General features: G+C 38.9%; 2 protein-coding genes across 3 annotated transcripts; one reads left to right on the top strand and one right to left on the bottom strand.

The window, feature by feature from the left end:
• Nucleotides 1–4,985: 4,985 nt before the first annotated feature.
• On the top strand, nucleotides 4,986–20,941 carry LOC134494815 (BPI fold-containing family B member 2-like). Of its 2 annotated transcripts, XR_010067694.1 has the most exons (10): nucleotides 4,986–5,159; nucleotides 5,408–5,575; nucleotides 6,134–6,178; nucleotides 10,391–10,546; nucleotides 11,768–11,835; nucleotides 14,414–14,456; nucleotides 18,562–18,625; nucleotides 19,237–19,332; nucleotides 19,910–19,986; nucleotides 20,213–20,224. XR_010067694.1 is itself a non-coding variant. In XM_063300061.1 (9 exons), the coding sequence occupies exons 2-9, from the start codon at nucleotides 5,465–5,467 to the stop codon at nucleotides 20,234–20,236; spliced, it is 588 nt and encodes a 195-aa protein (XP_063156131.1). In that variant the 5' UTR covers nucleotides 4,986–5,159; nucleotides 5,408–5,464; the 3' UTR covers nucleotides 20,237–20,941. The 2 variants fall into 2 exon arrangements, 1 of the variants encoding a protein (XP_063156131.1); XM_063300061.1 differs by lacking the exon at nucleotides 19,237–19,332 and having other exon boundaries at nucleotides 20,213–20,941.
• A 4,551-nt stretch (nucleotides 20,942–25,492) lies between these two features.
• Nucleotides 25,493–139,299, bottom strand: NECAB3 (N-terminal EF-hand calcium binding protein 3). The gene is made up of 13 exons (XM_063297228.1): nucleotides 139,007–139,299; nucleotides 103,435–103,459; nucleotides 100,467–100,575; nucleotides 75,986–76,011; nucleotides 74,840–74,937; nucleotides 39,251–39,387; nucleotides 38,331–38,452; nucleotides 33,884–33,963; nucleotides 32,832–32,885; nucleotides 31,790–31,902; nucleotides 29,464–29,541; nucleotides 29,132–29,223; nucleotides 25,493–27,266 (listed from the first exon to the last, which is right to left on the bottom strand). Exons 1-13 carry the CDS (start codon nucleotides 139,121–139,123, stop codon nucleotides 27,238–27,240), a joined length of 1,080 nt encoding a protein of 359 aa, XP_063153298.1. The 5' UTR covers nucleotides 139,124–139,299; the 3' UTR covers nucleotides 25,493–27,237.
• Between the last annotated feature and the right edge of the window lie 4,880 nt (nucleotides 139,300–144,179).

Genomic DNA, 144,179 nt, shown 5'->3' with positions numbered 1-144,179 from the left:
TTTTAATACATCACCCATTTTTAGATATCCAAGACTTACTGTCAGAGGTAATCAAGCAGCTGTTGCCACTGGACTTAATGAATTCTCTACCTAAGACAATCAAAGACGTAAACAAGCTTTTAAAAGGCAGAGAAGATCCAAATATAAACGGACACTTGAAAAACAAGGTTGACAAAAATGATATGCTCAAACTGATAAAAAGTATGACACAGTAAGTATATTCATGCAAGGCCTGGAAGAGCATAGTATGATTTTAATTAAAGTTAAAATTCATGGTTAATACGGCAGTTGTTACTGAATTAACTAGGTCTTCAACTGACCAAGTTAAGTATGTTGCATGATCCCAGCCTTTCAAAGTATTTTTGCTGTATTCTTGCATTTCTGAAATAGCTGTCCCCAACTTTGCACCTTCTAGTTGTGCTGGACTACAACATTCATCATCCCATGATTATGGTAGAAAGTTTTGTAAGCACTTACAGGAATGCTAATAACAGATGAAACCAACTGGTAGGTATAACAATGGACAATAGGTTGCATTTCAGATTGTAAAGAACTGACTGACACTTGAATTTACCTTTTTTTCTGATGATAGGAGAACCCAGCAGAGGTTTTTGTTGTAAGGAATCTACATGCCTCCCTTTTTCACCATCTCTCTCACTTTTTTCTCCCAGTTTCACCATTGCAAAAATTATATTTCTTCCAACATTGATGACATTTTCACCTGATGACATAGTCCACCTTTCTCTCCCAGTTGAAATTGGCATAGAAGGAAGGTAAGTATCCAAAATAATGGATAGACAAAGAGAAAGGCACAGATTACACTAGGCTACCATCAAAGGCATTTTCACATTCACTTTGAATAGTCTGTTTGGACAATATTGTTCTGTCAGCAGCAGGATTTAGTCCTGTAGTATGAGTACATTGTGTCTAATCTCTCTAGATGAAGCTTTCCTTTGGGTAATGCAGAGACAGCTCTTCCGTGTATATCTTGACTCTATTGGGTTAAGGAATTCAGTGCAACAAATTTCCAGTACCTCACTTCTATCCGCAAAGGGCATTTCTATTTTTTACTAACAACAAATGTGTCTAAACAATTATGAGATGTGCATGTTTCCAGGGTAAGGATCAGTCCAAGATAACTATTTTGATTTCCACTAAAATTAAGGTTTGATTAAATGTTCTATTGCCGCTTAGGCTTTTTATTAATACAAGCTTTTCTACTTTTATTTAGGAGTTAGGTCCAGTGAACTCAATGGGACTTTATTTTTGGAAAATGAACATAGTATTGTAGTCCAAAAGTGGCCACATCTCATAAAATGATTAGTTATTTGTTTAGTTCATCATCCAAAAAATATTTGCCATTTTCTGGCTGTCTTACATATTTTTTTTCAAAAGTAACCCAGTTCCCAGAAATAAATATCCATAAGCATACAGTAATTTTTGTTAACATGTATAATTTGAGACATGCATTTTGATTAATGTAATACTTCAAGACAAAGCACACCTTCAAGTATGTATGTAAAATGGCAAATAAATATAGATATGGAACAGAGTAGAATTATGGATTGAAGAATTTGAAAATGACTTGGACCAGACATACACAGATTTTTCCATTACTAATGGTCTGCAGACTTGGCTGTAATTCAGATCTAATTATACTGAAATGAAAACCCAAGGAAAAATAATGTTATTAATGTCAGGAGAGGGCTGTGATCAGCTTTGCAATGAATGTAGGTGCATTCAAGTGACAAGTTCATTTTCTGCCAAAATCCACAATCCCTGTACCTAATATGTGTTTCCTTTTCCTCTCTTTTTGGAGTTTAGCACTGAGAATGGTTTATTTGCAGCATCAGTGAAAGTCAAGGTAGATATAATAGCTAAGCTTCTCTGGGATCCTTCCAAAGATCAAATATTCATCATTGAAGTTTCTAAAATTTCCATCAATGGAATCCAAGTTGAACAGCAAAGGTGAGTGGTGACTATCATTCAAAGATGCTTGACAAGGATGTACTGTATGTCCAAAAATTTCTGCTTCCAGGTAAGGTATTAACATTAATGAAAGTAATGATGGAAATATAGGAGGTGTATAAGTGGCCCAATCATGGCTCTCGTCTGCACTTGTAGGGAGTAAGGAAGATAACCTTGACAGAAATATGCGAGCTCCATTACTAAAGTGACAAGGGGAAAATGTACCTTAAATCTACAACGGGCAGTTAGCATTTGTAGCAGCTCAGACACTTCCCTAATTCACAAGAGTAAGAAAAGGAAGGAAGTTCAGCACAATCAGACTTGCAAGATTCTGTTGTTACAGCCAATCTCAGTCAAAGTAGTTTTTGCTTTGGGGTCCAAGTTCTTTTCACTAGGATAGATTATTCATAGTTAGCAGAACTTTCCATCAAGCCAATGACACTGCCAAAGGGATAAAAGAGATGATAACATCTAGACAATTCTAGTCTCATCCTAATCCTACTTAGCCAATTTAGGTTTAAGCCTCAGATTCAGATATAAGGACTGAATATTTATTTTAACATTTAAGGTCTTAGATGCACATGAACACAATCACAATAATGGCAAAAATAATTTATCTTGCTCAGTGTGGCTGATCCAGCTAAGAAGAACATGCAGTTTATGCTCTGGACAATTTTGATTGATGTGGTAAGTTGGCCAATGTATCACCAGAAAAGGACACAAAAAGGTTAAAGTTTTTACTTTAATTAAAATGATCAGCAGTGCCTTAGCATAGGTTTGAAAGCTGGGCAATAGGTACTGAATAGAGAATATATATTATTTTGCTGTAAAGCAGCAACTTTTGGGTTGTCTCCAATCTGGTGTGCTTCAGAGGTGCTATACCCCTGTCGTGCTGGTTAGCAATTCCGGGAGTAGTGTTCCCAAAACATCTGGATGATACCCCACTTAGAGAAGGCCAATTTATGTTAAACTAAAAGGGTAAGTTTTAATTAATAGATATCTATGTAGAATACTTGAATGAGGCTTAATAACTCCAAAATTGAAAAGCAATACAAGGAAGGAGGTTAGTAATGTCTTGCAATACTGTTTTTGCCATTTAGAATCACAATGTTTTTTTCCCTTGCTTTTGATTTGCAAGTGCAGAGTAGTTACAGAGGTTTCAGTATAGCAAACACCTCTCCTTAACTGTCAGGTATATTCTCAATATAATTCAGCTTAATTTTATTTATTTTATTTTTATCTTGTCTTTCCCTTTCTTTAAGATCAATCAGTGCACTCAACTGGTGGCTGATCTTCTTAATGTGTCATTTCTGAGTACGCTCACTTGTAAGTTGCAGATAATATATACTTAACCATAGTCATCATTATACTTCTGATGAGGAAAAGCTTTCTGGGGAGCAGCACAGTGGGGCTAAGAGATAAACGTGTCCAGGAAGGGAGATCAGTTGATTATCCAAGTGCTCTATGCCCCAAGTAGCACAGTTAGTAGTACTCAGTTTCACAGGGTTTTACTAAAGATAACTCAAAATAGTATTTGTTCTGTAACGTCCACTGCTCTAGGAATTGCTTCTTCTTAAATCCTTGAGCAGCACAGCTTTCAATAACAAATAGCAATTGCCTTATTGCATTAAAAAAAGATGGCTCAGATTTCATTATCTACATACAAAGTATATAGGTATCCCACTTCAAGGAGGGCATTTTTTTGTCTGAAGGCATCCCGAATTTGAAGGGGTTGTTCTAGTCTAAATCTTGCTTAAAAATAAAGAGCCATAAGGAAGGAGAGCACAGCTCATGAATTCATTTGACATCAATTAACCTCTGATCAGCAGATGCTGTAAGAATATACAGTAGCTGATTACAATGTCCTGCTCCAGGGTGGAATGCAATGTATTAATTATAGCTCTTTCTAAAACACTTTATATAAAAATTAATATAGACAGTTTTTGCACAAATTTGTGTCACCTTTTGTGCTAGTTTTTTGGAAATGCATAAGTGGCCATTCTGCCATGAATTGACAAGACTGTAGATGCTCATACTTACAGTATATCAATGATTTTTCTTAATGTCTCTGCAGCTGCAGCTCCAATTGGAACATTTGGGGCCATCCAGTATGATCTAACAGGTTCCCCCACTGTAACTGAAAAACATTTCCTGATCCCTTATCAGGCAGGTATTTTGGCTTTTGGTTCAGAATCTGATAAGAACAGGCTGTGTTATCAAATTGCTGCTAATCCTCAGGTCTTGAATTTCTATAAGCTTCTTTTCTGCCTTTATTATTAAGAAAGTCTGCTGTTTAAAGATAATTCTGATATCCCTTTTTGTTTCCTTTCCTGCATATACGTATATCAAAAGGGCTGGATTTATGTTTAAAGTGCAGGCTGCAAAAAGTCCAGGAAGAAGAGATTTAAAATGTTCTGCCTTAATAAACTCATTCATAAGCTAGGGCTAGAGATTGCTATAGCTGTCTCTATAGATTCTATACTTCTAATTCTTGCATTAAAACTACTTGTTGATTCTTACTTCCTTGATCACATCCTATAGTAGAGGGCTTGACAGTCCCAAAAGATTATCCCTAATGTCATACTTGAAATCACAAAGGTTGTCCATCCGTATATTGAGGGATAGAAGTTGCTAGGCAAACTTGAATCTAACTGATCTGGCGTGATCATCCTTGCCACTGATCTACTGATACATTGATTTAATTAATTGTAGAAGTCAGATATAGTCCAGTAATGTCCCTGTTCTCCTGATCTTGTTACCTCTGTGAGAGTGATCTTACACAGTTGGCTATAATGTCTTTGTCCATTCAGCACGACTAGACTATAGATAAATTCATTCTGGATGGTATGCACCAGTCAGAGCCTAAATTTTAGATTAGATCCCACACAATATGCTTATATATAAATAAATATTCAAATAAGGAATACCTGGCCTTCCATGCTTCCCTTTATCTTTTTTGTCCTAAATAAGGCCCTTTCTCTATAGCACTTTCCCCTTTGTCCTTTTCCCCAGGAGCCACCATCTCAAAAGTGCTCCAACTCCTCTAAGGTGCATGTCTCAGAGCTTTGCTGCACTCCCACCTTTTCCCATCAAAGCAAAGTTGGATCAGCAGAGACCTGCAAGGGAGAGGCTTTCTCCCTATCCTCCAGGTGTATTTGGGCTGAATATGAACAGTTTCAACACACTGAAATGTAAGCCCACATGTATGGCTAAAATCATGCCCTAATGTCTACAAGCTTACTGATGTCAAAGAAACCAAAAAGAACAGAGTTGAGTTGAGTGTTTCAGTGTTAAAAGCCAAAAGATGGGAAGGAAAGGTCTGAAAATTATCAAAGTAGTGAACAGGCTTAATTAAAATCATTGGGAGAGGGTAGCATCACTGATCCTGCCTTTACACTTTAATGAATACTCCTGTATTTTCCCATGTAATTCTCATCAGGCAACATTCAAGGTTTCTCTACCAGGAAGACCACCCACTACTATACCATTCCATGTAATGCCACATCCTGGAACTAAACTGCACTTGGTCTTGAGCAAGGATTTTATCAGCAATGGGATTGCTGCTATGACTGGTGGAAGCAGCGCCACACTTAAAAAAGAAGCAGGGGTAAGGTCATGATTACAGCTGGTATTTGAGCTTCCATGTTGTTCAAAGACACAAGGCTGATGATTCACTTGATCTTGCAATTCCATGTTTCAGGACCAGTAAATTTCTTAGCACCAAGTGTTAGGAAGCAGCAATAGGAAAATAATTTAATGTATTGCTTGCGATTTTCCTAAGGTCATTTGACTGGCCACTCTAGGAAAAAAGGATGATAGATCCCATGGATTTTGCATCTGGTTGTGCTGAATACTACTCCTACTTCTCTTCTGGGTCCATTGATCCCACTTGCTTGGGAGGCTTCTGACATTGGAAAAGACTTCTAACTATCTTTCATAGAGACATCTTAGGTTTCTTCCCCCCTTAATGTATATAGGATGTTTACTGCAGACAATCAAGATATACTGTAGGTGCCACAAGGGCAGTTCTGATCTCTTCAGCCAAGACAGTTAAAATCAACAGCAGTTAAAAGAGAAACTGAATATAGGCAAATCAGTGAAGGCATTTCAGAAATTAATCAAGTGACAAACGTTCAAAGTTAATTCAGTTAATATTCTTTGACAGGAGAAACAGCTCATGACAACTCAGTTGACAAGTGCAATTCCGAAGGTCAGTGAATTTCCTTTTTATGCTATTCTATTATGCAGTTTAAATCAACTGCTTTATTGTCACTATGGAATAGTGCATTTTTACATACAGTAGTTAAATTCCCTTCAGCAAAGGATCGTTACCTTGTCGTGGTGCTGGAGCTTGAGCACCTCAATGATGCCATGAGCTAAACCGTGAAGGGCCACCCAAGACGGGAAGGTCATGACAGAGAGGTCAGACTAAATGCGATCCCTGGGGAAGGTAATGGCAACCCACCCCAGTATTCTTGCCGTGAAAACTAAATGGATCAGTACAACCAGAGATATGTCGGTATACCATCGGAAGGTGAGACCCCCAGGTCGGAAGATGGTCAAAATGCTACTGGGGAGGAACAGAGGATGAGCTCAACTAGCCCCAGACGTGATGATGCAGCTAGCTCAAAGCCGAAAGGACGGCTAGCGGCCGACGGTGCTGGTGGTGAACGGCGAATCCGATGTTCTAAGGATCAACACACCATTGGAACCTGGAATGTAAGATCTATGAGCCAGGGCAAATTGGATGTGGTTATTGGTGAGATGTCAAGATTAAAGATAGACATTCTGGGCGTCAGTGAACTGAAATGGACTGGAATGGGCCACTTCACATCAAATGACCACCAGATCTACTACTGTGGACAAGAGGACCACAGAAGAAATGGAGTAGCCTTCATAATTAATAGTAAAGTGGCTAAAGCAGTGCTTGGATACAACCCAAAAAACGACAGAATGATCTCAATTCGAATTCAGGGCAAGCCATCTAACATCACAGTGATCCAAATATACGCCCCAACCACAAATGCTGAAGAAGCTGAAGTAGAGCAGTTCTATGAGGATCTGCAGCACCTACTGGACAACACGCCTAAAAGAGATGTTATTTTCATCACCGGAGACTGGAATGCTAAGGTGGGCAGTCAAATGACACCTCGAATTACAGGTAAGTATGGCCTGGGAGAACAAAATGAAGCAGGACATAGGCTGATAGAATTTTGCCAAGACAATTCACTCTGCATAACAAACACTCTCTTCCAACAACCTAAGAGACGGCTTTATACATGGACTTCACCAGATGGACAACACCGAAATCAGATTGATTACATCCTTTGCAGCCAAAGGTGGCGGACATCTGTACAGTCGGTAAAAACAAGGCCTGGAGCTGACTGTAGTTCAGATCACGAACTTCTTCTTGCACAATTTAGGATCAGACTAAAGAGATTAGGGAAGACCCACAGATCAGCTAGATATGAGCTCACTAATATTCCTAAGGAATATGCAGTGGAGGTGAAGAATAGATTTAAGGGACTGGACTTAGTAGATAGGGTCCCGGAAGAACTCTGGACAGAAGTTGGCAGCATTGTTCAGGAGGCAGCAACAAAATACATCCCAAAGAAAGAGAAAACCAAGAAGGCAAAATGGCTGTCTGCTGAGACACTAGAAGTAGCCCAAGAAAGAAGGAAAGCAAAAGGCAACAGTGATAGGGGGAGATATGCCCAATTAAATGCAAAATTCCAGAGGTTAGCCAGAAGAGATAAGGAATTATTTTTAAACAAGCAATGCGCGGAAGTGGAAGAAGACAATAGAATAGGAAGGACAAGAGACCTCTTCCAGAAAATTAGAAACATTGGAGGTAAATTCCAGGCAAAAATGGGTATGATCAAAAACAAAGATGGCAAGGACCTAACAGAAGAAGAAGAGATCAAGAAAAGGTGGCAAGAATATACAGAAGACCTGTATAGGAAGGATAACAATATCGGGGATAGCTTTGACGGTGTGGTCAGTGAGCTAGAGCCAGTCATCCTGAAGAGTGAGGTTGAGTGGGCCTTAAGAAGCATTGCTAATAACAAGGCAACAGGAGACGACGGCATCCCAGCTGAACTGTTCAAAATCTTGCAAGATGATGCTGTCAAGGTAATGCATGCTATATGCCAGCAAATTTGGAAAACACAAGAATGGCCATCAGACTGGAAAAAATCAACTTATATCCCCATACCAAAAAAGGGAAACACTAAAGAATGTTCAAACTATCGAACAGTGGCACTCATTTCACATGCCAGTAAGGTAATGCTCAAGATCCTGCAAGGTAGACTTCAGCAGTTCATGGAGCGAGAATTGCCAGATGTACAAGCTGGGTTTAGAAAAGGCAGAGGAACTAGAGACCAAATTGCCAATATCCGCTGGATAATGGAAAAAGCCAGGGAGTTTCAGAAAAACATCTATTTCTGTTTTATTGACTATTCTAAAGCCTTTGACTGTGTGGACCATAACAAATTGTGGCAAGTTCTTAGTGGTATGGGGATACCAAGTCATCTTGTATGCCTCCTGAAGAATCTGTATAACGACCAAGTAGCAACAGTAAGAACAGACCACGGAACAACAGACTGGTTTAAGATTGGGAAAGGAGTACGGCAGGGCTGTATCCTCTCACCCTACCTATTCAACTTGTATGCAGAACACATCATGCGACAAGCTGGCCTTGAGGAATCCAAGGCTGGAGTTAAAATCTCTGGAAGAAACATTAACAATCTCAGATATGCAGATGATACCACTTTGATGGCTGAAAGTGAAGAGGAACTGAGGAGCCTTATGATGAAGGTGAAAGAAGAAAGTGCAAAAGCTGGTTTGCAGCTAAACCTCAAAAAAACCAAGATTATGGCAACCAGCTTGATTGATAACTGGCAAATAGAGGGAGAAAATGTAGAAGCAGTGAAAGACTTTGTATTCCTAGGTGCGAAGATTACTGCAGATGCTGACTGCAGTCAGGAAATCAGAAGACGCTTAATCCTTGGAAGAAGAGCAATGACAAATCTCGATAAAATAGTTAAGAGCAGAGACATCACACTGACAACAAAGGTCCGCATAGTTAAAGCAATGGTGTTCCCCATAGTAACATATGGCTGCGAGAGCTGGACCATAAGGAAGGCTGAGCGAAGGAAGATCGATGCTTTTGAACTGTGGTGTTGGAGGAAAATTCTGAGAGTGCCTTGGACTGCAAGAAGATCAAACCAGTCCATCCTCCAGGAAATAAAGCCAGACTGCTCACTTGAGGGAATGATATTAAAGGCCAAACTGAAATACTTTGGCCACATAATGAGAAGACAGGACACCCTGGAGAAGATGCTGATGCTAGGGAGAGTGGAAGGCAAAAGGAAGAGGGGCCGACCAAGGGCAAGGTGGATGGATGATATTCTAGAGGTGACGGACTCGTCCCTGAGGGAGCTGGGGGTGTTGACGACCGACAGGAAGCTCTGGCGTGGGCTGGTCCATGAAGTCACGAAGAGTCGGAAGCGACTAAACGAATAAACAACAAAAAAGTTAAATTCCACTGAATTTGATGGGGCTTATACTGTGTAGACATACCGAAGATTGGAAAGTTGAACTCCTTTGGGTCCAACATCTCTAAATGGAGTTTTGTTTGCTTAGAAGAAAATAAAACTGATACAAATTTGCATGAATAAAGTCAGTATCCAGAGGCTGTTGCTACTTATTAGTTTTAAATAATTAGCTGCTTGTATGCATGGACATATTTGGACTTGCATTAACATGTTGTGTGCCTGGAAATTCACTTGTCAGATTTGAATACTGTTGAATATAGATTATTCATAAGCACAGCTCTTTTGTCAGCACCAGCAACTACTGAGCCCGCACTCCAAACCTCATCCCGTGAGAATACTTTTAGGTTAATAGTTCTGGAAATATGATCCCTTTCCTACAGGTAAGAAGAAATATAATTCAATAATTTGCTTAATTGTAGGGAAGTGGAATGACAAAATTACTCTCAAGGACAAATTAATACAGCCACTACAAAACCATCAGAAGAATGACATGGTGTAGTTATGATAATGCAACCAATTCACCATTGACAAAATAAGATTGGTGCACCATAGGCAATGTGAATATGTAATCTGATTCTAAGTCCATTGCAATTCTTTCTTAATGTATCCATGAGGAAGTCCTGATGTAATGTCTTTTTTATATAATCTATATAACAATTATAGAATCTATAGAATACAAAGTAGGAGGTCCAGAATTTATTTGTTATTTATATCACATAAATTCTTATGTTATGAGAAGGACACTAGATGCACAAAATAAAAGCTGTATCTCATTTTTTGCAAGAGAATCAAATACCATAAATTTATTATATTATCCTGGTAAAGTGCAAACCCTTTATATAAGTGGACTCATGTTTTGTTTGCAGCTGTCTGAGCATTTTCCAGCTCCACAGCCTCTGGTAATACAGACTAGAGGCTCAACATTTCCACTTGTTTCTATGGATAGTCAGAACGTTAAAGTGAAACAAGGTCTTTTCACTGATGTGCTTGTCCATGGTCAGCCTGTTCTACACTTGGAAGTTGTAAGTACATCAGATGTTGATCTCTACCAGTCATGATCTCTGCCAATGACCCAATTACTTGTGAAGCCATCACCACATTACTTTGACCCATCATGTTCTTTCCTGGCTCCACTGCAGTAATTTAGTACCAAGGTTTATTATTTTTCTGGAGATTTTTAGTTTGAATGAGCCTGCTTCAAACAATATTAGCCACTAGGCTGCTATGGTCACTTCACACCATGTTTAAAATTGGCATGGCATTCATGTACCTATGTTAGTGTTGACTTTTGCATGAATTTAGATGCCTACCTTGATTAACTTTCAAACACACATCTCAGATACATGCATGTACTTATATGTATACATACTTATATTTTGGGTTGTATCCAACAGATATCTGTCTACTGATCCAAAGCTGTTTAATCCAGTAGAATTTCAGTTAATGAAATAAGAACGAGAAAGTTAAACCAGTAGCTATACTATGGAGTTTGCTCCCATCAGATATGGTAATGGTGAGCATTTTTAAAGGGAACTGGACAATTATGGAAAACTAGGTAATATGTGGCTACTAATCTTGATGTATGTTTAATACTTCATTCATAGGCAGCATATCTTACATACCAGCTCCTGGGGAGCAGCAGTGGGAGAGGAATACAGAATCTCCCTACTATCCATGGTAGTGGCGTGCTTCCCAAATGCAATTGATTGGCCACTGTGTGACACAGAACGGACTAGATAGGCTCTTGACCAGGTGGCTTCTGTTCTTATCAAGACAGTGTTTGGCAATTCTTCTTCCTTACAGCCCCCTGTGCTACCTTTCCCTGTTAATTTGAAAAATCCTTCAAACCTCTAGAGTGGGGGAGCTGCAGGAGGATTTTTTCTTGTTCTGCTAATGAAAACTTTTGCTGAATGCAAGAGTTTCATGGCAGCAGAAAACATTAATCTGATACAGCCCATTGAATTTCTTATTAAGATTATTGCCTATAATCCACTGGCTAATTGTTCTTGACTAGAATAGAAATATCTCAGTTAAAAAGGACTGGCTCTATGTATTATTTGATTCCATGTGCCTAGACACTGATTTTTTCTAAAACATAGACTAATCCATGCCACTATGGTGGCAGCAGATTCTAGATTTTCTTTCATGGTACTATCTTACTATAAGATGCACCACAAAGCCAATGGCATCATTAAGAACACAGCATTTCAATCCTTGAAATGATGTTCCCTTTTTTATTGTAGAGCATCATCTTCCAAGCAAGGCTTTCAGCTTCTAATGGCAAACTATTCATCTCTTTGTCACAAAACAGGTATTGGTATTTCTCCTAGTTTTGTCTTCTATTAATATCAGAGAAATCTATCTTGGAGCAATAAAATATTGTAAACAGCTAGCAGTTGTAAATAAATAAATAAATAACTAGAAAACATGGCTTGCTATTTAGAATAAATGGGAGTTAATTCAAGCGTTCATTAATGTTACTTTGGAATATAAAGGAGATTTCCTGTTTCAGCTCTCCTTCATCCCTGCTGAGAGCAGCATGAATTAATCTACATCAGATTACGAAGTTGAGGAGAACTTGGAGATGCACAACCTCCTCTTCCTCAGTGTACCACCAACATTGTATGATGCTAATGCAGTATCTCTGATAGAAAGCTGCTCAGCTTCTGCTTAAATACTCCTGGTAAAGCAGAGCCCATTATCTCCCAAATCAGTTTTTCTCCTAATATTGCCAGCATGTTTCTGACTGCAATTTCCAGCCATGAATCTAGTCTTGCTTTCTGTAATCGTATTCATTATACCAGAGAATATGTGACTCTGGACTGAGGTGGTACCCACTGCAAGACATGTTATGAATTGTTTAGAAGGCACCATAGTGCCAATAACTTTAATGTACATGTGCGGTCAGAAAGAACTTCTTTAAAAAAAAAAAAAAGGGAATTGAAGTTGAAAGAGAAAGTCGAGAGAACCAAATCTCTTCAGAACTTTTTAGGTTGCCCAAAATCAGGATCAGCAACATTATTAACAATGTCAGGGGAGCTGTTAGAATAGAGCTGCAGGTAGACAATTAATTCATCGGAAGTAGAAAACTACATGGGTAAGCAGTTGTACAGACTGCTGATGTGAGAGTTAATAAAAGTCTAAAATAGGGAAGCTGCTTTGAAGTTGAATTAATTCTTTGTGTCTAATAGGAGTTGATCCAAAACATAAGGGAACCATATTGCTTTCATCTTTTTCTAGACCTTTAGAAACAGACTAAAACATTTGTGAAAGATACAGCTTTCAGGTTTATAATTTAATTTATTAAATTTGTTATGGCTGTCCATTCCATTAGATTCTGGGAGGCTTACAAAATCCAAATATTACAAATATATTACATATATTACCACCAATTTCTGCAGTAATTTATCTCTTAACAGCAATTGCTGGGAAAAGTGAATGGAAGGGTGCAGACTTCCACTCGAGTCTGCATGGATGGATCACTTGATTAGTCACTGTGGACAGTATTCCTGGACTAGACAGGATTTGAATCTGATTATCATGGCTTTTCTTATGATCTTCCACACTGGAGTTGGAAAGGAAGGTTAGAGTACCATTTCCAGTTAAGAAGATGGTACAAGACCACAATATTGTCACACATAAATATTGCAAATTTGGCTGGGATGGAGTTCTTTTTGTCCCCTCTCCCTGTTTATTTTTTAAAACATATAAAAGTGTACATGAAATACAGTCAGGAAGCAGACTAGAAAAAACAGTCTGGAAACTTCACTTAGTGGCTCTACTGCTCACTAGCAGGTTCAAACATATCATGTCACTTCTTCACCATCTACACTAGCTGCTGGTCCATTTTTGGACCCAGTTCAGAGTTCTGGTTTTGACCTTTAAAGGCCTAAATGGTTTAGGACCAGGTGACCTGAAGTAGCACTTTCTCCAACTGGACTTTAAGATCATTTAATGAGGCTCTCTGGCAGAAAGGTTCACCTGGCACCAACACTAGCACCATTCTGGCACCATGTGAAGACTTTTCTATTTTCCCAGGATTTCTAACTGGCTTTTAATTGTATTTTAATTGCATTTTAATTCATATTTTAGTTTTTGAATGACTGCTTTGCAGCTGCCACGTTTTATATGGTGGCTTTATTTTGCATTTTAGGTATGTATGTTCTTATTAAAATTGTATGTTTTAGTGTGTTCTATTAGAACTGCCCAGGGGGCTTCAGCTATCAGGCAGTTTAAATAAGAAAAAAAGAAAGAAAGAAAAACAGACAGACAGACAGACAGACTTCAAATATTGAAGCTGTAACTAGATAGGAGGAAAAATGCACTCTTTTACTGTATATTAGCTTTTAAGGAAGTAATAGAAAACTGGTTGTCCTCCAGGGGTTGCTGAATTGTAACTTCTGGCTTCCCTTGATTTATAAATGTCATCATGTTTGGGGATGGCTAGTGCCCTAGAGTGTTCATTGCATACAAAGACTGAGTTATTTATGCCATTTGGATTTTATTTTTATCTATATTGTTTACTTGTAACTGTTTTTTAAATATTGTATTTTTATATATGGTAATTTAATTGTATATTTATTGTTTTACTGATTATTGTTGTAAACCGCCCAGAATCCCTCTGGTGGGAGGAGATGGGCAGTGACAAATTTGATAAATAAATTAAATTAAATTAAGCTGCTGAGAACTGTATTTCAGAAAATCTGGAGAACAATGCCCATATTTTTAGCAGATGGGATCAAAATAAAAGAATTGTCAACATCATGTTTGAAGTAGCTTGGCAGATCTGGGAATTAGTGCAGCTACCAAGCTATTTCTCTTCTCCACTTTCAGTCAATTCATAGCATGCTTCTTCCCCTAATTGGATGCAACTGATTTTTCCCCTACAGCTTTGACATTGTTCAAGCATCTTCATCTGTTGGCTCTACCAATGTAAGTCTCTCCTTGACTTATGTCATATGCAAATCAAATTGTTTTACATGAAACTTTATTCATGATATAATGTATCCTGCATAGCATGCTAACATAACACATAGATCATGGAAAATGAGAATCTGGTCAAAAGGACTTGGGTACACTGACTGCAACTTTTACACTCAGCTACTAAAAATCTCTTCCCCACCTTGATGCCACTGAGTTATTTTGGGGCTGCCAATATCATGCTCTTCAGCAAAGGATCGTTACCTTGTCGTGGTGCTGGAGCTTGAGCACCTCAATGATGCCATGAGCTAAACCGTGAAGGGCCACCCAAGACGGGAAGGTCATGACAGAGAGGTCAGACTAAATGCGATCCCTGGGGAAGGTAATGGCAACCCACCCCAGTATTCTTGCCGTGAAAACTAAATGGATCAGTACAACCAGAGATATGTCGGTATACCATCGGAAGATGAGACCCCCAGGTCGGAAGATGGTCAAAATGCTACTGGGGAGGAACAGAGGATGAGCTCAACTAGCCCCAGACGTGATGACGCAGCTAGCTCAAAGCCGAAAGGACGGCTAGCGGCCGACGGTGCTGGTGGTGAACGGCGAATCCGATGTTCTAAGGATCAACACACCATCGGAACCTGGAATGTAAGATCTATGAGCCAGGGCAAATTGGATGTGGTTATTGGTGAGATGTCAAGATTAAAGATAGACATTCTGGGCGTCAGTGAACTGAAATGGACTGGAATGGGCCACTTCACATCAAATGACCACCAGATCTACTACTGCGGACAAGAGGACCACAGAAGAAATGGAGTAGCCTTCATAATTAATAGTAAAGTGGCTAAAGCAGTGCTTGGATACAACCCAAAAAATGATAGAATGATCTCAATTCGAATTCAGGGCAAGCCATCTAACATCACAGTGATCCAAATATACGCCCCAACCACAAATGCTGAAGAAGCTGAAGTAGAGCAGTTCTATGAGGATCTGCAGCACCTACTGGACAACACGCCTAAAAGAGATGTTATTTTCATCACAGGAGACTGGAATGCTAAGGTGGGCAGTCAAATGACACCTCGAATTACAGGTAAGTATGGCCTGGGAGAACAAAACGAAGCAGGACACAGGCTGATAGAATTTTGCCAAGACAATTCACTCTGCATAACAAACACTCTCTTCCAACAACCTAAGAGACGGCTTTATACATGGACTTCACCAGATGGACAACACCGAAATCAGATTGATTACATCCTTTGCAGCCAAAGGTGGCGGACATCTGTACAGTCGGTAAAAACAAGGCCTGGAGCTGACTGTAGTTCAGATCACGAACTTCTTCTTGCACAATTTAGGATCAGACTCAAGAGATTAGGGAAGACCCACAGATCAGCTAGATATGAGCTCACTAATATTCCTAAGGAATATGCAGTGGAGGTGAAGAACAGATTTAAGGGACTGGACTTAGTAGATAGGGTCCCAGAAGAACTCTGGACAGAAGTTGGCAGCATTGTTCAGGAGGCGGCAACAAAATACATCCCAAAGAAAGAGAAAACCAAGAAGGCAAAATGGCTGTCTGCTGAGACACTAGAAGTAGCCCAAGAAAGAAGGAAAGCAAAAGGCAACAGTGATAGGGGGAGATATGCCCAATTAAATGCAAAATTCCAGAGGTTAGCCAGAAGAGATAAGGAATTATTTTTAAACAAGCAATGCGCGGAAGTGGAAGAAGACAATAGAATAGGAAGGACAAGAGACCTCTTCCAGAAAATTAGAAACATTGGAGGTAAATTCCAGGCCAAAATGGGTATGATCAAAAACAAAGATGGCAAGGACCTAATAGAAGAAGAAGAGATCAAGAAAAGGTGGCAAGAATATACAGAAGACCTGTATAGGAAGGATAACAATATCGGGGATAGCTTTGACAGTGTGGTCGGTGAGCTAGAGCCAGACATCCTGAAGAGTGAGGTTGAGTGGGCCTTAAGAAGCATTGCTAATAACAAGGCAACAGGAGACGACGGCATCCCAGCTGAACTGTTCAAAATCTTGCAAGATGATGCTGTCAAGGTAATGCATGCTATATGCCAGCAAATTTGGAAAACACAAGAATGGCCATCAGACTGGAAAAAATCAACTTATATCCCCATACCAAAAAAGGGAAACACTAAAGAATGTTCAAACTATCGAACAGTGGCACTCATTTCACATGCCAGTAAGGTAATGCTCAAGATCCTGCAAGGTAGACTTCAGCAGTTCATGGAGCGAGAATTGCCAGACGTACAACCTGGGTTTAGAAAAGGCAGAGGAACTAGAGACCAAATTGCCAATATCCGCTGGATAATGGAAAAAGCCAGGGAGTTTCAGAAAAACATCTATTTCTGTTTTATTGACTATTCTAAAGCCTTTGACTGTGTGGACCATAACAAATTGTGGCAAGTTCTTAGTGTTATGGGGATACCAAGTCATCTTGTATGCCTCCTGAAGAATCTGTATAACGACCAAGTAGCAACAGTAAGAACAGACCACGGAACAACAGACTGGTTTAAGATTGGGAAAGGAGTACGGCAGGGCTGTATCCTCTCACCCTACCTATTCAACTTGTATGCAGAACACATCATGCGACAAGCTGGCCTTGAGGAATCCAAGGCTGGAGTTAAAATCTCTGGAAGAAACATTAACAATCTCAGATATGCAGATGATACCACTTTGATGGCTGAAAGTGAAGAGGAACTGAGGAGCCTTATGATGAAGGTGAAAGAAGAAAGTGCAAAAGCTGGTTTGCAGCTAAACCTCAAAAAAACCAAGATTATGGCAACCAGCTTGATTGATAACTGGCAAATAGAGGGAGAAAATGTAGAAGCAGTGAAAGACTTTGTATTCCTAGGTGCAAAGATTACTGCAGATGCTGACTGCAGTCAGGAAATCAGAAGACGCTTAATCCTTGGAAGAAGAGCAATGACAAATCTCGATAAAATAGTTAAGAGCAGAGACATCACACTGACAACAAAGGCCCGCATAGTTAAAGCAATGGTGTTCCCTGTAGTAACATATGGCTGCGAGAGCTGGACCATAAGGAAGGCTGAGCGAAGGAAGATCGATGCTTTTGAACTGTGGTGTTGGAGGAAAATTCTGAGAGTGCCTTGGACTGCAAGAAGATCCAACCAGTCCATCCTCCAGGAAATAAAGCCAGACTGCTCACTTGAGGGAATGATATTAAAGGCAAAACTGAAATACTTTGGCCACATAATGAGAAGACAGGACACCCTGGAGAAGATGCTGATGCTAGGGAGAGTGGAAGGCAAAAGGAAGAGGGGCCGACCAAGGGCAAGATGGATGGATGATATTCTAGAGGTGACAGACTCGTCCCTGGGGGAGCTGGGGGTGTTGACGACCGACAGGAAGCTCTGGCGTGGGCTGGTCCATGAAGTCACGAAGAGTCGGAAGCGACTAAACGAATAAACAACAAAAATATCATGCTGACTGAAACTTCTGAAAATTATGGTTCCAACACAACTGAAGGGCACTAGGGTGGGGAAGAATGCTCTAGATCAGTGTTTCTCAACCTTGACAACTTTAAGATATGAGTACTTCAAATCCCAGAATTCCCCAGCATCCTGGCTGGGGAATTCTGGGAGTTGAAGTCCACACATCTTAAAGTTGCCAAGGTTGAGAAATACTACTCTAGATGAAGAGCTTTTCATCTCTATTTCATCCTTCAACTTTCTTTAAATGCCTTCTTGTTTCCATCATTGTGTACATGCTTATTTCTATCTAGTTCAGAAGCAGCATCATGGTTTTAGATGCAAGAACTAAAACTGAATGCATTTAGCCATTATGTAAATTAGTAATCAATGTCTGAATTGACTTCTGGTCACCACAGGAATATTGTTTTCTGGGCAGTAGTATGGAAATGGCTTGCCACCTCCTTTTTCTGTCTCAGTATAGTCTACAACCCTGGGATTTCCTACTTGTCGACCATCCAAGTATTAACCAGGTCCAAACTGTTAGCTTTTTTTGATCAGCCAAGGATAGATGCTACCACCTAGCTCCTGTATACTTTTCTTAAATATGGGATTCCTCTCTATTTCTGATTCTAATTAGAAACTATTGTACATTCTAGGCCCAGAAGCTCTATGAGTACATCAATGGCCTTCACACAAACAGCCTTCTACCAGCTATAAATGGTAAGGACAGTCTACAGAAAAAGGTGACTTCATTAGAGAGAGCTCTCATTCATGTTTATATTACAGAGAAAATACATCCAGAGAAAAGCCCACCGCTGTTGCTAATTAGATTAACACATAATCACATTTCTGAGACTGTCTCCCTGAGAAGGATGTTTCTTCAGCCAGTTTCATTATCCTGTCTCAGGTTCTTAGGATGGTGATCAGGTTTTCTATAAGGCTGTGAAGAATGCCAAAGGAGAGCTTTCCAGGCAGGTCCCCTCAAAACAGCACTTCTTGTCAAAGGACCAGTTGGAGCAGCCACCCTGCTTCAGTCCAAATGATAAAAGGGTCTTTTGCACATGTGGCTCTTTGCCCATGGAGCAAAGTACCCTACCGAATCAGGTGTGGTATAGTGTTTAAGTGATGGACTAGCACCAGGGAGAGGCAGGCTTAAGACTCCCCTCAGCCACTGAAGCTTATTGGGTGACTTTGGGCCACAGTCTCTCAGGGTTGTTGTTGGGAAGTGAGAGAAGAGAGCACTATGTATGCCATCGTGAAGTCCTGAGGGAAAGGTGGGATATAGCTCTCAGAAATATATAAATCAATTCACTTTTCCACTTTTATTCAAGGTAATTCAGATGGAGGAATTCCATTTTCTGAGCCAAGTCATTGCTTCCAATGAGATTGTCATGACAGTGTGGATCAAGGCACCATCCTGAGATGATGTACAGCCCCATTTTATATTCATACCATTTATACATACCATTTACTTTACAGAGTAAATTCAGTGTATTTTAACTTAAATAAGGAAATATATACAGGAGGACAAACATAATAAAAATATAGCTTGTGGCTGAGTCTTAGGTTGGACTTAAGGCAATGAGTCCTTCCTCTAATAGCAGGAATTTCATTTCTTTAACTGGTCAGAGGCAATATTGGGTATATTTCAATATATTTAATACACTGTAGAAAATGAACTAAATGGAAATCAATTTATTTCATAGATCAAGGGACAGATTTATCTTCCACCTCATACCCACTTTCCCCATGTGCCTCCTGACATGTTCCACAAGATCAAGTGTGAGCATCCAATCATTTCATACTGTAAGACTTCCCAAGGACATAAATGAAACTGGTAAATTTGCATAAGTCTCAATTTAAGAAATTACATACAGGTTTTCCTAATTTTGTTTAACCTCCACAAAAATCTCAAGGATTTCAATATAATTTTTAGCATATTTAGAGGCTGCTTAGCTAAGTAAAACTCTATTCATACTGAAAATCTATTATTTTGTCTTTTAGGCATGCTTTGCAAAGGAATTGCATTGCCTTCTGTTCTAAATATCACATGGACAAAACTCAACATTGCCCTTTCTGAGGTAAGCACGGATGTAGACACTCATAGCTGTCATCCTCCGTTGACGGAGAAGTAGTCATCTTGGTATTGCAGGCATAACACATTTCTAAGAGAAGGGAGTGATTGTTCTTGACATACATTATGCATGTCATACTTCTTTCTGTTAATCAATTTCCATGTATGTCATTGGGGTGAAACATGGTACGCCAGAAGATTACACAATATATCTATGACTTTTTTTTTTGTAGGGTGGCCTGGTGATTTCAATGTGATCAATCCAATGAAGCTGCATCATCAACAGCATCCAGTAATCAGAGAACATTAAAAGAGATCATAATTCATGATATTAATTAGATTATAACTTTTAATATATTGTCATTTTTCAGCTTCTAATCTTTAGAAAGTTAAGGCTCTTAATGCAGACTGTTGTCACTGCATTTTTTGTATACCTTGATACATTGCTCACATGATTCCCAAACATGGAAAAACTGAGAACTTCACCTCTTGGTGGGAGAGACATCTTTAAAGTGACTAGTTATTTGCATGAAATGATTATCTTGTCATTGAGGTTTTGCATAGAGAGAAAACAATTCAAGTAGACAATGTACAAAAGTTCACACCAGACTGAATACTGAAAGTTACCCAGTCAAATTTAAATTAGTGGTCTGAATGTTGCTGGAGTGGATCTATCTATGGGTGGCTGTGATTTGGCCATATTAGCTGGTTTGTGGCAACATGAAACCTTTAGGTTGAAAAACTCCAAATGATTGTCAGATGCAACATGAGTTCACTCAGTCTCTTTGTTCCTGTTTGATCATGGAAGCTTTCATATTCATACATTACCCCTCTTTCTATACAGTATGTGCATCTATATGTATAAATTTGCATATGAAATGCTATCTTCATTTTGAACTTTGGTGATGATGATTATTGATAATGATCCAGTAGCCCCTTTAATTATAAGTCTAAAAGCCAAATCTATTGTTGTTATTATTAGATTTTTATCCCACTTTATCCCTCTTTTTTATGTAAATTTTATTAAAAGTTTTAAAGACAACATAAAAACTAACACAGAGTAATACAGAATAAAGAAAGAAAAAAGGAGGAAGAAAAGAAAAAAAGACAAAAGTGCAGAAAGAAAAGATAAAAAGAAATAGAAAGAAGAAGCTTCCAATTTCCTTTGCAGCAAATATAAGTAAATTACAAAGTTCTCTCTTCCTCTATGATTACAAAAAAGCTCTTTTTTCTATTATCCATTTTTTTTCCCTAACCATCTGAACCACAAGTCATAACTGCATTTTCTTCTGTTTCATGTAAAAATTCTATAAGGGGTTTCCAGTCAGCCATAAATGTAGGTATTGTTTTTTCTTTAATCAAAGAAGTCAATTTAGCCATCTCTGCAAGTTCCTATCATCCATCCATCCATCCATCCATCCATCCATCCATCCATCCACCCACCATCTATCTATCTATCTACCTACCTATCTATCTATCTATCTCTCATCATCTACCATCTATCTCAAGGTGGTGAACATACCTAATACTCCTGCCTCTGGTTTCCCCCCAACAGCCCTGTGAGGTGGGTTGCGCTGGGTGAGAGTGACTGGCCCAAAGTCACCCAGCTGTCTTTCATGCCTAAGGGAGGCCTAGAATTCACAGCCTCCTGGTTTCTAGGCTAGCACCTCAACCACTACACCAAACTGGCTCTCAAATCTGTTGCCACTATAATATCACCAGCTCCTTCTGTGTTGGTTATGGGAGTTCTAGACTCTGTTCATGCAATGGCTGGATTACTGCCAGGGCTCAAGAGCATTTCAGTACCCAGTTCCCAGTGTTGTTTGACTTTACCATTTATCCAGTAGCCCAGTTTGGTAAGCACAGTGACATGTACTGCTTATTAAACATGCCAGACATTTTCCCCATCATCTCTGAATTGACATCTTGCCCTAATGTTATACTGAGGGGAAGAAGAAAGCAGCTCCCTATCACTCTCAAGTGGAAGGCTTGGTTTATTCATTATTCAAAGGACATAACAAGATTGTTGGGTGGAGAGATGAGTGTCAAGCTCACAGCACAGAGAAACAGTAGGACTTTCTTTAATTTGGTTTCCTCAGTCTCCCTGCTGAATCAATCTCCCTGCAGAGAGTGTCTGTGCAGAGTGCACTAACTTTGTGTAGTTGTAGGGTCAGAAACCAGGGGATTTAAAGAAAGAGAAGTGTAAATTTATGCAAACATGGTGCCAGTAAAGGCCCAAAGGAGGAGTCTTCTCAGAGTTGGAAAAGAATTATCTAAATCACCAGATAAGCTAGCAGACTGACATATGAAACCCATGACCTACTGAAATGATAATGCCAAGTACTGTTGATGGTCTAGTTATACAATAAGAGGAAAATCTCTTCTATAGGAAGGATGCTTATCTATGGGTAACCCTAACTAACTAATTATCTGAATTGCCTGGGTTTGCACATGACATTGAACTATAAAACCACATGGGATGGGTTCACACAACAGGCTAAAATCTGGTTGCCTAGTTTGTAACTCAATGTATAATGGAAGCAGAGTTGCTATGCTCAAAGAAAGGGACCATTAAATGGAGTGCTGAGTAAGTTTATCAAAAGTCTTTGTGGTGAGAAAGTAATAGTACTTGGCACTCTTCTCTGTAAATCACTTCATTGACTGTTACTAATTTTCTTTCTCTAAAAGATTGATGCTTTATAAGGTGTAGTCTAAAGTCACAAGAAGCAATAGTGAGACTTCACTAGCTTATTCAGAACTACTACAGGAATTGGGAATTTGACCCAGAACCCTTCCCAGAACCCTTGACAATCAGTGGGGTGGGGTGCGGGAGGTTCTGTGGGTGGGTAGGTGGGGGGTCTTCCTTGGCAGTCATACTCATATGAAAATTTCTCTGATGTCATAGCTTATAATATACTCTGGAAAATAGAAATAAGTGGAAGATTCCAGACCAATTCTAATACGATGATTTAGTTACTGGATTCTTTTAGATAGGTGTTGGAGCTAGCTATGAGGTGCCTGAATAAAAGTGGGGATGCAAACCTATATTATGAGTTAGTATATAATGAATGAAAATAGTAAAGTTAAAAAAACCCACAGACAACTACTAATTCTTATTAGTCAGTCCAGTTGTAGCAACTATCTAATTGAGTCCAACAGAATAACTGCATTTAGAAAGTGTGAGGACACTTGCTAGTCTTGCCCTTCCACCTGAAGGAAGGCTGAGTGACTGTAGTGATAAGCAGCCTCTATCCCTGAGGGCTTTCCATGTGAATGCAGGCACTGGAAAATCAGGATCCTCAACTGTATGGAGAACTTTCATAGACAAAGAAAGTTCTTCATCTTGGTTTCTGAGATTCATATACATGGATTATGCAGCTGCACAGAGCTCTGTTTGGAACTTTCTGGAGCTTACAGGATTGCTTTGTGAAGGACCCCATCTCCCCACCCCCCTGCTTACCAAGGCACAATCTTGCTAAGTCCTTTCAATTTGTTTTGGAACAGTATAGCATTAGCACATTTGTCCTTGAGGTGATTGTCTTTTTGCTTTATCAAAACGCTTTATATTATTTTCTTATTTTCTTTAGTCTTCCCTCCTCTTCTTTGAAAGGACACAATTTTTGCTTGTCACAGGTATCCAGCCTTCAAACTTAAAGTCTTAATTTCATCAGTGCCATTGCTGCAGGGACAAACTCCCCCCTTAGGTATAAACAGTGGGGGTTTGGGTGAAGGACCGGTAGTTAACACTTGTAAGTAAGTATTGGTGCTTACTGAAGAGGCTTGTTGCAATTACTCTTCCCATTTGTAAACCAATCTCTGGGCGTAAGCTTTTTGTGTAGGAGACTCTGAAGTTTATGTAAAACCTATTTACACCCATAGGTGTAAATAAGAAACCACAAGAAAGAACTGGGTCCTTCCAACTGTAGCTGTAATTTTTTTTAGTGCTTATCTGTGAATTCACTTTCCTACTATGCTAGGTCTCACATGACTTCAATGCACCTTCAGATACTCCGTGTTAGTCTTAAGATCTGAAGGTGTTCTACAGGAGCTGCACCTAGTCACATGGTATGCTGGGGGGACAGGTTTGCCAACAACTAATTCTACAAGTTCTAGAATATTCTCAATGGGACAATAATAACCCATGTTGAATTCACAGATGACTGCCTGAAGAACTGCTATTCCAGGTAGGTAACTAGTTCTTCATCACAATAGCTTCTCACCTTTCAGAAGTTTTGGGACTGTAATTCCCAGCTATTCCAATTTTATGTGCTGGTAATGGGAGTGAAATTCCAACATACCTGGAGAGAGTTAGGCTGGGAAGTCTGCTGCATAAGCACTTTCTATTGCCAGTCTGGCATCGAGTAATACATTGGAGTCATTGAGCTGGAAAGTTTCTTCCACCTGGGATTCTCTGAGTTTAGAAACACTCAGAAACCGAGCTTTCACATGTGCTATTAGACCGCTGTCAGTTTATCAACACAAATACATTTTCTTGCAGCAATTTTGCAAATAGATGTGGGTTGATATTTATTTATTTATTTATTAAATTTATACACCACCCATCCCACTATATAAGTGACTCCAGCAGCTTTTCTTTTTCAAAAGAAAAAAGATCCCTTTTCTACAGTTGGCACATGAGTTCTAGAAAAACATAGGGATGTGTTGATACTGGATAACCTGTCTCTGACTCTGTGTATAGCACCTGAGAGCTTAAGAATGAGGCATTGTTTGACTGCCTTATCTCATGAAGAATGACTGGAGGCTGATCACAGAGGACAGATGATGGATGTTAATTTAATAGCCATTGATTTTTCTGCCTGTCTTGGAACTAGGACACAGAACAGACAGTGCATCTTCTGACAAGATAAGACTCAGGTGACATTTAATTGCAAACATTAGTGCTACTAAGATGTAGAACAACTGATTCACTATGGCTGAAAAGAAGAATCATTTGTCAGTGAGGGAATGTTACAGTGCCAAAGAAGGGGATAGGCTTTTGTAAGTTCCCTAGTAAATTTTGCATCATGTATGAATGGTGTGTTGAAATCTGCTTTGTAAAAAAAAAAATTGTAAGAGGCTTCAGTTCTTCTATCTAATCCCAGGATGTTTGAGAACATCTTTTGAGTTACCCTTGGTGGAGTTTTTAAACGTATTATTGTTGGAGCTGTTGGAGAGTGCTGCGGTTGTTCCCTAATGGGAGAAAACCTGTCATAATCACTTCCCTATCACTTCCCTTGGATTTAACTGGTGTGTGGGAAATCAAAGAGGTAAAGACAGTTGGAAGGATGTTTGCCCACAGAAACATAAAGATCTATTAGCAAAACAGACAGCACCTACTCAACTCATCAACAAACTATCTTAAATATTGAAGGTTGGCTGGCATGAAAACGTTTAGTGCAGGTCTTAGACACCAAATGTTTGCCCACCTCTCTTCTTGCCCCATATTTAGATAAGCAACGTGTTTTCAAGAGAAGCAGTTTACAAAAATAAAATTAAACAAAAAACAACCCTCAAGCACATCAGCATTTATTACAGAATACAAAATAGCATTTTTTGGAAGAAATTTCATCAGGAAAATTTGACTTTCTCTAGCCGCTATTATTCACATGAAGAAATTTAGGAAGATTAATCAGAAGGAACAGACTAAAATTTAACCAGTCTAAAGCAGGAATACAGAATTGTTTATTAAGAGACAAGGAAAGTGGAGGTACAACCATGTTTTGACTACTGATTATATATACACAAAAAGAACGTTAAATAATCAGGCATTTGTAAAATTAATAATGTTGTTTTATGTCCTTGGACTGTAACTTTCTCATTTTGTTTTGAAAATGAACAATTTCCCCAGTCTTATAGGGGAAGCACTCATAAAATATAAAACCATATACAAATGGCACAGCATCCAAGTACCATTTCAGAGAAATCAATCAATCAATTTTTCAGATAGCATGCACATTTCTAATTTTTAGCTCCATTTTATTTATAATAGTACAGGTGGTGCTTGATTGCACTTTGCCAAAGATCAGTCAGCTACTGTAGAGACTGCCTGGAAATATGAGATCATGGCCATCTCCACAAAATTAACCTGTCTTTTCCCAACATTTCCTGGGAATTAAAATTTAAAGAAGGTGCTGGATATTCTGTTGGAGACTCATAACTTTCCTATCAAAAAGTTACAGTTCTTAGGAAAGAGAATTAATTGAACCAGTTTTAAGATATGCTAGGCTGCTTGTTTGTGAAATTCTTACCCCCATCTGTTTACTCCTTCAAATTTATATTCCAAGTTATATTTCTTTAAATTTCCAATTTTGTATTTCTGGGCTAATATTTGGAATACTTATGAAGGCAAAAAAAGGTGTAATGTCATACCATTCTGCTTAATATGCTCAGGCAGGCTGTTCATCAGTGGTAAAATGAAAACTTTCCTACTTTATTTTTGTTCATTATAATTGCTTTTGCTTTTAAAGGTAAAATGATACAATGGAAATGATTTCAAATAATGGACTAGAATTCACATCTGGACTACAAAACTTCCAAACCAACACTGCACCAGGAAATCTACTTTCAAACATCATTACTGAAAATCATCATGTGCATTGCTTCTGAATTCATATACATTACCAAATTCAAATTTGAGTTACGAATTTTGGAGCTTGTACAAACCCAACCATAGCATTTAGTATACAAATCTGGTAAGAAGGAATCTGGAAAAATGCAAGTTCTAGACAAGATTGTCTAGGCACTATATTAATTGATGACTCCATTTCAAATGAAATTCAGTGATGTGGGAAGTAGCTCCTGCTATATCTTCTTGTGGAGCCAAAAAACACATACTGATGTATGCCCTGAAGAAGACTTCCTCCTTCAACTTTTACAATTACTGTGCCCAAATATTCTAATTTTGTTCCCTTTGTGAACCAGTACGTATGGCCAATCAATTGTTGCATCACTGTCCACCTTGCTTCAGGGATAGCCTCTTCTTATAGCCAGAAAGGCTAGCAAGGCTATTATACAGTTTGGAATGAAAATTGTACATCAGAATTAAAGAATGGAATAAGTCATGTTCAGGAAAGATGGTAAGGCCCATCTTGTTTGCATGGCTGCAGAAGAAAGGAAGCATTCCACGTTAATATAGAAAAGGAAAACAACATTGCAGAGAATAGGATGAGAATGGGCACCTCTGGAAGGAAGGCTGTATTGGAAAGATGGTGCTTGATCCATCACATGCTGGTTGCATTGAGATAGTATTATGGGGAGATCAGTTGTTGTTCATAATCCACCAGGAAGCTAAAGAAAGAAATGAACACATTTTCAGACATTAAAGAGGCAAACCAGATTGCACTGTATTATAAAACATGACTCTTGACCTCATAATCCACAGGTTTTAGACTTAAAATAAGCTATTCCACATACTGTAGATACAATGTGCTAAGCCATATAACATGTCTTATTTGATTAAGGCTTACAGTCATGCTGTGTAGTAGCACAGTCCCTAAATCCTTAGTGGAATAGGGGCAATGTAGGAGCTTTTTTATTTCTTCCAAGTGGAATATATATGTCTAAGTTGCTCTATCCCTGATTCAAAATCTTCCATAAAGTTCTGCCTATGCAGTTTGGGAGCTCAACATGCTGCACAGAGAAGTCAGTATACACCATTAAAAGTATGACATTTTTAGAATATTGTATGTTGACACCTCCTACTGTTCTAAAACGCCTTGGTGGGGATGAGAGAGGGGATAATATTGGATTCAGTGACTGACTGATAGGCCAGTCCTTAAAAGTGATTTTAAAGCAAAATCACTTTTGCAACCAGTCTACCATTAGCAAGTTCAGTCATAATGTCTTAGGAGTGGGAAGGAAGGAATTTAATAGAGAATCCTTGTTTAACCATTTGCTCCCCTCATACTTTCCCATTTCCCTTATTTTAATGACGTTAGAGGTTTCATACACATTTTACTTCCCTGACTAGCTTAAGGACTGTATTTTCTGATATAGAAAAGATGAACATTTTAATCTCTTGTACATTTCCCCACTCTCTATTCCCAATGATTACTTTCTATCAGTTTACGAAGTGACATTATTATTTCTTGCTACATCCCTTTCTCTCTGCATATACACACATAAAAAGCCTTTAATCAACTGGTTTGGAATTTGCCACCAGTATTGCTTATGATGAGATTCATCTGGTAGAATTGTCATTACTTTCACTTTAAAACCACAAAGTTACATACACTAAAAAAAAAAAGATTTTAAAGAAGAGTAAGAAGAGCCATTGCATTGATTAAATATACTTACTACACCTTTAATATTTTAAATTTGCTACAAATTTTATTTTTGTCTGATTAAAAACAAAAATGTTATAGCCATTTATACTGATTTTTTTCCATTCTAAGCCAAGACTCCTTTTTTCTAATTACTACTCTGAAATTCAGATGAGTTAGGATGAGCTATCCCCAGGGTAAAACAAGGTGGATTAAACTACTTTTCTGTAGAGGTGTATAGAGATAGTCTTGAAGAAGGTATGCAGCAGCCATTAAAAATACATCAGCTTATCCCAGAAAGACATGGGATGAGAAAGAAACTCAGGATTGCTTTATTTTGACTCTTTGGTATGAGAGGGAGGGAGGGAGAAACTCTGTCAGGCTCTCAAGATTCTGTTATTATAACTCTATTGTTGGAGTTACATAGAGTTCTTATAGAGTCTGTTTCCTGACCTGGCCTATATTGAAAGGCTGACATTTCCAGGCTGAGGGTCTAGCTCTGATATTAGTTAAGCAGTCCTTGTACAACCATCGCTTAGGGACGCCCTCCACTGTGGTTTAATATTATGTACATATCAACCCTGTATAGGTTTTTCAACATATCACGGCAAAAAAGTCTGGCTTGAAGGTTTTTGGTTTTTTTGGGAGCAGGGGTTGATACCTGCCCCACTGTATAAAATTCCAGTTTTGACCATAACCCGAAAATGTTGCTAATTCTTAAGATATGTCTATCAAACTGAGAATTGTCACAATGTCAAAACTTGTCTTTTGCTCACCAGAAGAAGCAGAAAATCAACTGTCTACTAAGCATTTCATGGAGAAAATCTATCTATGTGGTTGCTAAGAGTCGACATGGACTTGATGGTACATAATCACTAAGCATTACCTTACCTGGGAACAACATAGTGGTCAAGAGCTCTGGAGCATCCAAAAGATCAGTGATGGCATGATGGAATTTCTTACTGTTATCTGACTGTAGATGGCTAAAAAAAAAAGGGGGGGGGAGAAAAAAATTAGAACAGAGTATTCATGTGACTTGGGCACTCTGTATATCTAAGGGCAGCAAGCAGCAGGTTCTAAATAGTAGAATGTCTAGATTTAACCTAATAGGAATCTTTCACATGCACATGCCTGTTTTTGCTCATCAAAAATGATTATGTAAATTGGCTTTGCGGAATTTTACTTAGCCTTGATATAAATTGTAGATAATTTTAAGGAATCACCTTCTCCAAGAAACTACATCTTGCCAGAATTCGTAAAGGATGAAGCAGGCATCATTCACCAGTTTGTGGGCAGACACACTGCAGGCAAAAAAGGGAAGACAGGAGGAAAAAATATTACTACTATATGTCAGAAACTATGCTGTGTAAACAGATGGGATGCCACTGTCCACAACCAGCCTGACTCTTCCATTGTAACTCCTCCTCTTCAGTGATTCATGGATGGATATCTTTTAGTGTTCTCAAAGAAGATAACTATTTTCATTATTTTTTATTATTCATTATTTTAATTATACTCAATTATCATTTTCATTATTCCTTTTAAAAGGAACATTTAGAATGTTATGGTAGCCATGTTAATTACCCAGTTTAAGTACAATGGAGGTCCCTTCCACACCACCACTGTTTCACTCCAAACCCTGAGAATCAAATCCACGCCAGCCCATGTTTGTCCTCACTGCAGCTGACCTCAGAACACAGAGCTCCAATTATTCTGCCTGAAAACTCTCACTGGAGCGGTTTCTCTTTTGCCATAACTGAGCTAGAACTAAATCAGTGTGGGATGGGATGGCATCACAGGGGCATGAAACTGCAAATGTTGTGTGTGGAGGTATAACAGAATCTGAGGTTTTTACCTGATAGCCTGCACTTCACTTGGACCTTAAGAAAATGAATAGACATAATAGCATTCTTCATTCACAGGAATCTATTATCCTGAAACTTAACTTAGCATGACCCCTTAAACAAGCATGACAGAGTAGTTATACTTGTCACAAGACTATTGCTAAAAATGTTAACCTTCAAGTTGCCCCCCATCTCCTAATAATGTTTAGTCCAGTGTTTCTCAACCTTGGCAACTTTAAGATGTGTGGACTTCAATTCCTAGAATTCCCCAGCCAGCCTGGGGTTGAGAAACACTGGTTTAGTCATTTGTCTTATTGTTTCCTGGAGAGTGGCAGCCAGTGATTTGGAGAAACATAGTTTGATGATCCAGGAGACTGGTAAATGTGGCTAAACATGGGAAAGGGTTGAGGAACAAAACTTGATGCTGAGCTGGTGTTTTGGGTGGTAGTTTGATGTTGATATTGAGTATAGATGTAATTTTGCTATAGAGGTTATACATTTTATTTATTCAGTTTGGACACTGCCTGACTCCCACTCTGGGCAGCTCACAACATACCCAAAAGTAACCAAAACAAGTACAAAAATAACTACAAAATAATCACAAGATAGCAATCCAACAACAAAGCAAACATAGCATAATGTCATTTCATTCAGTATGCAGATCCCTGGTTAAGTTATCAATGATGATACATAAATAAACTTGGGATCTCACCATTTTCATACAGTATGCCAGAATTCAGCATTTAATTTAGTTCCTTCAGAATGTGTAGAGACTCTGAATTCAGACTCTGAGCACTTTTAGTGAATACCAGATTGGAAAGAACTGCCTTAATTTATCTAGCTTTCCATTTTTACACATTCCAATAAACTATAAAGATGAGTTAATATTCCAGCTTGAAATCAATTTCATTTCCTCCCTTTCAAAGTGTGCGTGTGTTTTAAATGGTACTACATGAAGCATTACTTAATGTTGATTCTTTCTCGCTCTTCTGTAAGGACACTCTATTTCAATAATGTGCAGCTTCATTTCAGGCAGTTACGAGCATATTTCAATGACCAAGAATACGTTCGGACAGCTGCTTTAAAGATAGCACCAGGAAGAGCAGGATGGGGCTGAAGTCAAAGCCACCTGAGCACACCATTATGAACTGTTATATTTGTTATCTGGGTTTCTGTTTCATCTGTACAGAAAAAGAAGAAAGAGTATTTCTTTGTAAAGAGTCTGCCTCTTGTATTTCAGTATCTATCCACTTTATGGAGCTGTTTGTTGGAAAGTGAAGTTCATGGTTAGGGTATAAAACTTCCTCTTTCGTATCCAGATCAAATCTTAAGCTGCCAATATGATGCCACCTTCTTGGCTTTGTCATTGGCCAAAAACAAGTCAATTTCAGTGCGCACTATTGGTAATAATTGGCAGGTCAGCAGGTGGGCTGAATTCTGTATCTCTCCATGTTCACACGGCCTGTTATTATCCGTCAGCAATCCCCATTTGAACATATTAGTCTTGGGCACTCCAACCCGCAGCCTATTCAGAGTCTTCCAACAGCACTGCATAAACCTTTTCTGCTGTAAATAGCTTCTTTCTGAGAAAAGTAAGGTTCTCTAATGCTAGGGAGAGAGAGAGTTCAACACAAGCCTCGCTTCCTTTTCTTAAACACACAACTCATCCAGACAACCTATAAAAATCAATGTCTTGGAGACTCACTGTAGGCAGCTGCTCTGTCCAGCTGTGATTTCTGTGTAGATCTGGAGAATTTGGCAGAATGCCAGTAATCCACTTTCTGCCACTGAGATCTGTCTCTGTGCCACCAAGATGTGCTGCAAAAATGGGAAAGAGATAGCAAAAGGTGAGAAAGCTTTAACTTCTATTACTATAGACTTAGGAATGTTATGCAAGTCAGAGATAACACTAAAGGCACTTCTACACACCCACCAAAAGTAAGTGTTCTTTATCCCTACCCAGCCTCACAATCATATTTTACTAGTATCATCTCTAGCTGCCAAATTGGCCAGCTGTTCCCCCCTCTCCTCAGATTCCAATGAAAGACTCCCAAAATTGGAGTCCACCTAGAACCCCCTTGCCCAGTCTATTGCACTGGTTCAATTGGGAGGGGGGGGCATAGTTATCCACTTTGGAAATAACAGAAGTGCTACTAGAACAGATCAGGAAAGATTTTTGTGGGTGCGGGGAGAGCACTAAGACACCTAGAGCTTTTATTTCTGAACAGAGGGAAGAAATTGCAGGAGCAGGACATAGGACAAGGTAGGAACTCCAGCCTATTGGCGACCATTTGCCCTGCAATTCCAAGGAAAATGCTGCGGAAAAGGCATCAGGATCAGGACTCTTGTACAAAGTGGCTACAGCAGTGTTTCTCAACCTTGGCAACTTTAAGGTGGGTAAACTTCAACCCCCAGAATTCCCCAGCCACTCTGGGAACTGAAGTCCACACATCTTCAAGCTGTCAAGGTTGAGAAACACTGGGCTAGAGTTTTGAAAGCTGGAACAGAATGCATACATATTTTCCCATCTTTGCCAAACTGTTATATAACAAGCTTCAGCTTCTAAAATTCCTGCTCTATGATGAGCTAATCTATAATAGCCTTGTCTTTTATTCCCTAAGGTTGCTGAATCTTTTTCATAGCCACTAATATATGAATTATTTCTCATATTACATCTGGAATTGGCTTGTTTCTAGAACCACCTCAGTGTACAACCAAATAACAAAAAGCAGGGTCCAGAAACTTACGGAATCTGTTCCTTTGCAGACTGTATTATATTTCAAAGGTTCCAGCCGTGGACTCTGAGTGGACAGAAATGCAGATTACCAAGGAAAATAAGTTAAAGAGCAGTTAAGGTATATAATTGATTTTACACAACTATCCTCTCCACTAGGCATTCACAATCATTTCAGAGCAGCCCTCCTCATCTTGGTGCCCTTCCAATAGACTGGCCATGCTGGCTAGCCCAGTGTTTCTCAACCTTGGCAATTTGAAGTTGTGTGGACTTCAGCTCCCAGAATTCCCCAGCCAGCATTGTTTTTACATTACTAGAGACATATAGCTGCATAAATAATGCTGTACACTGCAAGACTTAATCATTTCTTCACCCATGGACAATCCTGGGAATTGCAGACAAAACCATTTTGATATAACCTGATTTAATATTTCAGTCCCAGTTCTCTTTAAAATAGACAGCACTTCACCTGTCAGGTGGGCATTCTTTATGCATATCTCTTGCATTGCTCAGAGATTATGTCTGAACATATTGGCCATCCATAGATGTTTGAAACTTGCCTGGTAAATTTTGGTTGCCTTTGAGCCTATCACCTATCTTAAAAACTGGCTTCATGAACATTTCTTTGTAACCTAGCCTTGGTATTTTATTACAGGCATTTCCCAGGATTTCTTGATTGAAGATGGTAATTCTTAAAAGTTGATCCAAATATGACTTTAAATTCTAGTTAAGAATAGAAACTAAGTATAAAAATTAATCAACCTTTCAAACTCCTCTGAGGAGTTTTTAGGTTCCAGTAGTAAGAAAATTTGTGACATGAAGCTAGGTGAGGGTCACCAGAGGCAAACTAATTATTACATTTGATGCTTAAAGGCCCCTTTGGGTATATCAAGACAAAACCAGGACTGGAAAAAGGAGTGAAGTACATGTAAACTGTGTTTTGAGTTGCTGAGCTGTGTTTTGACCTGATTCCAAATACTTTAAACAATAATCAGCATCGTGGGAAAATGCTTCAAGATGAAGTTCTCCATTTTATCAATTTTTCAGTTTCATTTGCTAGCCCACCTTACATTCCAGTTTCCCAATGAGCTGCTGTAGTTGGGTTATTTCAGAAGGCCACTGGCTGTCAGTTTCCACACAAACACCTGAATGTAATGCAGAAAGAAGACTCAGCTGAAATCACAGACAAGTAGCCTACTGCAGCCAAGTGGCATACAGAAAATACATTTCAGTGGGATTGAGAGCCAGGCATCAGACATGACAAACCTCCATACTTTCTTTTTGCCACAGATGTATCTTTATTCCTCTTCAATTCCCTGTCCACTCCACCCCACAAGAGAACATGATGCTCCATTTTCTTATATTTTCTTTAAAAAAACAAATATTAAATAATTTCCTCCTTTCCATAACAGAGACCAAAACTTAGACTGGAAATTGCTAAATTATTATAGAGATCATATTATCATTAGTAAGCATCCTTCCCCATGCCACTCTTGTGATGAAAATTGTATCATGGGAAAGTCTTGGCATGTTGCCTATTCACAAATCAGATGCTGCTCTTTCAAGCTGTTCTCAAGATCACAGTTATAATTAAGCCTGAGTGTCTAGTTAGATGTGATGGGGAACAAGTGGTTAATCAACTGACAGATCTCCCTCAGTGTATCTCCTTGATAAGAGACATCACATTTATTTATTTAAAAAACATCCCACCCGCCTTTAAGAGCAAAAGCCTAAGGGGCCTTACATAATTACAACTGTCCAGAGCTTCAAGAGAACGTTTCCATCAATAAAGCTTCAGTGAAAGGGATCCCTTGAAGTACCTTGTTGAAGTGGGGCAGTCCTTCACCGCAAAGGGTAAGATTGTGTCTATTTAACCAGCTTTATCAGTGACTCAATGTGATGAAAATACTTTATGGAAGTGAATCATATCCAATTTACATACCACAATACATAACAAAATCCCATACAGCAAAATAACAATAAAATCAAGCCACACTAGTCAACAGTCAAAAATATCTAGCTCAAACATTTGATAGCTGAAAACTTAGCCCAAGCAGTCACCAGGAGTTAAGACTGACTTGAAGGTATGCATGCATAAATAAATAAATAAATAAATAAATGAAGTATATATGAGAAGGAGGAAAATAAATAGGCACCTCATAAATATCAGGGGGAACATTCCAGCATTCAGGTGAACTACAGAGAAGGCCTGGCCATTATTAACCACAAGATGGCACTCAGGAAATCTTGATACATGCAGCAGGACCTTCCCTGATGATCTTAATGATCAGGTGGTGAGGATAATCTGTCAGATATCCTCATCCTAGGTTGCTTAGAGCATTCTATGTCATAAGCAAAACCTTTCAGCTGGTGGCAGCCAGTACAATTGCTTCAACAATGGTGCAACATGGCTATGGACAGGTACCCCACTCTGTTACTAACTCCAGTTTCCAGATTAAGCACAAGGGCAGCACCACACAGAGCACATTTCGAAAGTCTAAATATGACATTACCAATGCATAAATAACAGCAGCTGGGCTGGCCCTTTCCAGGAAATAATATAATTGGTATACCAATCACAACTAATACAAGGTGTTCCTGGTTACAGAGCTCACTTAGGCCTCCAGTGACAGTGAAGTTCCTAGGAGTCCCCCAAAACTATATATTTATTGTTCATGTACAACCCTATTCAGAGCAGGCAGAATTCCCAGTTTCTCTGTCTAGGAACCACCACCCATAAGGTTCTAGCCTTTTCAGGATTTAATCTCAATTATTGCCTTCCCCCCAATATTTATCACCATTTAAAATATGTTACCCTCCACTGACTCAGATATTAGGGAGAAATAGCATTGAATATCATCTGCATATTGATACCTGGCCTCAACTTCCTCACAGCTGTGAGGTTGCAAAGGAGCAGTGAGCCAATACTGCTGTATTAGACAATTCCCACATGTAGGAGAGAAACCACTGTAACACAATGGCCCCAATCTTATGCTCATAGAGACAGTCAAGAGAATACTATGACTGATGACATCAAAAGCACTAAGAGATCTAGCAGGATCAAAAGTCTATAGGGGGTCTATCAGAGTGATAATGGTAGATTCTGTTTCCAACTCAGGTCTGAACCTGGACTGAAAAGTATTAAGATAATTGGCATTCTCCAGAAGATCTGCATCTGCACAGACATCATTTTCTTCAGCACAATCCAAAAAAGAGGTATTTGAGACTGGGTGGTAGCTGGAATTATCCTTTGAATTTAAGAAATTCTTTTTCAGGAGTAGATGGATTATTACTTCCTTCAAGGCTGGCAGCAACAATCTGTCTTGCAAAAATGCATTCACCAATTCCTGGATCTGTCCAATCAATCCTCTTCAGTTAGCTCTAATAAGCCAAGACATCTCAGCTCAAGAGAGATTGTAATAGGCTGGATAGTACAATAATTGTGTCCATGTCACCAGTCCTCAAAAACTGAAGGAGATCCCATACAATTAAGCCAGGTGGTGCCCTGTACACCTCAATCTGAACTGTATTAAAAGCTGCAGTCAAGTCTAGATGAAGACAAGGTATTTTATCTTTAAAATATCTTGCAAAATTGCTACAGAACTTTGGAGTGTCAATATTGGATTTTCTGGGGTAGATGCATCTTTAAACATTCTTTTAAAAGTTCTGTTAGATGGCTATTTGAATATCAATGGTCTGGAAACTTCTTTGCAATCTTCACTGCCATACAGTGGACATGACCGTGCATACAAATGTGTGGCAAGTCCTACACCACTCGTGCTTTAGCTGTTTTCTGGCTTGTCTCAGCACATGCAGGCCAGCAGAAAACTAGGGAGAAGCCTGAGCTCCACAGTATTATATAAAACATTTAGGGGCAATTCTGCCAATGACCTGTTCAGGTTTCCCAAGGGCACCAACAATGTCAGGCTCTGATGGTTTCTTGCCTCTTCCAATTTCTCCAGAGCATTCAAAAATTCATCCAATTTCATCAGTTTCTTGAGGCAGACCATTTTAATGAATCCTCGACCTCTGTAGGACAGTGATGCCATGAGACCAAACTTCACCAGATAGTGGTCTGAACATAACAACCTAGTTCCAGGCTACCTCCACATGTACTAAGGCAAAAACCTAAATCAAATATATGCCCTACCCTATATGCTGGTTCAATAACAATTTGAAATAAACCAAGGGCTGTTATGGAGGTCATGAAATCCTGGGATGGCCCTATTAAGGCAATGTCATCATGAAGTCCTCTAGGATTATCTTGGAGCTCTCCAATACCACAGTAGAGACTCCCTCCTCCAGCTTGGTCAGAGAGACAGGTACACCATCTGTATCCCCCACATATCTCAATTACTCAATACTAGATAAAGATGGGACGCGGTGGCGCTGCGGGTTAAACCGCTGAGCTGTCGATCGGAAGGTCGGCGGTTCGAAACCGCGCGGCGGGGTGAGCTCCCGTTGCTCGTCCCAGCTTCTGCACACCAAGCAGTTCGAAAACATGCAAATGTGAGTAGATTAATTGGTACCGCTTCGGCGGGAAGGTAACGGCGTTCCGTGAGTCATACTGGCCACATGACCCGGAAGTGTCTATGACAACGCCGGCTCCAAGGCTTTGAAACGGAGATGAGCACCGCCCACTAGAGTCGGACACGACTGGACTTTACGTCAAGATAAAGATATTCATAAGTTATTCCAGTTCGGAAATTTTTATGGGGAGTAAAATGCTATTCCTATGGAGCATGGCAACTTCTCACCCATAATTCCCAGCCCAGATTGGTGCTGCATTGCAAAATGGGCCAAATCTAATGACATTACTGCATGGAGGGGACATAGATTGGAGGCAGCCATAAGTTTCGATGATAATATCTAGTTAGGAATTAATTGCAGCAATTCATTTGAAAGAAAGGAGGTTGAAATTAAGTCTCAGACCCAGAACTTCCACATAACTTTAAAACTTTAAAACAGCTTTTAAAAAGTCAGTTCACACTGAGTTACCAACTTTCAGTAACTACGTGAGACATCAACAATGAGTAACCATTTTTATTGCTCCCTGTCTTCCAACTATACTGCCAAATTGCAGTTTTCTGCTATTTTGAAGCATGATGCATATGAAAACAGTGGCCATATATTTGAAATAGCCTAACATAATTTAAAAGAAATAATAAAATGACCCTACTCCACCAAAGAAACTTGGGAGAAAAACACAGAACATCCTATGAAATATGCATGATATAGCCCTTCTCATTTTTGCATCATCTCCCCACCCACCACAGCCTTCACTTCCCAACCATTAAAAGGACCTTTTAGCCTTCAAAAGGATGGCTGAGTTGTGATGCATATGTGAACTAGCCCATGATATTGATTAAATAATTTGTGTAAATCATTAGGTTACTGTTTTCTCTATTCAAACATCGCTGTGTCTGTTTTTTTTTACAGATAATTCTCTGCAGCAAAGCACTCTCATACTAATGCAAATCCAGGCAATAGGAATGGCGAAACCTGTCAATACCTGTGGTCAGCATCCCAGAATAAGGATCTGTAGGGGAAAAGCAGATGTTCTTCTGAATTCTTCGACCACATCTTTTTGTAGTGCGTTGGCCAATCAAAGCTTCTGATTTGTTCATATTATTCCTAAAAAGCAGAACATCAGCACAGTACATATCCTAGGAATAATCACTAGCTTGCTTTTGAGATTCTTCTTACAAAATTCCTAATTTTTCGTGATAAGACTACAAAGTGAGAAATAAAACACACATATGAGCTGAAATATGTGGGCTTTGATTTATTTTGCTTTGTTTTTAACTATTTAATTCGCTAGTAATGGAAAACTTCACTACAGAATTATTGCCAACTGAGGCTCTCTTTCATTGGTCAGAGATACTAAGGTCCAGTACTAATGATATTCTACTCACCAGTTTCTCACCAGCTACAATTAACAAGTTGAACAATTAACAAGGCAGGATTCCTACTGGTGACTCACAGCATCTTCTAGTGTAATCCAACCATTGTTGAGTCAATATAACTATAATGAGGACAGGCTTTATATCTTCAACAGTGGTTGAATGATACACAAAAATGCTATAAGTCAGTAGTGAGGAAATGGCCTGAGAATTGCACCACACATACAAGTGGAAACACAGGAACCATGTATATATTTCTCTTAGCGAAACCTCTGTGCTAAAAGGAGGAAGCTGGATGCAGATTGCATAGACCACATCATGCTTGCCTATTTTGTGAGTAGATAAGGAGCCACACACACATAAGCAAACCAACAGAAAAGAAAAAAACCCCCAAAGCTGTAGATACGGTAGAACCAATCTTTATAGATTAGATTAGGAGATTTACAAAAGGATAAAAACTGCATTCAACCCCACCCTTAAATTTCTGGCTTCTTTTTTGCCTGTTAAGTAGCCCAGGTGGTGGTTGTACCTTTCTCGGCCAGCCTGTTCTTCAATAGTGTCTGCAGCACACTCCAGGGAGACTTGCAGAGACTGCAGCTGGTTCATTGTCTCCCGCAGAAGGAAGCGGGTCACAAACTGTTCCATCTTGGAGGAGCTCTCATATACCTGAAGGAGTTAAAGAGGCAGCTGAGTACTGATAGATAATTTCTCCCAGAATTGCTAGAGTAGGGAAAGAGACTATTTTTAGGCTAGTGGGAACAATTCAGCTTTTTAATACATATAGCTGGCACAGTCACAAAATGTCTACCATGCTGGGGGAGAGGGGTGTTGAATAATCACAAGACAGCTATCTGCCAAAATGATTGTAGCCACTCACAAAACACTCAATCTCCAGAAAGCAAATAGGTGATATTGCATCCTGCCAACTCCTCTAGGCTTCCAATGTGCACACTAGACCAACACCAGCTTGTTTTCTGGGCAGATAGGCATACTTCCAAACAAAGGATTGGGCTGCAGCCACCACCATTTTTATTTTCTAGTATTTGGAGAACCCACAGACATTCTTGGAAATAAAGATGATGCTGGAACTTTGTGTTCTGTAGCATGTTTCTTCTCTTTTTCATATATATATAGCCTTTTAAAAGCACCCAAAAAACAGGCAAGTAGAACAGGGCACTTTGGTGGTTTGCACAGAAATATCTGTAGATGTGTTGGCACCCACAGGCACTATGTTGAATATCTCTGTACAGGGCCTCTGACTTTGCTTCAAAATTCTAGCCTTTTTTTTAAAAGTAAGACACACAGGGAAACTATCCTTGTACTGGCATATATTAAAATATTTGTTATCTATTTTTTTCCAAACAAAGCAATAATGCTTTTTTCCTTATCTTGGAAAATTCTACAGCTTTCTGTAGTATATAACTATCATTATCCAAAATAAGAAATAACTGTCTATATTACATTAATAACAAACGAAGTTTGAAAATGGTAGCCAGCCAACTGTTTGCAGCTGTTACACGATCCTGGGAAAAGATGTGTCTGCTTTAAAGAGTTGCAGACATGTTCATACCCTTGCATGCTCAGAAGTACTTATTGCATCTGAATCATTGCACAGTCCTTGGGTAAATATGCTGCATTAAGGATGCAGTCCTATATACATCCACTTGGGAATAAGAGGAATATACTCGACACTTTTATAGGGTCTACGCTTTGTATAATTTACTCTAGATCCAATTTAAAGAAATTTCCTTTTTTTTAAATGCCTTTATATATTTAGCTAGCACAATACACACACACACACACACACACATATATAAACTTAAAATAGAGGGTTTTTGCTTTTAAAAAATAATTAGATTTGATCTTGATTTATTTATGTATAGTTAACTTATAAAAACATGAATAATATAAGTTCCACTTTTTTTTTAACCTATTCTAAATAGGGCCATTTTATTCCACTAGACCAGTGTTTTTCAACTTTGGCCATTTTAAGCATGCTGGCTGGGGAATTCTGTTCATACATCTTAAAATGGCCAAGGTTGAGAAACGCTGCACTACATAAAGGACCAACAGTTACTCTTAAAGTACTACAACTTTTTGTTGGCTCTGTTGCAAAAGACTAACATACTCCACCTTTGAAATCTTTTGAAATAAACTTATATGGAGATTTTGCATACTATAAATTGGGCCCATATTGTAAAGCAGTTAAATATCATTTGGCAGTTTGTTATATTGACTTTCATCTGAAGTTTTATATTGCATTGAAAAGGAACACATAAAAGTATTTTAGCACTGAGCTTTGCTATAAGCAGAGAGCCTTTACATTCATGAAGATTGAAACAAAAGATCTTTACTCCTCATGCAACACAACCCAGGCAATAATGTACAGTAACAGTGGGAAGCTTTCCTCCTGCCCTGCTTTCCTCTATAATGAATCAGCGACAAGGATGATCCTTATAAAACAGCTACTTCAGTTTTTATCCATCCAGATAAATTACTGTCATGATCCTATACGTCTTAGACTTGACCTCATTATGTAACTATGGATTCACTTCTCTAGCATTACTGTTTCTGTCCTGAAACCATCCATATAATCTAGCTAATAAATTGTAACAATATAATCCTTGGAATCCTTGGTGCTCTCTGAGCCTTGTTGTTTTCTTGCAGACATTTCATTGCCAGGCTAGGCAACATCTTCAGTCCGAAGAGGGAGAGGGCCTTGCTCTCAGTTTATATACTGTGGCTTGCCCTGCTTGTGTTGGTAGGGGTGTTGTTCTCTCCTTGGGAGTTCTTTGATTGAGCTGTTGTTTGCTGCTTAGCAGCAAGGTACCATTAGGAGTAGCAATCCCCACTAATCCACAAGAAATCCTCTATTATCCACACAAACACTTTGGTCCAGCTCAAACTCTTCCTCATTTTGGCTTGATAATTAGATATAAGAGCAAGGCTTTTGGTTTTGATACTGCATAATTCTTTCTGTCTTTGCAGTACAAACAATTCAAAAAGGACATTTCTCTTTTAATTCTGGTTTGTTTTTCATCTATACAAAGAAAACAGGGTTATCTGCTTCAGAACAACTCACAATGTTAACCAAAGTTTAAAATATGGTTATATATCCTCACTTGGTCCAAAGCCTGGGGGTAAATACAGGTTTCTCAGTTTGGATAAAATGAGAAGCTGTCTTATTAGAGGTTTGTGTAGCTGTAATGGAAAGGCTGCAGACTTTATGTACAGGCAAAAACCTCATTTGTTTCCCAATTTAATAAGATTTTCTGAACTATAGTGGTAAAATTATCACTAAAGTTTACTACTTCTATTTGGTGATAATCACATGTTCTAAAAGCATCTACTGTATGTTGGCCTGCCTACAATTTGCATTCCTACTCCCAAGACAGATAAAATACTATTTAATAATAGCTGTCAGTTACTAAAAACTAAATTATTTTTTTCAGCTACTGAAGGACTTGCAGGTTTGTTCAAAGTTCAGTAAACAAAAGCTAACACTCATTATTTATTTATTTATTCATTCATAAAAAAATTTATCACCACCCATCTCCCCTTCAAGGAGGGAATCTGGGCGGTTTACAATAAAAACAGAGTTAAAATTCAAACAATTATAAATACAATAAATACCTAAAAGTAAAAATGAGATAAAATCCAGATGGCTAAATTTTTTAGAAGGAAAAACTATCTGGAACATTTATAATGGTGTTTCCAATCCCAAGAATCTCCAGATGTGTTGGAATCCTATCTGTTCGTCTATTTATCTATCTGCAACTCTGAGCAGCTACATTCAGGTTGAAACTTTCCAAAACAGCCAAAACAAAAAAACAAAAACCCCATAACAAGGCCAATCTCATTCAAAACCAGTCAAAATCTCATTCAGAACTTCCATGATTCCCAGTCAGGTTGGATAATGCTAATTACAGGAACTAACTAAAACCAAAGATAATATCCAGAAATAAACAGATGTGTTCTTAATTTACTCTTGGAATTGGTTTGTTAATTAAAATGTATCACATTAGTTGATTAATCTACAGATAGTTTATATTTCTAATTTAGGAATCTAATTCAGCAATAAATCTTTTGACATTTTGTCTTATCACTCCTAATTCATGAACATTTTAATTAATAACAAATAAAGGTAGCAACATACCCAACTGTATTTTTTTGCTATATAGTTAAACCTTTTGTTTGTCATTTTTTATTCATGACGATATAATATGAATTTTAATTTCTAATTAAATAGGAACAGCAATTATTTTCATTTATTAAATGGAATACATATTAATAGAAATTTGCCATATGCTCTGAATTTTAAAGAGTTATATTATGTAAGACACAGAACATGGCAAGAAACCATAAATCACAGGAAGCACTCTTAACAAATAAATAAATTCATCTACAGAAGACCACAATGCATTAATCTCTAAAACTGATATTAACAACTGTGTTCTGGAAAAAGATACTGAGATAATGATGAGTTATGAGTCAGTTGAGAAAGAATGAGACTGCCATCCAGGAGACTTAGCCTTCAGTTTTATCTCTGCCATACCGTATATTTTGTCTTGGGTTAGTCATGAACTATGAGGCATATTCTACACTTGTAATTTGGTCTGATCCATGGAGATATATCTGCTTAGTTTCTAATACAAAATTGTAGAATGGCTGTTGCTTGCACTTAAGAACAAGTCAAGCTACACAATAATTAATAATAATAATAAATAAATAAAAATGGTAATAGAAAAGAAGAAATGATCTAATATTGCATCTTTACAGAGGATATTATTAATATTAATACTACTAATTTTCATCACTGTAGAGAAGGAGGAGAAGGAGGAAGAGAAAGTCCAGTCAATGCACAGCATATTAACTGAAATTATAAGAAACAAGAAAATTAATGACCATGAATCATGCTTTCCACCCAAGAAGTGATGTTGACAGGCTCTACTTTGCCAGAAGAAAGGGCGGGGAGGGGAGGGATTACTTTCAGTAAAACAAAATGTAGAAGAAGAGAAACATAGCTTGAATTATTATATCAGGCACAGTAAGGAACCACTACTGGTGGAAGTTTGCAAAGAAAAAGGACAGAAGAATCAAAAGATTACAAAAAGAAAGCAACTGAAAGCTGAATTCATGTCAGAAAATCAGACCAAAAGTACCCAAGGAAAAGTGCCTATAACCCTGCTAGGGGCCTGACTTGGGATGGTTGGTATTATCTAGGTGAGAGATGGTATTCTACATCCTGGACAAAAGCTGACAGGGTTTGGAGGAGAGTATTTTGGAAGGGGAGAGCAAGAGTGTGTAGTGGCATTGTGGTTGTGGCGGGCAGACTGAGATATGATGGGAGAGAGGGAGCAGGCCACTCACAGTTAAGGTGTTCTCAGAGTCTTGTACTGATTCCACTTTCTGGTCCCCTGTTCCCAACCCTAAGGCTTGGTCATTGGATTCATGGTGGCCCTGTCTCAGGCTGCTGCTTCTCAGTGCCAGATTGGCTTGCAGTCAGGCTCTCCTCATACAAACTCTCATTTGCAAAAGAGGCTGGTCTGGCTTGTATTACTGAAACCTAGGTGGGAACAGAAGGGGGGCTTCCCCTTTTGGAAATGTGTCCTCCTGGGTTTCAGGTGTGGCACTAGCCACAATCTCAGGGCAGGGATGGGGAAGTGGCTATTATTATCTGGGAGACCCTTGTGGCTTTTATTGGTGCTGGCCCCTGATAACTGGATGTGAGTCCCTATTTGTGAGGTTGGGCTCTAGAGAACAGATGGAATTGATGCTTCTGTACCAGCCTCCCTGCCTGGGCTACTTGACTCAACGTCTGGGCTGGAGATGGAATTTCCTGGCTTATTCTGTCATTTATGGGCAGAATCTGGAATGGCTTGGTAGTTCATGGCCACCATGGTAACTATGGACCCAACCTAAGTCGTTGAGGGCTTGACATACAGTGGGGTTCACACACTTGATCTGTTTTATTGTCTCAAAACAGTGGGATGTTTCTTTTTGTTCCTTGATATGGACAGATCATGCTTTGGAGTTCTCTCTACTTGCTGTCTATGCTGGCAGGTAAGACCCATTCATCTGGTTTGATGGACCCAGCTGGTTTCAGAGGGCATTTGTAGAATTCCCAAAGATCTGATGCCAAGACTGTAGTTACTGCTTGGAATGAGAGGTTGGCAATGGGTTTGTTCTTAGTAAGCTTCAGCTGGTCTAGAATGCAGAAGCACAGGTAGTTATGGGCGACCTAGGTATACCCATATAACTTTTTTACTTTGTGAATTGCACTGGTTATTAGTTTGCTTTCAATGGAATTCAAGTTGGTGGTTCTTACCAATAAAATCCTTCACAGTCAGGGCTAGACTACTTGTAGGACAATTTATCTCCAATTAGTTGTCCCCATCCAGTAAGATCTGACAGGGTCAGCACTGTCCAGGTGCCATTGCTTGGGCAATGTCATATGGCGGGATCTAAAAGACATGCCGCTGCTCCTGCCCTTTGGAAGAAAATTTCCCCCAAGATTCAGCTGGTCCTGATTCTGCCTGCTTTTTAAGAACTTGGGACAATAGGCAATAAACCAGGTTATTCTTAGTCTGTGCAAATGGAGCCATTTTATTGTATGCAAGAACTGCGCTTTTCCGAGGTGGACATGATGTGGGAAACAGACAGTTAAGGAGCAGTGGAACATTGATAGGATTAGGCGCATGACCTTAATTGACTAGAATGTTTGCAGTTTTGCCTTGTTAAATTGTTGCCTTTTCCCCTAATGAAGCTTGCCTCAGGCAATTGCATGCGCCAAGCTCTGCTGCTTTTGTCAGTTTCATCCCACTAGTGTTGGGGTGAGTAATATTTCTTTTCAGCTCAAAAGGATTAAGGGGACTTTATTTAAGGGCAGGAATAGTTCCTTTGGGTCTATCAGGATTATGTAAAGTGGGGGACTCAACCTGGTCCCTGTCATATTTACAAAGTCAGGGGAAATGTCTTAAGAACCAATCTTCAATTTGTTTTGCCACAACATAATCAAAGGCAAAATTTAACATATTTCAAATAATGCTGTATTGTCAAGCAGAGCTGACTATGTAAGATCAAAGCTGAAACTGTCAATCAACTCATTAGTGGCTTAGCAAAATTGTCCAAACTGTGTATAAGCAATGCCGTGGCATAACTGCAAAAATCATGCATTGGAATTTATTTTAAAATTTGGCTTTACTGTTAAGAAAAACTATTGGGATCACACACCTGAAAAAGTTTTAGAAAATGTGGAATTGTACAGATTGAGCAATACCTGACACACAACTCATCAGATATTACTATTACTGAAGAGAAAAAAAGTGTGATTCTTCATAGCAATATCAAGAGATAGTCAAATTGATGAAAAACAAATGCAAAAAGTAATAAAATATCAGGATTTGCAAAATGAAGTTGAAAGACTTTGGAAGAAAGAGTTTACTATAATACCAATAATAATTGGAGCTCTTGGAGCCATACCAAAGGGATTCACCAAATATTTGGAAGTTATAAACTTAATGGACTTGTCACTACTGACTGTAAAAAATCATCTTGCTTGTACCTTTAACATACTACAATGATACTCCCATGATTCCTAGGCTTTTGGTCAGAGCCCAAATCACTGGAAAATACCCAATCTAAAGGCCATAGTACTTGTTCAATGAATAGACAATAGTAATAGAGGAAATGGTCCAACTCTACATCTTTTCAGAAGATATTATCAATATAATTGTTACTAACTGCTATCATTATTGGAGGAGGAGGAAGAAGAAAACGTCCAGTCATCGCACAGCATGTTTGCTGAGATAATAAAATTAGCTGTGCACTTTAAAATCTTTCAAAAATTACAGAATACATTTCAGTATTATGATCCCCATATTCCCAAATTGGTGGCGGGGTGGCTTGAGACTGAGAACAGCTTGCTTAAAGCCACTACCCATTTGATTCATTGACAAATGTGAAATAATCAGGGATTTCTTAAGTTCTCATCAAGACTTTTAGCCACTATACTGTATCAGCTCTCAGTGGCAGACTGAGGCTGAAATATATTGATCATGCCATCAGCCTACACAAATGTCTAGAGTCAAAGCAGTTGGCTATGCAAACTGGCTCCCTCCTAATTTCTTGGCTGCCACTCATGACTGATGGCCAGGAACTTTAGAAAATACCACTGTTGAGGATGATAATGATTAAATGGAAATAACAGCTGAACCTAATAGAAACAAAGAAAGTTCCAGATGCAAGTTTTTCCAGTCATAACTGCCAGTGAGGAAAACCAAATCTACATGCAGAATAGGGATTCTACCACTGATCTGTTTTCCTCTACCACAATAGCCATTCTTAATTATTTACGATTCTATAAACCAAGAGCACTGTATTAAGTTTAAAATAGTGGCAAGGCAGCAACAATTAATGTAACATGAACAATGTACTATAGTTAGAATTAAGCATTCCATTCAGTCACCTAGTCAAAGTTTTAGAATACAGGTTTGCAATGGTTAATTGATTAACTATAAGCAAGCCCAAGATCTGAAACCAAAACTAAAAAAAAATGTTTTATTCTATGTACTGAAAATAAAGAAAAGTTGTTTACAGGAATCATCAGGAAGTCCAAATATAGGAAGTAACATATCTGCACAGGTAAATTACTAAAGAAGAAAAGGACCATATGAATTATGAGATACCAAAATGTATCCTGAGTTAAGGAATAGAGAAAATGCCAAGGCACCCACAATGAATTTCTAGAAGAAACAAGGGAGGCATTTCCCCAAAGAAGTTTTGCCAAATGTAGTTTTCTTTGAAGAATTTCATCAATCATTAGCATTCACCTGTTAATTGTTCTAAGCCCCTCCATATTCAAAGGGAAAATAAGAAATAGAGGAGGAAGATGTCTTTTTATTTATTTAAAGCCAATGCGCTGCCACATAGCAAAAGGCTAGCTCCAGCATACATCAACTGTGACCACAGGAGCCTTCCGTCCTGCTATTTTTAGCCTTATAAATATGCTAATTGATTCTTTCTTCCACATTCTCCCTGCTTTCAGAATTTTGTTTCTTGGAAATATGATAAACATACTTTCCAACAGTGGATACATAGCAATCTTAACTCACAGAAGCTGCTTATTTATGAAGTTGCTGCTTATTTTTCTCATTACTGGTGATAAAGAAATAAAAAAGAGAAGGCCAGAGAAGCTAATGAAAAATCAAGCAACACAGGAAATGTTATGTTAATACATATGATAGAATATAGGTGTCTGGAAAAGTGGTATTTTACTTGAATACTTAATATTCATTAAGCAGTACACTTGCTATTTTACAGGTAGTCCTCAGGTTATGACAGCAATTGGGACCCAAATGTCCATTGCTAAGCAATGCAGTTATAACGTGTGACATCATGAGATCGCATCACTTAGTGATGTCAATTCCAAAGTCCCAGTTGCCATCATAACCCCAGGACCATGCGGGTTGTTAAGTGGGAAGAGGCGGGAGTCCCAGGCAAGCAGGCTGCGTGGGTGGGAGCTGCAGGTGAAAGCTATGGGCAGGTGGAAGGGGTTGCTGCATGCAGGTGCTCCGGAGTGTGGGTGTTGTGTGGGGCATGGGATGCAGCAGGCAGGTGCTCCAGAACACAAATGGGTGCTTGGGTGCTGTGGCAGGGCAGGGGTGCTGCAGGCAGGCACTATGGAGTGCAGGCAGGCAAAAAAGCAGCAGGAGTGGGAGCAATTTCCAACTTCCTGCTGGCTCCCCCCCCCCCCACAACTTTGCTTGTGGGAAGCCGGCAAGGAATGTTGGAAATCGTGATCACATGATTGCAGCTCACTGCAACGTCATAATCATGAGCTAGGCATCAAGCTCCCAGATAACAATCACGTGGCCATGGGGATGCTGCAAAGGCTGGAACTCTGAAGCTCGATTGTAAGTCCCTCTTGTTCAGCTCCATCATAACTTTGAACAGTTGATGAATGAGTGGTCATAACCCAAGGACTACCTGCACTATATATCTAGGTAGGTATTGTATAGTACCCTAAATCAACTTTTCAGATTCCATCATACAATTTTACATGATATATGAGTACCACCGAAAAATACAAATTTTTAACAAATCATTACAAATGTCTAAAATTTCACTTTTAAATATTTGACAGGCCACCAGCCCTGTGGGGATGTCACAGTGCCACATTACCAAACTATTTATACTGCCGATCTGCAAGATATGAATACTTTGTGTGTTTTACTATATGCTGCAGTCCCAAGCATTTTTTAACATTGGTCAGGTTGACTGGAATGGCTAAGTACTGATGTGTGGCAATATCTTGAAGTTTATAGCTTGCCCATTTCTAGTATACGTGATCCATACCATCAAGCCAAAAGCAGTCTGTCTGTCTGTCTCTCTCTTTCTCTCTCTCAAGTGGACTTAATGGAAGTGGACCTGTCATTGTTCATACGTGTGCTGTTCTAAGCCCTAACATAGCATCTGTACCTATTCACTAAAAAAGAACTCGTTTTCTGGTGTCAATCAGTTATAATTAGCAATATTTCTTGTTTGGCATGTTTCTGGTACAACTGATAAGACTTTCCATTCAGGTTCAGCTTTAAGGGCTATCATATCCGGCCTGCAAAAATCCAGATGACTACTAGATAGATTGCTTTATTTATGAATTTATCCTACCTCAATTTAGATTGACTCTCAGTGGTTTACTGATTTTAAAAAACTTAGTAAAAACCACAAGGATAGTAATAAATTATAATAAAAACAGTTACATATTCCATTTATGCATTAGATTTATTAACACATTGATAAGTTGCCTTATCCTTGTAAGTTCTCCAGAAAAGCCAGTTTTTTTACCAGCTTCCTGGGGAGGAGCTCCTACAGAGAAGACCTATTGCCAAGCCCCTTCCTGATTCACATCCTAGTAGGTGGGAACCCTCAACAAGTATTACATGCCTGTTTGGGTTAAGTGGGTAAAAAGTGTCTGGGAAAGTCAGACTCTTTAGATACCCTGGTCTAAGCCATAAAGCTCACTTTCTCAAGTTCCTCAGATTCAAAAACCATCCAGATAACATTGCAAGACATTACTTGCAGCAAAGAGAGACAAAAGCCCTGATTCTTTGCTGTTACCTAGTGGTTGTCCAGATTTTTGCAGCTCAGATATAGCTAATCTTATTGAATTATTAGAGTGACAAAAAGAGGCTAAAAATTCAACATTGTTTTTATGAAGCAATGGGGACTGTCATGATTAGAATAAAATTGGGGAGTCGGGGTCTGGGGCTTTGTGTAACTCCCTTAGCTTTATTTCAGTGAAAGAAAAATGAAATATCTCCTCCCCAGGATTTCCAAAGATCTAAGAATATGAATGCTAATGCATTGTAATGCATAATGTTATTATTCAATTTATATTCCACACAACTAACAGTAAAACAAACAAAAGCACCCTCATATATAAAAACAGTTAACATTCAATAAAAACATTTAAATCATCTTAACTAATTAACTATGCACAGCGTGATGTTTTCTACACACCAGCAGCTAATGCACTGTATATTTCAGATTTAAACATTCTGATAGGGATAGTTTTTCCCAACCCTAAGCTTAACAATAAATTAAATGTCATTGTATTTGCCTTTTAAATTAGTGGAGACCAGGCTATTGCACAATTAAAAACATCATATGGGAACAGAGCTTTCAGCTGCTGGGAAGTTGAAGCTTAGAAGTGAACCTTGGAATGAAACACTGTTCCCTATTTTAATTTGTAAAATGTGGAGGGCTGGCTTGATGTTGTTTTTCTAAATTATTAACCAGGTTTCCTGGTTGCTGTTGTTCAACAAAAAGGAACCTTCCCCAGCCTCCAGATATTTTGGGACCCAGTCAAGAGCATCATGTTGGGAAGACCACGTAGTGCTGTTTAGCTACAGTTAGGCCTTAAAGGGTTTAGTGGCATATACCTCAACCATTGTAAGATCATCTAGTGAAGTTGGATGACATCACAATTGTTCCTGGTGTTAGGGTACCAGCTTCAGGTACAGCTTGTACCAACATTGTTACAACTGCTTCCCAAGGAGGAAAGGCCACTAGTTTGGTGGCATGATGGGAAATAACACCTCCCACAGAAATATTAAAAAAATTAAGTCTGAAAAGATCATAGACCAAGAAAAAAACAAAGAAAAAGGGGGACTTGCCATCCTCCTGAAAAAAGACCAGGCCACTGTAAGTACTAGCTGACCTACTTACTCAGTGTTCCTCAGACTTATTATTTCTATAGTTTTCCACAGCCAAATACCACACATCTTCTCTCCTCACAAGGGAGGATTTACCAGTATGTCCTACATTGCAGATACGTGGATTTCAATTCCCAGAATTTACCAACATGTCTGTACTAAGAGTTCTGAAAGGTGAAGTCTTCATTTCTGGAGTCATGTACATTGGGAAAGCATTATAACATTGGCCTAGACAGAGCAGAGAATTATCATCGCTGTTGGTGGTGATGTGGGTGTTTGTCATGGATGAGGACTTCTTAATGATGACTAAAACTCTCCATCAGACATATACTTTGTTGCACAGAGAAATACATTTTTCCAAGTTATTTAGACTATGCTACAAGATTTGGGCTGCATAAATCCCTATGACCAATTGATGCAACAGAAATACAGAAAACTCTGTGCTGCCATCTAGCTGTTGTCCAGAACTTTGCAGCCCATATCTAGTGGCTCTAGTTTTGATTGAATTTTAACCTTTTTGATTGTTTTCACTTGGCTTGTAAGATTTTGTTGCCTTTTGCATTTCATGACTCCTATCTATATTTAATTTTTTGAGATTAATTTTCCTTTGGAAATTTCAGTTGAAGAATAGGATGTGTAAAATAAATAATAAAGAAGATGTTTATTTCTGCTGTTCAGAGAATGAGATAGGCCCAGATCATTTTCAGCCCAACAAAGCGTCTACACTGTAACTTCTGTAAGACAACTCATATTTGTCTTGATCAAGGCACTTTGTGACATGGAGGCAATGTAATTCACCCTTGCTAAGGCAAGGAGGCAACAAGATTCTCCTGTGATGGAAAAAAGAAGCAATATGGCGCTTATGTTATCTTAACACCATGTCTGACATTTCCAGTAACTGACTGGAAGCAACAGAGGACTCTCCTCTGCTTGTGTAGAGAGGAGAAGTCTCTTTTGGCTACTGCAACTGCTAGAGGAAGCTTCCAAATGAAGCAATGTGGTCACTTTGCTGTTAGGCAGAGAAGTACATTGCTTGTGAAGCATCTTCAAAAAGGAGGTTTTGCATGAACAATGTAGCATACTCCACAATGCAAGCCTTCCCAGAATGCAGCAGGTCTATTCCTTTAATATAAGCCCAAAAAGAAGCACTGAAATACCACAGAAGCTTCTTTCAACTTTTAGCATTCTCTCTTGCCTATGTCTCTTCCAACATGTCAAAAATGACAATATATTTCAATTTTTCAATATCATTTTAACTATATTACTTAACATTTCATACTCTGCTCACAAAACATAAAACAAAACTTCTATAAACCAATACTAGAAAGAACAAACTTTGAAACAACATCACTAGTGTATCATGTAGCAAATGAATAAGTACCAATTTGAGTATTTAAAACCTAAGAAACACAATCTAGACGAGATCAAGAAGGAAGAATACTGAAGATGGAAAAATATTGATTATTGGAAGACAAGATAGAAAGAGGAAGCCATATTTATTCAGAAGGTTTATAGAAAAATGGTATTCTGGAAGGGATTTAAAAGGTGAATTGGCTTGAAAAAGTATGCAAGGGTGTTTCTGGTTTGAAGACCAGTCTTGCAGAAAATGCAATATTGCAATTCATGTGGCAGGACTTACCTGTCTTTTTCACTGTCACACAGTCTGTTTTCACGGAGAGTGAATAGATCAAATGATCTTACAAATAAGCTGAAAAGATTCTGGCAGGATCAGAATAATGTGTGTGAAAGGCTGTATAATTTTCTAAAACAGTGGGTGCTCAGGAAACACAGGGCAGATGGTATAGAAGAACATAAATGTGTCTGTAACATGAACTCAAGCTGTACATCTCATATGTATGGACAAAACTGAAGATGCTTGAAAGGCCTCATGGTTTGGTAATCAAATAGTGGTGAAACTGCAGTCATCTGTTGCTACTCCTCAGATGTTTATTTTCTTCTGCACAAATTCAAATCATTCCTTAATTTGTCTGATTTTAGTTGTTTTCTTTTTTAAAAAAGACACTGTCTCTTCCAGTTCACCAATGAGGTGGAGAAAGTTGAGCTCAGGTGCTCCACTCTTCCATTAACCTTTCATGCTTTGCCTGCTTTTGTCAATTTCCTATGCAAATGAATATCCTTAATATAAAACTCTCCAGTTTGATTTAACATGCATCTTTCCATAGAAGTTTCCCAAATGTATAACTGATAGACTTACCGCTTGGAAATGTCTTTGCTCAGAAGCACCCCAAAGCCACTCCCCAAGCCATAATAAAAGCAGTAAAGGAGAAAAAACAGAGGTTTAATAGAAAATAATGCCTGAAGGATGACTACAGCATGAGTTTTGTTCTGTGGGTGCAACTCTTTGATATAATGTGTCCCCCTTTGGGGGAGATAGGCAGTGACAGAAATGTGAAATATAAATAAATAAATAAATAAATAATGTTTATTTAGATCTGTTCTATAAGTTCATCTATAGGAACAGTTAAGTGACATTTATTACTTTGTACTCATGCTATGCAGACCTGAAAGAACAGGTTACGGGTAGGTCATCTACCTACCTACCTACCTAGTCACTATGAATCAAAAACAACTTGATGGCACATAATCAAACTCATGCTATACAAATCACATTTTTTACCAATGTCTTAAACCTTTTTTTTTTGCCTGGATTATATTCCTACATCCTAGTCATTACAATGACTAGTTCATCCAGGTTTGTATTACAAGTATGTCATCCTATATCTTCACTGCTTTATCCTTCCTATACATTATTTCACTCTTCCTTTATAGAGCTAATCACTTTCCATACATTCCTCTCCTCACAGCTCCCTAATTTCCTCTGAATCACAGCAGGTGGCAGCACTTAGCATACCTTGGCTAATCCCCCAAAAGTTAAATAGGGTTGGACCTTGGTTAGAGAGATCACGAGGAAATCCCATGACTGCAAACTAATTGGGAAGTTTAAAAAAAATCCAAGAAGAAAGCAATGATAAATCACTTCCATAAATCTACCAAGGAAACTGTCTGGATAAAACACCAAGTCGCTAAGAGTTAAGCTCAATTTAAGGCAATCTTCATCTTTTCACTCTATGCATGATTGAACCTAGATCCCAGTTACTGGTAAAAATATGCTAGATGAGATATAAAAACACCTCTATTCTAGCCCCAATTTCCAGGATCAGATTATAGTGTAAAAATAGTGGCTTTAGGAAGGAATTAAATATTGTATGGAATCTTGTGCAGCAGAAACTATTTCTTACTTCACCAAGTTATCTTCTGAGATGAGCCATGTATATGCATAAATCCACATCTGTGATACTGCAGATTATAGAAAACACCTTTTTTTAAAAAAATCTGATGCATGTATAAATAAAGGAGGTCTTTTGGTAAAACAACCAGAATTCAAATCTAACAGTAGATTCTAATCTACATTCTGCCTACCTCTGTCCTAGATCTTCTAACAATGTCTGCCAGATATTAATCACAGCAAGGGAAGCCAACAATGTGAAAACATCTGTTAGAAAAAAACAGATCTGACTCTATGTAGTTCAAAAGATTGCTCAGTCTAAAGCTGTAGAACAGGATCAGAGAGAGGCTGATGATGTCTGAGAAAAGAAGGGTGCCATTTATTAGGAAGATTCTGTTTTGCTTACAGGTCAAGGTAGTGCTGCTGCCTCCTCTTGGAAAACTTTCTCATGGCTCAAAAGTCCTCCCCCTGTTCACCTTTCCCCTGGGAAACAGGATAAATATTTACAGCCGACCAGAGTTGAAGGGCTGCCGTGGAGACAAAACCAGCCCCTCATTGCCATTTCCTTCAGCAGCACGGCGAGGCGGTGGAGATGGTGAAATGCGGAAGATGCGTAGAATACTCACTTTGTTTTTCTTGGTTGAGGCGGAGAAGTCAACCGCAGATGGAGACTCAGCATTTGCCAAGAATAAAATCAACCATTGGTACACCATACATCCAATAGGCATGAGGGGACAACCTGGCCTGTGAACAGCTGATGTTGCCAAAACAATGGCTGGAAATGAAATCCTCCAGAACATGGGAAGACAATAAACCAACTTGAGCATCTCAAAGTCTTGTCACTTTTTGTGTGCTCTTAAAGGGGTAGGAGGGAATATATGGGTTTCTTCTCACATGCATAAACTCCTGTGTTTTGTTGACAGTAAGAGTAAGGTGACATAAAATTGACTGTGGTCACTGAGTACACTGCAACATAACAAACAAAAGTTGAAAGACAAAATTAAATCTCTTATTGCAGCTACGTAGTCATGTATTGGAAGTATTACAAAGGCCTTTAAGATTAAATGGATAGAGTGCCAATAAAGATTATGGTTCAAGGGGGTACATTTTGTATGTTCCTCCTTGTTGGCAGCCAAGAAGCAGACCCCTCTAGGAAAGATCAATACAATATCTCAAAAATCCAAAAGAGAATAGGTGAAGTACATTCCGGTTTTATCAGCAAACGCTGCCTAGATGCTGCAGTTCTAATACGTGTTGTAGTCTCACATAATGGTGACTGGAGATTGATGTCAGTTCAGTTAACACTCTTAGATATAAACAGTAGGTGGCAAAAGCTTGAAGACTTTTGAGGATTTTACTTCCTTTGGGTCCCTTCATACTGGGTTTTATATTGTTTCATGGGACAATCAGGTGTTAGTGATCTCAAAGCCAGGACTTAGAGGATCAACAAATAGAGATCTACTCTGTGGCATTTGGAGAAAGTGGCTGCACAAAACCTTGAGTGTTTCAGAATGTGTAGGTGTGTTTATGAAATCTCTTTTTGAATTGTTAAGATAGCTATGACTTTTTCCAGTCTCATATGTTTGGGGAAATAGAGAGAGAAAAGGCTGCACATACACAAGCAAGCATAAAGATAGCTGCAGGACTGCCTACTCCAAATAGGACTGGTCTGACCAATTAGGTCAAACAGAGCAAAACTATTACTGATTTTTGGGAAATCTTGGGGCGGGGGGTTGAAACAAGGAGGTACTGCTTTTCCATGGCAACACTGATGCAGTAGAACAGCCTCCCATCTGAAATCAGACTAGCCTCGTGGATATTCCAGAAGGTTTTAAAGACAGAGTTGTTCCAGAGAGCTTTCTCCTGATTTTATTATGCCATCTACTTTGTCTATTTTTGCTTGTAATTTTCTGTTTAGGTGATAGTGTTTTATTGTTTATACATAGACTGACCATATGTACCGTTTTGAAAGGGACAGTCCTGTTTTTTTAACATTTCCCGACCGTCCCATCATTTCAATATAAATGTCAATTTTGTCCCGTTTTTTTAAAAAGTTGGAGCCGTTATTGGGAAAAGCGGGAAAAAATTGAAACTGAAATTGAAAAGGAGGCTGACTTACCCATTGGCAATAGTTCTCAATCAGGTGGGAAACCTAGAGCAGGAACCACAGGAACAGCTGATTGGCAGTGAGCAAGAGGAAGAGTCGCTGCTGCCAATTAGTGCAGTGCAAGACAGTTGGAAAAGCGTGCCCAGCAGAAAAGAGGCTGATTGGCTCTCAGGCCAAAGCGGGAGGAAGAAAATAAAATAAAAGGGCGCACCAGAGAGGAACAGGTTGTCGGGGACAACTGTTCATTAGATTCCTTCGTTCCTGTTCTTCTGCCCAGCTTGCTGCCGCCTTCAGCCCTCCTGCACTTCTCCAGCCTGCTGCTGCCTCCGTTCCTGTCCTCCTGTCCCAGCTCGCCACCGCCTTCAACTCTCCTGCACTTCTCCAGCCTGCTGCTGCCTCCGTTCCTGTCCTCCCGTCCCAGCTCGCTGCTGCCTTCAACTCTCCTGCTCTTCTCCAGCCTGCTGCCGCCTCCGTTCCTGTCCTCCCGTCCCAGCTCGCTGCTGCCTTCAACTCTCCTGCTCTTCTCCAACCTGCTGCCGCCTCCGTTCCTGTCCTCCCGTCTCAGCTCGCTGCTGCCTTCAACTCTCCTGCACTTCTCCAGCCTGCTGCTGCCTCCGTTCCTGTCCTCCCGTCTCAGCTCGCTGCTGCCTTCAACTCTCCTGCACTTCTCCAGCCTGCTGCTGCCTCCGTTCCTGTCCTCCCGTCCCAGCTCGCTGCTGCCTTCAACTCTCCTGCACTTCTCTAGCCTGCTGTCCCAGCTCGCCACCGCCCTCAGCCCTCCTGCAACCTCTCCGCCCAATGCCACCCCTGCACCAGCCTCTCTGGACCCAACCACTGCTGCACCTCCCCTTCCTGCAACTTCCCAACAAGGACCAGCAAATGGATCTTAAAAACTCTTTAAAACTTTTTTTATCATCTTACTTTTTCATGAATATGGAATATTAGATAATATTACATAAGTTTAACCCTGTCCTGTTTTGCCATCCCAATGTCCCGTTTTTGTCTCAAGGAAATATGGTCAGCCTATTTATACAGTTATATTATGTATGCTTTATTTGGTTTTATACTTCATGCAAGCTGCTGAAAGCCTCTGGATTGCAGCAGGATAGAAAGGTGGAGCAGCTTCTGAGTCAATTACATGAGCCTAGAAAAAGATGCAGTTGCTTCAATAATGCAAAGAGTGAGGCCCTTCATCTGTACCTCAATATGTTTTGAAACACCTCTTTTGAAGGATTCGTACAGGCCTACTGAGGAGACACTATAGGGCCAGCTGCAGATTCCATATAGGAATCCTGTATGGAGTACCATAGTTTCCTCGTGAGTCTTTATCCTCCAAGAATTTCAGTGAGGACAGCTTCCTAGTTCTAGCAGACACTTAAATTATCTCTCCCATATCCCCAGAATGACTAGACTATTACAGCATTTACTGAAAAACAAATCTTCTGGTTAGAAACTGAATTATCCTAATACAGACATCTAGCATTTCAGTACACATCTAAACTAGCTAACACACAAATTCACATTTCAACACACTTTGTGATTGGAAAATCCTTACATTTATTCCAGTTTTTGCCAGAACAGCTAGACAATGGAAATTGGCTGGTAAATTTATATATTCTGGATCTGTCATTCACTGGCTGTTAGGGACAAAACAACAGGTGATGGTTAAGAGACTGAGCCTTACTTGAAATCTTGGAATCCAAAGCATTTTATACCAGCTGGGTTAATCTGTCTCAGGGATATCAAGTCTCAAGCACAATTCTTTCACATTAGCTCTTACATAATGCTCTTAATTTCATACACTAGGAACTGAATCTGAAGATGCCAGCATATGTTTAATGATCACTGAGATATGGTCCTTTTTTATAAAGCCCATGGGCAAAACAATAGCCAATAGGTTCCATCCAACTCACAGGGGTCTTTTCTGTGGCCAAAGCTCAACCGAGACATTTTGCTGCCTGAGGCACAGCGGAAAATGGTGTCTTATACTCATCCAGGTTAAGATGCTCATGAGTCCAAATTAGGCACACATGGGGACCCTCCCCACAAAATATCAGTTTCCATTTCTACCAGTAAAAACCCAAGGCTAAAAAAGTATTGTAGATAACAATTTGCTGCCCTTCCATGATACTCAATATTTGCCACCTGAGGCAACTGCCTCACTCTGCCTAATAGTAAAACCAGGCCTGCTTGAGGCCTGCTGAACACCTGAGCTTCCCAATTCATTTGTAACTGGTTTGCATCTAATGCCAATTTTACAAACACCATGCTTTTTTCTAGAAACCTCCTCACATCTATGGTGAAAGGACTGATCAAACAGAACATGGTTGTGAGGAAACCATTCTACAGAAACTCCGCTGCAAAGAGAGAATGATGGAAAAACTGTGTATATGCAAGTATGTACTTATCTATGTGCTTTTTTGCAGGAAAAGGGAAAGATGCGTATGTGCTGAGGGAAAAAGATCTCAGTGTCTCTGCCAGAAGAGAAGAATATATATTTCAGAACAGAAATGCATGCATGCATGCATGCATGCATACACACACACACACACTGTATAAAGGGTAAACATAACTGACCCAACGTACTGCTGAACCTATTTGTGCCTTCTTTTGTTCCTATTCACTTTACTAGCTAGCCATCAGCAGGGCTCCTCAGCCAAAAAATATGCCTACCTCTGCCATAAAATTCTCAAGACATATGGCTGCAGATGCAATATACCTTGATCTCACCTGGCAGTTGGCAAGGACTGGCACAGGGAGGCTGGGCATTTGACAAGGTCTCTGATGATATTTTTGTGTGGATGGAATATGCTAAAGAGTATTGTGGTCCACAAGACTTGCAAATGTTTGAATAATTGTGCTTGTTAATGGTGCTGCATTACCCTGGGGAGAAATATCAGCTGAAGTCCTGCAGGGCTCCATTGTCAGCCTGTGCTAATCAACATCTTTATAAATTATAAAGAGGAATGGAATGGAATGTTATTATATTTGCAGTTGACATTAAAGTAAGGTGATCAGCTAGCAATTTAGAGGGCAAATGATTCTGGCAGGCTTGAATGCTGGACCAAATCCAACAGGATGATGTTCAATGGTGACAATGTAATGCAATGTCTTGTTTTGGATATGATTGAGGAGACCTGTCTTGCTGGCAGTGCATATTAGAAAGCTGTAAGGGGACTTAGTCAACCATCAGTTTAACATGAGCTAGGCATAGGAGGTAACAGTTTAAATGTCCAATATATTCTTGGACTTCATTATGAAGCACTGCGTTTGGATCACATGAGCTAATAGTTCCATTGTACTTTGCACTGGTCAAACCTCATGTGGAGCACAATGTATAAAAGGATATGGACACGCTGCAATGGGTTCAAAAGAAAGCACTAAAAACAAGGAATCTGGCAAAGAAGTCTTGAAGAATGGTTAAAGGAGCGTTGGACATGTTTCATTTGCAAACTAAGAGAAGACCTGATTTGTTGTTGTTTATTCATTCAGTCGCTTTTGACTCTTGGTGACTTCATGGACGCCAGAGCTTCCTGTCGGTCGTCAACACCCTCAGCTCCCCCAGGGACCAGTCTGTCACCTCTAGAATATCATCTATCCATCTTGCCCTTGGTCGGCCCCTCTTCCTTTTGCCTTCCACTCTCCCTAGCATCAGCATCTTCTCCAGGGTGTCCTGTCTTCTCATTATGTGGCCAAAGTATTTCAGTCTTTCACTGCCTCTACGTTATCTCCCTCTATTTGCCAGTTATCAATCAAGCTGGCTGCCATAATCTTGGTTTTTTTGAGGTTTAGCTGCAAGCCAGCTTTTGCACTTTCTTCTTTCACCTTCATCATAAGGCTCCTCAGTTCCTCTTCGCTTTCAGCCATCAAAGTGGTATCATCTGCATATCTGAGGTTGTTAATGTTTCTTCCAGCAATTTTAACTCCAGCCTTGGATTCCTCAAGCCCAGCATGTCGCATGATGTGTTCTGCGTACAAGTTGAATAGGTAGGGTGAGAGTATACAACCCTGCCGTACTCCTTTCCCAATCTTAAACCAGTCCGTTGTTCCGTGGTCTGTTCTTACTGTTGCTACTTGGTCGTTATACAGATTCTTCAGGAGGCAAACAAGATGACTTGGTATCCCCATACCGCTAAGAACTTGCCACAATTTGTTATGGTCCACACAGTCAAAGGCTTTAGAATAGTCAATCAAACAGAAATAGATGTTTTTCTGAAACTCCCTGGCTTTTTCCATTATCCAGCGGATATTGGCAATTTGGTCTCTAGTTCCTCTGCCTTTTCTAAACCCAGCTTGTACATCTGGCAATTCTCGCTCCATGAATTGCTGAAGTCTACCTTCTAATTATGAAGGCTACTCCATTTCTTCTGTGGTCCTCTTGTCCGCAGTAGTAGATCTGGTGGTCATTTGATGTGAAGTGGCCCATTCCAGTCCATTTCAGTTCACTGACGCCCAAAATGTCTATCTTTAATCTTGACATCTCACCAATAACCACATCCAATTTGCCCTGGCTCATAGATCTCACATTCCAGGTTCCAATGGTGTGTTGATCCTTAGAACATCGGATTCGCCGTTCACCACCAGCACCGTTGGCTGCTAGCCGTCCTTTCGGCTTTGAGCTAGCTGTATCATCACATCTGGGGCTAGTTGAACTCATTCTCTGTTCCTCCCCAGTAGCATTTTGACCATCTTCTGACCTGGGGGTCTCATCTTCCGGTGGTATACCGACATATCTCTGGTTGTACTGATCCATTTAGTTTTCACAGCAAGAATACTGGGATGGGTTGCCATTACCTTCCCCAGGGATTGCATTTAGTCTGACCTCTCTGTCATGACCTTCCCGTCTTGGGTGGCCCTTCATGGTTTAGCTCATGGCATCATTGAGGTGCTTAAGCTCCAGTACCATGACAAGGTAACGATACTTTGCTGAAGGGAGACCTGATACTTATCTACAAATACATAAAGGCTGTTATGTGCAAATGGGGTTGGACCTATTCTCTGTTGAAACCAAAAGCAGGACAAAGAACAAGTTAAAAATAACAAAAAGGATATTCTGTCTGATGATTAAGTGAAATTTCCTCACAATAAGACATGTTAAGCAATGGAAAAAGGTAGAAGATTCTTCCTTGCTGGAGGTTTTCAAGCAAGAATTAAAGAACGATATTAGGAATGACTGAATGAATTTTTTGCATTAAGAGGTTGGACTAGAAGACCTATAAGATCCCTTCCAACTCATATGTTAATCTCTCTCTCTCTCTCTCTTTCAAAATAAAACACAATTTTCAAGTTGTTTCTTCTGACTGAAGTTCACTGCACTATGGGCTGTCCTTATACAATTTATAAGTTGGTGGAGTAAATAAGAAAGATTTCTCAGTAGTGGAGACCATAGCTGGAATGTCAGCTATGATATCCTTTTAGTAACACATGGAGGCCTTTTCTCTTTACTTGCTGAGGCACTTCATTATTTTATAACTGGTTTTCATCTTATTATCTAGATCATATTGATATTGTAGCTGCTGTTTCTAATCACAGTGTGACTGAATAATTATATTATACATGGCTTTTTTAAAATTAAAAAAAAATCTGAACACTCATTATGAAATGTTAAGATTGGAACTAAAATATTGGATATTTATTTATTTGATTCAGGAGCTCAAACTGGCATAGATATCAGACCTCTTCTGCATTTTTTCCCAGCAACAAGAACCCTGTGGAACAAGTTGGACTGAGACAGAGGGACTGGCCAAAAGTCACACTGTGAACTCTGTGACTGAGGATGAACTTGAACCTAGGACTCCCCTGTCCTAGTTTAGCTACTATATCACTCTGGTTCTTGCTAGCTTCTGAATAGGAGTCTACCTGGAAATCCTATGAAAATTGTTCTGAGCTCTGTGGAAAAAATATGGGGAGCAAACCAGCTGGATAAAAATAATAAACTTGTTGAGTCAGACATCAAACAGCATTAATACTTTTGAAATATGTCTGAGAGTAGGGGAAAGAAGGCATGATAGAATCTGATGATATCATAAAAGAAGTGAATTCAGTGGAATCTAAGAATTCCCAGCAAGCTTGAATGCCTTCTTTCATCAACTACTGATTCTCAGTTTGGTGAGCATCTCTCCCAAGGTTTTTTCCTTTAGAGGTTTCCTGAAGGTGTTGTTAAAGATTAATAAGGAGGAACAAGGGAAAGAACAGATTCCATTTCTTATCAATCACTACATTACTAATGCTGTGAAAAGTTGCTGGGAACCTGAGCAGCCCAACAAAATTAAGAGAGTGAGAGTAATTAAGTTGGCTGAGAGTGTGAGTATATAAATCTGTTCAAACAAGGATGCTATAAAAAGATACAATAAAATTCTGTTCATGTGTCAAAAGCAGCAATACAACAGATGCAAGCAAGTTTTGAGGAATCTCTGCAAGAAGTTAACGCTGAGATTTCTGGAGATAAGGTAGGATGGTAATCACAAACATTGTTTCCAGCAATCTTAGTAGCCTGTTATGTCTACTTGTACATTCCAGTCGTTGACTCTCTCCCAAACTCAGCTGTTGCTTATCAGCCCTTCCTGGCTTGAGGAGCCTATCACTTCCAAGCAGCCTGGCCTCATAATCTAGCATTCCTGATCTGTTCAGCTTGTTCCTCCTCTACATGGTGGCAGTAACATCTGTGAGGATTCAGCAACTGAGGTGGGATTGTTCAAGCCCTATGCTAAAGCCAGAACATAAGTAAAAGAGGCCTCATAGTCTCCACTTTCTCAGACTCTGAGGTGATTGTGACAGAACTGCGCCATTAGGATGGCATGCTGTGGCACTACCACAGGACACTTTGCCTTTCCACAGAGAGGCCTTCCAAAAACAACACAAGGGTTCTTTTAAGTCTCACTAAAATACCTGGATGGGAATAACAGGATGCAAGGCTCATAGGCAGGATGGAAACTGCATTTGTGCAGATCTTCTGGGTGTGTGGGAAGTAGCATGCAGGACCCTTGTCAAGGGTTTCCTGACATATTCTCTGCAAACTGTAACACTCTCTAAGAGCCTTAGGGATTATGCCATGGATTTTAGTGACATTATCTCATGAATGCAAAGTGAAAACACATTTCTCTGGATTCCTTGCAGCATTACAAAGGCTTCTGTGACATGTCCCTCACTCATATAGCATTACGTGTTATATTGGTAACTTATAAAAATAATGGTATTACTGCTGTAATTTTACTCTGAAGGTAAATTCATTCAGGAATTAGAAATATGAAATATATTTTCAAGCAGCGATTTGAGTATCCTTTTTTATTCATTCCAATTTGTATTTTAATCTTGGGTTTTATATATGTATAGTATATGTAAATATATGTATGTATGAATAATTCCCCACCCCCACCCCCAGTATTCATCATCAGTGAAAGCCAGTCTGGTGTAGTGGTTAAGGTATCAGGCTAGAAACTGGGAGACTGTGAGTTCTAGTCCCACCTTAAGCACAAAGCCAGCTGGGTGACCTTGGGCCAGCCACTCTCTCTCAGCCCTAGGAAGCAGGCAATGGTAAACCACTTTCAAAAAACCTTGCCAAGAAAACTGCAGGGACTAGTCCAGGCAATCACCAGGAGTCAAAAAACTGACTTGAAGGCAGAAAAAAAAAATCATCTTTGTCAACCAAACAGTGATTAAAAGCATAGCATTTATCAGTCCCCAAGATGATAAATAACTTTTTAAAAGGTTTCTTTTCCACTTCTTTTATTTCCCAGATATTTCATCATCCTTAAAATCAAAGAGGTAATAGTGCAACATTATGGAGAAAGTTGCAGTTGTAGTAGACAATGGCAGCAGCTTCTGTCGATCAGGCTTTGCAGGAGAAGAAAGGCCAAGAATTGTCATGAAAACAACATATCTTCCTCCTATCTATCATCCCCTCTGTTCTCTCAGTGGTGAAAAATTGCAAACTCAGCCACTTAAGCATGGCATTATAATAGATTGGCAAGCCATGGAGAATTTATGGAGCCATCTCTTCTACTGTGGGTTGCGAGTTTCCACTGAGGACCATCCCATACTGACAACTGACTCCCCTTCCTGTCCCACCACAAATAGAGAGAAAATGGCAGAAGTATTTTTTGAAGGCTTTAGTGTCCCAGCTTTGTATGTGGCCAATACAGGGTTCCTCTCACTCTGCTGCTGTGGTAGAATCAGTGGCCTGGCTATAGAAACTGGGGCAGGCATCTCCCATGTCACTCCAATATACTCTGGACAAACCTATATGGAAGGCATCCATCGACTGGATGTGGCTGGAAAGGGTCTCTGCAAATACATGCAAAACTTGTTGCTGATGAACAGCTCTAACAGTTTATATCATCTTAGGACCTTGAACAAAAAGATGGTAACACAGCTCAAGAAAAAATACTGCTATGTGTCCATGGACTACAAAAGGGATCTTCAAGAGAAAACTTGCCAGAAACCTGTGAGCATTGAGACCCCTGATGGGCACTTGTTAACTATAGACAAAGAACGCTTTTGCTGCCCGGAGCCACTGTTCAAACCACATCTGCTCAACAAGAGCTCTCCGGGGCTTCATCATTTGGTTTTCCAAAGTCTGCAGAAGGTTCCACATGAGTTCAAAGGAGAAGTCATTAATAATGTGATGTTATCAGGAGGTTCCTCATTGTTTCCTGGTTTTCCAGAGAGGATGTGTTTGGAACTGAATTCTTTATTCTGTGGTAGAGAGTACTTTATTAAAATTCTGGCTTCCCCCAAAAGAAGTATAGCAGTTTGGCTTGGGGGTTCCTTGACAGCCTCACTCAGCTCTTTCCAAAGCTTGTGGATGAAAAAACAAGACTATCAAGAGCTTGGAGCAGCATATGTGCATGAGAAATTTAAGTAGGTAAAGATGTGTTTCCATGACAAATAAACTAGCATCCCATCCATTAAAATGGAGCTAAGGCAAGACGTTAATGGGGAAGAGAAAAACAGCACAGTTTGCTTTCTACTTGTGACTATTTTTTCTATCCAACCAAAATTCTATTGATTTCAGTTCTAACTCTCTTTACAGGTAGAAATTAAAATGCTTCACTGGTGCTTGATTATGCTTAATCTCTTCAACAATCCCAAAGGTAAATATGAGAAGAGAAAAACCTATGGACAAAAGTAAATTCTATGCTGTGAATATTCAGAGAAGTATAATTCATTGCAACATTACTGTGTTAATATACTCTATAGCCAAGTTAGATTATTACACTATATTTTCCTAATAGTTTTCTGAAAGCTGAAAAAGAAGTATCCTGCAAGCAAAAAACTATTAACACAAATGCTACCTGAATATCATAATAGCAGGGAAGGCCTATATTCCTTGTAAGAGAAAACCTTGAACCAGATTCATACTTGAATAGAGGCTGCTCAGATATAAAACAGTGTAAATACAAAATATCAAATTCATAAACATATAGCATATTTTTATTTCAACAAGAAAAAAAAATCAATACACCCCATAAAAAGCACTAATCCGTTATATGCATAATATATGGATTGCTTCCAATACCACACGTGGCCGTACTGTACATTTCAGTAAACTATAAAAGTATTCCAAGTCTCAAAAAAATCTATATGGTTAATCCTGACCCAAATAAATGTTGGAGCTTATGTATATGAAATGTAATAATATTTATTTATTTATTCATTCATTCCAAAATTTCTATTACCGCCCATCTCTCCCAAAAGGGGGACTCTGGGAGGTTAATCTGCAGTTACTGTGCTTATAAGTACTTTTTTTATCAGAGCGGGACATTTTCAGGAAAATTATGAAGAACAAGTTTTGCTGAAGCAAAATCAACATAAATTCCATGAAGAGAAATCCTGCCTCACCAAATTTGTGGAATTTTTTTAGAGTGTTAAAACATAGTGACCCTGTTGATACTCTATACTTGGATTTTCAGAATATGTTTGGCTAAGTTCCCCATCACGATTCTTGAGTAAATCTAATGGTCATGGGATAAGCGAACCTGTCTTTTCATGGCTAACTGGTTAAAAAACAAAAAGCAAACAGTAGGAATAGATGAGCAATAGTCTCAGTGAAGAGAAGTGAGAAATGAAGCCCCTTAAGGACCTGTATTGACATTAGTGTTATCAAACTTATTTATAATTTAACTCAACCTAGCAGTAACCAGTGAACTGGCCAAGTTTGTAGATGATACTAAACTATTCAGGATGTTGGAAACAAAAAGTGATAGTGAGAAGTTCTAGAAGGATCACTTTAAACTGGGTAAATGGCAAAAGAAAAGCCAAATACAATAAGTGTAAAGTGATGCATGTTGGGGCAACACCCTCCCCCAATTTCTCATACACATTGAGTCAGTCTGATTCATATGTAACTATCCAGGAAAAAAAATCTTGGAGTTATAACAGTTAGCTCAAGTAAGAGCTGCATCTGGTTGCCACAACTGAAAAAGGGTATAATAGAATTGGAAAAAGTACAAAAAAGGGCAATCAATATGATCAGGGGTCTTGGACACCTGTGCAGTGAAAAAGGACTAGAATGTTAGCTTAGAAAAAAAGTGACTGAAGGGGGATATTGATTATGTACTTCAAGTTGGTGTTGACTCTTAGTGACCACATAGATAGATTTTGTCATTTGTGTTTTGAGTGAGAACGCTGGCTTGATTTGTTCAAAGATCCATTTGTTTGTTTTCTTGGATGTCCATGGTATTCTCAGAAGTCTTTTCTAACACCAAAGTTCAAAAGTGTCGATACTCTTCTTATCCTTCTTCTTCAAAGTCCAACAATGACACAGGGAATACCATTGCCTGCACTATTCTGTTTTGTGTAGGTATAGACACATCACAGCAGTTGAATATATTTTCCAAGGCCTTCATGGCTACTCTAGCAAGTGGTAGTCTGCAGCATATTTCTTGGTTGATCCTAAAATGCAGAAGCTATCTACCACTACAACATCTTCACTGTCAGTTTTAAAGATAGTTGTAGTTGTTGTACCTGTTGTCAATAGGTCAATCTTCTTTATATTTAATCTTAGTCCCATTTGTGCTCCTTAACTTTATTACTAGAACTTGCAGATCCTTTGCATTTTCAGATATCAGAGTAGTGTCATCAGATAGTGAAGGTTTTTGATATTTCTTCCTCCAATTTAAAACCATGCTTATCTTCTTCCAGTCCACCTTCTCTTAATATATATTCAGCATATAGGTTGAATAAATAAGGGGAGAATACACAGCCTTCTTTCATTCCTTTGGCAACCTGGGACCAGTCTGTTTTGACATGTTCTATCCATACTGTGGTTTCCTGACCTGTATATAGGTTTTGCACAAGGAAAATGAGATGTTCTAGAATTTCCATTTTTCTAAGCACATTCCATTGTTTGATGTGATTGACACAAAGGCATTTCTAAAACCAATGAAGCACATAGGGACTTCTTTGGGGCATTCTTTAGCTTTCTCAATTATCCAGCATACATCAGCAATAATGTCTCATGTTCTTTGGCCTTTTCCAGATTTGCTGGTATAGTTTGGTTAGAATCTTTACTGATTCTTCTATGGCTTGCCATATTTCTGTGGGTATTCCATCAGTTCCTGTAGCCTTCCAACTTGGCAATGATCAAAGTGCTGAACTTTATGCCTTAGGTGACCCTACTGGAAGTATATATTCTTGGCATACACTCCCAAGGATCTTTGCTCATCCCTCCCAGGGACACCCCCATCCTGCCATAATGAGGCAGCACAATAGGACCTGAGGGGATGGAGAAGGTAATGGGAAAAGTTTTTCTTCCTCTCTAAAATTACTAGGACCAGGAATCCTCCAGTGAAGCTGATTGGAAGATTTAAAACACAAAAAAAGGACTTCTTTACATAGCACATAATTAGCTTGTGGAATTCATTTCCACAAAAGAGAGTGATGGCTGCTAAATTAAATGGATTTTAAAGAAGATTTGGTAATGGCTAAGGTGTGGGACTAAGAGCAGAAAGACAAAGGTTCTTGTCCACTCTCAACCACAGAAACTCCCTGGGTGACTTTGGGCTAGTCCCTCTCTCTCAGCCTAACCTACCTCCCAGGGCTGGTGTTATCAGGAAAAATAGGAGGCAGCACTATGAACACCACCTTGAGCTCCTATTTAAAAAAAGACACTATATAAATGTAATAAAGAAATCTACTATCAAATAAATGGCTGGATGTATGGATAATAGGTCTATGATAGGTTATTAGTCTTGAGATTCAGTGTTACCTCTGGCAACATTACTCCATGTGCCATTTGCAGAGCAATAGCAGTGAGGGAGGGAGGATGTAATATAAATCCCGAAATACACAAGTGTGGAGAATACTTTTGTTGAAATACACTAAGTCGAAAGCTCTGACATAGGTTTTAGATTTAGCTTCATTTAAATATTTCTTATTATTATATGGTAGTTTAGCCTCCAGAGCAGCAATATTCAACCACTGCAATCCAGATATGTTGGAGTTACAATTCCCATAATATCTAGTTATTATTTAGGCCACTATATAGCAGTGTTCGGGAAACACTGTTTTAGAGCCATCTGTGTCTTTCTGATTCATTCTATTTACAAGTCTATCCAAAAGTTTGTTTTTCAGAAAAACAGAATGCCAGTCTCATACATATGCACCTTAATAAAGTCAAATAAATGGTTATCCCACTCAAATAGGAAGGTCCTTACTCAGATATGACTTTTGTGTCATGCCTGTTTTATAGAGGAAATTAATCACAAGACTTATCAAGAATCTGTTATAATTCTTTCCCTTCCAATATATTTTGAGACTATCTGAAACAGTATTATTAAGTTTAGAAGTGTTTCATCTTCCTTTGGAGTTGATCTGTGTAATAATACTGTTTCAGTATTATTAAGTTTAGAAGTGTTTCATCTTCCTTTGGAGTTGATCTGTGATCCAGAGAACAGAAGGAATGTTAAACATTTCAAGTAATCAGGATTAATCTTCCACATGACCAAAGTTTGGATATCTCACTGTCATTTTTGGAGTGGAAAGCAAATGCTATTTTAATTGGTCCTTTAAGGCAGACCCACCAACACTCTTTTTCAATCCCCAGAAGCTACTCTGGTAGATGGCTTTTGAACTTGTGTTATTTTTGGTTTTTTTGGGGAGTACAGGTGGTATTGGTTTAAGGAGCAAAACAGGTACTTTAAATCTTGCCATTTGACCTCTTAAGATACCTTGAAAAAAGAAACCTAGGAAATTGAGATCTTGGTCCCATCTGCTTTGGGAACACAACCCTCAGCATGCTGTGCAAAGCCTGGTAGGGTCCATTACCAACAGATGTTACATACCCTGATATAAATTATGAACATTTTTCCTACTCCATTTACCAAATAACCCTCTACAACTCAGCATTCTGAAAGCCATTCTCTCCTCTTCTGCTGTCCAATGAAAATTCCACTAAGCAATCTGAAGTTGAAACCAACTTTGCCTATTGATATGTTTGTTTAAAAACCATTTATACTGGAAGACCTGCACCTGTTGAATATCTGTCTATTATCCTTCTCTTAAAGAACCTATTTGAGAAGAAATCAGCAGCCTTAATTTGAATTGTTTAATTATATTGATGACTTAAATGCTTTTCATAGAGAGTAGAATCACAAGAAAAAAATTTTTGTCTAACTTTCCTTCTTGATTTATTGTTGTTTGATTTCTGCACCCTTAGTACTCAATTCTAAGAAAAATCTGACGCTGATTTTATCTTTGACATACAAAGTAAAACATTCCTGTTTGTCCAAGTCTTTAAACTTTACATTTTCTTTCGATTAGTAATTTCTTTGCTGTTTTGTTATTTATAAGAGGTGCATACACATTCAGAGTAAGGACAGTGAGGAATTGCTCTAAATTAGCTTCAAATCTGATTGGCTACATAAGAACCTGGTGTCATCCTTCACTGACTGGTGACATGCTCAGTGAAAATGACTCCTACCTAAATTAGCATTTGAAGCTGTTTTGGATGAGACAAGCATTGGTAGCTCAGGCAGGGACTATGTATATATTGAACTGAATGAAGAAAGTATTTCAGTCATTAAATAACAAAATCTTCAGCAAAGGATCGTTACCTTGTCGTGGTGCTGGAGCTTGAGCACCTCAATGATGCCATGAGCTAAACCGTGAAGGGCCACCCAAGACGGGAAGGTCATGACAGAGAGGTCAGACTAAATGCGATCCCTGGGGAAGGTAATGGCAACCCACCCCAGTATTCTTGCCGTGAAAACTAAATGGATCAGTACAACCAGAGATATGTCGGTATACCATCGGAAGGTGAGACCCCCAGGTCGGAAGATGGTCAAAATGCTACTGGGGAGGAACAGAGGATGAGCTCAACTAGCCCCAGACGTGATGATGCAGCTAGCTCAAAGCCGAAAGGACGGCTAGCGGCCGACGGTGCTGGTGGTGAACGGCGAATCCGATGTTCTAAGGATCAACACACCATCGGAACCTGGAATGTAAGATCTATGAGCCAGGGCAAATTGGATGTGGTTATTGGTGAGATGTCAAGATTAAAGATAGACATTCTGGGTGTCAGTGAACTGAAATGGACTGGAATGGGCCACTTCACATCAAATGACCACCAGATCTACTACTGTGGACAAGAGGACCACAGAAGAAATGGAGTAGCCTTCATAATTAATAGTAAAGTGGCTAAAGCAGTGCTTGGATACAACCCAAAAAACGACAGAATGATCTCAATTCGAATTCAGGGCAAGCCATCTAACATCACAGTGATCCAAATATACGCCCCAACCACAAATGCTGAAGAAGCTGAAGTAGAGCAGTTCTATGAGGATCTGCAGCACCTTCTGGACAACACGCCTCAAAGAGATGTTATTTTCATCACAGGAGACTGGAATGCTAAGGTGGGCAGTCAAATGACACCTCGAATTACAGGTAAGTATGGCCTGGGAGAACAAAATGAAGCAGGACATAGGCTGATAGAATTTTGCCAAGACAATTCACTCTGCATAACAAACACTCTCTTCCAGCAACCTAAGAGACGGCTTTATACATGGACTTCACCAGATGGACAACACCGAAATCAGATTGATTACATCCTTTGCAGCCAAAGGTGGCGGACATCTGTACAGTCGGTAAAAACAAGGCCTGGAGCTGACTGTAGTTCAGATCACGAACTTCTTCTTGCACAATTTAGGATCAGACTAAAGAGATTAGGGAAGACCCACAGATCAGCTAGATATGAGCTCACTAATATTCCTAAGGAATATGCAGTGGAGGTGAAGAATAGATTTAAGGGACTGGACTTAGTAGATAGGGTCCCGGAAGAACTCTGGACAGAAATTGGCAGCATTGTTCAGGAGGCAGCAACAAAATACATCCCAAAGAAAGAGAAAACCAAGAAGGCAAAATGGCTGTCTGCTGAGACACTAGAAGTAGCCCAAGAAAGAAGGAAAGCAAAAGGCAACAGTGATAGGGGGAGATATGCCCAATTAAATGCAAAATTCCAGAGGTTAGCCAGAAGAGATAAGGAATTATTTTTAAACAAGCAATGCGCGGAAGTGGAAGAAGACAATAGAATAGGAAGGACAAGAGACCTCTTCCAGAAAATTAGAAACATCAGAGGTAAATTCCAGGCAAAAATGGGTATGATCAAAAACAAAGATGGCAAGGACCTAACAGAAGAAAAAGAGATCAAGAAAAGGTGGCAAGAATATACAGAAGACCTGTATAGGAAGGATAACAATATCGGGGATAGCTTTGATGGTGTGGTCAGTGAGCTAGAGCCAGACATCCTGAAGAGTGAGGTTGAATGGGCCTTAAGAAGCATTGCTAATAACAAGGCAACAGGAGACGACGGCATCCCAGCTGAACTGTTCAAAATCTTGCAAGATGATGCTGTCAAGGTAATGCATGCTATATGCCAGCAAATTTGGAAAACACAAGAATGGCCATCAGACTGGAAAAAATCAACTTACATCCCGATACCAAAAAAGGGAAACACTAAAGAATGTTCAAACTATCGAACAGTGGCACTCATTTCACATGCCAGTAAGGTAATGCTCAAGATCCTGCAAGGTAGACTTCAGCAGTTCATGGAGCGAGAATTGCCAGATGTACAAGCTGGGTTTAGAAAAGGCAGAGGAACTAGAGACCAAATTGCCAATATCCGCTGGATAATGGAAAAAGCCAGGGAGTTTCAGAAAAACATATATTTCTGTTTTATTGACTATTCTAAAGCCTTTGACTGTGTGGACCATAACAAATTGTGGCAAGTTCTTAGTGGTATGGGGATACCAAGTCATCTTGTCTGCCTCCTGAAGAATCTGTATAACGACCAAGTAGCAACAGTAAGAACAGACCACGGAACAACAGACTGGTTTAAGATTGGGAAAGGAGTACGGCAGGGCTGTATCCTCTCACCCTACCTATTCAACTTGTACGCAGAACACATCATGCGACAAGCTGGCCTTGAGGAATCCAAGGCTGGAGTTAAAATCTCTGGAAGAAACATTAACAATCTCAGATATGCAGATGATACCACTTTGATGGCTGAAAGCGAAGAGGAACTGAGGAGCCTTATGATGAAGGTGAAAGAAGAAAGTGCAAAAGCTGGTTTGCAGCTAAACCTCAAAAAAACCAAGATTATGGCAACCAGCTTGATTGATAACTGGCAAATAGAGGGAGAAAATGTAGAAGCAGTGAAAGACTTTGTATTCCTAGGTGCGAAGATTACTGCAGATGCTGACTGCAGTCAGGAAATCAGAAGACGCTTAATCCTTGGAAGAAGAGCAATGAAAAATCTCGATAAAATAGTTAAGAGCAGAGACATCACACTGACAACAAAGGTCCGCATAGTTAAAGCAATGGTGTTCCCCGTAGTAACATATGGCTGCGAGAGCTGGACCATAAGGAAGGCTGAGCGAAGGAAGATAGATGCTTTTGAACTGTGGTGTTGGAGGAAAATTCTGAGAGTGCCTTGGACTGCAAGAAGATCAAACCAGTCCATCCTCCAGGAAATAAAGCCAGACTGCTCACTTGAGGGAATGATATTAAAGGCCAAACTGAAATACTTTGGCCACATAATGAGAAGACAGGACACCCTGGAGAAGATGCTGATGCTAGGGAGAGTGGAAGGCAAAAGGAAGAGGGGCCGACCAAGGGCAAGGTGGATGGATGATATTCTAGAGGTGACGGAATCGTCCCTGAGGGAGCTGGGGGTGTTGACGACCGACAGGAAGCTCTGGCGTGGGCTGGTCCATGAAGTCACGAAGAGTCGGAAGCGACTAAACGAATAAACAACAAAATAACAAAATAACATTTTTTCCTCTGATAATTAAAATTAAATAAATGAAAAAGAAATGGGCAAATGTTTGGCGCAATCCTAGTTCATAAATAATGGGATATTATTCTGATAAAATAGATATTAATCTATTTTATAAAATAGATTATAAATTTATAAATAATGGGATATTATTCTGATAAAAGAGATATTAATCTATTTTAATTTTATAAGATTCTAAATTAAAATAGATTTTTATTAGTATAAGCATAATTTATACTATAATTTTATTTTATGATTTAGATTGTACTGACCATGATTTTTGATATCTATGCTTTGTCTGCAACTTAATAGAGATTTTCAAGTTCTTAAAATGATATAATATTTACTTATTTACAATCAATTAATGATACACTGGAAAATTATAATCTCTATTACAGTTGTAGATTTCTTCCTCGTTTATTTGTATCCAACTGTTTTATCCCTTTCTTTTGTTATTTTGCTTCCCTGTTTATATATTTTCTCTAATATGTCTAAAAAATATTTTTTATAAAGTTACATTGCTTTATTCATGATAGTCTTTTTCCTAGAAGGTTTCTCATTAATTATTCACTTAGGTTTCATCATAGATTCAACAATAATAGTAGGCTTCACTAGTTAGACAGAATCAAAAGTTCAAAATACTGTTTGTTCATATAAATGACTAAACTTTTAAAGTATTGCCAGTGGTGCTATAAACAAAACTAGTAATTTCTGTTTCTTGGCAAGTTCCAAGCTCTGTTGGAGATAATGCAACCCTAATTTCAGCTGCCTTGTTCCTCCATTGGTCTCCTTTCTCTCATTCCTACAAAACTAACAAGAGATGATAATGATGGAGGAACAGGGAAGGAGAATTTGTGGTGGATCTTTCATGGTATGATTCAATTCGTGTTCTCTGAAATAAGCCTATATCTTAGCAGATGTATTTAGGACTGCAGAAAGAAACCTGGACCTTATCTGTGTGAGAGCAATTAAATATAGAAAACTGACTCATTTCATATACTCATAAAACTTTGGATATTGTAAATGACCCAACGGTGGTTAGCTAATTGCCTCTGTGAAGCCCTGCCCCAGTTAGGAACGTATTAAACTAATGATTCCTTTAACTGATCTCTGAAGTGCACACTCCTTTCCCATGAGTACCATAGAGGCTTGGAATGTACCATAGCTGGATGTCCATTCCACTGCATCAGGTATACCCAAAAGTAGGTAAACTATGGCAATGTAGGTTAATTAAAGCCATCCATAAAAAACAATATTGGAAATGAACTCACACTTACCAGTTTGGTTTTATCCATAGCTGACAGGACAGCGGTGTTGAGTTGCTCCAGAGCAGACAAAACATGTCTGTATTCTCCAAGATGTTCTGAGAAATAATCTGCGGCAGAAAGGAGGAAAATGCTTTTATTATTGTACTCTGCCACATGACCACCTGTCCATTTGCAAACCCTTCTCAAAGTATTTTAAATACAACCTGCAATTTTACTACTTCTCCCATCTCAGGAAAATTTGGAGCTTTCAGGGAGGACCTTCAGGCATGCTCAAGTTAGCCAATAGGTGAGCTCTGAGAAATGGCAGCCAACCAGTGCTCATTTGGCTTCAGGCTTGCCACTTGCTGAGTTTACTTCCCCCTTGTGAGATTTTCCAAGGCTCCGTGAATTAACAAACAACCCATCTCTCATCATGAAAAAAGAAACATTTGGTTCACCATAGCACAAATTTAGCACACTCTATGAAGTGTGTTTGCCCAACAAATCCTGATAGTACTACAGATGTGTTCAAGGACTTTTCCTTAAGCTGGGCTGAGTGAAACACAGCTGGGAGGCAGACAGTCTGTTGTCTTTTCAGTGAGAAAGCAGAAGCTGACAAACAGGATGACCTGGTTGGAATAAAAATTCATCAGGAATTAAAGCACAGAGGGGGAAAAAAACCCTCTGGTTTTCACAGCATAGTGAGCAGGCAGAGTGTTTCAGATTTTACAGTGTGCTACCACTGGTTGGCTGTCAACAGTGTACAACCAGCAGAGTACATATAATAAAACTGTCATGCAGAAGGGCTCATTAATGCGAAAGCAGCATGCCATTTTATCCTCATGTGGTTTTAAAGCAATTCTTAAACAGAAATGTAGCCTCTGTTATCATATAATCTGTACTTCATCATCACAATCAATTGCCTGTGGCATTCCAGAATTGTACAGGGCAGGTTCCTCAGCACGGGATTTTTTGGCCAAGCTGCTGGGAATTTTGGCAGTCACGGTCCAAACACATCTCTAGGGCACTATACTAAAGGAAAGAAAAAGCTTTTGTCCAGTGTGGTATCCTGGGAGGAAAAATAGATCACATCTAAGAAGGGGCGAAAAACCAAATATATCAGGGAAAGTTAGGAAGTATACACCCCTTAGCAAGGGAAATTATTGAGCTACTTACCACACAACTTCTCGGTCTCCAAATTGCTGTAGAAGACACATAGAGAGAAGAGGAAAAAATATTTGTATGAGATGATGAATCGGAACTTGAGGGAAACAGTTGCTGGAAGAAGCAAAGTGGCAACCGTCAATTAAGGTTGCTGACTAGATCTTCATTTCAAATAATACACAAACCAGCATTCTTTGAGGTATTTCAAAATATGTCATATGGTAGGCCTAAATACTGGTCTATTTAAATCCATAAAGTCCTGCAGTATATAATTTTAAACACTGGACTTCAAGGCCTTCTGAGGGTGCTATTCAGATAATATATCTTCCAATTACCATACTGTACTACAAAATATGGTAGGTCTGAATGGTCTGCATGGGCCCTGGGGGAAGCCCTGTTGTCATGGCACCTCTGACTCAACATTGTCTCTGCCAATCAGAGCTGTTCTCCAGAGTTCTGAGAGGGGAGGGGACAGAGGAAAACAGGGGCAGAGGTCCTGCCTCTTTAACAGAAGGGAGATATCCACAGGTGCTGCTTGGCACACAGCCTTCATGCCACCTTGCCCTAATGTTAATAATTTTTGTTGCTTCCAGCACTGATCCTGCCCCATTTCTGTATAAATAAGATGGGATCAGTAGATAGAGGGGAGATAGGGAGGAAACAGAACAAATGAGAATGTCATGTTGAAATTCCCACTTCTAAACAAATAGGAAAGGTTTTTCTCAGCCTTGCCATGATAGGGAAACTTTCCTGTAAAACACATGCTCTGTTAAAGTACTTCTCATATGAGTGTTGGGGAAATATTTACTCAAAAGAAAGTCCATTGAGTTGTGTGAGGTTTTTCGCTAGGTAAGTAAACAGAGGATTCCATGCTCTCTTTTTCTGACTTGGCATACCATTGCAGAGCAATCGTATGCGAGACAACACTTTTCTAAGTTTCCAGTGACCATACTGTAAGTTTCCCACAGTGCAGTTTTTGGCTTTCTGTCTCAGTAATAATAGTGTGCCATCTGTCTTGGTGAAAATAGATGCTTCTCTTACACCAACAATTTTTAAAAAGGAAAATGGTGAAAAAGAACCTTAGAGAAGAATTATATTTTGATGCCTGTAGCAAAAACAACCACAGTTGTGCCCTCGTATACAGCCTTTACACGATACACACTGAAAATAGACTAACCACAGGCCATGGCTGCAATCTGACGCACAATTACCTGAGAGTGAGCTCCTTCGAACATGGAGGTTATTGCTAAGGAGGATCAATTCAATTGTGCTGTTCTGCTTAGGACATGGAAAGCCACTATAATTAAGGAAATCAGCTGCTTTAAAGCAGGTAGTAGTAAAGAGACTGAAGTGGGATCTGCTAATTAATAAGTTTCTGGATGGTTTTTCACATATTGCAATCTTTGCTTCCTGAATACACTATTGGTTATTTTTTAACCTTAGATGCTAAGCTTTCAGGATTTATTACGGCATTTTAGTAAAAGCATTTAAGGTATTTGATGGCTTCTTTACAGCTAATGAATGACCACACTGCATAAGAACACACTGCTTCCTGCTTCCGTAAGGAAGCCAACTGCATTTCATACTTACTGAGCCCTTTTTATCTTCTGAATTTGTAACAAACACTAACCAATTAATAATTAAAATGCTGAATAATTTATTGCTGAGGCAAACCTCAAGAAAAACCATGCTGCTAAGATGCTGTAAAATGGAATGCTGACTGCCTAGATTGTAGAACAGAAATATTATGCTTTAATTGTTCTCTGAGTAATAAATTACAACTAGACAACCTGTGACCCATTGGGTCACCCTTTCAGAGATATTTCCTTACCTAAACAGATAAAGAGAATGACCATGGGCAGGCAAAAAAGCGGTGGGAGCGCAAGCAACTTCCAACTTCCTGCCGGTTTCCCCATTGACTTTGCTTGTAAGAAGCTGTCAGGGAGCATCAGAAATCATTCTTCCTGCCATTTTGCTGGGGGGAGGGGCAACAAAGGAAGCTGCGGACTGAAAGGAAAACTGCTTCCCTGCTTCCCTGCTCCCCATCCCAGCATATCTCCAAGGGCCCCCTCCCTCCAGGAGGAAGAGGGTTCAGCTATTGATTGCCGGTAGCCCAGCCAGCCCTACCTCACCAGCAAGCATCTGAGTTGCCCCCTCGCCCTTCCTTCACCACCCACTGCTGTTAAGAGATTTCAAATTTCAGCCTTGGTTCCAAAACAGCCAATCACCACTCACCCATTGGGCCTTGCCACCAGCCTATTGGGTGCATGGGCCAGAGGGAGGCAGGAAAGAGGGTGGGGATACACCCCTCCCATTTTCCCTTGCACCATGCAACCTACAGGTTTCTGGGAAGTACAGTCAAAAGGTTCAGTGGTGCTGAAGCAGCCACAACTTTGTCAAATTTCAATCTCACAGGAGTAGTGGGTCCCGGATTTTGGATGCATTCTTTAAGTTAGCCCATTTGAGGCACCTTGCTTCAAAAATTGTTGCCTTATGATGCACCATTTTGCCTAATTGAAGGTTACCAACAGACAAACAGACACAAGAGTTTTAGTAGTATATGGATAGTATATTCCTTGTACAAAGTGCTTTATGGTGTACTAATTCTCTTCAGCCAAATTTTCCTTGGGCAGCTCTAGGAACAAGCACCAAACGAATGTATCACGGCACCAGTCATTTTCAAGTTGTTTTGCCAACATCAAATTATGCTTCCTTTAACCTCTTGAAGGCATGGCAATATAAAGTAGGATAATGGTAGTAATCATCATTATGATTCTGGTGATAATTTAGCATTTATACTGTATATTGCTGAAAACTCTTCAAGAAAATTTTAGTGTATTCTTTACAAAACTTAATAAAGAAGTTCCTCACTTTTATTTGTGTTTTACAGATTGAAGGTTGTAAGACTGGAAGACATTGATTGCATAAGATCACTGGGAGCCGGGGTGAGATGTGAATCACAGACCTCCTGATCTGTAGGCTTAGCAGCAGTATATATTCCCTCTGCCATCTGCTCCTATAGGGCACCTACATCAAGGGTCCTGGAAGGATCCCAGAAGAGAGACAGTGAGGCAGGCAAAAGTAACACCAACACATCTCTCCACAAGAGAGGGTCCCCACATGGCTTCCATATTATATAGCTTCTTTCTCCTGTTTTGTTTTTATAAGAAAACTGCCAGTTCAGGCACAAAAGAATGGGATAATTTCCCATGAAGGTAAATGGTCTCAGTCTCTTGAGTTGAGGTTTGAAGAAATACTTTTTAGTGGTAAGTGTAATTTGGAACATTTTCCAAAGAAAATTAAAAAGTAATTTCATTACATGTTTCAATATATGTACAGTATTTATCTCTAGAGAGATAATCAGAACAAGAGAGTACCATTCGTAAATTCAATTAGTTTATTTTGTGATTTGTACATCAAATTAGTAACATGAATCTTTGTTGTATTGTTTTCATTTATTTCCCATGCTTCCTCCAAGGAACTGAAGGAGGTATGATTGTCTGTCCCTGCAGCTTATCTTCTCAATAAGCATATGATAATGTGAATGTATACTGTAAATTATCTCAGAAAATAGTTGCCACAGGATAGGACCTTCTTGTTCATGAATTGATTACCTTGGTCTGCGGTTAACTACAAAACATATATTTACCAGCAAACTGCCCTAAAGACAGAGATCTAATTGCTGGGCAAGTTGACACACTTCTAAAAGAAAACATTGTTTATACAAATGTCTATAAAGCATAAGTGAGCCCAAGAGATTCTGATTAATAAGGGTGATGCTAGAAGCTGGTATTTTGCATTGCAGGATGCCATCTTCTTATATATTTAATTTTAATTAAAATAATTTTAAAAAAATTAAGTCAGAGGTGGAGAAAACCTGGTGCATATTAATGATGGAGCCAATGGGCTTTCAGAGAGAGCTTGGGTTTTTTCCTGAGGATCTGATGGGCACTTCAGCTGAGGTCCTCGTCACTGCCTAGAATGGGCAGGTGGCTGGGGCCTTGAACTGTATCACCCCTATGTAGCCTCTCCCTGTGCACTGATCCCAGGTTGTACCTGGTTTACTGAGAAGCTCCAGGCAGTGAAGTAATAGAAGAGATGCCTGGAATGCTGTTGAAGGAAGACTTGAAGCGAGTCAGACTGGGCATGGTAAGAGCCCATACCAGGGATTATCTTGTGACAATAAGGGCAGTGAAATATCAGTATTTCTCTTTCCTTATTGCATCCTCTGATAGCCATCTAGTGGCTTTGTTCAAGGTGACCCAGTCTCTATTGGATAGGAACGGGCACTTGAACCATCTGTTGGGCTGCTGTGAGGATTATTTAGGCTATCTGGCAGATAAAGTTGCTCAGATCTGGTCTGACTTGGACTCTGACTGGGCAGTGCAAGGCCAAGGTGCCAGGGGCATGGTCTGGTGGTATGATCTGGGATGAGTTTGAGCTGGTAACTCCTGAGGACAAGACTGAGAGTTTTCTGTGCTGTCAGCTCAGCCACCTGTTTACAGGATCTGGACCCTTACTGGGTCATAAAAGCAACTAGAGAGGTGACCCATGATTGGGCCTGTGCTATGGTGTTCGCCTCCTTGATGGAGGGGGTAAAACCTCCTGCATTGAAAAAGGAGATGGTGTGACCCCTCCTCAAGAGGCCATCCTTGGACCCTGTGGTCTTTGACAACTATTGACTAGTCTCCAACGTTCCCTTTTTGGGGAAGATTGTTGAGAAGGTGATCCGTCTGCAGTTGATGAGAACCCTGGAAGAAACAGATCATCTAGTATGGTTTCAGGAAGGAATTTAGTACTGAGACAGCTTTGTTCATCCTCGTTATGACCTATGGCAGAGCTGGAATAGAGGTAGTGCATCTTTCCTTGTGCTCCTTGATCTCTCAGTATCAGCTTTTGATACTATCAACCATGGTATCCTTCTGAGCCGGTTCTGTGGGCTGAGGATTGGGGGCACCATTTTATGGTGGTTACCTTCCTTTCTACAGGGTTGGATTCAGTTGGGTGTTGGTTGGGGGAGAGAGGTAGCTCCCTAGGCCACTCCTCTGTGGGGTGCTGCACGGTTCTACTCTCTCTCCCCTCATTTTCAACATCTACGTGAAATCACTGGGTGAGGTCACCTGCTGGTTTGGGGTTTGGTATCATCAGTATGCTGATGATATCCAATTATATGTTTCTAACCGGGGCTGCTTCAGCAAAGGATCATTAACTTGTCATGGTGCCGGAGCTTGAGCACCTCAATGATGCCATGAGCTAAACCGTGAAGGGCCACCCAAGACGGGAAGGTCATGACAGAGAGGTCAGACTAAATGCGATCCCTGGGGAAGGTAATGGCAACCCACCCCAGTATTCTTGCCGTGAAAACTAAATGGATCAGTACAACCAGAGATATGTCGGTATACCATCGGAAGATGAGACCCCCAGGTGGAAGGTGGTCAAAATGCTACTGGGGAGGAACAGAGGATGAGTTCAACTAGCCCCAGACGAGATGACGCAGCTAGCTCAAAGCCGAAAGGATGGCTAGCAGCCGACGGTGCTGGTGGTGAACGGCGAATCCGATGTTCTAAGGATCAGCACACCATTGGAACCTGGAATGTAAGATCTATGAGCCAGGGCAAATTGGATGTGGTTATTGGTGAGATGTCAAGATTAAAGATAGACATTTTGGGCGTCAGTGAACTGAAATGGACTGGAATGGGCCACTTCACATCAAATGACCACCAGATCTACTACTGTGGACAAGAGGACCACAGAAGAAATGGAGTAGCCTTCATAATTAATAGTAAAGTGGCTAAAGCAGTGCTTGGATACAACCCAAAAAACGATAGAATGATCTCAATTCGAATTCAGGGCAAGCCATCTAACATCACAGTGATCCAAATATACGCCCCAACCACAGATGCTGAAGAAGCTGAAGTAGAGCAGTTCTATGAGGATCTGCAGCACCTACTGGACAACACGCCTAAAAGAGATGTTATTTTCATCATGGGAGACTGGAATGCTAAGGTGGGCAGTCAATTGACACCTGGAATTACAGGTAAGCATGGCCTGGGAGAACAAAACGAAGCAGGACATAGGCTGATAGAATTTTGCCAAGACAACTGACTCTGCATAACAAACGCTCTCTTCCAACAACGTAAGAGATGGCTTTATACATGGACTTCACCAGATGGACAACACCAAAATCAGATTGACTACATCCTTTGCAGCCAAAGGTGGTGGACATCTATACAGTCGGTAAAAACAAGACCTGGAGCTGACTGTAGTTCAGATCATGCAAGGTAGACTTCAGCAATTCATGGAGCGAGAATTGCCAGATGTACAAGCTGGGTTTAGAAAAGGCAGAGGAACTCGGGACCAAATTGCCAATATCTGCTGGATAATGGAAAAAGCCAGGGAATTTCAGAAAAACCTCTATTTCTGTTTTATTGACTATTCTAAAGCCTTTGACTGTGTGGACCATAACAAATTGTGGCAAGTTCTTAGTGGTATGGGGATATCAAGTCATCTTGTATGCCTCCTGAGGAATCTGTATAACGACCAAGTAGCAACAGTAAGAACAGACCACGGAACAACGGACTGGTTTAAGATTGGGAAAGGAGTACGGCAGGGCTGTATACTCTCACCCTACCTATTCAACTTGTACGCAGAACACATCATGCGACATGCTGGGCTTCAGGAATCCAAGGCTGGAGTTAAAATCGCTGGAAGGAACATTAACAATCTCAGATATGCAGATGATACCACTTGGATGGCTGAAAGCGAAGAGGAACTGAGGAGCCTTATGATGAAGGTGAAAGAAGAAAGTGCAAAAGCTGGCTTGCAGCTAAACCTGAAAAAAACCAAGATTATGGCAACCAGCTTGATTGATAACTGGCAAATAGAGGGAGGAAATGTAGAAGCAGTGAAAGACTTTGTATTCCTAGGTGCGAAGATTACTGCAGATGCTGACTGCAGTCAGGAAATCAGAAGATGCTTAATCCTTGGGAGAAGAGCAATGACAAATCTTGATAAAATAGTTAAGAGCAGAGACATCACACTGACAACAAAGGTCCGCATGGTTAAAGCAATGGTGTTCCCCGTAGTAACATATGGCTGCGAGAGCTGGACCATAAGGAAGGCTGAGCGAAGGAAGATCGATGCTTTTGAACTGTGGTGTTGGAGGAAAATTCTGAGAGTGCCTTGGACTGCAAGAAGATCAAACCAGTCCATCCTCCAGGAAATAAAGCCAGACTGCTCACTTGAGGGAATGATATTAAAGGCAAAACTGAAATACTTTGGCCACATAATGAGAAGACAGGACACCCTGGAGAAGATGTTGATGCTAGGGAGAGTGGAGGGCAAAAGGAAGAGGGGCCGACCAAGGGCAAGGTGGATGGATGATATTCTAGAGGTGACGGACTCGTCCCTGGGGGAGCTGGGGGTGTTGACAACCAACAGAAGCTCTGGCGTGGGCTGGTCCATGAAGTCACGAAGAGTCAGAAGTGACTAAACGAATAAACAACAACAAACCTGGGCTGACCAAGTTAGGCTATCAGTCCTGTCCCAGTGCTTGGAGGCTGCGTGGGTTTGGATGGGGAGGAACCATCTCTGGCTTAATCCTCCCAAAACCGATTGGCTGTGGGTGGGCCACCCAGATCTGGGGATATTGCATCTTTGACCTTGAATGGGGTCACACTTCCATATTCAAGGATGGTTTGCACTCTAGGAGTCTTCCTAGATTTGCAGCTCCTACTTGGTGAAGCTGAAAGCTGTGGCAAACAAGATTTTGCACAACTTCATCTGGTATACCAGTTGCTCCCTCTCCTAGATTGAGGGGCCCTTCAGACAGTCAGTCATGCCCTGGTCTCATGGCTTGACTACTGCAATGTGTTCTACATAGGGAAGCCTTTGAAAACCACCCAGAACTTTTAACTGGTCCAGAATGAAGTGGCTCAAGCAGTTATGGGCATGCTTCAGTATACCCATGTAACACCTTTGCTTTTCGAGCTGCACTGTAGCCAGTTTGCTTCTGGGTGTGATTCAAGGTGCTGTAGGTTACCTATAAAGCCCTACATGGCATAGGGCTAGGTTAGTTGAGAGATCCCCTGTCTTCTGTAGTATCTGCCTGGGTGATTTGATCCTGCAGAGTTAGCACACTCTGGATCCCTTTGATTAAATGATGTTATTTATCAGAACCCTGGAAGCATGCCTTCTCTGTAGCAGCCCCTGCTCTCTGGAATGCTGTTCCCCCTGAGGTTCAGATGGTCTCCATCTGCTGTTTAGAATGGCCTTGAAGACCTGGATCTTCACCCAGGCCTTTGGCAAGGAGAGGGAAGACCCTTTGCTTTCTCCTTTTCTGGTCTGTTGTTCTTGCCATCTATTCTTCTTCTTGTTGTTGTTATTTAAAGCTGGTTATTACTGTATTTTCCTTGTTTCAGTTGTTGTGAGCTATCCAGACTCAGTGGGATTTCGTCAGCATACAGATTTGATAAATAATAAGTAAATATTAAGGAAACGGTACCTACACACATCGGTGGCCCTGGTATCATGTTGCCAGAGCTTCAAGATTGATAATAAGTATGTCTCTTCAGCTCTAGTCTGATGCAATGACCGCTAAAGCACTTAAATTCTAAGGTGCTCAAGGGCATGCTTTATAGGACATGCTTTAACAATCAAATAGAATCAGGAGTGAATTCTGGGAGCAGTTTCAGAATATAAACTGGGATATTTTTCTACTAGATAAAATCTATTAGAATATTTAGTCAGCAATCATCACTGTGGGATTAAAGCAAAGATGGAAAGTGTGTGTCTCCGCGGGGGCATGAATGGAAGGAAATATTATGAATAGGCAGTCTAAAATATTTATCTTCCCAGATGCCAGCCCTTTTCCCAAAGGATTGAAAACACACTGGAAAGTATGAGCCTCAGCCTTTCCATAATAATCTCTGTGTCACAATTACTCTTTGCATTCCATTGTTTAGCCAAGGTTCTTGCTATGTCTCAAAACAAATCAGCAGTTGGTATTTCTTGAAAGCCAATCTCCTAGAGAAAATGAAATCAGCATGCTCTTTTCTTATTTTTCATTCATACTACATAAATCATAGTAATGAAAATCTCTTTGCATTAAAACTATGAATTAATACTAAAATTAGAATGGCCATGTATTCTACTTTGTAGACTTTGCTTTTAAAGTTAAGAATGTATTTTCTTAATATGAGAAATGAGATATAAATTACATACATACTGATCACTCTATTCCTTTTCAGGGTAAGCAACATGATGTAGAATGCAAAAGAGGAGTGAGAAACAATAAGCAAAGAAATGGAAGCCATAAACATCTCCAAATTCTCACTTCTCTTTTTCAGGATTTCATCAATTCCATTCAGTCATGACTTCCTCAGTTTTACCCTTCCTCTCAGCCCATTCACCCTTCCTTCATATATTTCCTTTGAATTTGATTGTAATCCATTCTCTTTATTTGACCAAATTATTTCAATTAATTTCTTTTATACTCAGCACATTCTTTTGTGTTCAGCCCACATTCATTCAGGACCCCTTCATTATTGATCCTGTCTCTTCTTGTTTTACCAAACACACTTCTTAAGTATCTATTTCCCACTTTCAACGTTTATGTTTCTCCCGATGTATCTAACTCTCATTTCCACATTACAAGGTAGGCAAAGCACACTTTTATACATAGCCATTTTTGTTTCTTTTGATAGACATTCATTCCTCACAACTTTTGTACCAGGATTTGTACATCTTAAAATATCTCAATTTTTCCATACTTAGTAAACATTCTGTCAAGGTACACAAGTCATCTACTTTTCTTGTTTTTTGCCATTTATGTATAACTTCCAATTATTTATTCTATTTTCACTATCAATCACAACTACCTGGGTCTTCAGTTCCAAATTCCTCATTGCATCATACAATCTAATACTCATTGGGAATTATTCAGGTTCTTAATCAACTACACAGAATCATTTGCATAGAAAAGTATATATACTTTCATGTCCCAACCAATGTCACCACAAGCATTTCTATATATTTATCCACAAATATTTTAAACAATCAAGTAGACATTATACATCCATGGCTTATACAATGCTTAGTGTTGAGCCGTTTGCCATGCTTTCCACTTATACTCACGCATGCTTTACATCCATCATGAACTGCTGCTATCGCATTTAGCAATTAAACTTCAAGTCTATATTCATGCAAAATCTTCCATAATTCAAGCCTATTCATTTTATCATACGCATTCTCTAAATCAAGAATTATACAGTAAACTTTCTCACTTTCATACATTTTCTGTGTCTAGCAAAAAAGCAAAAATTTGGTCTGTACATCCCTGCCCAGCATAAAGCTGCCATGTACTTCCCAAACTTTAATAATTTTCACCTCTTTCAATTAGAATTCTACCAGCCTCTGCCTGGGCATGCTTAAACTAATCCCCTATACTTTTTTGTATTTACTGCTGCTAACTCTCACTTTGTATTTGGAACAATAACAGCAACTTGGTGGTAGACACATAAAAAAATCATACAGCCACTCTGTATTTCTCAAGTTATACCATCTACAATAGCACCTATACCATTTTTCAATATTCTTATAGTGTTTAGAACTTTCTTTTTATCAAGGGCCTTGGACTGGTGTGTGTGTGTGTGTTTTACACTAACATTTATAGCTCACATTTCAATTCCACCTTTCAACTTACCACTATCACTCCCACACAAATCTCTATTTCCTTCCAGAATTCTCCTATTCCAGTTTAATTCCAAATCATTTTATTACATTCATTTTAAATTCCATCCACTCTGCTGGAAGCTTCTTGTTTAATCCTTTTCACCCACCTCCAAACCAAGTGTTTATTTCTGTCAGAATCACTCTGTTTTTTCTTTGCCTCTTTTAATCTTAACCATTCCTTGCTTTCCTTGACTACATTCTTTTCTGTCTATATACCTTATACAGTATCTTTCTCTAATCTTCATTTCTGACCCTCTTTCACTACGTCATTCTGCCAAGCATCCTTTATCAGAGTAGTTTCCATCAACATAACATAGTAATCTCTATAATGTAATTCTCTTCACTCAGTTTCAAGCAGCTCTCCCATGCTCTTTTTTATGTCCACTTTCTGTTCATTTGACTGGAAAATTAATCTACTAATACTTTTTCATTCAAGACTCATACTTTCTCTTCTAGTGGGTCTACTCTCAGTTGCATTTCTTTCTTTTTCCTTTTCCTTCATGTCCATTTTTCCCTATAATCCACTCTTGATGCTAGCCAAAACTGATCTGTCCTTCATTCAACCTCTCATCACCCTTCAATTCTTCCCTAATTCTCTCAATCTTTCATCGTGAACAATTCATGCTTTTAAACTTAAATTAATTCCTTTGACTTTTGTACATATGGTAGACTTATGGATCAACCACATATTCAAAACAGTTCTTTTTCTAAGCAGATACTCAACAATCACCATTCTCATTCATTCTTAGATTTCTGAATGGTCCAATTATTTTTTCTGTACTATGTTTCCCCATTCCCACTCATCTGCTCATGGCATCCGATATAGTAGTTTTTCCTCTGGATTATATTAATTCAGAATATTGCACAATTTCCCCCCAAATTAATCCCAGGTTCTTCCATTATCATCATTCACTGGAGCGTAACATGTAACTACCACCAACGTATAGATTCCTACTTTCATATACTTACTGACATACATTGCAGCCCTTTCATTCATAATTAAACATATGCCTTCACTTTCTGGCATGTATTTAGCTCCACAATATTAGACTACCTCCATTCATATTTATTTCATTCTTTCTCTGAATTTTACAGACATGAAATATATCCATTTTCCTTTCTTTTCATTCATTAATTCATATATATATATATATATATATTTGTTTATTCATTTAGTCGCTTCCGACTCTTCGTGACTTCATGGACCAGCCCACGCCAGAGCTTCCTGTCCATCGTCAACACCCCCAGCTCCCCCAGAGATGAGTCCGTCACCTCTAGAATATCATCCATCCATCTTGCCCTTGGTCGGCCCCTCTTCCTTTTGCCCTCCACTCTCCCTAGCATCAGCACCTTCTCCAGGGTGTCCTGTCTTCTCATTATGTGGCCAAAGTAAATATTGACCATCACCCTCCCATCATGGCTTGGTCAATGAAGGTGATCACCTAATACTCTTTAGTAAGATAGAGAAAAGATAAATAAGGTTCCCAGCCTTAGTTGTGCCCATGGGACATGCTGATAATGAAAAGCACTGAATCATTCAGTTTTCACACGGTCTGGCCAGTCTGTCACACATGCAAACAGAGCCCAGCGTGCTCATGATATTCTGTGGAACCTGCAATCTCTAATCTAAAGGCTACTTTTCAAACTAACACACTGTTGCATGCATTCCACCCTAGGAGGTATTTGCAGCACACTTACACACTCTAGTATGCATAGCATATAAACAGATTTAAAAACTAGTGGAAGTCAAAACTGGGGCCACTCTAATTTACTTCAGTTCTATATTTGAAAGTGAACGAATACCACCTAAATCTTGCATTTCTACTCACTGGCTAAAGCTGCATTGAATCTTGCAATCACTTGGAGAATTAAGAGGATCTTGAAACAATAGGTCTGAATGCTCAGGAATTGCATACATGTGCATATGTGGAGAGAGAGAGAGAGAGAGAGAGAGAGAGAGAGAGAGAGAAGAGAGAGAGAGAGAGAGAGAGAGAGAGAGAGAGAGAGAGAGAGAGAGAGAGAGAGAGAGCACCAGTTTGGTGTAGTGGTTAAGGCATCAGTCTAGAAACTGGGAGACTGTGAGTTCTAGTCCTGCCTTAGGCACAAAGCCAGCTGGGTGACTTTGGGCCAGTCACTTTCCCTCAGCCCTAGGAAGGAGGCAATGGCAAACCACTTCTGAAAAACCTTGTCAAGAAAACTGCAGGGACTTGTCCAAGCAGTCTCCAAGAATCAAAAACGATTGAACAGGATGTATACAGTGTGTTTGTGTGTGTGTGTGTTCGTTCATTCATTCATTCATTCCAAGGTGAGAAGGTGAGATAATAGTCCCCAATTCTAGACTTGGTTTTGGAGATTGCAATTTCTGAGAATTACATATAAGTGTGTTGCACTATAAGCATCTTTGTCTTTACTTTCCTGGAGAAATTAACATCAGAAGAATGTTGATGATCAATATTCTAGACACAGGAGATGAATTCCATTAGACTTAACTAAACTAATTCCGTAGTCTATTTGGTCATGACAGTGACCACTTTCACCTGCCCCAGCATCAGACAGATCACTCATAAGAGACACTTTTCATTGTGTTGAAATGTGCTCCCCACAGGCAACAATAGTAAAGTCACTCAAACAGTCACTCAGTAGCTTTCTTTTCTAGTGAAACCAGCAGCCTGCCAGCTCCAGTCACTCATTGGGAATGATCTTTATTATACTAATTGTAACCTGTTGGCAGAGTGCTAGAAAGCATTTGGCCCAGGAGAGATCAGAAAAGTCACACACCAGGCATTTCTAAAAAAATAAATTTATTTACAGAAAGCACAAAAACATATTTACAGGCTTTGTACATTCGCACACTCTCAAAGAGGAGAGATTTCTCTCAGCTGCATACTCTCTGCAAGCCTAAAGAGAAGGAACTAAGTAACAAGCAAACTGCCCTCGCTTCAGGCTATGCAACTATTAACACCTAAAAAGAGGACAATTAAATTCAACCTCTTCACCTGGCCAAAATGATTAGTTACCATAGTAACCTTAATCTGTAGCAGAAAACAATATACCAATATAACCCTCCTTGGATTGCCTTTAGCAACTCCATCCGGGAGTAGGTATGTACCTTTATTTGTTTTTCAGAAGACCACCACTTGTTGCTACAGATTAATTGAGGTTAATTTAATTGCTTTTGTAAAAATTGTTCCAGGCCAAGGTTAAGGAATCATTAAGGGGAAGCTATGCCATTGCTCTCTGGAGTGTGATGTTTCAGAAGATAAAGCACATTATATTGGTGTTGATACCATTGACAAAAAAATCCAGCTCTCAGGTAGACATGGAACATAATGTGCTGTTTCAAAACATCCCCATCTTCATGAGCTGTTAAATAGATGATGAACCTTTAGAGACATCTATTTCCTTTTTCTATTCACCTGCAAAAATACATTCCTCCGAGGCACTGTTATGCCAGCTAAATTAAGATCTGATTTGTGACAGGCAGGTATAATTCTGTCCCATCATTCAGCTTCTCTCCAGTTCTTCTATCACACTTTTTCTCCACATCTTTTGCTTTCTGAGTTCAGGATATTCTAGGGAGGGAGGTGCAGATGTATCATCTTTGACCTATAATCCTCTTGAGTTTTTTTCTTCTTTCTTCTTCTTATCACATATACATTCACCCAAAAAGCCACCAAAAAGAGAAAGATGCAACAGCTGTACAATTTTTTTCTGACTATAGCACTATACGTTGTCTCTCTATTAAACAGAGATGATGGCTGCGCATAATATGTGCTTCGGAAGGAGAGTGCAGTGGGTGGGAGATGACAGAAGCTGAGGATCAGATATTTTAAAAAACCCTGGATTTTGCATGTGTGTGTCTGTGCGTGTTATTTAACCAAGTTAAGCTTATTTTGGAGTTTACTATAGAATTTGTAACTTTCCCAATTCAAAGTGGCAGGAAACTATGTTATCAAATTTTGGAAATCATGTGGATAAAATTTAGTGGTCCAATTGGTGGAGGTTCTGGGGCCACAAAAAGGATTGGGGAGCTGCATTTAACTAGGGATTACAAGTTGCTCCTCCCTGGTCTAAAAACATTAGCTTTTAGGAGCTGTAAATGAGGTCATCAACAACATGTTATAGTATGGAGTGTTCCTGTTCAGTATTTCACAAAAAAACCATGCTGTCTTCCAAGGTACTCCATTTCCTTTTTCTCCTGTCTACTTTTCTATTCCACTTCCCATCAGTAGATTGGCACTTCTGGTAGCCATTTAGCATTAACACTGGGCTGTTTATGGATCCCCTCTTTTTTTTAGTGCATCTTAAAGCTTTCAAGTTCTTGCATACCTGTTGATATCTCCATCTCGTGCATGGATAATGCTGTATATTCCTTCTATGCTCAGATAATAGCATTTCCTATTCCTGGAAGGTACCAGGACTACATCTTTTCACATCTCCTCATCTTGTTTCATGCCACTCTGTCAGTTTTCAGTATTAATTTCATAAGCTATGAGTAACTCAAATCACACCTCTTATAATTTCTTTCACATTACATAGATTCCTTAAACGTTCATTCTCAGCAGGAACTTCATTAAAATCTAGGGTTTTTTTTTTCTTTTAAATTACACGAATCATAAAAGATGGAAACAATGAAACACTGAAAAGATACAAAACAGATGATGCTGTAGAGCAACAATATCTAAAAATAATGTAGTTTATACCTGATACATAGGAAAGTAACTTTTCCTTCTAATGACTATCCTGCTAATTACTGCATGATCAAACTAGAGAATGAATATTTGCTAAATGCTTCATTTCAAATTGAGACTTGCCAGGGCCTGCCTGTTTGTTATCAGAGGAGATGGTTTGAAATCCCTTGATAGCAGCCTCCCTTGTGTTGCTGACTGGGGATGATAGACTTCCATAGCACAAGATTGCTTGAGTCCTTAATTCAGACTGAATCCAGACACATCCATGGTTCATTTCTGAGATAACAGAACAATGCTTTTCAAATAGCAATTATTACTTATAGAGCTTCCATATCTTATCAAAATTCTGAAAGATTAAAAAAAGTGCCTGTAATTCATTGGTCAGCTGATTTTAAGGCATTTGAATAGCTTTTAATTATTTATTTTCCACATGTTATATGCTTCAGTATCTAAACATCGCTCACCAAAACATGAGCAGTTTATAAAACTATATATGGTATAACCTCCTCCTAACATTTCATTTTCTTTAAAAATAACTACAGGAGAAGCAAGCAATAATGCATCAAGCATCACTATAAGTTGTTTTTAGTACAGTTGTTTAAATATACTGCAGGTGGCCAATACCATCTTAAAAGAGGCATTCCTTTATGTGAGAAACTAAGAATGCATCTTTTATCATATTCTCTGCCACATATCAACAAATATATTTAATTTTTTGTTTTGGAACAACTATTCTTTCTTATATACAAGTGTTTTCCTGCAGTTGATTGATGAATCAACTAATTGAAATTCTATTACATTACAACTATACAATTAGCCTATGAACATTTTACTGAGGAAGAGTGCTGCTATGTTTACTTCAAATATTCTAGAACTGACCGCTTGATAGGCTACCAGAACTAGACTGCTCTAATTGTGTTCATCTGGAGTTTTGCAGCTCACATCTATTAGCCCTACCCCTTGGTAATGATGAAGGTCACTGCAACTTAGAGACAGAGTTCCAGCCTTAATGTTACAATTTGAAATAAGCTTCCTAAACCCAGGAGGGCTGCTGCCAGCCAGTGCAGACAATTGGTCTTTCAATGCCTACTAGTATTGGTCTTTCAATGTCTATTAGTCATAATGGCTTAATATGACCTCTGGTATGAGAGGAACATTGCTTGGGATCATATGTAGGAAATTTGTGAGCATCTGGCTGGCCATGCAGTGCAGGACTGTATTGGCCTGATTCAAGATGGTTCTCCTTATTTGATGTTCTGGCCTGGCTTGGAATGGGCAGTGTTTACTGATTCTTATTTCCAAGCTGAGTTATAGTATGATTCAGTGAAAAGGGATAAATAAATTTTCTGGTGTGTATTGAATAAAGGCAACTCAGAAAGGCTTCTGTTCTGTGAGCTGAAAGCAAAGTTTTCCCTCCCAGGCTTAAACTGCAAGCATTTATGTTCGTAGGCATTAGTTAATGTCATATATGATCGTTCAGCAAAACAACTGCTCTCTCCAGAACTACTAGCAATTTCTGCTCCCAAGGCAGTAACAGCTAACAGGCTGATTCCTAATAATGTTTGCAATGTAAACCAGAGTTAAAAGAGTCAATACTGCGGATGGGATGGGCTTTCCACAAGAACGGATACCCAAGAGACAAAACTGCTTGTTATTACATTATATCAGCCAGTAAGGTTCACATCAAAGAGACAGATGGCTGATTTCACAATGAATCTGAGCACTTCCCTGTCACCTAGTTGGAGATCTATGTGGAGATAGCAGTATATCTATATACTACTCAAACTCTCCTGTTTGTTTCAATTGGGTGAAACAGTGCATCACAGGGCAACAATTTTTGAATCAACATACCTCAAATGGGCTAACTTAAAGAATGCATCCAAAATCTGGGATCCATTAATCCTGTGGGAGTGACATTTGGAAAAGTTGTTGCCACTTCAGCACTGCCATGGTCAGGCCGGAGTCACACGATCGTAATTTCCAACACTCCCTGCCAGCTTCCCACAAGTCAATGGAGAAGCCAGAAGGAAGTGTGAACTCTTCTGAGGTGATGACTGCACTGTACACCTCAGGGACTGAAATTTGGCAAAGTAAGCCTGCAGGAAGTCTGAACTCTTCTGAGGTGATGATGGCACCATACAGCATTATGGTAAATAAAAATTAAAAATTAAAAAATCGTCAGCATAATTATGCCTCATGGAAAAAGAGGGGGGATGTCATGGTCAACAGATGACACCAATATCGGGAAGCGGCAAGGAGGAGGAGAGAACAAGAATTGGATGAGGCCAGGGCCACAGGACTCCAGGATCAAACAGTCAGGACAAATAAACATGAGAGAAGGAGAGACAGAGGAGGAGAGGCATGCATGTCTTCAGACTGACAACAAGTGGCACAGAAGGAGAAGAGAGGAAGAGACAAAGGAGCAGAGAAATGCACATCTCCAGGATCAGAGAAAGAACAAATAGCAAAAGATATGAACAAACAGAGGATGAAAGGGCTGCACTTCTCCAGAACGACAATGAAAGCCACAGAATGAGGACACAAGAAAAGACGGAGAAGGAAAGGGAAGATCAACTCAAGAATATGTGGCAAACAGTAATTCCTCAAAATGACAATAACCGCCTTCAGTGATAAGATCTCAATGAGAAAGAGCAAGGGAAAATGCACAACTCGCACAGGGTAATATTTCTACTGATGTTGGTCTGATGGCCAAAGTCTGCCCTGTCGTGCCTTCCTATTCCTTGGAGAAACTGCCAATTTCTGGTGTATAAAGGGAAAGGTCAGGATAGCCTATTTGCAACCTCTACCTAATGAACTCCTCAATTTATACAGCAGTGATGAACCTTTTGCAAACGAGTTCAGGAAGAACAGCAAACAATACAACTGCTTCTTCCAAATGACGTTCTTTGGTGCCAAAGAAGTCCTTCCAATGAGGAACTAATGGAATCCTTCTGTGATTATTCAAAGGAAAATCCATCATTACATCATACATTTAATGCCAGGCCCCAACCAGCAAGCCAAATTCCTTCAAATTTACTTCATGGATCCTCAAAACAGTGTAGAATTGAGAATGGGTATACTTCACAATGATGGAATTCAATGTGAGATTGTCGAATTATTGGAGAACCTACTACGACAACTAAACCTGTACATTGCATCCCTTCAACTTGCAAAAGAACCAATTTGAGACATGCCAGAAGCATCCACTGTTGTTGATCCTGACCGGAACATGAGAGAAGATTTAATGCACAAATAGCCAACAAAGCCATTGTCATTATACCAAGCAACACTGGACCTGAAGCTAGATCACGGCGCATTATGTTGAAAGAACTAGGAGGTGGTTTGGAAATAATTTCAGAGCCCTATCACTCCCTATGGGACGCGGTGGCGCTGCGGGTTAAACCGCTGAGCTGTCGATTGGAAGGTCGGCAGTTCGAAACCGCGCGGCGGGGTGAGCTCTCGTTGCTCGTCCCAGCTCCTGCACACCAAGCAGTTCGAAAACATGCAAATGTGAGTAGATTAATTGGTACCGCTTCGGCGGGAAGGTAACGGCGTTCTGTGAGTCATGCTGGCCACATGACCCGGAAGTGTCCTATGGACAATGCCGGCTCCAAGGCTTTGAAACGGAGATGAGCACCGCCCCCTAGAGTCAGACACGACTGGACTTTACGTCAAGGGAAACCTTTACCTTTACTCTTATCACTCCTATGATAGCTTTCAATACATACTTTTCTTTCCACTTGGAGACACTGGCTGGTATCATCAGCTCCAAATGATGAACATCAAGAAACTAATGGCAGTTAGTTTGGGAATTATTAAACTGATGCTTTCTTCTTTCATTTTCAAACCAAACCAATAACAATCTGTCTGTAGACATTCTGTTTCTCTGTTTAGGTAAGGAAATATTCCTGAAATGGTGACCCAAAGGGTCATGTGTTGTCTAGTCCTTTCCTAAAGGCCAGCTTTATAGTAGCTCTGCAAAATTTAGTTATTGGGGTTTCCCCCAACAAATGATATTTCAGAGAAGCTGCTTGATAAGTGATAAAATAAAAAATGTCTTTTAGAAGTCATGCAGTTAAAACCAATGAATAAATAAATGTGGGAGGGGAAGGGGGGAATTGCTGTAGCACCAAAATCTTTAGATATTAAAACAGTCTTTTGTATTCTAGTCAGGCTGTAATTTTTCAGATCTTTGAAGCTGAAACATCTCTGCTTTTGGTAATTATACTCATCCATTTTTTTTCTTTGCAGAAAGAAGCCTTTGAAGGCTTTTTAAAAAATCTACAACCTACTGGATCAGAGACAACAAAAGTGTGCAGCAACAGCTTGAGAATGTTTGTAAGAAATAATGGAGGAAAGTCTTTAAGGTCACCCTAAACCAAGCTATGCTCTCCAGCTTTGTTGAACTGCAATCCCATTATTCCCAACAATGTTATAATAGGCCGTGGGGAGGCATGGGAGTAGAGCAAGTGCCTCTCTCACACGTGCAGAAAAGAGTAAGAGGATGTGGCTTTTCACTTTGTTCCAATACTAGCAAATGGGAAGACTGCCATATCATTAAACTAATGTATAATCTGGCCGTGAACTGCTACACTAGCATGAGATGTAAATTTGGTACGGCAACTGCTCTCATTTTGAAATGACGATGGCCTGGCAATATATCCAGTCATAAATGACCCAAAAAAACAGCAGGAAAAAATTAAGGAAAACGGAAGAGCATGCAAGACAAGGCAATTCCCTTGCTGAGAGTTTGACTGTTTCTGTATTAACCACTTACTTAAAAGTAAATGTACATTTCATGTTGAAAAGGTGTTGTTGTTTTTCCTCCAAAAGTGGCTACTGCTTCGCTGCCTTAGGCAGCCTACTTCTTTTTTGTGCCCACATTGATGACTGCCTGCTTTTCATTTATGCAGTAAAGGGTGTCCTGTGCCTCTCCCAGCATGACTTGCAAACACGGACAAGCGGCCTCTGAATGGCTCTACAGTATACAGTTGTGTACCTGTTGTAGAGGTACAGATTACTGGAATCAGTGATTTACCTGAGCACTTTTTACTTGCCACCTTGCAGGCATGTGCAGGCGTTACACTGACATAAATACACCAGAGCTTCTGTTGTCCCTCTACTGCCTGCTCACTTGATTATTTATTTATTTATATATTTATTTTGTCAAATTTATATAGCTACCCATCTCACAAACAAGTGACTCTGAGCAGTGTACAACAAGGCTAAAAACAATTAATTAATAAATACCAAACAATTGTGTGATGAGTGAAAGGTCCCCTGTGCAAGCACCGAGTCATGTCTGACCATTTGGAGGGATGCCACTTTTGCAGCGTTTTCTTGGCAGACTATAGCGGGGTGGTTTGCCATTGCCTTCCCCAGTTGTCACCTTCTCCAGCAAGCTGGGTACTCATTTTACCAACCTCGGAGGGATGGAAGGCTGAGTTGACCTGAGCCAGCTGCCTGAGAATCCAGCTTCTGCTGGGATCAAACTTGGGTCGTGGGGAGAGTTTCGGTTGCAATACTGCTGCCTACCACTCTACGCCACACAAGGCTCCTTTACCAAACAATTAGTATTAGTATTAAAAAACATTTAAAATTGTAAAAAAAACAAGCTAAAAGAAAAGAAATGTTAAAGAAGAGAAGTTAATAATGGGGTAGCCACCTCAATAATTCACCAGTTCCCTGGGGTCCTCAGGCCTGTTGGCACAACCAGGTTTTGAGGGAGCTGTGGAAGGTCAGAAGTGATGAAGCCAGCCTCACTTCAGAAGGGAGGATATTCCATAACGCAGGCACCATAGCAGAAAAGGCCTGCCACCTAGGACCTGCCAAATGTAGCTCCCGAGCTTATGGGACCCACAGCATGCCCTCTCTCCTGGCTCTGGTGGGACGGGCAGATGTAATTGGGGAGAGGCAGTCCCTCAAACAATTATGGCTCAGAAACCAGAGGCTGTTCCTTCTGGTGGTGGCCTATGTGCAATGCTTCAGTAAATGTATTTTAAACTCTCTTAAACATTGGTTGAAACAAATCCTGGCTTGTTTTATATTACTATTCCATGCTAGAATTACTTGCTCAAGCAGTGCTATTTTCTTAGTAAACATCTTATTTATATGGGCTTGAAAGTGGGTACTTTTGTTAAGGATAACCTGAGAGAAGTAGAGAAGTTCACATGAACTAGGTGACCTAGCAGACAGTGAAACTGATTCCTTGTCTAAGTTATAAAATGGACAGAAGAAGACAGTGTAGTGGGCATTAGTAGAGATTAGACTACACTAGAGATTTTTAAGCAGAGAACTCATAGTCACTTATCAGGAATGTTGTATCAAAGCTGTACTCATTGAGTTATTATTATTATTAATAATAATAATAGGATTGGAATAGATGACCTTGTAGGTCTTCTAGTTATATGATTCTTCATTAAATACAACAGGTTGTGATCATTTACAACACAGTCCTATGACTCATCTCTTTTCATTTGTGGTACCTTCATGTTAATGTTTTCTACTACAGATTAAGGTTACTATGGTAACTAATCATTTTGGCCGGGTGAAGAGGTTGAATTCAACTGTCCCCTTTTCGAATGTTAATTTTTGCACCTGGGGGGAACAACTTGCCTGGACTTGTTTTAGTTTCTGTTTCCCTTCTGTGTAGGCATGTAGCAGCTCTCACTGAGAGCCTGTAATGAATGCAGAAGCCTTTAAAGATGTTTTGCTTTCTGTAAATAAAATTACTTTTATAGAAATGCCTGGTGTGTGACTTTTCTGATCTCTCCTGGGCTAAAGGCTTTCCTAGCAATCTGCCAACACTTCAGTCTTCATTTATTCAGTAATACATACATGATTGGCTTCTGGCATCTAAACGCATCTGCAGCTCTTTTAGCATCAGGTGCCAAAACCTGAGATCTTGGGTGGAGATCAGTCTAAATACATCTGTTACAGTAGTTATAAGATTCAATGGGCCTTTAGCATGTCATCTAGACTAACACCTTATTCCTAATTTGCAGGGAGACTGCCATGTGTGATAACTGCATGGATATGTATTCCATTCTGTGGATGCAGAAGTTGCATGGCAGCTGCAGTTGGCTTTGGATCCTTAGGATATGTGCACTGTAGTCCCCTATAAGTGACTGAACATGGCATATATTCAAAAGGGAGAAGAGCATTGCAGAAGACCACCACCACCTAATTTCACACCTCAGTCAATGTTTGTGCAAAGAGGCTTTACTCATACAAACAATGTACCTACACAATGTACATAGACTCTGTCTACATGCCCTCAGCCCGTAAAAAGTACAGATCATGCAAAAGACCCTCTGCATGTAAATAATTTACATATCGTAATATACAAGCTACAGTACTTTTCCCCAACTTGCTTTCCTCCAGGCGACACAAGTTAGTACTGTAACTCCCAGAATTCCCATCCCCATGCTTGTTGGGAATTCTGATAGCAAGATAAAATTAAACTATAGTCTGTCTGTAGGGTTTGGGAGTCAGGGATGAGGCCCTGCTCCTACTTCCCCTCATGTCCATTTAGCACTTAAACAGGACTTTTATTTACCCAGCTAAATAACTACATTGCTAGTTGTTGCAAGTAATAATCAACCAATGGAAGCTACATATTATTTTCTGTATGGCCTTACAGACATCAGATGTTGCCTAATGCAGGTCTTTGATCTGTGTAGCTGAGTATTGTTGATGACTTTATGCTGACTGACAATAGCTTTCCTAGATTTCAGGCTGGAGTCTTATTCTGATATACTGGTCACAAGAATCTTCTTGGTGCACTTAGCAACATCCAACTTTAAGAGATGAAAATAAGAATACATTGCCAAAATCAACATGAGATTGAAAACCAGAAAAATTGCCAAGGAATAAAGAGACTAGATATTGTTCATAGATGGAGAAACAAGGAATAATAATAATAATAAAAAAAAAAAACAGTCACCATTGGGAAGGGATTCAAACACCATGAAAAAGCCCAACTCTAAGGAGCAGTTAATTTGCCTTTAATCTCCTGATCTGCCAGAGAAATTTGTTTAAATTGCTTAATTACTGTCTACAATAAAAGTGAATACAATAATATATATTGTTGGAAAGTTGATATAGCCTAGTGGGTAGGTAATTGAGCTGTGAATCAGAAAGATCTTAATTCAGTTCTTACTTCTGCCATGAACCCAGTAGATATTATAGGCAATCCACCCTGTCTTAGGAGCCTCATGTGCAATATGAGACATACTGAAGCTGACTAGATCATTTGTTATGCTGTAGATGTGATAGATAGAATTACATTGCTTGCATATCCCATAGATAATTTGCATATTATTTTAATATGCTCTTGGACAAAAATAGCAAATCAGATTTTGATTCATGGAATTCAGGCATACTGCTGTGAAGTTAACACACACTTTTAATTATGATCAGCCTGGACTATTCTTAAAACAGCATTAATTTCTAGGTCTACCTTCCTCAAAATCTGTGTGCTTCTGTTTTCACATAAAGCAGCTATATACATCCTTTAGACAAAATGTATTACAGTTTTACTGAATTATTAAATCATATCATTATAAATCTGGATGGAAACAGAAGGTCACTGAGCATAAAACTTGTGGCCAAACCTAAAGCAACTTCTTCAGCATATTTCAGTGAATATATACTGTATTTCAGAATTGAAAAAGGCAAGATGGAATAAGATTATACAAACTATAACACAATGAAAATGTTGTGTGAAACATGAGATGCAAAACCATCCAGCTCATTATAAGATGCTTGTATTTCTGTTAACTGCATACTATTTTTTGCTAAAGGGTTCTGCTAGCAACTAAAAGCAAATCAGGGAAAAATTCTACCCACAAAATGCACATCCTCTTTCCTTTTCATGAATAGCAGCCACTATTTAGAATTTCAGGTAGGTATCTTTGCAATCCTATCTAGAAATGCAAATGATTAAGCCAAGAACCTTTTGCATGAAAAATCTGTGATCTGCTATTAAGTTATGGCTGTTTCCAGGAAGGGATTTGGTTAAGAACACATGTCATTTTTTTAGCTTCTAGATTATCCATCCAATTACTTACCCTGAATGACGTCTGTCAATGTCATTGAACAGTTCCCACAGTTCCTCAGAGCTGAGGATGCCATCAGCACAACAGTTCTTAAACTCTTCAAATGACAGCTTCCCATCATCTACATTTAAATAAAGACGTGGAATAATTATATTTTTCTAAAGAGAGAACAGGATGACACATATACTTGGTATGCTATATATGGTTTAGTTCAACATATTCTGTACTAGGAGAACATTATGGAACACCAGGTGAGTCAATAATTGATAAGCCTCTGTTGAGCAACAATGATCCATCTGGAAATGTCAATGATTCATGGAATATCCATAAGTCCATAGCTTCCACATCAAAATAAATTAATAAACAAACAAACAAACAAACAAATAAATGATTTCTATAGCCGTCCATCTCAGCAAGTGACTCTGGGCGGCTTACAACAATAAAACTATAAAACAAAACAATTAGAATTAAAAGTTAAAATATAAAATAAATACAAAATAAATATACATGGCTGCCAAGTGAGCAACGTATGGATGTTAATACAGCCAAGAGACAGGACCATCCACACACTCAAGGCCCCAGGCCCAGGCACAAAGCCAGGTCTTAACAGCCTTACGAAAGGCCAACAGGGTTGGGGACATCCTAATTTCCGGAGGGAGGATGTTCCAGAGGGCAGGCGCTATGGAATAGAAGGCATGCCTTCTAGTTCCCGCCAACCGACACTCCCTGGCTGACAGGACCCGCAGCATACCCAACCGACTAGATCGAATTGGACAGGCAGAAACAACTAGGAGAAGGCGGTCCCTCAGGTAACCTGGCCCCAAGCCATGAAGGACTTTGAAGGTGACAACCAGCACCTTGAATTGCACCCGGAAGCACACTGGCAACCAATGCAGCTCACGTAGCAGTGGTGCTACATGTGTCGAGTACACACCTTTATATATAAGTAGATATATATATATTTACTTAATATATAAGTATATATCCCACCTTTATTATTTTTATTAATGCAGGGGATTGAAGGCCAAAAGGAAGAGCAAAATGTTTATTGATTAGATTACTGTTCTGGATCACAACTTTGGCAAGAGTGTTGAATTGGGAGAGAAATTTATTTGGTTTGCACTTTCAGACTACTCCATGAACTTGAACATGGTTGTGGTTTTCTTTCAATGTTTACATTTCTGAAAAATTTGATGCATTTCTTACAAGAAATGCAGATAAAATATAAGTGTATGCTATTTATCTACTTTTAAAAGATATGTACTGTAGTTCAGAACAAAAAAATTCTGAACTTACAAGACTGCATGAAGGAAAATAATTTGCATACTTGAAGTATTTATATTAGGAGAAATGCTTATAAAAATGAAGCACTATTTTTGTACAAACTTATTCAGAAATAGTAAGAAACATAAATATTTATTTATAATGCTGTGACTATGGGTGGTTTACAGAGTTAAAAACAAAACAAAACAAAAAGACAACCACAAAACCCTGAAAAAGTCATTAAAAACATTAAAAACAATAAAACTAATAACCCTAAAAAACAAAACATTTAAAATAAATATTATCAATAAACTACAGTGTGTTAAACTATATTTGCAGGAATATCAACATTAGATCCATATCATTGTTCAGTTTTAAAGTTCAAGGCAGGTAACTTTGGGTAAAATGTGAGAATCAAAAAATAATCATTAATAATAACATAAAATCAGTGTAAACACTATTTTTTAAAAATACATCTTGGTAACAGAGTAAATTAGAGTGCAGCCAGAGGTGTCTATAGGGAAGCAACTAGGGGCAAATGTTTATATGTGTATCATGATATCATCATACCAATGATGTCACTTATGTACTTGCATCAGACATCATGTCACATGTACTAAGCTGTGTCATTTGCATTATGATGTCATGATGTGTTGTCAATTTGAGGCCCTCATGGCTTGTTACTGATTTTCTTGAATGTGGTCCTCTGCTTTCTCCTTAAGATGGAACTTCCTGTAAATAAATAAATATGTCCAAAGTGTAGGACTATGAAACTTGAGTTAATACCCACTCCTAGACATGTTAAATCAGGGTGGTCTCAGTTCCATTTACAAATTGAGGATAACATGACAAGTGCTATGTGAAAAGAAAAAAAAAAGCCTTGCAAAATATTGTTAAAATGAAGCAAAAATGAAACGTCAGATGGATTTGACCAAAACCAAGTTTGCATAAAACAACAAATAAATCATAAAGTTTTGAGCAATTTCTTGGAGTGACAGGTTCGAATATAGGGGATCTAAAGGCTACAGCAGAACACCAAATGGGAGTGAAAGATGAACATAATGAGTGGATTTCTGAAGTAGAAAGAATGATTGACAGGCAAGATAATATATTCTTATGAATAAGGGATATGATAGAAGCAAGTGTTGTAGTGATAAGCAGCAGTGGAGAAAGGCATGAAAAACCATCTAGGAAAATCAATCATGGGTTACAAAGTAGGCTGCTGAGGCTATGGGTATGCTACGTCATCCCATACACAGACTGGAGTTTGTTTGTCTGGTAAAGAATTTAGGAACCTGTGAATCTTAGTTTACATATATGACAAAGTTTCTAGCCCTTAAGACTGTAAAGAAAACCTGGGAGACTGTGAGGGTCAGTATAGAATGTAAGCCTAGGTTCTAAAAAAAGCAGATTCAGATCCCCATAAAACTATTATGTTTTCTGGATCATTTTCAGCTACTTACAGCCTCTCGGCCTAATCTTGTGATGAGAGAAAATTGGGGTATGAGGGAGAATTGTATCTGTCATCTTGAGTTTCTTAGAGGAGAGTTGAAATAGAAATGTGATTTTGTTTTCCTATTCTGTTTTTAAAAGGGTGCTTTAGAGTATCCACTATTCTGTTGGATGACTTGATTGCCCATCCCTAGCCTTTGAAATAGGAAAGGCTGTATAATCAAGTGGCATTGCTTAAAAAACAGTCACATACTCATTCACTCACCATTCTTGTCAGCTCTTCGAAAAATCTGAAAAGAAAAACATGTTTTCAAAACAAGTTTTAAGGGTAATCCTTCTTTTGTGTATGTATATCACTGTTCACATGTATATGAATCAACCCCACCCAAATACAAAATACAATAGCATCTACAGAGCAAACCAGTTCAATCAAAGTACGCAGCCCATATAAAGTCAGGGGTATGTCTAGGAGGCCATGTGTCCTATTTAAAGAGGAGAGCCCCCTATTTAAAACTGCTTTCTAGATTAAGGACTGTCTAGTCCAAATCCAGTTTAGAGGTAAGGCCTTGAAGCTGCCCATCAATGCTTAGCACCAAGAGAGCCAATTGAACACACACATCATCTCATCACAGTCTTTCCTGTTCCTTTGGTCAGTTTGACCACCTAAATATTTCCAGATTTTTTTTTTTAATCCATTCAATCATGTCCAATTCTCGGAGACTGCCTGGGCAAGTCCTTGCAGTTCTCTTGGCAAGGTTTTTCAGAAGTGGTTTGCCATTGCTTCCTTCCTAGGGCTGAGAGAAAGTGACCGGCCCAAGGTCACCCAGCCGGCTTTTTGCCTAAGGTGACTAGAACTCACAGTCTCCTGTTTCTAGCCTGATGCCTTTAAGCACTACACCAAACTGGCTCTAGGTAGCTCCTAATTTTTTACTGTAGCAAATGAGGGAAGTATTCCTGGAAGAGACGAATTGTCCTTTGTACTGTATATATTTGTGCACATAACTGCACAATGCATATAGCCTCTGGAATTTAACTTCAATAATCCATACAGACAGATGGATGGACCTTCATGAATGGAAGTACTTTATCATACATTAAAATCTGCTAATAAAAATGTGTGAATGTGTTCTAATGCTGAATCTGTCTAAGCACAAATATGGGAATTCATTGCACATTGGTGCCATAACACCATATGGAAGAATTAATTTCAAGGGAAGTGGATAATTCTGAATCTGATACCTCCATAAAAACAAATGGAGCAGTATTTGTTGGCTCACAATTCCAGATGTATATCAAAGGTCTCATATTTTTATTAAATTTCATTTAATATGTAACACTTTTACATTTGCACTGAAAATCCCAAAGAAATCTAAAATGAAAATGAAAATGAAGACAAATAAATAGAAATTTTAAAAATCAGAATGATAGCTGTACAGCCATTAACAGTAGCTGGTAGTCAAAGAAATGCCTGAACATACAAAAATGCCTTTGTCATCTTCTGTTTGGATGACTGCAATTCATTCTACGTAGGGCAGTCCTTGATACCATTTGGAAGCTACCGTTGGTCCAGAATACAGCAGCTTGACTAGTAACATATTCAGCTTGGTTTGCCTGTGTGACACCAATACTTTGGTAATTGCATTAGCCACCAGCAAATGTCTAGGTGCAAATCAAGGTGGTGATTGCCACCTTAATAGTTTTTCATGGCTTAAGACCTGGGTATCTCCAAGACCATCTTCTCCAAGTAGAACCTGCTTGTCTGGTTAGGTCTAGTAGGGAAGACTTGTTATGCATCCTAAATCCTTTGGAAAACTGCTACCAGGCACCCCAAGGGTGAGCTTTTCCTGGGGCAGCCCCTTCCTTTGGAATAGCATATACCCTGAGATAAGGGCAGCCCATTCTTGCTTGTGTTCCAGATGGTGATTAAGATCTTGAAGTTCTGGAGGGCCTTTCAGTATGGTGGGAATTATTGAATCACTCTTGAAAAGGTGGCATGAGGCGATTGTGTTTATGATAAGGAATGTTTTTTTCCCTTGGTCATATTATTATTTTTTGATTATTATTGTATTTTAATCCTATTACTGTAATGTGGAGTATAAGGCACTCAGAATCCATTTCAACTGGAGTGGCATATAAATCCTACTAAATAAATGAACAAGTTGTTGGAGGAAATGCACCACATTTGGAACCTATCTGATTTCAGTGGATAGATCATTCTACGAAGTAGGAGCTACAACAGAGAATACCAAGTTATGCTGTAGTACAGTTACGCGTTCACAACATCAACCTGTGGTTTATATACTATATTAGATCAGGATTTCCTATATTGCATTGTTTAGTTTTGTGCTGATCTTCCTCACGGCCAAGATAAATGTGCTATTCACAAGTCCGGAAGCTGGCAAAACCTATTCTGGTATAAAATTTGCTGCTCCCTACTGGCAATCCCTATCATGCTAAGACACAATAACAGTAAATGGAACTGTCCTTACTTATTCACATTAAGGTGGATTCCCATGATTTTGTTTCCCTCCCATCCCACTAAATGTCAACAGCTGGTAGAAAATATCCACCAATCACTTTCCTTAACATGGGATTGGGCTGGGGCTGAGGTGGAGGTGAGTTTTGTCATATAGCTAGACTGGTGGGTTTAGCCATCTATCCAAACTCACTCTGGTTTTAGACAAGTGCTTTACTTATATAGCTACTTTGGGACACTGATTTAGCACAATTCCAGAAGAGTGCTGGACCAGCCTGAATAGCAGCTGACAGGGACAGGGAGAGCTGCACTATGAAGCAGCAAAGAGAGAGGGGGCTCTCTCTCTTCCACCCTCATGCAGCCCCAGGCTTCTACCCAGGTTCAGCTGCTGTTTAGGCTGTTCCTGGTCTCTGAAGTTGAGATCAGCTTGCAAACCTGGCATGTACTGGAGGAGAAACCTGGAAGATAATGCCCAAAAGCTAGAGGCAAAGGTATATGCCTACACAACACTGAAGTGTCCAATAAGCGCTGGGCTGATCCCATCCCCTGAGATCATCTGACTACAACACCAATCAAATACTTTGTGAAGTACATCAGATTATTCCAGGAAGGCTACTGCTGCCTGCTGTCTACTAAAAGGGGAAAACACTATTTTAACAGCAGAATAGCTAAGGACAACTTTAAGCTGCCTCAGGTATGCATTGCATATGAAAGGAAGGCAATATCACGAGGACATGGCAGAAGAAAGCGGTTGCTCATGCCATGGTACGACACGTGGAGAAAGTTGTGTTTTTACATAGTAGTCTGTAATGGCACAATTCATCTACAAAAGATGCCTGGGAAGAGTTGGAAGGAATTTTCATCAGCTAACTAGGCAATTGTTTCTAAATTTAACCCACAAGGCCCCCATAAGGATTTGTCTACAGTACATTTCAGCAACCTGCAGAACATTCAGGAGCGTCCTTTCACTGTTTTACACATTCTAGGTATATTTGAAAGCTTCTTAAAGGAAAACAACAACACCAAGTGCATCTTCATGCATTATTGCATTATTTCCATAACTTCAAATTCTCATTAGCTTTAAGCAAAGAAGATTTTGTTTCAAATATACCATAATAAAAGTTAAGCTTCACTAACAGCTGTATTTTGTTATCAAATGGAAAAAAAAATCCCTGAATTTGTCAGTAGAAATGGAATTTCACTCCTACATAAATTTCTTGACCAGAATGAAATCAGGAAGACCATCTTACCTATTTTGAAGATCAGCAATTCCATGGTGGCATAATTTTGCAGAGGCATCTGCAGGAATGTGTCAAAAAAAGTCAAGATGGCAGCTTCAATTATACAGTTGTGGCCACCATCATGACTTTTTCTGACACCTCCCATGGAAATGCCTATAGTTTTCTTTCCCAGATGAAAAAAGAAGCAGGCTTCTAAAACCCAAATTTTCATAGTGGAGATTCAATGTTAAAGCCCCCAGCAACATTGCTGAAGGCCTTACTCCATTGTTATCATCGTTTTCTCTGCAGTTGCCTGTTCTCTCTTACCGAGAACCAAATTCTTTTGACTAAAGATATTACACACTTGAAATACTGTATATCCTGTACTGGCCATGCAATTAGTTACAGAGTTAATCTCACCAGCATGCAAAATGACCAACTGTATGCTATGTGGCATCTTAGTGTTCATGAATGTGTTTAAATGCATGGATGTTAGCAGTGCCTTCATCTCAGTAGAGAATTGTCTTCTGAAGATAAGGGAAGCTGAATGCTGATAACAACTCAGGCATCAAATGCCTGCATAGCCATCATACGTACCCTTTCTGCACAAACAGTGGCATGTAAAGTGCAGGGAAGGAATAAGAAATAGTAAGATAAAGGCACGAAATGCACGATATAAGAAAAGACAAGGAAATATTGGTAAGTCTAGTTCATACCAACTCCATTCACAATGCCTTTCCATGCATTTCTACCCCTGCAAACCATCCTTGCGAATATCCATATACCACTTCTCACTTCCTCCTTTTGGAGGATATTTTAGCTGTCTTGTGTAGCCTTCTTCATCCACTTCCAAACAATGTTTTATTTCAGTCAAAAATCACTCTGCATTTTCTTTGCCTCTTTTAACTCTTCCTTGCTCTCTTTGCAACGATTTTTTTCTCTGTATAAGCACCACACAAAACCTTTCTCTCTTTTTCACTTTCAGAGCAGTCATTTTCTTACATGTATTTTCTCATCCAGAGCCTTTTTAATTTTATTGTTCTGCAAAAAGCAGATTTCATACTTCCCATGAGTGCAGCTCTGTACACTCCTGTGGCACCTTGCAACATAATTCTTTTCAGTCAGGTGCAAGTAGTTTCCCTAACCTCTTTCCATACATCCACTTTTCATTAACTCTGTTCAGTGATTAATCTATTTTATATGCTTTTCTATATAAAACTACTATTTAATGTTCCTGCAGTTGTTATACTTTACTCCTATTTCTTTCACTTTTTTCCTTTTCTTCCAGGTCCATTGTTGCCAAAATCCACTCTTGCTACCACTCAGACGTGATTTGCCCTACATTCAAGGCTCCTTGTATCCTGCACTTACACTCCTAATCTTTTGCATAAACAATCAAATCAATCATGCTTTTAGATTTATATTCATTTCTTTAACGTATGTACATATGAATAGATTAATACTTAAACCATATATTTGCAACAAACAGTCCTTTTTCTAAGCAAATGCTCACCAAACAATTCCCACTCTCATTCAGTCTTGGGCCTCCAAATACTTTTTCAGTACTCTCTCATCTTCACCCGTCCATACCATCTAACAGAATATTCTTCCTCCCACTCTGGACCTGGTTCTTCTATTATTGCTATTCATTGGAATGTAACATGCAGCTGTCATTAACTTCTGGATCCTACTTTCATATACACTCACAATAAACTAGAGGACATCAGCCCAGAGGTACATGCAGTGTATAGGCACAGCGTTCTACAGGAATATAATATTTGCATTCATTATGATCATTTTTAAAATGGAAGTAACAGCTGCTACTGAATTATATATGAATATTGTAATCTTAACAGGTAGAGGGAGGCAAATAATCCTTTCTTCTCCTGCTTATCCTTATAGACCCCAGGATGGGAAAAAAGTTTTTCCCATTCCTGTCTACCAAAATAAGATTATTTTGTTTGTTTGTTTTATTCAGTATGCATGCTGCCTGACTCCAACCAGCTCTAGAGGGTTCACAATGATAAATGACATAAAAATAGCAGAATACAAAAAATTAACCAAAACCATACAAAAATAACTACAAAATAATCACAAGATGGCAATGCAGTAACAAAGCAGACATAAAATATCACAAACTGGGGAGTACCATCTACCCTACCCAAGGCCTGGGTAAATAGCCAAGTCTTTAAGGAACATCTTTAGAGTGGGAGCCATATGGATCTTGGGGGCGACTCATTCCAGAAGGCAGGCACCACTACAGAAAAAGCATGCTTCCTGGATCCCGAAAGTTGACACTGTTTAATCAAGAGGATCCAGAGCACACCCATTCTGCTGGTTTGTATTGGAAAGGCAAAAACCACAGAAGACATGCAGCCCTGCAAATTGCCAGGCCTTAGGCCATATAGGGCTTTATAGATGATAACCAGCACCGTGGATCACACCTGGAAGCACACTGGCAACTAGTGCAGCTTGTGGATCAGAGATGTCACATGGGTGTGCTGAGGCAAGCCCATCACTGCTTGCAGTGCCACATTCTGGACCAGTTGAAGCTTCTGAGTGGTCTTCAAGGGCAGCCCCACATACAATACATTGCAATAGTCAAGCCGTGAGGTGACAAGGATGTCAGTGACTATCTAGAGGGCCGGCTGATTCAGGAAAGGGTACAACTGGCACACCAGATGGAGCTGGACTCAAGCAGGGGCTGTGAGTCCAAGAGAACCCCCAAGTTGCACACTACTCCTGACTGGGGAAGGAAGTGAAACCCAATCCAGGAGAAAAGTTGGAAGATCTCTGAGTTGGGTGGTTCCAACAGCCATAGCCACTGAATCTTGGACGGACTGAGTCAGAGATGGTTTCTCCCCATCCAGGCCTGCACAGCCTCCAGGCTCTGGGACAGAATTTTGAAAGCCTTACATGGCCAGCCTGAGGACAAAAGAGTATCATTAGCATACTGATGATACTGGGCCCCAAACCAGCCAATGACCTCACCCAGCAGTTTCATGTAGATGTTAAAAAGGAGGGGAGAGAGTACAGAACCCTGAGGCATCCTACAAAGGAGAGGCATAGGGAATTATCTCTCTCCCCCCAAGACTGACTGGAACCAACCATGAAGGAAGGAAGAGAACCAGCATAAAATGGAGCCCCCATTTCCCAACTCCCACAGTTGGTCTGGAAGGATACCGTGGGCAATGGTATCAAAACCACTGAGAGATCAAGGACCACAAGGATGGAAACATCACTCCATCCCAACTCTGCCACAGGTCATCAACAAGAGTCCCGAAGTCTGTATCTATACTAAGCCTGAACCCTGACTGAAACAGATCTAGATAATCTGCTTCCTTCAAGGTCCTCTGTAACTGCAGCCCAACCACCTTCTCAACAACCTTCCCTTTTTAGGGAAAAGGGAAGACAGAACAGAAGTTGTCTGAAATAGTTGGGTTCAGGGATGGTCACACCACTACCTCCTTAAGGCTGCCAGCACCACACTTTCTCTCAAAGAGGCAGACACCACTGCATGGACCCAATTACAAATAACCTCTCTAGGTACCTTAACAAGGCTGGGTCCAACAGATGGCTTACTGCACAGAGAAACCTGTCCACTTCTTTGAGAGTCACTGACTCAAACTCATCCCAGACCACACCACCAGACTGTGCCCCAGGCACCTCAGCTGGACTTGGCCAGAGCAGATCTGAGCAACGTTATCCACCAAATAACCAGCATATTCTTCACAGTGACCCTACAGATAATCTGGTGGCCCATCCCTACTCAACAGGGACCAAGGACCAGTTTACCCTAAACAAGGTTACTGGGTAGCTATCGGCAGATGCAATAAGTTTGGAGAAATATAAATGCTTTGCTGTCCTTATTGCTACAAGGTTAGTCCCTAATATGGGCTGTTACCCATGTTCAGTCAGACTCGCTCCAGGTCTTCCTCCAACAGTGCTTCAGGTGTCTCTTCTGGCCCTTCATCTCCTGGAGCTCCTCAGTAAACCAAGGTGTATCCCAGGAGTGGTGCACATTGTGGTCCAAGGCCTTGGCCACTTGGTCATTCCAGGCAGCAACCAAGGCCTCAATCAAACCACCCATCAGATCCTCGGGGAAAGCCATAAGTTCCATCTGGAATCCAATAGGATCCATTAGTCACTTGGGATAAGCTAAGTGAATAGGCCTTATCTCCGCATGGGGTAAGGGGCACCAGCAAGCCAAAAGGTAATCAAAGACTTATCTGTCCATGGCAATGAACTGATGTTAATGTTCTCCTATACCAGATCACATCACAACTGCCCTGAGACAAAACCCAGATCTAATGTGTGGCCACTGGTATGCATTGGCCAATGGATGACTTGGGACCAGTCCAGGGTTGCCATGGAGGCCATGAACTCCTGAGTGGCCCTGGATTCAACATCACCAGGTGACAAACTGAAATCCCCAAGCACCAGAAAACAGCTCAGGAAGGGATGCCACTGGGCAGCAGGTAGGACAGTACACCAAGGAGCAATCCTAGATACTAAACAATCCCACCATCATTGTGAATTGTACTATTTACAAAAAAAATGCAAAGATACATATGTAGTTTTAGGTTGGGAGGGGAAATCAAAGTGTTCCCAAGATTCAACCTCCCCCTCCCCCAATTCTATGACATAATGACCATTTCTGATACAGAGGAAAAATAGAAACACATGAAACTGCCTTGGCTTCCTTAAGATTTATTTGTTTGTTTATTTGTTTGGTATCCATTGTCATAATGAATACACATGAAAAATGCTTGTCATTAAATATTTCCTGTTTTGGCATCTTTGACTTACAAAGTACATGGGCAATTACAGATTTTCCCACCAAAACAAAACACCTCTGTGTAATCTCTGGTGTTGCTGTAAGATATTAATCTGGTTGTCTTACTAATGTGAGGTTATGGGTACCTGTGGGAGCAGACTTTGAATCATGCAGCAGTGTTGTCTTAGTATTAAAATATAATTGTGCATTTTTGAAATGTCAATTAGCAAGAGTTCAGAAAGTTCTACATTTAAATAAAGAATCATCAATTGAGAATTTTTTGAGGTTAAGTCAAAAGCTCCCACCACAGAAAAAACTTCCTAATGTTTCTCCCCGCTTCCCATGTTTTTTTTTTCAGAATACTTTCTTCTTGAGAAATGTTGTGGTACACACTCACAAGAACACAATACTTCCTTGTTACCTGACCTCACATCATCACTGTCTTTGATTTGTCCCATCCTCATGTTTACCATTGCTTCTTCAGTTGTGATTCCTGCTGGAGTTGGATGAGTGGGTAATCACACACATACAGAGGCACAAAAAATCTATTAAAAAGGGAAAATAGAATCACTGCACGGTCTTTCAACTGACAGCACCAAAGGCTGTCATTTGATACCAGGAATGAAGGCACCTTTTTCTTCATAAAACGGTGGCACTGGTGGTGAGTTTCAGCCCAGCCCTCACTGGAAATGACTAAAAGATGCAGATAAGATGCTAGGACTACAACTCACAGCATGGACATCAATGTGCTGACTAAGATACTGGGGAATGCATGCAAGGTAAGGAAAGGATTGCATCGCACACATGGAACATCATGCTGTCATGGCCTTCCAGAGAATCATAAATCAGTTGGTGTAAAAGTTTGCGTTCACCAAAAGAGGAACTACCTGTAACTCTGTTGAGTGTTACCCACCTGATAAATTATTGCCTAGCCTTCTCCCCCATGCTATATAAGATACATTTCTTGGGTTTGGGGTTAGGAAGAAGCAGGATGTGTCTTCCTTTGGACTGGAATGTATGTACTATAAACGCTCTTGTCAGAAATAGGAGATTGCAGGACAGCAGTTTTTCTTTAGCATATTTTTACCAAAATAGCAAACTATAATCCTCGAAAAAGAGAGCAGGGCAATCTTCTGCTGCAAAGCTAGCCCAAGTTAGATTACTGACTGAGAAAAAGCACAAGCTGGCACATGCTTTCAGTCTGTACACAACACTTTCTCTAACTAACTGTAAGGAGAATCTTCAACACTGGTGAGGCAACCAGGCTTGTTGCCAGCCTAAATGTTCAGGGGGAGGACCAGAAACAGTAGGGGGATGCACATCAGGTCTTTTTTGAGACAAATTAAAACTTACGGTGAAGTAGAGGGCATGGAAATGATCTTGAAAGACAGAAGGAAGAGCTGCTACCAAGGCAACAGTCAGATAAGAGGGGCCAAGAAAACGTCTCAGACAAGCTCTCCCCTAGTTCACATGAAGATAAATTGAGGGAGTGGGGAAGCACGTTCAGACTTGCAAGATTTTGTTACTACACTGTTCCAATAAAAGTAGTCCTGACCTTTATGGCACTGGCTTCTCATTTTGGTCTACCTTGTTGGGCTGACAGGTACCCAGCCAGTTACAGGCCAAGAGAACATTCATATAGTTTGGGCTTGCCTTCTACTGTCATAATTCGGTCTGGAATTTACAAGATTATCAACATGACTTTTGGGCAATTACTGCTTGTCAAAAATTAATATGCTTTTCTTGCTTCTATCCTCAGCATCTGGAATTTATCAAGGCATCAAGAGTTCTGCATGCTTTGAGCATGAGACGCAACCAAAAGAATTATTGTAGAATATTGGAAGGATATTTTGACATGTGCTTTTTGTCAATCTTTGAATTAGTCCATTTTTGGCAGAAGAGCAAGGGGACTTTTGAGCAATGTGATCAGATCTCCTTTTCTATTTATGAAACAACTTTCCAGGCATTTTGCTTCTTTTGTTTTGCTTCTCTTTCCTTTTTCTTACATCATATTTCATATTGGTCATGATAAGGTTCTTCTGACAGTTCAAACATAAAGTGCAGTGTTAAAACATGATAGATAGACAGACAGACAAATATTGTAGATATGACTATGTTGCTATTAGCAAAAAGAAGCAAAACAAAATCTGGTGATAGAATAAGTTTCTTCAACCATAGCATAGAGATTTTAAAAAGGCAACAGCTGAGGTATTTATTTTATTTTTCCCTCCCTCCCTTCCTTCCTTCCTTCCTTCCATTTATATGGCTGCCCATCTCACAACAGCAACTCTGAGTGGCTCACAATATTTAAAAACAATACAAAACATAACATAGCAACACATGCAGCAGCCGTGTTAGGAGAAGGAGCCAAGGGATTCACTGCTTAAGACAATTGGTTCTCTCCATCCAATGGTAAGACAATGAGCCCTGTACTTCTGAGTAAATTGAAAGAGCATAAAAACATCAGAAGAACATAAGACGCCTGTTAGATCAGACTAATGGCCTATCTAGTCCATCATTCCAAGCTGCAATATCTAGGAAGTTCACAAGCAGTACCTGAGGGCAATAAACATATTCCACTGCTGCTTCCTAGCAAATGGCATTCGAGATAAGCTGCTTGTGATTCAGAAATAGAATATGGCCATCGAGACTAGATAGTTAGTCCTCCATGGAAATGCTTAGTCTTTTTTTAAACCCTTAAAACCAGAGTCTACAAACAGTGCATAAATTAGAGCTTTCGGTAATGTTTATTTTATAGTGCTTGAATCTTATTCCTTGATGTAAGAATAGAAGTGTTTTATAGTTCTATTTCTATTTATGATGGAGCATTTCAGTAGTAGATTTCCATTCCATTACAGAGAAATGTGTGAATGCGTGTTTTAATGTCCATTCAGAATGGCTATGCCCCAGTTCTTCAGATTTATTATTATGATGGTACACAGCATGACTCTCAAGGCGATCAAACCTTTTTTGCATTGTTAATTAATCTTGATAAACACCATGTCCAAACAGCAGCTCTACACATGTGCTAGTAACAAACGGATAGCGCAAGATATCATCTTCTCTTCTTTCCTCATTCCTTGCAATCAACCCAACAATATAGCTCTCTCCATCCCTGTGCTTCTTCTCCAGGTTCGCATCTCCTCTGCTGATCTTCTGACATCTGCAAGATTGGTTTCTTGCCAACTATTATTACTTAGCACACACCAGCACCTAGCAATGCATTTGGTAGCCATTTTAATGCTAGGTTCAAACAATACTCAACGGTTCATGGAATTGCTGATAGGTAACTTGTTCATTACTGTGAGCAAATGAATTGTAGTGGATTTTTTCCCCTCTCTGCTGTTGAGATAGAGATAAATGGAAACAGCTCCAATGTTAAAAAAGGTGGTTGTGCAAAGCAGGGGTAAGAGAATAACATGGACACAGCACACATTCTTCTCACTGACTTTGAGCTTTTCAAAACATTCCTCCCTTTTGTGAAAAGCTGTGTAAAGGACTCAGCTGTGCCTTGCCATCTCAGATGTGCCTGGTGTGTTGGGTGAGTGGGTAGATAATAAATATGTCTGCTATGCCATGGCTTTTAAGGATTATTGTTTGGCTGGGAATTCCTAAGTAACAGTTTTCTCCCTACCAACTGAAAATGTTAATGTCAACTAACATTTTCCCCTGCTTTCATGTTCCTTACAGCTTTATACTCTTTTACATACACACATTCATTTAAATATTTGTTCTTCTAAAATTGCCCATTGGATAGCACCTTTTCTGATCTATTAACAAATTCCTGCTTGGTTCCTACTGGCTTAAAACTCAATTTATATAGCCAAATATTTGTGTGTTTACAGTATGTGTATAACAAATTCCAGGGGAAGTATGATGGCTTCTGTATTAGTCATTTGTAGCAAATATACAAACTAGCTCATAAGCTCTTGATGTTGGATTGATTATAAATGTATAGAATTGTTAAAGCATCTCTGCAGTACAGAATTCAACCATTTTAATTTTAAAATAATTTTAAACCCAGAATATATGGCTTGCAAACAGATGGGAAGAGTTCTCTAGAAGAGAAACCTCAGTATTTCTTCGAAGTGTAATTCCCTGAAAATAGAAAAGATTCTCTTGGCACCTTAGGAACAAGCTACTTTATTTTCCCATTAGCCTTTATGGATCACTCCTACTTAAGCAGACATGATCCACAAACCTTCATGTGATACTAGTCCCTAAGGTAGAGAGGTAAACTAGTAAGAGACTAGTATCCTGGTTTCTAAGGTTCTGCAAGAATCTTCTCTGATATTTTCTGCAAAGGACTAACATGGAAACATGGTAATCGACCCTTGGGAATGCTTACAATCTTAGCAAATACTACTGTAAGTTAATTTCAGACTCTGACCTTAGTGGTCTTACAATAAGCTCTTCTTTCAATCCTAGTATGATTTCATTGATTTCAGGTGTAACCTCCTCCTATATATTATGCTAAGTGGGTATTCTGGAATTCTATCCCAAACCTTGCGGTGAATGTGCCACTTTCCCCATTTGCTGGAAACAAACTAAAAGCACTGATACATGTTTATCGTATAGACAGACCATATGGATGCTTACTCAGAGGTAAGTCCCTACAGGCTACAGTGGGACCTAAACCTACCTTGGGATGTATATACAGAACTGCAGTCTTAGAATTCAGCCCAAAGCCTTTTTAATAAGCTCTTATACTATTGGGTATTCATTGACCATGCTTTCCCTTTGTTGCTACATTTCTACAAGGCCAGAAGTTGAAGTGACCAAAAACTTCAAGGTCATATAATTGAAGGGCTATTTAGAAAGACATCTCCAAGCACAGAAACTAAGTGACTCAGTACAATATCGATGTGACTTCCATACCGGCAGCAAAAAAATATAATAGGGTTCCCTGTGACAGATGAAATGCAACAAAGCGGGGGGGTGGGGGCCGGGGGGCAGCGGCAAGAAGAGAACGATAATCATTCCTGGCAAAATGTTTCAGGTTTTGCATTTTTGTTCTCTTCCTGTGCACAATTGCTGCTCATCTGTTTTTTTTTCTCCCCTGCAAGAGCAGCTGTTGGTAGGTCTATAATAGCATCTCACAGTGTGCTGGCATTTTGAAACCCCTCTGTGGGTACAGGTAGGGTGCAAACTGCAGGTGGGATATATTTATCCCTCATTTGCTAATAAAAACTTCACTATTGTACATTGTCTTGTCTAGCTGCAATGATTAAAAACAGGGCTGCTACACAAAATGGATGCATTGCAGTTGTCTGGGCCAGAGAGACTGTTTTCCTAACAAACTTACATGAGTCCTTACAGAGACATTATTTTATCATATTTTATTAAATATAAATTGGCTTGGCAGTGGTTCTTTCTTTTGATCCACAGACCTTGAAACAGTGAGGCTGTAAGTTGTATTTGTAATCAGCATCTGGGTATCTCATGCCAAGAAGCTCTTGACTTTGCTACTTCTTGAAAAAGCAGTGCCTCTCCAACTACAGGGATTATAATTCTTCCAGAAAGAGACCATACAGAAAATGATTCTGATATTCATTCATAGGTTGCACAGAGCTAGGAAAAGGAAATGAGGAAGTGACTAAAAGCTCCTCTCTTCCTATTTCATACATGTCACTAAGCATAACGTGATTTCCTCAATTTCAGCTTAGTGTGATATGTGAATCCACCTGCTGTGGTTTGTAAACCATGATTTATGACTTAATGCATATAAACCAAGCCAACTTGATTTGTTCAGAGTAAGTTTAAAAGAGGGATGTGTAACTGTATTGTGTTCGTTTCACTTTCATTTAAATTTAAATAACGTAAGTAGTCTCAACCCATTTATTCTACATGCTCTTTTTTTCTCACATTAACTTTTCAGTTTGGTAAAAACTTGTGGAGAGCTTTGATGATCATATCCAAGTCTAATGGGGATGGGGGCAGCGGGAGGAACACACAAGGTCAAGGGGCCAGAAAAGAAACTACAGCCTAGCACATAAGTGGGCAGCCTTTTTGCTGCCAGGATTTCACTCTGAGTCAGAGATCTAGCTCTGTAGGAGAAAGGGGGGTGTCATGAGTGCCGTTGAGCTGAAGACATCAGCGCAATGGCACACATGACAATAACAAGGAAACAGGGGAAGGGGCTCAAGATAAGTAGCCATCAACTTACAAAGAGAAAAGAACAAGATACAATGGCTAAGCGGATCGCGAGGCACACCCAAGCTGTTAGCGCTAGCGCAACGGAGATCGCCCAGCTGACAGCAATCACCAGAGGAATAGGGAAACCGATGATGGGCGATCCCGGAGCGCCAGCGGGGCCTCGCAACCCCTCACCTACCGGCAAGACAGCATGTTGGACAAAGGGGGGGTGACGTAACCGCGAGTGAGGGGGCACTGACCGGCGCGGGGTATTTAAACCCCGCACCGGCGCGCTCCTGTCACTCTCAGCTTTTTTCTACCACTGTATCTACACTACGAATAAACCAGAGCCTGTTTCAACGGAATCAGTGTCTGTGTGTTACTTGGAGGTAGGCAGCGCATGACAGGGGGGAACTCTGGGAATCAGAGGCATTTCAGGCCCGCTATGGAAAACAGGCAGGCTGTGACCTGAAGAGCCAGCCCAAATTTCCTGATTTTTTTTTCCTGGAAGGAGGGTAGTGTGGCATCTAAGCATGTTGCTTAGATGGGTGGCCCAGCTGTACCTAAAGGATAGGAAGGTAAAATTGCTGTTGTTGCTTTTGTTGTTGTTATCTTTCCTGGACTGTGCTGAAGAGCCAGAATTTTAGCAAGTTTTTTTAGCATGCCACTGTATTTTATTATTGCTACTGTAGAAAAGCCCGAGATGAGTTCAGCAGAAGTGGAGCATAATCCTTCTAGATCCTAAGAATCACCGGAACCACAAATACTTAGTGGATGCATATTACGGCCTGCTGAGCTTCATTAGTCCACAAGCAATGAGATGTGTGGGACTCTTTCCTTGCACTTTCCTTCTGACTGATTTTCAGTTGTGCTAGATAACAGACTGGATGTCACAAGGAGGTAGAACAATCAACAAGAAGGAAGCTGTCACTGCATTACTTAACGGAGACATAAATTCTGACTGGAAAATTATAACCTGCCATCCCCATCTCAACTACCTTCCTTAGAACAAAGCGTACTTAATAACAGTTATCTCAATTAGTCCCATCTTGATGAGTAAGAATGGGTCACTAAATTACAGCTGAAATCCTCCCTTCAGGAACCAGTATTAGCCCCTCAGCTAAACAGTTAAGCATTTGCAGAGAGTGGCAATATTGGTTTTTATGTGCTAAGAATCAAGTTTTCAGAGAACATTTTTAATTTTTTCCCAATGCATGAAGTTGCAAATGTTTTTCATAAAAATTAAGTTACTCATTTTGGGGACTTTTTTGTTTTCCATATTAAATTTAAATATGAATGATATGGAGAAAAGGAAAAAAAAAGTAATCACCAATGTTCACAATTATATGAAAGCCTTCATATTCATCTCCAGGAATATCAGCTTTCCAGATCAATCTTTCCACATTTAAAGGAGAAGGAGAAAGTTGGTATGGAAAGTTTTTCTTAAACACTAAAGCAATATAAATAAAAACTATATGGATATTTTTAGACTTCTTGAAATACCTATTTGTGGAAGTAGCCAATCATAGGATAGCATCATTACATTGGCACCTCAGTGCTCACAAAGAACCAGCTCAGCTGTCTCCCATCCTTGTTACTGTACAGCACAGCTAAGCAAGGAAAAAACGCAGTTGGAGTGAAGTCAGACTCATCTCTGATTTCTTTGTTATACTGCATCTTGTGGGATTTTTTGAGATAAATATAGATGGGAGAGGGAGAAGGAGAGAGAGATCACCTTCACACACTACTAGCTAGCAAGCACCAACCATAATATCTACTGGTAAGAATGGAAATGAGAGTTTCCCAACTGTGTACAAGAGTTTTGTAATTTAATTTGTGCAGTGCAGCTAAAGTTCATTCATAGGAAGTCTGGTCATCTTTGGCCGAAGTATTTTCTGAGTTTCTGTGGTGGTAAGGTTGAATCATAGGGTGAAAGGTAAAGGTTGGAGGTCTCAAGCATCCTATCCCAGAAGTCTAGGTCTTCCTGATTCTTACAGTGTTCTAATCTTTAATTAGAGGCTCAGAAACAATATCACTTTATCTCCTTTTCTGGCCCCGGTCTCCAGTTTCTGGCGTGGATTTTAAAAGGCAAAAAATGGTCTCCATAAGGAGAAGGGCTGGAGCTCCTGTCATGAGTAAGGATGGCGAGCAGGGGGCTCCCACCCAGACTGTCAAGCGCATGCGTAGCACTGAGGAACTGTTCAGCCATTCAAAGAGACACAGATCGGGACCGCCTTAACCCTTGGGGGTTATATGGCTGGGTTTTTCCCACGCTTCTTCAGTTTGTTAGGATTCTTGTTAAGTACTAGTAATAAATATTAGAGACCAGTTCATTGTCTCAGTGTGTTTCCTGGTTGTTAGGACAGGCTGGAGCTCCTTTGGCTACATCATTAATCCATACCTTAATCAAAAAGTTCCTGCTTGAGACAGGAGGTCATTGATTCCATGTCTAGGAAATAGCTGTCAGTCTTGTATTTGCTGGAGGGCGTCGCAACAGCTTTATTAATAGATTTGGGACTTATACAGATTCCTCTCCTCACTGCAGCACTGAAAGAATTTCTTCCTTTATTAGCACATAGTTGTAAATATGATGAGCTGAAGGCAGTATATACAAAAGTAAATGGAAAACTTACATGTTGAAGGCTAAAATTTACAGTATATATGGGATGAAATGGGGGAATGACCAGCATTCAGCATGGAATGCATGCTTTGCCTACCAAGGATTCAACCTTGAATCTCCAGAGAGATTGGAAGTATTCTTGCCCGAAACATTGGAAAGGTCATATCAAAATGTATACATGCAGGGCTAAATCAGGGGTAGCCCACCTTTTGGTGACCCCTTAATTTGGGGGGAGTAAGTGGAAGGAGCAATAAGACAAAATGATTGAGCTTTTATCATGAACATGAGCAGGGCCAGGTTCTTCTAATTTTTCTGGGGTTTGGGGAAAATAGATTCCAGTAGCAGTGTGGTTTTCTTTTCTTTTTTTTTAATGGTAAGCCTATTATAATTTTGGTGGTTTTTTCCATACCCAAATGGTAAGAAACTGTTCTGTCAATGTTCAGTGATTGTGCCACTGAATTTTAGCAGCATAGCCAGGCAGGGGTCTAGGAGATGCAAGAGCGTGAGTCACGGATCTTAGGTTGATCACCCCTGGATTAGATGGACCAGTGTCCATGACTCTAAGAGCCTGGACATATGGACTATAGGAAGTGGTGCCAATAATGATGGCTCCAGCAAATTAAATTAAATGTTTATCAAATGGACTCACTAGTGTTGGTCCCATTTTAATTTTCCTGTAATGTGTTACATAGGTGGATGAGACACTTCCCAATTCTTCCTGTAGTTACTTCTGTTCATTAGTAGTAAGAGCCCATCAGTCTTAATAAAGAAGAAAAGGGTTGCTTTGCCAGATGATAGGCATTTGCTTCATCACATCAAAATGACCTTCCCTTCTAAAATAATTCAGGATAAAATATTTATTCTTATTCTTCAGCAGTCAATTAAATTTACTGATTGCCTCTTCATTTATCTTGAGGTAGTTAACAAACAAAATATTAATATGAAACAATTTGAATCAGCAATTAAAAAATCTTTGTTTCAGCTAGGAAATAGGAAGGAAGGAAGGAAGGAAGGAAATCTAAGCCAAGTCATAATTAGTCCCATTAATTTAAAATGTGGCTCATCTTCTTCATGACTACGACAGATATCCTAGGCATGCTCAAGTCCCAGTGACCTCAGTGAAGATCTCAGTGAAGTTGAACTCTGGAAGAATCCGATATTTACACACCATAGGCGTTTATGGAGGAGGTGTGTGATTGAAGCCCTGTCCTCTTTTTACATGTGTTGCAGCCGCAGACCTCACCTGCAGAAGCCTCTGCAAAATGGATGTCCTCAAAGTCATAGGAACAGAGTTCAGGCAGGAGCTTTTCCAGCCCTATTGAGAGTAACAGGGATTAAATCTGCAACCTTCTGCATGCTGAAGGCTCTACCACTGGATTCCCCAGCTTTCTTTTTCAAAAACAGTGTATTTGAGGAGAGAAGTGGCAAAGAGAAGGACTGCCAAGTTGTTTTCCCTGCTGGATATTTTCTGCAACATTTTCTGCAATCTGTTTTGACCCATCAGGACTTTAGATTCTCATTGTGGGATTGCTTAAAGACATACACGGAACTGCAGGAAGAAGGGAACAATTGATGTGAGCAATTTGAAGGAACAAAAGCAGACAAGCAGAAGGGAAGGACTTAAGCACTTCTTCCCCTGCTGCTTCTGCATATAAAAAGTGTTGTTGTTGATGTTGCCATTGCCAAAGCATTAGTAGATGTTTTAGCATGTGATATGTATTTTAGTTTGTTCCTAAATCTTAGTATGCTTGTGTTATCCCAGGGCTAATCTTTTGCTCAAGGGTTAAGGAAGACTGCTTGACATGCCTGCAAAAGTTATTCTCCTTTAGCCTTCTCTTGGCCTCCACCCATTCTCTCCTTCCCCATGGAGCCAACACATTTCTGTAATGATGAGCAGGATTTTATTCAGGAACTTTCGTCACCACTATAGTGGGTCAAAAGGCAGAATTATTGTTTCAGGTAATAGTGGGTGAGTCAGCAGCAACCCAGCATGACTCCCCGTTCCTAGGCTGAGCTTGCCAGCAAGACAAAATCTTTACACTGCATCCTGAGGCAATGCGTTATCGCCACAGAGATGGGGAACAAAATCTTAGGAACATGAGGTACAGTGTGGCATAGGCTTGAGACACTGAGGAAAAGAAGGACAGTGTTCCTCAGAAAGAAGTTCCTCAGAAACCCTTTCCCCCAAAAACTAAGCAAAGAAGCAGAATGTTACTTGCAGTGGTGCTAACCCTAAGACATTTTCTTCCCCCACCCTTTTTAAAAAGAATAAAGATACAATCCCTAAATATTGGACAGAAAACTATAGCAACAAAGTACAAAAACACAGTGCTGGTGGTAAAACAGAAAATCTGTGTATTTTATCTGTAGATCTATGTCTGTGCATGTCTTTGGGTGTATGTACTGTATATGTGTGAGAAAGAGAGACAGAATGCTCCAGTTTGGTGTTGTCGTTAAAGGCTAAAAACTGAGCTAAAAAATTGAGACTTGTGAGTTCTAGTTCTACTTTAGTGACTTGGTCCAGTCAATTTCTCTCAGCCCTAAGAAGAAGGCAATGGCAAACCACTTCCAAAAATGTTGCCAAGAAAACTGCAGGGACAAGACTGACCCAAAAGCATACCTATCTATCTATCTATCTATCTATCTATCTATCTATCTATCTATCTATCTATCTATCTATCTATCTATCTATCTATCATCTATGAAGCCAGTTTAGTGGCCTGCTAGAACCACTGAAATGGAGCAGAGCTTATAACAAAGCTGAGAAGCTGGCACAGAAATTTTTTTTATCTTAGATAGCTTCAATGAGCACATCAGAGAAACACAGATTATTGAACTTACACACTCAGCCCTCCCAAGCATAAAGAATCACATGCTTAGACAGATTACGTTAAGATAAGTAAAAGAATTTCTTACTGACTTTATTGTTGCTCCTGTTACATCTATCTTGTGGAAAAGATGAAGTTCCTTTGTTCTTCTTTTCTTTCTAAATACATAGTTTGCCCTAAACTCTCAGCCCTACAGCTGCCAAGAGCTGTGTGGAAGAAAGGGGCAGAATCCTTCATTCAAGGCCCGAGCACAGGGCCCTGATGAATGGAAAGCAGAGCAGCATGCTTGCTTCTCCCTGGGTGGAAGAAGGGGAAAGAGAGAGAGAGGAAGTGGGAGTGGCAACAAACAGCTTCCTCAGAGTTGCATTGTGGGACAACTCAATTTACATGCTAATTCACATGCAAATGAGGCATGCTGAATTTGCTAGAACTTCCAACAATCAATCACTCTATCTATCTATCTATCTATCTATCTATCTATCTATCTATCTATCTATCTATCTATTTATATGACATCATCTATCAATCCCTCCCTATCTCCTTAGTTGAACGATGTGATTGATTTCTAGAAAGATATATGTAAGATGTAAGATGATACTACAACACCCTAAGACAATAACTAAAATATGTTTTTATTTTAGGAAAGCTCTACTAACTTGTAGTGATAGGCTATACAAAGGGCAGTGTTACTTTTACAGTATCACCACCAATTAAAAAAAAATTGTCTCAGCTAAATAGCTGAAACTGTTCATGAGGCGCCACTGAGATGGGTCCTGTCACCAGTTTCATGGATGTCCTCTCTCTCCACAGAACTTTTAACTCCTCACCAAAGTTCTGATGCACCAAGGCCCCTAAGAACCATTCTTCATACCTTAAATATTCATTCACATTTGTAGAAATCAAGGTGAAGACATGGAAAAATAAATGAGAAAGGTAGCTTGCAAAAGGCATAATTCTACCTAGAAATGTCCGAGAACAGTGTGCATGAAATAAACTGCCCATCTAATTTGTTGGTCTCCAAGCAAGAAAAAAATATAGTGTATATATTTATATAAATACCTCTTTTTTCCCGTAAGGTTTGTGCATGTTGGATGAAAATTACATGAATATTATCAGACAGCTTCTCTGACACACAGATTTATTAATTCTTATCCTCATTAATTTTATTAAATCTGTCCATTCAAGACAGATAAATCTGGATGGGGGATGAAGACAACAAACACATTGGGCATACATTTTGAAGCTCTATTTCAGTTCACCTTCACAGTCCCCAAGGTCCTGCCCTTAACTGTCAAACCCATTTTTCTTTAATGCAATTTTCAGGAAGCCAAATTCTTTGTATCAGTTTCACAATGCCAATTTTTCTGCTTGCCCAACTCAACTGCAGAATGCACACAAAGTGACTCTATACAATATTTTCTCCAGTCACTTTTTCACTCTACCAAGTTCTATAGGGCAGCTCCGTTCTCTGTTGCTGCAAGGAATTTATTTGCATTATTATTATTAATTAAAGCTCTGCCTTCACAGTTCAAAACACTTCAGAAAAATTTAAAAGCATTCAAAGAAAATGGCAGTGTATTCATTCGGATGGGAACTTTCATATTTTTTTGATAAAGATCCAAGATGCTCAGAATTTCAAAGCAAAGTCCAAGGCTATCTAAAGGCTGACCTTACAATGTAGCAGTGATCAGAACACCTATTCCATACAAATTCTTGCACCCAAACTTTTGTTCCTCTTGTCTCTGTCAAGAACAGCTCCACAAGATGTACCAACCCAGCTAGAGTTAGGCACCTGGCCCCATTCTGGTTGCCCTGAAGTGGACATGACTAAGACTTCTCTCAGAGCATTAAGGTGGTTAATCTTCTATAACTATTTTAGATATGCAGAAAAACTTAGATGTTTAGTATTACCAATCAAAAGACATTGTGTAGCTGGTCTGCCTTTTCTTCCAAAACTGCTTTTTTGTAGAAAAGGGGGGAGAAAAAATCAGATTCAGTAAGGAACTTTGGAAGTTACCAAAGTAATAATTTGGAAATTACAAAAAGTAATACTATATTTTATCTGGATTTGCAATAATAATCCCGCAAATAAGGCATGGCAATTGCAGTGTAACTGTGTTGTCAGCAAGTACCCTAGATTTCAGTAGCATTATGCTAAATTTTTAGCACACAAGACTCAACACAAATTCAAACAACAGGCCAATTCATTATCAAGTCAGGATGCTAAAATGTTGCATAATTTCATTTCATTCTTGGCTGAAATTGCACAATATCTCCTGTGTGAATACTGAATTCTCATGTAATGTGGCAATCTCTTATTTTAGCCTTTTAGTATTTTTTAAATTGAAAATACACTTTATATTTGAGGATCCATGGCAATCATCTTGTGTCATAGATGTGCTAAAGTTCATTGGCACCACGACAGTGATCCCTGCCCTACAGCCTGGACTTCTATGACCTTCTCCATATTCTGGTTCCCATAAAAGCCCAGGTTTTCTCCCATTCCCAGTAAGTTTCCATTTCCTGAGCTGTCTATATATGCTGTCTCTCACTTTTTATATCCTTCAGCAGCAAAACCTCTGAACTCTATATAATCTAATTGCTAAATAGAATGCATCCATTCTATAACAGTATCCAGTTTTTTTACTAAAACGTCAGTGTCAAACTATCAGATTAGATAACTATGTTTCACTGTTCTGAAGAACAGGAAGTTCTGCCATCTGATATTCCCTGATATTGCATTTTAAGAGGAGGAGGTGAAATTTTTAAAAACCAAACCAAACCAAAGAAAGTAGCTCCACCATAGAACAGTCCCATGTAACATCTGATTTACCTGTCCCCAGCCTGCTCCCATTCATCACATAAACAACAAGATACAGTTTATGGTCTGGTAAGAATAGCAATACAAACATCAGCTAAACAGATTTAAATAATATAGGCCTCTCTGCCAATTCCTTTATCCCCTGGCAACCCTGTACCTCCTCTAAAACTTCCCGCTGCTTAGCAATAACACCTGCTGCCTGCTATAAGGCTGTTTTCGTTTGCAGTGTTTGTAGTTCTCTGTAAAGAAACAAAATACATCCAGAGATAACAAACAGATCCTTCTGGGCACAATAAGCATCATGTTCACAGTTACGGGAAAGCACAGAAGACGTTGCCATGGAGGAGGCCAGGTCACATAGGTTCAGGTAGGGAGCAGCTGCAAAGGAAGAAGGGAAGACTGGCACATTTGACCACTTTAGAGATGGAAAGTTCTGTGTGTGTGCCAGAGTGTGTGTGCGGGTTTCTCCTCACAGAAATCTTTGTTCTCTGCAGATCTTAAAAATAGGGAAGACTTTCCCCGGTCCATCTCTTGCCTGCCAAGTTATGTAGTTCACTAGTAGAGTACATGTTCTGGGTGTAGAAGTTCCAGGTTCAATCCCTGGAATCTCCAGGTGCAGTTGGAAAAATTCAGCTGAAAGCTTTGATAGTCATCACCAGTCATTTGACAAGACCAGGATAGGGGGATCAGAGTTTGACTTGGTATATAGAAACTTCCTATGTCTCTCTTCTAAAAAGTCTCTTAAAGGTGCTAAAGTCTAGCAATTATTTGAATGTGTATCTAGTATTAAGCAGCATTTGTGAGGCAGACAAGAAAAGGAAAGAGGGCTATGGTTGTACTGATAAAATTATGTATTAATTTAGATGATATTTTAGGCAAAAAAGGTCAATAGAGGCCAATCTGGAAGGTGCTTCTGAAGATCTTGTTCTTCTAAAAGTAGATTCTGAATTTCCAATCTGCTTAGATTTTTACTGTTCAAAAAAAAATGTTGTCCATACTCCATAACCACAATTAGATATCTTAAATGCAGACACAATTCAAAATCAAGTCACTTAAAACTCATCTTCCAGTATCTAATGGAATGAGAGTAGTGCTGCATCTGGAAGCTCTTGAAAATCTCAGATGGTTTTATTTGAGTATGGCAGCCCAATTTCTTACCAGGACATGATGTCCTAATCACATTAAATATATGCTATAAGAGCTTAATTATTTCTTGGTAAGGCTTTCTGAACCTTTAATAGAGTGAGGTAACTGCCTCAGGTAACTGATTTGGGTGCCTTCAGAAGACAAGTAATTACTCATTGTTGGGATTTCTGCTGGGAGATTTTCTGCCCAATACCATCAATAAATCGGCTGACTTTAGCCAGAGGGCACCCTGTCATAGATTGGTGAGAAGTTCCTTTTGCTTTTCTACCTCACCTAAGAAAATGTCTTGCTCTGGCCCTGGTTCCCAGGGTCCTTCTGGAAAAAAAAGTGTGGTGCTTTCGACTTTTAAATAGCTTGGCAATACAATACATGTGGGAATACTTTTCTTATGTGAATCTTTCAGGCTAACAGCACACGTCTGCAATGTTTTTGAGCTGGTGGGCAAAGTTGGAATTTTAAGAATATGTTACAGGTACTTGCACAAAATGACTGCCATGGCAAATATTGCCATTCCCTCCCCCCGCCCCTGCCCCAGTGTATATCAGGAGACAAACCTGAATATGTTCAATGCCCCACCATCCTTTAGTTGTTTTCTACAATGCAGCTTAATTTTGTCTTTTTTTTTTGGCGGGGGGGGGGGCAGGTGGGCACATTTCTAAATATACTACAAGGCTGCTGTTTGGATTAAAATATTGTACACCTCTTATTGTTGTATATTGATTTTATTATCTAAAAATGGTTTTGTGGTTCCTAAGAACATGTCTGCATTACTGTTTCACAAGGTATGTTTGCAGGAGAAGAATGGGAATGATTCATTAAGCTGGAATGCAGAAAACGTATGATTTATCCTTCTGTGCAAATATTATTTTTAAGGTAAGTACCATGTACCTAAATAGAGCTATATGAATTAATAACTGACACAGTAATAATGACATTGTTTTTCTTCTCTAGCCAAAAGAGAAGAAAAGTCTGGCTTTGCAGACTTTTGAAGCAATACAAAAAGACCACCTCAAGCAGCTATGTCCCTTTCAAATCAGACTCAGCTATATAAAAATTACTTGTGTCCTGCCATTTCAGTATATCATAAATGGGCTGCATCATTAGCATAGATAAAGCCAAATGTAAATTTGCTGTCTATCATCTATCATCTCTCTATCATTACCATAGATAGAATCAAATGTAAATATAGTAACATTTTTATGCAAAAACTAGGAAGTTTTATTTTTATGTTAGTCCCCTGATTGTGCTACTAAAGTCTTCTGAAGTTGCAGGTCTGATTTACTGTCCCATGTTAAGAATTTCATGAATACATTAGTAGGAAAATGCCTTCCATTCATTCCAGGACCGTGTACAGAGCTCTCTGGTTTTGATATTTGGCAGAAGTACTCTTGTAAATGAACTATATTTTAACATCTTTTTTTCCAATTATAAAGCACTTCACACAGCAAAGTCTTATTGTTAACAATTATTAGATGTGTGTGAGTGCGTGTATATGCAATAGGTGGGGGTGTGACCTTCCCCCATCTTCATTTAGTCTAAAAGGCAGCGTTTACACTCCTAGAATCTATCTCCTTAAGAAGCAAATATAATTTGCATTATAGCAGGGATGTTAGCCAAAATTGAAGATGTTCAGCGCTAATTAGCAAGATAATTATGTAGACTGATTAATTGCAACAAAGTAATGTGCTTGCATTGAACAAGCTTCATTAACCAGGCCTGAGTCAAGCTGATGCACGCTGGTGCAAATGGATAGCACAGGCATTCATTCTTCCTGTCAACTCTTCTATCCTTCCCCCTCCTACTGCATCTAGGCTGGCCATGCCAATGCACCATTGTATCATGTACTGCAATATGGGCAAACAGGCTGTCTCTTAAAGCTGGCGTTTACCTGATGCTCACCTGCCCTCTTTTCTTTTACCTCCTGTATATGATTATTCTTAACGGGTAAAAGCCCTATGGAGAGCTGAGAGTAGAGGCTACAGTAGAGTTATGTTGGGCTGACTTGGATGAGAGTGCACAGAAACATCATTTTTATAGCTCCTTTCTCCTACAAACCCCATAGGATTGTCCCTTTGCCAGGTTCAGCTCTACTCACCCTCAGCCATTTCCCCTACTCACAGGTATGAAGTTAGATATTAGCTCTAGCCTGAGGACCATGCTACTTGTTAGGATAAAAAGAGCATTAAGAGGGGAGATGATATGGGCTACAACCTCACAATAATTTCTTTTCAAGATCTGCTGTCATGACGTCCTCTTTGCCCAAATCTGCTGTTTCCGATAAACATTTGAGTGTCTTTCTGTAGGAGACAGGTTCCCAGATAAAATTATATTCTTGATTTGTACTTTGTAGCTGCTTTTTTATATAAAAAATTAGAATTGTGAGTTTGAACACACTTTAAAAGAAAAGGAGATGCATTTATCATAGCATGAAGATAACCATAAGACCAGTATGTTTAAAAGAAAACAGTCCCAAACTTGCCACCTGTCACAGAGTACCCAATTTATGAAGGTTACATTATACTGTATATATGCATGTAAAATTATTGGACTTAGGTTTTAAAAATAATCCTACCCTCATCCTGAGTCTGGAAAAGGAAAGTAAAAATACGTACAGGTGACTATCTGAATTCTAAAAGACAAAGCTGTGCATTGCGTAAAGACTCTTACCCTCTAATCTTGATTTCAGAAGATATTTTAAAATATTCTTTCAGCAATAGTTTCTCTGGGCTGAATATCTCTGTGTGACAAATATATTTCTAGGGAAGGACATGGTCCTGAGCCCTACCAGATCATCTTTCTCAATATAACTGGGGATGTGTTAATATGATCAAAAGTGGAATACCTAGTTAATGGGTCAATCAAGTTCCTCTAACTAATATTGTTTTCCTTGACACTGACATCATTATTCTAGTGTATTATTCTGCTGGACTGAAGCCAATCTGTGTGAGTTCTATAACTGCAATCACTCAAGTCCAGCAATTTGGACACTCATTTCACTGACTCTCTTTGGGCAAATCCATCTTCCTAGACAAGCAGATCAAGCTTGTCCCAGGGATCAAAGCTCTGTTTTCCATTTTCTTCCAGCTTCCCAGAGAAAGCCTAGAGGAAGAAGCCACAAAAATGCCCTTTTGTGGAAGCATTAGTAGTTTCAGAGACTACACAGAGCTAGACAGTACTCCAAAAAGCTGGTTGAACAGAACCCTTAAGAAAACTAATCTATTGAACCCTCTCTTTTGTCTCTAGAAGAATTTCTGTCTCTGAACTGAAGTTTCCCTATACATTCACACCAGTTTCCTTGCCAAATATGAGTGTGTGCATATTTTGACTCTTTTCCCCCAATTGTTGTATAACAGCAGGAGATAAATCTCCACAGTCTTCAAGAATCCCTTTTGGAGCTTTTTCTCTACCCTAATTCAAAACACCTTCTGTGTCCCCCCAATTTTGCACAGACCCAGTCTTTCTATAGCAAACTCTTCTCTCCACTCATGATAGCCAGGCAAAACAGAATTAAAAAAAACAAACCTGAAAAACATAAGGAGCATTTAAGCTCCTCACCCTAGCCAAGGCTTAAATGCTTTCTTCTGTTTGTGTCTGCACTGCTAATTTCTGTGGTTTGTTTAATTTGCATTTTACCTGTTATTCTGAAATGGTTTATTGAACTTTTCAATTTAAAAAATTAGAAATTGTTTCCCAAAGAAGTTACTTGAATATATGTATTTAATGTGCTAAAATCCATAAAATAACTTAATTATAAGAGATATGAGGTTTGTGTATCAACTGGTTTAGTTCACCAAGACACACTTTCAACTATTCTTAAATAGCTAAGAGGGCTTAGTGAAGATGTATTAGGAGAGGATGTCATCTTTGAAGCATGTTCCCAGCTAGTTTGTAGCACCTAACCAATCTCAGCTGATCTCAAAACTTACGTGTGCTTGGCCTTGTTTTGTATTTAGATAGGGTCTAAGAAATTTCAGAGCTCTGGACTAGACTTGGAAATCAAGAAGACATTTTGGAAGGAAGCACTAGCAAACCATATCTGCCTTATTGCCAAGAAAACATCATGGAGATGGACACGAAATCAACAACCTTTGAGTTTTCCTTGTGGTAACATACAGTAACTGCTGAGGTAGCTTCTGGACCTTTTCAGAAACAAATTGTCCACAAAATGACATTTTCCCATTCCAAAAAAAAATTCACAACTAGTGTTATTTCCCTCCTATATAACCTCTGTGTAGAAGACTCAATTTGGAAGCACAACCCTTGTAAGCCCTAACATCTTCTTAGACTTTCTGTTATTCGATTAAGTTTCATCCCTTTCATACTTTTGCCTACAGGAAGGGGCTGTATATAACCTCATTATGATTAATTATCCTGATATCTGACAAACATCTGCATTGAGAGAATGAATTAATTAGTCCTAATCCAAGAGACAATAACCCTCTGATAGCCATTACTATCTCTTCAGTTCTAGATACTAAACCAGCCTAACCTACTGTTGATATATTGGACTGAAACTCCAAAAAGACCCAGATAGAATTTATAGTATTTTTATACATTGTATTAAGCCATGCTTTTCTAAATAAGACACAATTGGCTTGGTTCATGTAACATGCTAAGCCAACTCCAAATAAATCTCCTTATGGCTTGGTACAGTGTGTTCTCACAGTCACTATGGCAATGAAAGTTAAAGGGTTGGTTAACCTATCTTCCTTGCCCTTCCCCACCCCCACCCCCACCCTCACCTCACCTTAATTTAAATCCTTCATCAGTTTAGCCACTCTATGTATCTGATGAAGTGAATTATGGCTCATGAAAGCTTATGGAAGGAAGGAAGGAAGGAAGGAAGGAAGGAAGGAAGGAGTATTCTTTTTAATAACATTTGTTGGTCAGAAATGGTGCAAATAACCTGCTTCTATTTTTTTATCACCATGGACTAACAAGGCTGTCCTCCTATTATGCCAATAAAGTTAATTCTTTCTCATAGATAATTTAAAGAGCTTTCTACTATTTGAAAATGTCTTTCATTTAAAAAGAAACCCTCAGTTCTTTCCATTGGACTTGCATACCTTTGTTCTTTACTGATATTTTAATATGTTTGTTACTTTTATTTATTAATTATTTGTTATTATTTTGATTTTTATAAGAGCTTTCTGTTAGTTTAGTTTATATTATGGTTCTTGCTAGATCTTTATCTTCCTTAGAGAATATAAATTTGAGATACTGAAATTTCATATTTGAAATGATAGTAAAATATCATTAACTAATTTATTCTTTAAATGCCGTATATCTTAAATTTCTTTAAATGCCTTGTATCTCTAACTATTATAACTACTGCTACTAATAACCACCACTGTACTACTGCTTCTAGCCAAGTAAGGAAATTTAATATATTTCACAGGAATATGCATACATATTCAGATGACTTATTTCCAGATAAGTTTACATAGAATTACAAGTTGGTTTTCCAGCCCTGAAATTCTAGATTTTGAAACGTCTGAGTAGGGACCATCTGTTATACCTCTAAACACATCTTTAACTTGGATTTTGTTGTAATTGAATGCTACTTGGTTATTAATTTTTACCTGCTTTCTTAAAATTATTTTCTTTTTAAAATTCAGCCATTTCTTGAGTTATTTCCAATAGATAATGCCCAAGGTTTATTGTCCTAAGTAAAATTAATAATTGTAGCAACCTTTAAATCATTTCTGTGATAGAAGAAATTCTATGCACTTTCCAGGAGAAATCTGTATTTAATTTTCCCAAATACAAAACCTGATAAACTTGCTTCAGCAGGTAGCATCATTTTTGCAGCTGATACTTCCTGACTGTAGAGTTAAACCAGTTTCTAAAAGAGAGAAATTCTAAAATAAAACTAGTAATTCTTCACTGCATTGACACAACTAGGGTAAAATGTATGACTTCTCAAAATTGTATGAGCTTTGCATTTGTGCATTTGTTAGCCCCAAGGTTGTAAGCTAGTATCTGTGCTCATAGAATCAAACACAAAAGATTGATTCTTCCTTGTACTCACAAATGGGGGGGAAGATACTAACAGAAGTTTGGAGCTATCTGAATCACTGCATTCTTATAATTCTTAAAAATGTAATACTAGATCTATCCTTGGAAGCAATTCCTACTGTATACAGAAGACTAATTCCAAGGTAAATATGCACCAAATTTCAACCTTACATTTATTATATAGAATTATATAGAATTATTTTCATTTCTTAATGAAAATGGATTATTAGAATGAATAATGACTTATTATAATGACTTATTATATAGAATTACTTTCATTTCTTAATGAAAATGAATTATTAGAATGAATAATGACTTATTATAATGACTTATTATATAGAATTACTTTCATTTCTTAATGAAAATGGATTATTAGAATGAATAATGACTTATTATAATGAATTATTATATAGAATTACTTTCATTTCTTAATGAAAATGGATTATTAGAATGAATAATGACTTATTATAATGAATTATTATATAGAATTACTTTCATTTCTTAATGAAAATGGATTATTAGAATGAATAATGACTTATTATAATGACTTATTATATAGAATTATTTTCATTTCTTAATGAAAATGGATTATTAGAATGAATAATGACTTATTATAATGAATTATTATATAGAATTACTTTCATTTCTTAATGAAAATGGATTATTAGAATGAATAATGACTTATTATAATGAATTATTATATAGAATTATTTTCATTTCTTAATGAAAATGGATTATTAGAATGAATAATGACTTATTATAATGACTTATTATATAGAATTACTTTCATTTCTTAATGAAAATGGATTATTAGAATGAATAATGACTTATTATAATGACTTATTATATAGAATTACTTTCATTTCTTAATGAAAATGGATTATTAGAATGAATAATGACTTATTATAATGACTTATTATATAGAATTACTTTCATTTCTTAATGAAAATGGATTATTAGAATGAATAATGACTTATTATAATGACTTATTATATAGAATTACTTTCATTTCTTAATGAAAATGGATTATTAGAATGAATAATGACTTATTATAATGACATTATATAGAATTACTTTCATTTCTTAATGAAAATGGATTATTAGAATGAATAATGACTTATTATAATGAATTATTATATAGAATTACTTTCATTTCTTAATGAAAATGGATTATTAGAATGAATAATGACTTATTATAATGAATTATTATATAGAATTACTTTCATTTCTTAATGAAAATGGATTATTAGAATGAATAATGACTTATTATAATGACTTATTATATAGAATTATTTTCATTTCTTAATGAAAATGGATTATTAGAATGAATAATGACTTATTATAATGAATTATTATATAGAATTATTTTCATTTCTTAATGAAAATGGATTATTAGAATGAATAATGACTTATTATAATGAATTATTATATAGAATTACTTTCATTTCTTAATGAAAATGGATTATTAGAATGAATAATGACTTATTATAATGAATTATTATATAGAATTATTTTCATTTCTTAATGAAAATGGATTATTAGAATGAATAATGACTTATTATAATGAATTATTATATAGAATTACTTTCATTTCTTAATGAAAATGGATTATTAGAATGAATAATGACTTATTATAATGAATTATTATATAGAATTATTTTCATTTCTTAATGAAAATGGATTATTAGAATGAATAATGACTTATTATAATGACTTATTATATAGAATTACTTTCATTTCTTAATGAAAATGGATTATTAGAATGAATAATGACTTATTATAATGACTTATTATATAGAATTACTTTCATTTCTTAATGAAAATGGATTATTAGAATGAATAATGACTTATTATAATGAATTATTATATAGAATTACTTTCATTTCTTAATGAAAATGGATTATTAGAATGAATAATGACTTATTATAATGAATTATTATATAGAATTACTTTCATTTCTTAATGAAAATGGATTATTAGAATGAATAATGACTTATTATAATGACTTATTATATAGAATTACTTTCATTTCTTAATGAAAATGGATTATTAGAATGAATAATGACTTATTATAATGACTTATTATATAGAATTACTTTCATTTCTTAATGAAAATGGATTATTAGAATGAATAATGACTTATTATAATGACTTATTATATAGAATTACTTTCATTTCTTAATGAAAATGGATTATTAGAATGAATAATGACTTATTATAATGACTTATTATATAGAATTATTTTCATTTCTTAATGAAAATGGATTATTAGAATGAATAATGACTTATTATAATGAATTATTATATAGAATTATTTTCATTTCTTAATGAAAATGGATTATTAGAATGAATAATGACTTATTATAATGAATTATTATGTAGAATTACTTTCATTTCTTAATGAAAATGGATTATTAGAATGAATAATGACTTATTATAATGAATTATTATATAGAATTATTTTCATTTCTTAATGAAAATGGATTATTAGAATGAATAATGACTTATTATAATGACTTATTATATAGAATTATTTTCATTTCTTAATGAAAATGGATTATTAGAATGAATAATGACTTATTATAATGACTTATTATATAGAATTACTTTCATTTCATTATGAAACATAATGATTTAACTAGTGTATATATGGAAATCAGTCATAAATTGAACAACCTAGATGCAAATGTATTTGTCAAATGTTCTCCATGTAGTTATTTTAAATATAATTGCAGGAGAATTTTAAAGCTTACATGTTTTATCTTATTTTATTAGGAGCTTAAAGTTGAACACCTAGCAAAAAACATTTTTTTCATCCCAGGCAGAGCTCACCATGAATCCAATTAATATTTATCACTGACTGATGAAGGAAATGAGCTCTTATTTTAACACGTTAACTCCCACCCAAAGTCACATTTTGGCATGCTAAAGGAAGAGAAAATAGAGGGTGCCATGATATTCTTCCCACTGATCTTCCAAATGATCCATTTGTGATACTTTCCCATTAAAGTGCTGCAGTGAAGTTCTTACCAGGATTGACCGACATCCAAACAATTATGGATTTCTGATTCTGGGTGAAATTGTAAATGAATTCAGGCAAATTTAAGTTGATTTTTTCAGAAATTTCTACTCAATCATGAAATGTCAGGGATAGGACAGGCTAGCAGAAAAGTTTGGGAAAATATGTATAGACTCCTCTATATTTTATTGGATGGGCTAGGAAAAGAAGCCATTCTTACACTGTTATGGAGCAAATTTATCAACTTCATAAAATTCTTTTATATCACTATTCATTTTATTGTACATGACAAGTATTATTTCTGTATTTATTCTATAGTTTTATAATTTGTAGACTCTGGGCAGCAAACCAACATAGAAAATAAAAATAATGATGATGATGATGATGATATAAAGAGCACATAACTAAAACACTTTACATTATTTTCCCAAATAATACATCAGAGTTGAAAACATCATGCAGAACTACATCATTACTTCATAATTTTTCATTATTTAGTTTTTATGTTTATCGGAATGTACATTTTTATTCTTTCCAAACCATTGGAATGTTGGAAAGAAATTATGGAAAAGAGCTTGGGACTTTGTCCATCTGTCTGCCCATCATCAGGATAACTCTTCAAAAAGCTGGAACTAAATTTTAGAGGGAGGTAAGCCAGCAAAAGAAAGATAGTCTCTGAAAATGGGCAGGATCAGGCTGGCAGTTGTGGAGAAAAAACGTTCTCCATGAATCCCATAGAAGTGGGGCAGCAGCTCGGATTGCAGCTGCTATCTCCCCTCTCCTCTTAGTCACATGATCTAGAGTGAAGTGTAGACAGCCTGTCCTGCCCTTGCCTTCCCAGTGCACATTTACACACAACATGCATAGGCACAATATGAGGGTAGAGCAAAAACACAAACTGTCACAAATTCCAACACCTCCTGTGGCCACTGCAGGTAGATGTTGAAAAGTATTTCAGAAGCCATACTCCGCAGGCTTTCCCTAGCTTGATATTATAAACCTCCACTGGCATTTTTTTAACCAAAATGTGGTTTACAAATACTATGAATAAAGCAGGTCCATTATTTATTTCAAATAAAGTACTTTGAACATTTTCCAAGCTTTACAAAGTCCTTATTGCCTTTGCTGTGCCAGCAGTTCTAGGGTTGGAAGAGCTCACAGAAATGATCAATGAGTGGGAAAAAAACTGGGCAGCATCTGAGATGGAACCTCAAGGCGGCCCAGACTTGTGTGCCAGTAACTTCCAGAAAGAAAGGAATGTTAATGTATTAATTACCTGCAGTGGTTGAGGTAGTTTTAGTCTTGGAAATCATGGTCCTTCAGGCTTCCCTCTCTCTTAAATGGCTATGTATATTATTCTTAAATGAAGATAGGAAGCCACGTGAAGTGGCATCTTAGACTTCTGCTCTAAACATCCTGCCTTGCTTACGTCTGATGCAGTCTGAATCCTAACAGTCTCTTTCCTCATCCTTCTTTCTTTCATATAACGTATGATTTAGTCTTTGGGTGCATTCAGTGGCCCCCCAACACACAAACACAACTTGCTACTGATAATTGCATAACTTTGTAGTAATTGGTGCTTCTTCTTCCTGTTTTTCTCCTGAAAAAAAGTGTCGCTTATTTAGGTAATAGAAACTACTAGGTTAAAAAAAATCTCAATCCGTAGCAGTTTATATTAGGTATATAACAAGTATACCTTTATAGTATTTGTTCATGGTAAATGCATTATTCTTCAAAGTGCTTTAAGATTCTTTGCTGGAACATGGCTATGCCTATAGGAAGAGACCATGCTATGATTTCTTTGGATAGATATCTCATATAATGCAGATACCTGGTGGAACCTGATGTCCTTGATAGATTTTGGACTTCAACTCGTTGGCCCCAGCCAACATGACCAATGCAAGAAGATGTTGGGAGTTCTCCAAAACATCTGGATAGCACCAGATTTTCTAGATCTTATATAAACATATATAATGCTTTACTTACTTGCATATTTTGGTCATTGTGATTGCAATCTCACTAGTCAAAATGAAACCTGAATACTTCATGACTTTCTGTCAAGGTCCACCCATTTTCTCTTATTAGTCACATTTATTAATACAAGGTCTAGTTTTCATAAGTGAAAATGCATAAATTTGATTTTATTTAGAATTTCTGTTTTAAAAGTAGGATGAGAAAGAAATATAAATTAGTTGCAAGGCTATGAGGGCAAAAATGAATGGAGCTTAAATATTACAGGAGGACAGATCTAGAAGATGTAGTGCACTCGCATTCCCATTTTAGAGATAGGAACCCTACTATCAACCACACTACCACTTACTCAAAATCATAGACTGTATTTATAGGAAGGAAGTGAACTAAGCTCTTTTACCATCCTTTCTAATACAGTATTTCATTTCTGACCTTCCTGGCTTGAAATCTCTGTACTGTTTATACAGATACACATTTCTCTGCAAAACTATAGAATGGAGGGTTTCTAGGCAGAAACATATGGAGTTTTCCTTCCTTCCTTCCTTCCTTCCTTCCTTCCTTCCTTCCTTCCTTCCTTCCTTCCTTCCTTCCTTCCTTCCTTCCTTCCTTCCTAGTAAGTTAAAAAAAAAGAAACAGACTTCTATGCATACAGCATTTCAGAAAGCTTGAATGGCAGTTACTGGGGAGAAGAATTGCAGGTCAGATATACATACATACATATACTGTTGACAGTCCAGACTACCCCACACCTCTTGAAACCACTCTATTAACAAAATATGGAAAGCATGCACTATGCAGCTACTTACATCTTGGAAGATTGCTAATCCCTTGCCATAGTGCTGTGGGGTCTCTGTGGATTTCATGCGGTAAGCGTGCTTGGCAGAGAGCAAGCACATTGTCAGCATCTCTGTACATGCCATCATCTTTGTGCTAGAGATTTATCAACTGTTTCACACTGACACTGGCCTTTCTGATTTCCCTCCCACTCCAAAAAGTTGCCTGCCCCACTGGCTGCCCTGGATTCAGTGATGGTGAGCTGCTGAGGCTGCTGCGCTAGAGCTGGAAACAGCAACTAACTGAACACGAAGGGATGCTCTTGCCAGCCTCCAGGCAACTTTCAGTGTGTGCTTAAATCCCCTCCCCTAGACTCTGCCGATTGGTCAGGATTTTTGATGGACAAGTTTCCTCTTAGAATCTCATCATCGCTCTAGAGCAGCAGACTCAGCAAGAGATTCCTCCCTAGAGAGAGGAGGATTTAGTTTAAGGATTTACAGGCTGTGCTTTGTTTGCTGCATTTACACCACTCAGCAGGAAGAATATTGAAGAACAGATTAAGAGAAGAACAATTTGTATGGCAGGTACAAGTAAGTGAGATAAAAGAGGAAAGACTGAATGATCTGGGCATGAAGAAAATTAAGGGTGCTGTACCATCAGCATCATAGATACGAAAGGACAACAAAAGAAAGAAGTGGGGAGGGGAAAATAGCAGGTGTGCAACCAGTTGTGTTGATGACACTAATTGCTTTTTTGTGAATTGAAATTTCCTGTATGTCTGACAAGGCTAGTTGTGCAAAGGTCAACTTATGCAGCTGGATAATTGCTGGAGCAAGGTAGCACTGGCTGGGCCCACTCAGCGTATTATGGCCTTTATACATGTGTATCAAGCTTTCTACATACTACTATAGGAAATTGCTCTGGATTTCATTAATAAAAGACTCCTTGCTCAGACTCCCAGGCATAAATGCAGCTCAATAAGCTTTTTTTACACCCAGTATCCTGCATAAAATGTTATTAAGTGTGAACAAGCTGTTAGTTCACTAGCCAGTGTTTTGTACTACAAGAAAAAGAAACATTTCAAACAGAAATGAACAATGGCCATAGAGAAGTTAGGTCAGCCATCCTTAACTCGTTGACCTCCAGATATGGTGAATTGAAACTCCCATGATTCCTAGACAGCATTGTTACTAGGAGTTATGTGAGTTTAAATCTAACACATATTGAAAGCACCAGATTGAAGACTATTTAAGTCCTAGGTTAGGGATGATAATTGGGAGTTGTGGGGCCGCTTACAGCCTCCAAAGCCTGGGGCATCTCCTACAGAGATTCCCAAAACTGCCACCAAATTGCTCTTTTTAATATAAAAGAAGGGGGGAAATATGGAATTCATCACATTATATTGGCTTAATTTTCAATTTAGTTTAGCCTTTTTGTTCTGGTTCCACCCACTTCTTCTTTTGGCCCACTCACCTGCTGTATTATGTCCCCCCAGTCCCAGCACATCTCTCCATGGCCAAATGCAGGTGACTATCCCTGTCCCAGATATGTTCTCAAGGCAATCTCATTGCTTATATATTAGCCCTATCCTGAGAGTGTGTCATCTTTTGCTGAAATGTAGGAAACACTCTATTGGCTTGAAGAGTGGTATTGAGATCCTAACTTGTATAGGATAGCATGAGCATACTTTGAACTTTGATTGCACTTGTGTCCTACTGGCCAAAATGTGCCAAACCTGATACAGGGAATGCCACATGGGGCATATGTAGGACTAAGGCGGGTAACCTAAGCTACCCCTTTTCTATCTTAAAAGCATCATGCAAACCGTTCAATTGACCAGCCCATGAGGAGCAGTGGTGTGTGTGTGTGTTCAATATTTATATCCATCTGGTGATGCTTTTCTTTTTCTTTTCTCCTATCTCATGTGTTGAATCTAGTTGGTTTATTACATCTTTTGGTCTTTTTTACAGTTTGCATATTGTTTTTTACCCTGAATAAAACGAACAGTGTAATGAATACATATGTGTGTATACACACACACACACACACACACACATCCTATTTTAATCACAAAAATAGTAAGAAGGGGATCTCTTACTAGAGGAGAACCCACAAATGGTTAAACTGTCTTGGAAGATTCCCAAGATCAGTACTATAGGTAAGATAACAACGGTCTTTCAAATGTACTTAGATATGGGAAATCCTGTTACTCTGTGTTATATACCCCTCCTGGGATAACTGTATCTAACATGGAAAGAAATGAAGTTAAAATGCTTTGCTCTGTGGACAAACTGTTTTCTGTGCAGCAGAGAATCATCATAAGCACTTCACATTTTTTACAGCTCTTCCAGCATGCTTTTGTAACAACAACAAGCATATGGACTAGGTTCAGACAATCATGGGGATTGTTTCCCTAATGTGTGCCTGTTTTATCTTGCACCCAGAATAAAGCCCTTGTTTTTGTTATGACAATAGCCCCAAGTCTAACCAGTCATGTACTCAGTGCTGTTCTCACTGGATGACTGAATCTTTGAAGGGTTAGAGAATATCAATCAACACAGAACTTGGCAAATTTCATTTTCTTTTGCTGAGATAAGGCCATTTCCAGCAATAATGCCAGAAGAAAAACAGCGTAAAAATTATAGCTTGTGAAGATGCAAAAACCTTAGGGAGTATAAGCCTTTGTGTCTGCCAAGAAGCTGCCCTTATAAGCAAACATTTGCTTCTGGGTGAGCGTTGAAGTTCATGCTTGGAGACAACTCCTGAAATAGAGTCAAAGTCCTTTTGGTCATCTAAGGTATCAGATAATTGTGCTGTTGTTGTCTTTATTGCTGAGACTCCCAGTAATATACCATGCCAACATATGACATAGCATTTCTGAGCGAGCACAGTTTTGTTCTTCCTCCAGATTCATAGCTGAGAAGAAATACTTTTATTATATAAAATTGGGATAGAAGCCAGCAGTGACCAGGAATGCAGATTTTATTTCAATGAACTGTAAATGCAGTTCCACAGTTGAGCCAGGTCCCTAGTGAGATGGTGGGCTGTCCTCTGGAAAGTGAAGGCTTAATAGCCCTGATTCAGGACTGTTTTATTTTGATTCCTGCATGGAAACATGGGTTGGACTCAGTGACTTCTATGACCTTTTCCAGCTCTTTGATTCTGTGATGCTATGGTTACCTTCAAGAAATCCCTATCTTCTAAGCAAATCAATAGTTCCCCCTTAAGTGTATGCAATATCCTGAGTGTGCTTGAACCCCACAACAGACAGGTATTCCTCAATGTACATTCCTCAATGTATGTTCATTTCTCTCTCCCCCTCTTTCTCTTTTTACAATGCCTCAATTAGTCAAATCTAGGCAGTTTTCTCATGATGTACTGTAAGTCAAAGTCATGAAGGCGATTTAAACAACTTTAAGTATATTTCTGACTGAACAACTAATGCATGGGCACCAGAGACTGTGATTATTTCACTACTGGAGAAAATAACAGTCTTTCTCCACCAGGGGGCCTATTGTTACTTGTTTCAAATTCCAATAAAAACAGAATATTCAATATTTTGTATTTCTGGAAGCATCTAACCAGACTTAAGTTAGGTCTCCACAAACTTAAGTTCTTTGAAAACCAAACATTTAAAAAACTAAGCTAGCTAGCTAAACATTAAAAAACTAAGCTGGCTACATTAGCCTGACAATACTGATATTTAGTTGTAAACATGCATTCTGTTGCCTTATTCTTTTAAAATGTTTTCAAAGGCAAGGATTAACTTCACATGTTATAAAAATAATAACTCCGAAATTTCTCACTAAAATTTGCATTTATGCTGCATTATATATTGCATCTTAAGATATTTCATAAAGTTTTGTAAAGTTCTGTGTCCTGCAGGCTTAAGGAAAGTTAAGCCAATGCACTTTTCTACCTACTATTTCTAGGGCTGGGTGGAACTAAGAAGTCTTTGCAGAAGGCTGCAGAAGCTCCCCAAAAAGCTAGATGTTAAGGAAATTTTCTCCCTCACCCTTTTAATAGTATCCATATACAAGTTCAGTCAGCCTCTTCCCCAGACTGGAAATTCTGGAAATTGTCAAAACTGCCTGAAAGGAACAAGTGATTTCCAGGATTTCCCCTTCCATCATTCGTTTGAAAGGATAACAGCAGGGCTAAAAGCATGCCAAGAAGATTTTTGAAAATACTAATAATTTGACCTTGGGCATTGTGACATCACCGGTTTCCTATTAAAAATTACCCCCTTTCAAATCAATTTGTTATTCCTCCATTGTGTCCTCATCATCTGTAGACTGCATTTGAAAACTTGGGTGAAGCACAAGTTGGCAGACAGCAGATAGTCCCTCCAATGGAACTAAATGCTCACAAACATAAGTTGAACTCACTAACATAAGAGTGTCATCCACCACCAAAGTAGGGGTGGGGATAAGAAGCAGAATTTTAGAAGCCTGCAGTGGATTGACTTTTGTTAGTAATCAGTGTCATACAGTCAGCAGGTGCATGTACATTATCAGAGGTACAACTGAATCATCGTGTGGTAGGTTGTGTGTTTTTTTCTTTAATGGTTGACCATTAGCAAAACAGCACCACTGACTTCAACCTGTCTTAATTCAATTTCAAGTTTAAATGGTAGAAGTGGGCAAATAGTGGCAGTGCATCTCTCTCTGAAACATTGCTCAAGGCTGCAGAGATCACAGCAGCAGTTTTTATTTGTTGCTCATATATTTAATGATTATGCTGAATTTAATAATAATAATAATTTATTAAATTTATAGGCCGCCAAACTCCCAGCAACTCCCAGGATGAATTTAAAAGAGCTAAAGACTGAAAATAGCATCTTCTGGTTAATTGACCAGAAATAAAGAATTCTGCAATCTAAAGCAAATCTCTGCTATTACCACTAACATTTCGGTGTCTGTGTGATCCATGTACTGTTTTCACATACATTTTCTAGCAAGCTGGCCAAAAAGTCTGCTGTAATGTTAAGCACAGTAAATAGATGAGATCAGTGATTGCATGTATGCATTGCATTAAACCATGGTTTGTGTAGCCATTACGTGTTGAAAAAAGTACTGGTTTCTAGGCCTGCACAGCACAAAGCCATAAAGCATAGTTGACCAACCAGAATGGCTAAGTTCACCCAAAATGCTAAGCCAAAACCAAACAAAATACATTACAGCATTGTAATGATTGCCTATCCCA

Source organism: Candoia aspera, chromosome 3 (assembly GCF_035149785.1).
Source record: "Candoia aspera isolate rCanAsp1 chromosome 3, rCanAsp1.hap2, whole genome shotgun sequence".
In the NCBI taxonomy this organism is placed as follows: Eukaryota; Metazoa; Chordata; class Lepidosauria; order Squamata; family Boidae; genus Candoia; species Candoia aspera.
Note: the sequence above shows the minus strand (reverse complement) of the source record. Positions and strands in the feature narration are given on the sequence as shown.

Bases quoted from the DNA above. Each gene is read 5' to 3' on its own strand.
- LOC134494815 (XM_063300061.1), top strand. From the start codon at position 5,465: ATGCCACATCCTGGAACTAAACTGCACTTGGTCTTGAGCAAGGATTTT. The intron at 6,179-10,390 runs GTCAGTGAATTT...TTTTGTTTGCAG, and splicing joins TGACAAGTGCAATTCCGAAG to CTGTCTGAGCATTTTCCAGC. The intron at 11,836-14,413 runs GTATTGGTATTT...TTTCCCCTACAG, and splicing joins ATCTCTTTGTCACAAAACAG to CTTTGACATTGTTCAAGCAT.
- NECAB3 (XM_063297228.1), bottom strand. From the start codon at position 139,123: ATGATGGCATGTACAGAGATGCTGACAATGTGCTTGCTCTCTGCCAAG. The intron at 33,964-38,330 runs GTATTGACAGGT...CATTACATTCAG, and splicing joins TTCTGGGATGCTGACCACAG to GTGTTTGTGTGGAAACTGAC. The intron at 29,224-29,463 runs GTGATTCCTTAA...TTTTTTTTTTAG, and splicing joins GATGTAGTTTCTTGGAGAAG to CCATCTACAGTCAGATAACA.